The 140,146-nt window shown below is 38.5% G+C and overlaps 1 protein-coding gene and 1 pseudogene across 2 annotated transcripts; both read right to left on the bottom strand.

Moving 5' to 3' along the window:
* Positions 1-23,535: 23,535 nt before the first annotated feature.
* On the bottom strand, positions 23,536-67,356 carry LOC110217802 (mitochondrial adenyl nucleotide antiporter SLC25A24-like; annotated as a pseudogene). Its single transcript, XR_013487091.1, has 7 exons — positions 66,886-67,356; positions 56,796-56,884; positions 37,574-37,661; positions 32,676-32,783; positions 30,273-30,440; positions 28,334-28,484; positions 23,536-24,357 (listed from the first exon to the last, which is right to left on the bottom strand). The product of XR_013487091.1 is annotated as a mitochondrial adenyl nucleotide antiporter SLC25A24-like (transcript).
* Positions 67,357-76,930: 9,574 nt separating this feature from the next.
* LOC110217816 (mitochondrial adenyl nucleotide antiporter SLC25A24-like) lies at positions 76,931-127,670 on the bottom strand. The gene is given in 12 exon segments (XM_078154984.1): positions 76,931-78,010; positions 78,404-78,414; positions 82,061-82,103; positions 82,106-82,214; positions 84,769-84,936; positions 91,577-91,684; positions 92,559-92,711; positions 99,512-99,670; positions 101,273-101,384; positions 106,242-106,329; positions 118,884-119,010; positions 127,292-127,670. Coding segments are annotated over 12 exon segments (1,428 nt in total). The 5' UTR covers positions 127,478-127,670; the 3' UTR covers positions 76,931-77,846.
* Between the last annotated feature and the right edge of the window lie 12,476 nt (positions 127,671-140,146).

The raw sequence follows: 140,146 nt of genomic DNA, 5'->3' as shown, positions 1-140,146 counted from the left end.
CATGGATCAGATCTGCGACCTAGCCCACCCCTCTCCAAAGGAAATTACAATTTCTGCTTCTGTGGGGAAGCAGGAAGAAGACCATCGTTGGGTACTTGTATTTCCCCTTGTTTCTGTTTCAAGAGAGAAACTGGACTGGAATTATTTCTATCCATACCTTAAATATTGATAGAGTAGCAATACAATTCCGTGGAAGAAAGGTGTCAAAATGGCATGGGAATGTGGCCAGAATGTAATTAGAAAATATTTAACAAAACAAATAAAAATACAATAAACAGATAATGTTAATGTATAGTTTTCTAAGTAATATGCAGCCTACATAAATCCTTATATAATAATTATAATGATAATAACAATAGCAGCTAACATTTATATTGTAGCTGGTATGTGCCAGGCATTATGCTAAGCACTTCACAATTACTATCTCACTTAATCCTCACAACTACCCTAGAAGGTAGGTGCCATCATTATCCTCATTTTACAGATGAGGAAACTGAGGCAAATAGAGGTTAAGTGACTTGTCCAGGTTGACACAGCCAGTGTCTATTTGAACCCAGAGCTTCCTGACTCTAGGCCTAGCTTTCTATCTACTGTCACCTAGCTGCCATGTATGGTTTAGTGGCCCCTGTTTCTATCAGAGTTTGACAGCACTGCTTTGGAAAAACCTAAGATAATGATGCTTTCCTGATCTCTCCCAAGGGAAGGATAACACTTAGCATACACTCATCAGCTTTGCAACCTCCCACCAAACCCTGGTTACACAAAAGACCATCACAAATAGCGATCAACCCTCTTCATCAAAATAAGCAGGAAACAGAAATCTTCAAAGTTATGCAGATTAGAGAGGATAATAAAATACACCAGAAGGGGAGCAAATGAAAAACTCCATGTAACTTAGAATGCATAGAAAAAGGGAAGGGAGAAGGGAAGAAGCATTTCTATAGCACTTACGATGTGCCAGGCACTGTGCCAAGTGCTTTACGAGTATTATTTCATTTGATCCTCCCAACAATCCTGTTGGGGCAGGTGCTATTATTATCCCTCATTTACAGTTGAAGAAACTGAGGCAGACAGAGGTAATGTGATTTGCCCAGGGGCATGAAGCTGTGAAGTATCTGAAGCCATATTTGAATTCAGGTCTTTCTGATTCCAGGCCCAGCCTCCATCCACCTGAAGAACAATCTCTCTGGGAGAGTTCGCTCTTTGCAGTCCCTAGGATTGCAAACCATAGGAATCAAGGAACATACCAGGGGTCAGCTTTCCCTATATGTCCACAGCTCTGGGACTCTGGTTCACTATTTTAAAATGTACCGCACCTCTCTGACTTCCTCTTGAGCTCCTTCTCTGAAATCCCCACAACAATCAGAATAAATCCATTCTCCACTCACACGGGTATACGGAATTGTTACTCAGTTTTCTCTCAGATAATCAGGAATCCCATCTTCTTCACCCAAAAATGTAGCAGCTTCACAGAGCTGTCTCTTTTTTTGTTTTTAATGCCCAGTCTACATGGGCAGGAGTTGGGGTTACTCATATTATCACTTGGTCTTTACAACATTCCCATTTCATAACTGACAAAACTAGGGCCCAAAGGAATTTGCCCAAATTTATATGGCTCGTTAATGTCTGAAATCTAGGTCTTTCTGACTCCAGTCCAGGAGTCTATGCACCATACCAAGCTGCCTCTTGGGCAGACACTATATGGAAGATTCTTAGAGGTCATCTATACATTATGTCCCATCTTACACCTGGGAATCCAAGGTCCAAGTAGGAAGTAAATTGACCAAGATCATATAAGTAGTAAGTAGAACAGCAAGGATGGCAGCTAGGTGGCACAGAGGATAGAGTGCTAGGCATGGATTCAGGAAGACTTGAGTTCAAATCTAGCCTCAGACACTTACTAGCAGTGTGATCTGAGCAAGTCACTTACCCACGTTTGCCTCATCTGCAAAATGAGATGGAGAAGGAAATGGCAAATCACTCCAGTATTTTTGCCAAGAAAACCCCAAATAAGGTCACGAAGAGTCAGACACGACTGGAAAATAACTGAATAACAGTAAGAACCAGGATTCAAACTCGTCATTCTATTCTCCTGCCTTTCCAATATCCCATGCTGCCTCTATCTTATATGCATTTTTGCTCCCCCAAAGTATAAAGACTCCAAAACTAGGCATTTATTTATACTTAAATTTGCTTTTTACATCATCATAACAGTGTTCACATTGCTAGCTGTGTCTATGACTAGTTTAATGCAAAAAGGTAAAAAATTATTTACACAAAATGAATATAAATCCTCTGTAAATTGACAAAGGGCTATTTTCAGTCTGCGAAGAGTGGCCATGACGTAATATGGCTAACAGCTCAGCAGAAGGTATCATAATTTCAGAATGCTGGGTAAAAGCTGCCTTTGGGATTGATGGAGGTACTATTTTGGTTTAGATCTGGAAGTTAAGTGGTTCTTTATTTCATTGGATTCATCAACATATTTAGCCATGGATGCCGAAGGTACCCTGAGGAATTATGAGCAAAAAAAAAAAATGTGTGATTTAAATCACAAATGGGGAGAAACATTAAGGAAAAAAATTCACTTTCCCAGCTGTAACACTATTATTCCTTCTTGCTGCTTAGAACATTTCCCTCCCATTTTATTTTACCATGCATCATTTAACTATATTTCATACAATTAAATTAACTGAGGAAATATGATACATTTTAGAACTGTAAAACTGTTGGGCTTTGTATGTGTTACACAAGTGTATACATCAGATCAATCTCATCAGCCTCCTTCCTCCATCAGTGGCTGGTCTAATGAAACCTAAGGGATGAACTAAGCCAGTCCTGCATGTTGATGAGAAAGGAGTTAATGCCCTTTCTAATCCCTATGGGTTGCTTCTTGCTGCAGTCTGAAATTTATTCACACTCATTATGTCAGCAAACCAAGCTGCAAAGGATGCTAATGATATTTATAAAATTCTGTCTTTTCAAAATACAGAAACTCACTCATTGTACAATGTCCAACACAAAGTAGGCTTGTTGATAAATGTTTATTGATTGATTGAACTAATTTTTACTCTTTCATCTTCTGTCAAATTCAATTGTACACTGTGAGTTTATGCCAAGAAAATTTCCCTTTGCCAAAATGTTCTTTGTAAGTGACCCTTTATGGCTGTGAGTGTTTGGTAGAAGGCTGGGGGAGAGAAGTGTTGTTTGATAGTTTAAATTAAAACTCCCACCCTTGAAAGATATAATCTGCTCACTAATAGATATTGAGCCCCTATTATGTACCTATATGCAGACGTTGTGTATGTGTGTATTTATGTAAAGCTAGGACATTTTGAGAATGTGAATTAGGTCCATCTATCTATTAATTGGTATTTTATAACAAAGTAGAAAAAGATGATTCCTCCGTAATTCAGATAGAGCAGAGAGAACACCTGACTAGGAGGTCAGAAGTCAAGCCTCTGCCATAAACTCATTTCGTGATCTTGGCAGCATGGTATAATAGAGCAGTGGCTTTGGTGCAGGGGTGTGCCAATAAATGTGTAACTAGCTTTCCCCAAAAAAACAGACACATGACCCATTTTGTAGGTGAATCTGAATTAACATTTTCTCCATCACTTTCTTAAGTCTAGACAATCCACAAAACAATAAATCAAGCCCTGATTTGTAGCATTTGCCAGTTTCTGAGATGGAAGTGCTCATGCTGAAGATTTAACAGTATGCTCTCCAGCCTGTATTAGCTGGCTCCAAGACAAAGAGTCAAAGGACCTGTGCTTGAATCCCAGCTCATCCACTCTCCTGCGTGATCTTGGGAAAGTCATTTAATCTCCCTAAGTTTCAGCTTCCTCATCTATACAATGAGGGTCGGAGTAGATGTGCTGTAAGGTCCTTTCCAGCTCTAAATCTATACTTCTCTAACCTTCAGCACTTAAACACAGAGGCCTCAGTTTCCTCATCTGTAAAATGAAGGGATTGAAGTTGATAGTCCCTAAGGTTTTTTCTTCTCTAAAGTTGTTCAGTCATTTTTTAAGTTGTGTTCAACTCTTTAGAACCCCATTTGGAGTTTTCTTAGCAAAGATACTAGGATGCTTTGCCATTTCCTTCTCTAGCTCATTTTACAGATGAGCAACTAAGGCCAACAGAGAGTAAGTGACTTGCCCAGGGTCATACACCTTGCAAGTGTCTGAAGCTGGATTTGAACTCAAGCTTTCCTGACTCCAGACCCATCTCTCTGTCTACAGTGCCACCTAGCTGCCCTGAAGTTCCATGACTATGATTCTAAATCCTACTGGTGTTTTTCATCTCAGATATTTTCCAAGAACCATGTTCGGGATCAAAACAAGCACAATGTCCATTAATCAGAATCCATAGATTAAAACAGAGTATCACAGTATGGTTAATCAAGACCCTCTACTACCTGGGAAGATCCCATCCTTTCCCCAAATAGCCTGACACAGATTGTGTGTGTGTGTGTGTGTGTGTGTGTGTGTGTGTGTATGGGGCAGGGCTAACATCTCTGGTGTGAGGAGTGGTTGAGCCCTTTTCAGGGCTTCAGCTGCTCATCCCCCTTTGGGGTGCACATGTCACCCAGCTCTGGCCTGTGACTCCAAGAAGCTATACCATACATATGCAGTGGCCATACTCTGTCTCTGCAGACAGGATAAAACAGGTTGAGGGTAACCAACAGGCCTCAAACTTGATAAGTTAGAAAGATGTCTGCCTCAAACATGTGAAGACTTTCCTGGCAGAATGAGTAGAAGAGAACAATTTGTTCCAACGGCCATGAAGGCAACTGAAGCAGATGCTGTGGAGTGCTTAGAGCTTTGTCAGTTACTGAAAATGCCGACGTCATCCGTGCATCCTGGGCCATCACCAGTCATCTTGATTTTTGTCTTGTCACTGGAATTTAATGACTCTGGAAGACAGGGTGAGGCTGTCTCATGACTGTGGACAGCTCTGCCTCACTTAAATCCAGTTCACAAGCAAGTCAAGACATCGCTCGTGATGTCATTGGTCCTCTTCAAAAATGAAGGATGAACAATACACACGCACATACATATGAATGCCTAGAAACTGCCATAAGACTCTGATGGTAATAAGATCAAATGAGACCATATATGTAGAACACTCGGCAAAGCTTAAGGTACTTTAAAAATGCTATCATCATCATCATCATCTTTATTATTAACTGTTATTTGGGAATAAGGGGCAGCATAATTCCATGGAAAAAGCACTGGATTTAGAGAATATTGGTTCAAATCTTGGTTCTTCTATTTACTGCTAGTGTGACCTTGGGTAAATCACCTTAACTCTCTCAGCCTCAGTTTCTTCATCTGTCAAATTAGGGGTTGGACTAGTTGACCTTTGCTGCTTCTCCTCACTTTAAATCTAGTATTCATTACTGCTGCAATGTTAAACTTGTCCTTGTTCAAGAAACCATAACTACTCAAGTGACAAGAGATCTCAAAATGACCACCACCCCCCATCATCTCTGCACAGGACATTTATAACAAGACTACAGCCCCATCATTATGGACAATCTGCCTGTATTCATTCAACCTAAGATTGCACTGGCATTTTTGAATGCTATGTTCCACTACTGATTCAGTTTGAGGACTACTAAAACACTCAAATGCTTTTCACAAGAATTATATTCTACCCTCACTGTCACTATCCTATGCTTCTGTAGTTGATTTTTTTAATCCAAGTTTAGGACTTTATATCCTAATTAAATGTCATCTTATTGGACTTGGCCCATTATTGTAGTCAACTGAGGGTTTTTTAAAATACTGAATCGATCATCCAGTAAATTAGGTAACCCTCCCAGCTTTGTGTCACCTAAAAATATTATGAGCTTGCAACCTATACCCTCAACCAAGACTTTGATTTAAAAAAACCACTTTAAACAAAACAGAGGTAAGCAAAGATCCACTGGGTACTCTACTAGAAACTTTCTTCCATATTGACCAATAAATCCACTAATAATTACCAAACAATTCTGAATCTGCATTACTACTATCACATAACCCAATTCTTTCTGTTATGTGTACAAAGATGACATAAGATATATTGTCAAATGCTTTGCTGAAGTCTACCTATACTATATATATGGCATTTCCCCTATTCTATCAGTTTAATAACCCTATCAAGAATGGAAATGAGATTACTCCAGCATGACTTGTTATTGATGAACTCATACTGACTCTTAGTAATCACTGCTTCCCTTTCCAAAGGTGTGCAAACCATTCTTTTAACTATAGGTTCTGTATTTTTCCAGGAAGTAAAGTTAATTAAATTCCCCAGCCTATGCTTTTAAGACTACACTTACCTGTTTTGAAAGTCAGGACAATACCTGCCTATCTCCAGTCCTGTGACACCCCCCCCCCCCAGTCTCCATGATTTTTTCAATGATTGCTGAGAGAAGGCAGAGACACAGTGGCAGAGGATAGGAAGCAATGCAGTGAGCTCTTCTTCATAAACTCCTAACAAATCTAGCAAATATGCCAGACCAAATCCTGATGGGGAAACCAGGTTTCAGTGAGTCTTTTGTTCTGCCCAGCTCTGCATAGGGAGGTCTGCAGATGCTGGAGATGGGGTCTGGCTAGGGGTACACTTCCAGTAGAGCACTACAGTACCCAGGGAGAGCTTATGCACTAGGACAAGAGGAAACCTCGTCCCCTATGGAGGCACCCCTAGACCCACACCAGGGCACTAAAGTGAGATGGCAATATTATTACTCACTCCCAGTCCCAGACTGTGGATCCAGGATGGGAAGAGGACATGCACTGGGCAGTGGCATTCCAATAGGGAGGCTCTGGGTGTTATATCAAGGAAGAATGAAACCAAAAGCAGCAGCAGCAGCCTTGGTGTGTTCAGACCTTAGGCAGAAAGCAAGGTCTTACTTCCAGCATTTCGCCACCCCCGCAGAAGAATAACCAACATGGGAATTCCAGATTACAGGAGACCCTACAATTCTGCTGCTCTGAACCAACAGAGCTTTCCAGTTGGCTGATAGGAATGCAGTCCAGCTGAAGTCTACTCTTGCACAGATCTAAACCCAGGTCAGGAACTTACAGAATTCACACCAAAAGGACACCAATCAGACTTTGCCCTGGATCAGAATACTTAGGGAACATGGAAAGCTTGCAGGTCCCCAATGTGTCCCTGAATTCCTTGAATAACATGACACTTTATGATCCAAGATAGCAGCAACAGACCTTCCCTCGGAGCTCAGCCTTAACATCATGTCTGTCAGGAAGTAGGCTGGAAGAATGGAAAAATAAAAAAAGAACCCTACCACCATGAGCTATTAGGGTGGCAGAAAGGTTCAAGGCACAAATACAAAAGAAGAGAATGACCCCAAAACACCCATAGGCAATGCCTCAGAGACAAACACAGCTTAGGCACCAACAACTAGAATTCTTAGGCACCAACAACTAGGTAGCGCAGTGGACAGAGCACTGGCTCTGGAGTAAGGAGGACCTGAGTTCAAATCTGGCCTCAGATACTTAACACTTACAGCTGTGTCACCTTGGGCAACTCAACCCCATTGCCTATCCCCCCCCCAAAAAAAGAGTTTAAAATATTTTTATAAATGGAATAAGGGTACTTGAAGAGAAAATGGAAAAGATATGAGAACCAAGGAAGTAAGAATTGGAAAGGGAATTAATAGTTTGGCATAAGAGATACAAAATCTTGCCCAAGGAATAAAATTCCTGAAAATTCAAATGGACCAAAGAGAAGCCAATGACTCCATGAGACTACAAGAAATACTAAAACAAAGTCAAAAGACTGAAATTTTTTTTTTAACGTATGGTATCTCGAAGCAAAAACAACTGACCTGGAAAATAGATTGAGAAGAAAAAAATATAAGAATCATTGGACTGTCTGAACTCCATGACCAAAAAAAGAGCATAGGTATCATATTTCAAGACATCTTAGAATAGTTAGGTGGCACAGAGAATAGAGCACTGGCCCTGGAGTCAGGAGGACCTGAGTTCAAATCTGACCTCAGACACTTGACACTTACTAGCTGTGTCACTCTGGGCAAGTCACTTAACCCCAACTGCCTCACCAAAAAAAAAAATCTTAAAAGAAAATTGCCCAGATCTCTTAGCACCAGAGGGCAAAGTAGAAATAAAAAGAATCCACTAGTTGCCTCTATAAAGAAACCCCAAAATGGAAACTCCTAGGAACATCATAGCCAAAATCCAGAGTTTCCAGATCTGCAAACAGCCAGAAACAAAAGAATTCAAATACCAAGGAGCAGAGTGCACAATTTAACTACCAGCATTATAAAGGAGTGTAGAACTTGGGATATGATATTCTTGAAGGCAAAAGGTATAGAGTTAAAGCCAAGAATAACTTGTCCATCAAAACTGAAAATAATGCTACAGATGGGGGTGGCGAGCAGGGAGAAGGGAATGGAACTGTAATGAAATAGTGGGCTTCCAAGCATTCCCTATAAAAAGAAAATTCTGTGTGGAAACTCTGAAGTTCAAACACAGGAGGAAAGAGAAACATAATAAGGTAAACATGAATACACACTGATGAAGGACTAAGTAAGGATAAACTGCTTACATTTAAATATGGGGAGATGATACATGTGATGATAGACGATACATCCCTATCATCATCAGGGTCCATGGAGGGAGTCTAACTAGACAAGGCCTGGGAGTGATCCTATTGTGTCTTGATGATCTCAAAAATTGAAAAAGGGGAAGAAAAAGAAAAATACACTGGAAGGGAAGAGAAAGGAAGGTTAGGGAAAACTATTTCACATAAGGAGGATGAATAAGTAGATGTCTATACAAGGAGGACGAGATGGGGAAAGCAGCTGACACTTGAACTGCTCTCATCTAAATTAGTCATCTAAATCCCTTAAAGAAGGAAGAACATGCACACAGAAAAAAAAAAGAGATAGTTGGGTAAAGAAATACATTTCACTCAACAGTGAAATTGGACAGAAAGGAAAGGGGAGGGAGGGTAAATTAAGGAGGGATTAGTCCTAAGCAAAACAAATTCTAAGGACATATAAAGATATTTATGCCCCCTTTTGAGGTAGCAAAGAGTGGGAATGGGAGAGGGTGCCCCTGGGGAAAATATAAACAAGTTATGTTATATACATGTGATATATTATTATGCTGAACTCACATCAGCATAATGACCAATCAGGATTCCAAATGGCCAATGATGAAACATGTTGCCTACTCCCTGAGGGAGAGGTGAAGAACTCGGAATGCAAGATGATACACATATTTTTAGGACATGACCAATGTGGGCATTTGTTTTAGTGTGTGTGTATATATAAAATAAGGGGTAGGGGGGAGATTAATCTCAATGACTCAAAAATCACATATGCCATGTATTTCAATACCCTAGGATGGAGTTCATCTGAACAAGGTGCCCTACAAAGAGCCAGCCTCCCGAACAATGGAACAACTCATAGTGAACTTCATGGCAACTTTCTGGAGAAAGGGCATTGAGGATTCTAGAGTTGTGAGTTGGTAATGTGCATTCCCTACATGCGCGCTTCATAACCATGGCACTTTAGGTTTGTGCCCACTTTTGCCCTCTTCTGGACTTAAGTGGATTTGTGGGAGAGTGTGCACCTGACATTTCTCGAAAATATTTTGTAACTACTGTCCTTGCTATGCCGATTAAATAAATGCCTTTATTAAAGGACTAAATGTACTGACTGATTATTAAAGGGAAGCAAACTGGTGGGGGCCTCTGGAGCCAATGTTTATGAGGATAGCCACAGACAGGTATACACTCAGAACTATAGGATTAGTAACCATCCACCTAATGGGGACCAAACTGGTCAGTGACAGTGTAAGCTGAGCAGGCGAGTCCCAGGGTGTATGTCTGTATGTGTATGTATATATGGCACATGGACAGAGTGCCATTAATGTAACTGGGTCTTGAAATTATTATTCTCTTTTTACAGATTAGGAAAATGAGATTCAGAGAGTCTAAGTGATTTGGCCATGGTCACATAACTACTGTGTCAGCAACAGGATTTGCACTTAGGTCTTACTGACTTCCGGTCCTACACTGTATTACTTCCTACTAAGAGAATTTCTCCATTCACCTGTATTTGAAGTGTTATGTTAATGCATGTTCTTCGTTTTGACCAGTTTCACTGTAAAATAAGTATTTCTTTTTAAAATTATTTTATAAATTAAAGATTGTAACTATAATTGACTTCTCAGCAATACAGGGATCCATGACAATTGCAAAAGACTCATGATGAAAAATGCTATCCACATCCAGAGAAAGAACTATGGAGTCTGAATGCAGATTGAAGCATACTATTTTCACTTTTTTGTGATTTTTTTCCTTTTGTCTGTTTCTTCTTTCACAATATGACTAATGTGGAAAGACGTTTTACATGATTGAACATATATAATCTATATCAGATTGCTTGCCATCTTGGGGAAGGGAGAGGAGAAGAAGGGAGGGAGAAAAATTCAGAACTCAAAATTTTAAAAAATGAATGTTGAAAATTGTCTTTCCATGTAATTGGGAAAAGTATAATACTACTAAATTTTAAAAATTAATCAATTAAAGATTATACCTGGAAATTTGGGAAATTAAACATTATTGCTTTTTTTGTCAGAATTCCTATACCTCCCTCTGGTATCCATATACATAAATATAATGTGTGTCTATATATACATATACATATACACACACATAGATACACACATGTGTGTATATGTATGTATGTACAAGTATTGTATACATATATACATATATGTGTATGCATGTGTGTATTACACCCATATATGTATGTATTTCACTTTATAATTCACATTCAGTTTTAACACAATAGAATTCATCTAAATTTAAGTCCTCAAAGAGAATAAAAACTGAAACTTTAAGTATATTTCTACTGATGATACTAAGCCCTGAGTATTTTTCTTTCAGTGAAAATAAAGATCTCCTGTGTTATTTTAAGAGTTTTACTCTCAATTAAAAATCCTGAATGCATTAAGAAATCTATGTCTCTGACACTTTGTTAGGCAAGAAGTTCCTATTAAGGTTACAGATAGCATTGATCCAACTCATTGATCCTAGAATGCCACTACAACTTAACAATAAAGTCAATGATGCAATAACTTATATAGAAGTTCTATTGCTGAATACGTGTACATTGCTGAACATGTACGCATTTCTCAGGGGTATGATGGAGTCCAGTTTGCAGCCGGGTGAGAAATTAAGAGATGGCTGGCCTGGGTACCTACCCTAAATGGATTTTCTGGAAAGAGCCATCCAATCAGGGAGGGTCCATAGGGACTGAAGTGAATTTCTGAGGTGTGAATTCCAAGGCTGAAATGATCTTCTGGGATGAAGAGTTTTCTGTGGCATAATGGAGGAGTCCTAATTACAATCTATTGATAAATGAAGTCCATCTATGTGAAATGGTCAGACCTAAGCTGATTGCGATTATTTTTAAAGATATTTGCTGACCCACTCAGGTGTCATGATATATATTTTCTCCAAATAGCGAACCAAGAAGTTCCATTTAGTCTACAGAAGAACTGCAACTTCCAAAATGCAATTTCTCCACATCAGAGTAATACCCTCAGTCAGTTACATATAAAATAGGTTACATATAAAACTAGATGATGTCTAAAGACCCTTTTAATCCTAAATCTGTGATTCAACAATCCTATGGGTAGAATATGGAGTTTCATTATCACCTCTGCTAGCCATAAACTGGATATTCCTAGGAGAATTTCCTTTATTAAATATTGTGCCTCAGCTCTTCCTTTTGGAAAATGTAGCTAGTAATAACTGTACCTTAAAACTATTCATGAAGCACTACAAGATCCTTAGAATACGAGAAGAGAGACAAAGGTGTTACTTTTAAAGTGTTTTAAGATGCCACTTAATAAGGTGTTGACCTGTCAACTCCGACTTTATTGAGAAGAGGAAGGAAATACATACTATAGGAAAGTGTAGCCAAAGCCAAACATCTGTAACAATTAGGGGAAATGATTTGGCTACACATTTTATTTTTAAGTAGTATTTTATTTTTCCCAATTACATGTAAAGACAATTTTTAACATACAATTTTTATAAAATTTTGAGTTCCAAATTTTCTTCCTCCTTCTCTTCCCTTCCCCCTCCCTAAGATGGTAAGCAATTTGATATAGGTTATATATGTTCAATCATGTAAAATCTATCTCTATATTAGTCATGTTGTGAAAGAATAGTTTGTAAAAAAAATGAAGTTTGCAAAAAGAAAAAACCATAAAAAGTTAAAGTAAAAATAGTATGTTTCAATCTGCATTCAGAATCCATCACTTCTTTCTCTGGATGTGGATAGTATTTTCCATCATGAGTCTTTTGGAATTGGTCTTGGATTATTGTATTGCTGAGAGGTCAATCATAGTTGATCGTTGCACAATGTTGCTGTTACTGTGTACAATGTTCTCCTGGTTCTGATCACTTCACTTTGTATCAGTTCATGTAAGTCTTTCCAGGTTTTTCTGAAATCTGCCTGCTCACAATTTCTTATATTGGCTAAATATTTTAAAGGTTTTAATAAGGGGGGAGGGGAGCAAAGGGATGAAGAATGAAATAGCAGTGGAGAATTGGAGAAGGAAAATTAAGAAAAAAAGTTTTAAAAGGCCAGATGTGATATTCACTGGGGTCTGCTAAGTCCATAGAAACCAAAGAAGGCTGAAAGGGCCAGGAAAACATCAGGAGAACTATTAGGTCTTAAAAGCAAATAATATTAGAATTTAGCCTATCCCAATCATATTCTCCCAATGTTCAAAGATAAACAACAATGAAAATTATCAGGCATGGTCTTTGGATCAACTATTTGACTGATAGTCAAAGGATATTCGGAATGAAGGGAAGACTTTATTACAACTGTAATTGATGATGTCTACTTATGTATAAACAAGAATGGAGGTTCTATTCAATAACACTCAATGCCTTCCTTCCTTCCTGGCAAGCAAAGCACTGTGTGATGTACCAGGTAGCCAAGTGGCATTCTCCTACCCAGATGATCTCTATTATTTGTGTTGTTCTTCCCTAATCTAAGACAACTGAGTATCCCGAGACAGAAATGACCAGGTTATAACCTTGTGAACTTCAGTTCAGAAGAACCATTAGATGACCCACTGGCAACCAAAGTTAGTAGCCGAGTCTACCAGAGGAAGTAGCAGTGGCTGGTAACAGAGGAAGTGACTACTGATATAGACAGTTACCTGATGATGGTAGCAGCTTCAGGGTTAATGACTCCTGGTGATGTGGAGAAGTATTGACTTTGAACTCTTGAAAGGCACTGATCCTCAGAGATCAACATTTATATCTAAAGGGGAACTTCATAAGAAGATCCGTGAAATGAGAAAAGGACTTCCAAAGTGCTCTTTACACAGGGTACCTCACTACCAGTGTTCCTTAAGTTTGAGCTCACTCTCCCCAGGAACCTTGTGTGTGCTAGGGAAAAGTAAGCCTGTTGGGAATGGGAGGGAGTATCTTTGTATCTACTGTTCTTCTCAGTAAGTTCCTTAAAAGGGACTGTGTTTGTCTGCAAGACAGGGAGAAAGGGATCTGGTGACGCTTATTAACACAAACCAGAGGTTAAATGCTCAGCATATGTCAGTACTGAACACCATCATCAGCCCCCAAAAAATAATGCTGAAATGGTTAAATATAAAATGTTGTATGCTTGGGGGAAGGGTTAATCAATAATCATGAGACTGACTAGACCTTGTTATTTCAGTCTCTCATTCTGTAACAACTGGTTTCTGGTTTTCTAATAAAATTTGCAAATCAAATGTTTCATTTTTGTCTTTCTATTCCCAGTGCTTATCAAGATACCTGGAATGTCATAGGTATTTAATCACTTCTGAATAAATGAATAGTTTTCTCTATAAAAAACATAGTGCTAAATATTGAGCATTTAGAGAATAAAATTGTGCCTCTGGCCAAAATTGGATGGGCTCTCACTGAATCTCAGCCCTCATCCCTTTCCACAATATCTTTTTGATTCCCTTTTGACAAAGTAAGTTGGCTTTTTTTTTAAGTTGGAGAGAAAGAAGGGAGGAACCCAGCACTCGGTGGTCATTTGGGAAGTCTGGGTAAGCAAGTTCTAAATTTACTGGAGCCAGATTTCAGAGTCATAGATCGTTAGAGTCAAAGGGACCTGTATCATCAAACAATCTGGGCTTTCCATCTTGCAAAGAATGAAGCTGTGGCCCAGAAAGTAGGAATTACTTGGCTGTGGGTTGTGGTTTTGGCTGGTTTATGCTTTATCTATTTGTCTGTTTGATTTCTGTAGCTCTTTCTTCTGAGGTCAACCTTGCCTACAAGAATTAATTGCTACTTCTTGAACCATAAACTGAGAAACAAAAACAAAGAAGAAAGGAGGAATAAAAGGAGGCAACTAAGAAACAGCAGAAGAACAAAAAGATACAAGAATCATGGGAAATGAGTCAGGGAGACAAGAATCCAATTCCTAAAAAATCCAAGTTTTTGCCATTGGAATGAAGTTGAGAGTAGGCCGGAAGGCAGGTAAGTGTCGACTCTGAATCATTGAATCTCAGAGTTGGGGCCCATCTAGCCTAATTCTAACCTTTAACCTTCTCCTTCCCTACTCTACCCCCCTCCGGACCCCCCCCCAAAACTTCACTACAACATATCCAACAATCTATTCTTCAACTTTTGCTTAAAGACCTCCAAGGAAAGGGAACCCCACCATCTCCTGAAGTAGCCCCATTACATGCTGGGGCAGCTCTAACATGAGCAGGTTTTCCCTGACATCAAGCCTAACTCTGGCTCTTTTCACCTTCCATCCACTGCTTCAAGCTCTGCTTTCTGGGCCAAATTGGAAGTAACTATGGAAGTCGCAAAAAGACAAATTCGGGTTTGGATGGCTCTTGTGGGAAGGAATTCGAAAAGGTGCTATCCAATCTCCACTTCTACCTGTTTCTGAATTCAAGTCAAGTTAACAATAAATGCTTACTAGGTGCGGGATACTATGCTAAACCCAGGGAATAAAAATTCAAGCAAACAGAAAGATAATCAGGAACTGGAGGAGTTTACATTCTAATGGTGGGAAGACAATATTATGTAAAAAGGAGTTGAAAATGGGGAGGGAGAAGGGGAGGAGGTATCTACATGGGGACATAGTGAAGTCCAGAGTATGGACTGGGGCTTAAAGGAGTGAAGGCCTCAGCATGACTGGCCTAGATACTTCCTCAAAATGAAAGGTGTAGCAGTACTCAGCAGTAAGAGTAAGTAGCCCCAAAACTAAGGAATCTTCCAAAGTGAGAAGGCTGCTTGGAAGAAGACAGGAACAGAGAGAGCCAGGAGAGAAGTGAAGATATGAGTATGGCTGGCCTGGGACCTTCTTCAAAATGGAAGTTCTAGGACGAACTTACCAAATGGAGAAGGCAACTACAGGGATGAAGGGATCTTCCAGGATTTCAAATTAAAGTTCTCCAATTTGAATTTAATTTAAATGAAACTGATGCTGTTTGAGGGGTTCAAAGAACCCTCAAGGACCAAAGTACAGGACAGGGCTTTCTGGAATGAATTCATGGACTCCAAGTAATCTTTAAGTCAAGTTGCCAAAGGTTTATTGTTACGGTATTCAGGGGGCAAAAGTTCTTAAGGAACCTGTGACCTTAGAGGGGTACAGGTAAAGTCACGTGCCAAGTATGTTAATTAGGTGGTTCAGGGCAGGATTAGGGAGTGGTTAAGGAGTGGCCAGTTCTTAAAGGAACACTTTTTGTATCTACTGTGCAGGCGTTTTACTGAGAGTTCACCAGGAAAAAGTTCACCAGCGAGGGAGGTATATTTTTTATCTCTACTATGTTACTAAGTTAACTAGCAGTCAGGGCCAACTAAGGATTGTCCAGTCTGCCACTGATCAATGTCTTGACAAGATAAATGTAGGGAGTGTATATATGTCTTAAGTCTAGGATACACATAAAGAGGAGTCCAGGATGCATATAATGAGATAGGGAGTTGGTATAGCTAGGCCGGTGGGTACTGAATATCTTTATGAGCCAGTATAAAACCAGTTCAAACTAATAATTCCTACAGGTGTGGTTTGTTACTGTACCAGGGAGGAAGAGATAAGTGTTTTACTAGGGCCCACTCATGGGTAATTGCTAGGCATAGTGTCCTTGAGCTGGGGAGAAACTGCCAGGGAGAGTGTTTTTGAAGCTAGGGAGAAATATGGTCTTGGCATTGGGGTCTGAGCACGAGTACCCAAGTGCCCCATCAAAACCACATTTTCCCCCATCAACCCAATAAAGAGGGTGTCTCAGTTTAATAATCTTTTAATATATTTTTATACAGGATTAGGTGACCATTAAATTCCTGTTAAATTCTACCTTTTTGAATAGTATTGAGGTTCTAAGAATCTCTTTGAACAAACCTGACTTAAACTGAAACCCCCCTCCCAATTACTTTTTTTTTTTGGAGGCAATGGGTATTAAGTGACTTCAGGGTCACATAGCTAATAAGTGTCTAAGGCTGGATTTGAACTCAGGTCTTCCTCATTCCACTTCACCACCTACCTGCCCTGCCACCACCACCATACCACCACACCCCCACCACACTACTACCACCACCACTTACTTTTCATAGGAACTTCTTGCAAGATAATGAAAGTCACTCTGCAAAAATCCCTGAAGATTTGAAGCAAACTCAAAAAAAGAAAAAAAAAGCCCTATATTTTATTTTAGTTTCATTTTCTTCCTTTTCTTATACTCTCAGATGTTCATCCTGGATACATTTCTAAAATTAAATTTAAAAAATTCACCACACATTTCAAAAAGAATGTCGCAAAATAATTTTCAGAGTGGCTGCCTTCTACTTCAATGACTCACTGTATTGATAGCGAATATATCCCTCACATATCTTCAATGGGCACTTTTAATGGTAGTGAGTGGTATGGTCTTTAGGTTTGATTTTTGTCTGTCAAGTAATTCATTTCTCTATCTCACGCTAGATTCTGTGTAGTTGGAGTTCCCAATCTACACCTGTGTGACATTCATAATGAGCCCGAAGTCCAGTTTTGGTCTGGATGTGATTTTATTGCAGCAGAGAACTCCTAGGGGAAAGGCAGGGAGAGGAAATCCTCACTAGCAATGCAAATCGGCAACTTTTCTTCAATGTATAGTTTTAGAGAGTGGTTTGATGAACTGAGAGGTTTTACCGAGTTATGTTTCAGAGGCAAGATTTGAACTCAGATGTTCCTCATTCCAAAGTCAGTTTTCTCTACTCTATGCCATATTGCCTTTCTATAGACTCTAAGTAAAAAAAAAAAAAAGAAAATACTTAATTTATGGGAAATATACCAGTAAGAAACAGTCATTACTTGTAATAATAGGCAAGTCTGTTCAGGTTTGTTACATACTAATTGAAAAGCTTTATGCAGTCATTCTTCATTAGACATTGTCAATCTGTATTTCTATTAGGTATGTACAGTATTTACTTTAGATTTATACTCCACCTTCTTAATTAAGGTCAATAACTTTATAATGACCATCCAATCCCAGGGTAACCAGGTGGCAAAGTAGATAGAGTGCCTGGCCTGGAGTCAGGAAGACTCATCTTTGTGAGTTCAAAACTGGACTCAGACACTTACTAGCTGTGTGACCCTGGCCAAGTCACTTGACCCTGTTTGCCTTAGTTTCCTCATCTATAAATGAGCTGGAAAAGGAAACAGCAAGCCACTCTAGTATCTTTGCTAAGAAAACCCCAAATGGAGTTGGGGACAGCTGAAGACAATCCTTGGAACTTATAAATGAGAGGCCCCAGAACCCAGCTGGGTTGAGCCCATGAACACAGGAGGGGTTCCATTCCCAGTGAACTTCAACCTCAGCCTCCATTGCTACCATGAGTTGTATGGACCATGCAGGTCAGTGGGATTAAGGGGCTGCAGATTTTCTTTCAAGAGAGCCCTAAAACATGGGATAACTCAAGAGAACTGTATGTGTGGATCCCTATTGGAGAGAAGTGCTCACCAAAAGTTAAGAGATCATCTCCACTGGCCTCAAGTGTAATTCCTTTTGGGGCAGTCACAACCACAGCACAGCACCATGAGTGTGAAGGAATTTATGCCACTGACATAGAAAATGGAATTTTGGAGAGGGCAAGAAGGTTATCTTTAATTATTTATAAAATATGTGTAGCTTTCAAAAAAAAATCTGTGGGATAAAATAAAAGCTCTTCTGTATCTAATATATTTAGCTAACTTGAGTGCTTGAAAGGTAACCGAGAGCACGTTTTACCCACATTTGTAGAGACCTATTTGTTGTTCAGTCGTTTCAGTAGTGTCTGACTCTTCATGACCCCATTTGTGGTTTTCTTGGCAGAGATACTGGAGTGATTTGCCATTTCCTTCTCCACTTGATTTTACAGATGAGGAAACTGAGACAAACAGAGTTAAGCCACTTAAGGGGCTAGCTAGTAAATGTCTAAGACTGGATTTGAACTCAGGAAGATGAGCCTTCCTGACTCCAGGCCCAGCACTCTATCTACTGTCACTTAGCTGCCCCTTGTAGAAACCTAGACACAATCTATATGGTATTCTCAGAGGAGACCCTGAGACAGAAAAAAGTGAGACAAATTCTGAGGTTGCCAGGGAAAACTCTGCACAGAAATGAGTCAGTATAATTTGTGAGAAGTCTCTCAGATTGAACCCTATCTCTATAACACCAGAATTTAGGTCCTGTGACAAAATTTACTTAAAAGAATTGGTAAGATCTCCAATCCCACCTTAACTGCCTCATCCGCATAACTCTATTCTTACTATTATGTGTAGTGTGACACAGTGATTCTGAGGGTCAAGATAGGTAGATGAGGTGGCAGGAGGGGGAGGGAAAGGAGGAGGAAGGAAATAGTTTCAACCAAGTCTGGGACATCCATCTCTGTCTAGGGTAAATATAGCCAACAAAGGGCTGATTTTAAATTTTTCCCTGATGCTGGTTTCTTGGTTAAAAATGTATATACACTTGTCCTACAGTCTTCTAAGAGTTGCTATTGAATATTATAAGAATAATGAGTTTAGCCAGGTGTTTTCCTCTTTAGATTAAGCAATTATATCAGAGGAATCTTTGGGAAAACAGTCTTCCCATTCCAGATATCCTGTTAATAAAGCTTTGACAGAACTTTTAATAATCTTGGCATTGTCTCCCAGAATAGTTAGAGCAGCTGATGGATACTTTGAGAACATGATGCTAAGAAAAATATCATACTTGTTCTGAACAGCTGTAGGAAGTAGTGTAAATCTGTAGGAGGCTTATATACACTAAGACATATTGAATTAATCTTATCAGGGGGCTGGGAGAGATATATCTATAGGGAACAGAGATAGATGCCTTTAAAACTGTGAGTACTACAGAAGAGCAGACTGAGCCCTCTGCCTCAATCACCAGCACCTTGCCCACATAGAGACAGTCTACATTTCTAAACAATATGTCCATATCAAGAAGGCTTCCTGAGGCAGCTAGGTGGTGCAGTGGATAGAGCACCGGCCCTGAAGTAAGGAGGACCTGAGTTCAAATCCAGCCTCAGACCAAACACTTGACACTAGCTGTGTGACCCTGGGCAAGTCACTTAACCCCAATTGCCGAAAAAGAAAAAAAGCCTGCCTAAAACTAAAGGAAAGGCTATCTCTGTTTTGAGTCAGCAGTCACATATCAGGTGTGTTCTCAAGTGGACCAACCTGCTTATTGAGAAACCCATGGGAAAAGCAGCCATAGAAGTCGTAGGAGCACTGGCTCTTGGCATGGCACCTAAAGAGTTTACTGCCAACTTTTCATGGCACATCAACAGTCTCACAGGCACTGACTTCCCTCCCCACTGTAGTTCAAGGTTCCTTGACTCCTCTTGGCATAATGCTTGCTGTTCAGTTGTTTCAATCCTGCCCCACTCTCCTTGACCCCACCTGGGATTCTTGGCAAAGATACGGGAGTGGTTTGCCATTTCCTTCTCCAGCTCATTTTACAGTTGAGGAAACTGAGGCAAACAGGGTTAAAAGCTACTTGCCTGGGGTTCGAATAGCTAGTAAGTTCATGAGGTCAGATTTGAACTCAGGAAGTTGAGTCTTCCCAGTTCCCAGTCCAGTGCTCTATGCATTGTGCAGCTGCCCTTCTTAGCATAGTAGTCTCAGATATATTGGTCTCTCTTGGTGTTCTGGTGGCTTCAGCCACAATAGTAGCCTCAGCATGGCCTAGATGTGGCTGCCATTTTTTGTCATCTCCCCTGTTCCTCTTTGCCAGCCTGCTTCACAAACCTTCTACAGCCCTTGAAAGTAGAAGTGTGAGTATGCAAGTAGAGAACAGGCTGGGTGGTATTACATACTGCAGAGGCTACACTAAGACCTCTGGGAATCATAGGCCACTAACTAAAGAGAATCCTCTCCAACAAATGAAGCTCTCTTTGGCCCCAAACACTGTGGGAATATGGAGGGAATGCCAAGACAGTCACCTCCCCATATACATATATATGTTTGGAATATATTATAAGGGCTCTGAGGTTAAAAGGGGAAACTAATTGCTAGCAATCAGCATAGCTGTTAACTGGAAAAGATCTTTCGAAGTGGGTTCTGAGGATCTGCCCTTTGACCTGTGCTATTCAACATTCTTATCAACGATTAGAAGGAAGGCACAAGATGGCATGTGTGTCAGATTTGTAGATGCCACAATTCAGAGGGATCGCTAACAATAGATTCAAAAAGATATTGATAAGCTAGGACAAAGGACAAAAACCTCATAAGACCAAATTTAGTAGGGATAAAGTCCTTCTGTAAGGGAGGGAGGATTTGGTTCTCAACTGCTCTGTCTACCCCTGAAGCAAAACATAAATAACAGAGGGATAATGTAGTTAATAAATGTGAACCTTTCTCTATGAATGAATTAGGTGGACTGGGTTGAAAATGATCCACACCTCTAGGGATTTCAAGTAGTTTAGCCTGGGGGAGTTTGAGTTAGTGCAAGAAGACAGCATTCTGTAGAGAAGATAGGTGCAACTCTGCCTCACTTAAATCCAATTCACGTGCATGTCAAGACATAACCCCATGATGTCATTGGTCCTTTTTGGAAAAAGGAAGGATGAATAACAATAGAAACAGTGGAGAGGAAAGGATTTCTCTTTCTCCCTCTTCCCCCACCACAACCCCTCCATCAGCAGAACTATTATACAGAGTTATATATAATAACATACAGAATAACTTATATATAATTATATGAGTTATATATAATAACTATGATATATTATATAATAGCAGAACTATTATATAAGGGCAAAAAAACTAGTTTGGCCTGGATTGTAGAGTGCATGAAGGGGAATAATGTATAATCAGGCCAGAAATATAGGTTGGGGTCAGGTTACAAATAGCTTTAAATACTAGTTATTAATACACAAGCATTTATTAAGCAGCTACTGTGTTCCAGGCACTGTGCTAGACATTGTGGATTAAAAAAAAATTCAAGCAATTCCTGCCCTCAAAGAGTTTTTATTCTATTGGCCTGAATCTAAAATGGATCTGAATCTAACACCAAGACAGGCTTCCTTCTCTTTCTCCCTTCCTCCTCTCTCCTCTTGACTAAAGCAAGATACTTCTTGGTGGGTTGGTGTTAAAGAAATCATAAGGGGAAGAGGTGGTGTCCCCTGATCATGCAAGCCCATTCACTGGGCCCTTACCTGTTCACAGGAGACTTACTCACTTCCTGGGAGTGTGTGAACATGACACTCTCCTTATGTTTCCAGCTTCTGGAACACACAGGACATGGGACAGACACATCCTCAATATACTTCTACTCTCCACCAATCCCAGAAATTCTCAGGGAAAGAAGAGGATCTTACCCTGTCCCCATTTCTTTCCCTCTTCAGAAGCCCCTTCCAAATATAGACTTATACATGTACACATATGTACGTCTCACACAAATACCCAGTTTCTTATACATTCACTCCTATGCTCAGCTTAGGATTTACTCACCATATTCTCCTTCAACCCCCAAACTTAATCCATAGCCCCACACACCACAGGCATGTCATTCCTGCTGTCTAGTGCTTCCCTCCTATTCTTTACCTCCTCCATTAATTCCAACACTAATCATTAGTTAGCTTTCTGATCCTCTCACTAGGAAAATTAAACCCCTTCTAATTTCAGTTGAGATAATTTTTGTGATTTAACAAGAAAAAATACTATATACTATCCCCAAAAGGGCTGTTAGAATCTGTATGCCATCTTTATTTTGAAGTGAGAGAAAGCTTTGAAGGGAAAAGCTTCCAAGGGGTAAAAAAGTCAATAATTTGTCTTTAAATAGTGAATACTATTGGAGGTTCTGTGTTATACATGTACTTAATTTGAATGGTATGATTGTGGACATCATAGAAATAAATTGAAAAACAATTTAAATGGTCTGGCAGCCACTTTTTGATCAGATAACAGGGCTATTAAAAAAAAAAAAAGAACAGTATTGTAGGATGAGGCACACAGGTCACCCTAAAATTGGGAACCTATGGCAAATAAGAAAAATTAGATAAAAGGAGTGTGTTACTCTTTAAGTCCATGGGTTGGGTCTTCCTTATTCTTTGGAAGGTATGAGGCCATAAGTGATTAGAGGCCTAACAGTCCAGTAGGCCAGTAGATATATTCTATTGCATTCAAGAAGAGCTCAGATCATTTATTTCACAGCCACAGGAGAGGAATGTATAGGAATCAAGGGCAGCACCAGCAGTGCTTTTGGTAGTGATATGGAACTAGACACAAAGTAGATCCCCATCAGTTGTGGAATGGCCAAATTATGAGATAAGAATGTAATGGAATATTACTGTGCTGAAAGAAATTGTAAATACAGAGAAACATGAGAAGGCTCCTGTGAATTAATGTACGCAATGATGACAGAAATATAAATGGAAAGAATAATAAGAAAGAATTGAAGCTGGATGTTTAAAAAAAATTAATTACCAAGCATGGCCCCAAAGAAGAGATAAGAGAAGACACTTCCTACAGATTCTTTGTTCAAGTGAGGAACAGTGAGGGTGGAACACTGCCCTTAATGCCCCAATTTTTTTTAATATGTTAATTAATTTTGCTGGATTCTTTTTCTCTCTTTCTTATTTTTTGAAACAAGAGATGGCTCTATGGGAAGAAGTAGAACGAGGAGAAACATAGGAAATCTAGGTGATGTTTAAACAAAGGATATAAATAAAATTTAATTTTTAAAAAAGGTAATCTAAGTAATGATGACATGCCACAGAGTTAGCCTGAGATCTGTATATCTGATCTTCATCTACTTAGCTCAGTTCCCTCTCTCCTATCCCTTGAACTGGGATTTCCAGTTATGGGCACTAAGCATGAAAAAAGCTCCAGTCAGCAGAGCAAATGAAGACAGTGCTCACTTTTTATAAGATTGAGGTTCAGAAATGTAAGATTTCCAAGAGTAGTCCCAAGTGGCTTTCTAGAACCAAGGAAAGGGAGGAAGGGAAGGAAATAAGCATTTATTAAGTACCTACTATGTACCAGGCACTGTGTGCTGTGTGCTTTACAAATATTTTCTCACTTGAAAAGGCCTGATGGGTGGAGATTTACTATATCCATGAAGTTCCAGTTCAGCAGCTAATTAAAAGACTTATTGTCATCACACTATATTATTCTCCAAAAACATTCTCCTGGAACATCCTACTTCATTTTTTAAGAACAAAAACACAAAATATATTTTGTTTTGCTGTTGAATATAATTTTAAATGCACTGATTTCTCTTGGTAGTTTTAAAATACATTCAAAATGCATAAAACATTTTTAAAATTAAGGTTTAAAAGTTATTTAAGTACAAAAGGCTCAACACAAATTGATATGAATGACCAAACATTTTACAGCTCTACTTTATAAATATAAATGTCACCTAAAATATTTTTCAATCCATTCTAGGGCAAGTCTCTTCAAAGGAGAGTCAGAAGGAAGAGAAATAGAATTCTATATTTTTAAGGATTTTACCTTAGATTCTGTCACATATAAAATTAAGATAAAATGTTATAAATGCTAGCTGATACATTCCTTCCTTGAGGGATAAAGATATAAGATCTGTTCACAAAGGCTGTTACAATTTTAAGAGGGAAAAAATCGATCAAAAACTGTCATTCTTCTATTAGCATTCTATGCTAATAACAGCAGTTCAACATTTCACACTTCAGCTACTCCCAGCACCCTCTTTGTTTTTTCATAAATGACACAGCTTATGCAGACTGCTGGAAGCACCTTCACCAAGTTTGGTATGATGCCCTAGTGGAATCCTATCCCTCCTTCTGTAACAATTATTATTTTAATGAGACTGATCATCTTCGTGGGTGGAATTCCTCCCAATGTTTCTAGAAAATGAAGAACAAGAAAAAATAATTTAGCCTAATATTATAATTCAAGTTTGTTCCTTCTCCATTGGCTAAGCAAATCCATATGATGAAATAGAACACAGTACTAGAATTCAGCAAGCAAATCTGGGATAAAACTCTTTCATTAGACTTCAAGGCAGCATTTACTACTCCTTTGCCCTTAAAAAGAGTCCCACTCACAATTAAGTCATTCATGAAGACAAAGTTTACTAGATAGTGATAACATTTTTGATAACCTTTTAATTACAGAATTATAATTCTAATGATTTCTAAGTATACTTATTGAAAATTTTCTGCCTTCCCAGTCCTCCAAGCACCACAAAGAGCTAGCTCCCTCCCTCACCTAACCCTCCATTTATTTATTTGAAAATGGGTGTCCCTATCTCACTCAGGTGGGAAATGCAGGTGCCATTGATTGACCAGCCCCATTGCTGATTGGCACTGAAGCTTTGACCTGCTCCATTTCCAGTCTGAGCTGGTTCGCCCTTTCTTAGTTGACTTGGTGGTCCTCTGTTACCCAGGGCTCAGCCCAGTACATTGATGCTGGAATTCATGTTAGACCTGCTGCAGCTCAGAACTCCTGAACCTGAATGATCCACCAGCCTCAGCCTCCCCAGTAGCAGCACTACAGGCTTGTGCTGAGATAATCATTTAAGATCATTTGAGGCCCAATAAGGGCCAGAGCCTGAACTAATCAACCACAAGATGCACCCCAACATAATAGACATGCTTTTCTTTGTTCTCTGAGTGAACCCAAAATGCCACTTCCTGTGTCAGCAACTACAAGACCAGATGAAGATGACCAGCATTCTTCTGTTCATGACCACTAAGGCACCTTAACCTGGACACTACCTTGATGAATGGAACTTTTCTTATCTTGGTATTTTGTGGACATATACTATGCTATGTCATGTTAATGGTAAAAGAAACACAGATATCCTTGATTTACAATTTCAAGTGACACTTGAACACTCTCCTATCTCATTGTATTTACAACCTATTCAATTAAGAAAATTCCTTTCTCGTGCTATGGTTAAACATATATGGAGACCATAAATCTGAGTAACACAGACATTCTGAGTCAGGGTTTAAATGTCCTCCTAAAATTGCTTGATTCAGTCAGAGCTAAAGCTCTGGCTCCATGTACATGTCGCTAACTTAAGGGAATAAACAATATGAATTTACCTATTAGCTTGTTGCCTCTTTAACCAACTTTCAGGTTGACAGCTGTCACACCTGGCTATAATCAGGTTGACATATACTAGGATGTCCCTGCCAAAAACCATACTGAGACCAGCATTATCATTTCCATAATGACTCAAGAGAGTCAAGCTGGGCCTACCTATACAGGAAAATGGGAATTCCTCCTTGGCCGTCTGGGATGAGGAGTCAAAATGTAAGGAGTGCCACATGATATCCCAGAGTCCTGTCATATAGTACTTGGTTCTTCTAGCATAGCTCCCCTTATAGGTAGTCATCAAATTCCTAGCAGATAACTAGAATCAACTTCCAAGAAGACCTAAAATTCCTGATATAATGGGTCTCCAAGCACTCTGTACTTAGAAAACAAATAAAATACAAGCCTTCACTAAAACTTGTATCAAACTGAAAAAAATACCTTTCCCTAATTCTAAAATCCTGAAATATTCTAAACTATGATAACAATGATAGCTAGCATTTAGATAGTACTCTTTTTTTTTTGCAAAGTTCTTTACATACATTATCGCATTTCATCCTCACAACAACTGTGTGAGGTAGATGCTATTACCCTCCTTTTACAGATGAAGTAAGGTTAAGCAACTTGCCAAGGTTATAAAATTAATAAGAATTGGGAATTGAACCCAGGCATTTCTGATTCCAGGTCTAGTGCTTTACCCATTATACCAAGGTAAGAGACCTATATCTAATACTGAATCACGGACCAAACTGGTCACACCAAAGTCGATCACAGACAGAGAGGAACATGACTCATAAGGTGACATTTCAGCATTTAAGTCAGTAAATCTTGACCTTTTACAAGGATGTTTTCATACGTCATTCCAAAGTGGTTATCATTTTAATCAAAGTACACAAAATGAATTCCTCACTTATTATCTGTCCTTCCCACCACCTAGCCAGAACAGAAAAGTAGACTTTAACTTAGTTATCTGTGACAAAATGGGGAAAAGAAACAAGTGCTAAATATTTTTTTGAGGAAGGTAGGTAGGTGATATAGTGGATACAGCATTGAGCCTGGAATCAGGAAGGCCTAAGTTTAAATCCAGACTCAGACATTTACTAGCTGTGTGATGCAGTCACCTCTGTCTACATTTTCCTTAACTGTAAAATGAGGCTCACAATAGCACTTCACAAAGCTGTTTCGAGGATCAAATGAGGTAATATTTGTAAATTGCTTAGCACAGTGCCTGGAACATGGCAGACACTTGGGAAATGCTTCTTCCCTTCTCCCTCTCCTTTCCTTCCTTCCGTTTGACAATGGTGTTTAAAGTAAATGGCATCTTTGCTAAAATCCTGCAGGGTAACACCTCATCTCAGTCTTCTCAAAGGGGCCTGTATGAATTAAAGCAGATATAGAGGATTCAGCTGTGGGGAGAACAGCAACAGGAATGCAGAACCAAAAGTCACCAGGACTGATGGCATGATTAATTATTGAAAAGAAATTTCACACCACAGCCCCAAGAGAAGACTGAGTTCCTAGATCGGGTGGATTAGCTAGAAACAGAGGCAATCGGCTGGCTTTGACTGAGTAGCTGCCTCTGACCCACAAAAACTGCCGAAACGACCTCTGAAGCTATGGCTAAAGAGAGCTGACACCCCCTCCCTGTTGTGGAGAGGTGATACGGCAACTTGCCCCTCAAGAATGCAGGAGAGGACCCAAAGAAAGCCAACCAGAAGACAGCAACAAAACAGACGACCAGCAGGTGGCGATACAGCAGACAGCATAGCCCAGTAGGGAACACAACCGACTTAATAGCATCTCCAGAGCAACATCAATGGCTCTGTAGGAAAGCGACAAGTGGTCGTGTAAGGGGCGGAGGAATCTAGCCCTTGCAGTATAAATTGCCCTGGCTGTGTGTATTCCCTGCACAAGTGCCCTCTGCCACGTGTGTTCCTTGGCTTCCCATGTTCCTCTCCCCCCAGTGGTGTGGGAATCTATGGGAGAGTGTACCCCTATGAGAGAAATTATTATTTCTCTCTCTTGTTAATAATCAATTATTGAATTAGGACCAGGGTTTTTTCAGAAGCCTGTAGGTTGTTCAGTCTCTGAAGGACATTGCTGATAATACAATTGAATTAATTTTCTCTTCAATCTTGTTCAAACCCCACCCAGGTGAGGAAGTCCATTGTGCTCTACACAGGTATGGGTAGAAAAAAATCTTTGATTAGATTGCCCAAGGCTGGCCAATTTAGAAGTAAATGACATAATTAAAGGTAAATCCTGCCAGCCCCTCATTAGAATAGGTCCACCTCTCATTCTAATATTCATTCTCTCTCATTAATTGTTAACCAATCAGAGTTGACTGCCACCCTCAGGAACACCCACTCTTCCAAGGGTATATAAATTGTGAGCCCACCACCGTAACTCATCTTTGGCATCTGAGAGTGTCACTGACCCATTGTATCTGTAATACGCTAGCATTATTAATAAAATTATTAATCACCCAGAAACCACATCTCTCGATCTTCTTAAACATCACATGTACATGTATGAAAAGAAATGTCACCTGTCTCTTGTACCATATTGTTTAACTTAAATGTCTTTTGCTTTGAACTAATGTATTTGGTTGGTATGGTAAAAGAAACATTACTGAGGTATGGTTTTGAATGGGTGCTGACCTAAAGTGTCCCTTAAACTTGACATAGCTTTCTGGGAACCTATTGGAATGAGAGAGAAGGTACTTACTTGGACTATACAAATAATAAGATATGAAAGGGTCACTGAGCCAAAACTCACCTTCAGCCTGCATGTGGGCTCTCACTAGAGTGAAAAGGTAGCTGGCTAGCTGACCACAAGTACCAGACAAGGTACTACATGCCAGTACTACTACCATCCCAGGGTTTACAGAGTCTCTTGAACGATGCTGCAACCAAAAATTCTTCAACAGCTGTCCAGGAACAGAGTGGTAAATGTGCATTAACTATTATATAAGTTTAGGTAGGATGAAAGTTATAAATCAATTATACAACACCTTCTTTCAGCCAAATATAGACCTCACCACAGCAATCCACACTCTTTTGACTGCCCCTTTAGATCTGTTCAAAGAATATATATGGAGCTATTCCTTAAAACTACAATTTGAACAGAATATGACTCATCTACAAAGAAAGAGAAGCCAAAGGCATCTAACATTTGCATTTTGTATGGTCTGCCTATACGTTTTAAAATACAATGTAAAGTCAATAAAACACAGATGTCTACTGGTCCAAATTACTATCAACTTTGCTCTTCTCCCTTTACACTATCCTAGCATTAAGATTGGTCAGGTAGTATATCTACATGCAATTACAAATCACAGAGCATCATAAACAGAGTACCCTCACTATTAGGCCTGGACCACAAAACCTCAATTTCCTGAAAAGACTAATCTTTTCAAATCAGATCTCCCAGAAACCACTTTGAAATACTAAGTTTAGAAATAAATTTTAATGTAAAAAAAACCAAAAAGTTTATATCACTGACAACTTTCTTTTTTTCCTTATATTTTATTGAAGAGATTTTAACTTTGTTCTTGTATCCTCAGGTGAAACATACAATTTTAAGTGGAATAATAAATTTCAGCGATGTCTTTCTTCAATGTCCAAGTATCACCACAGCACAAAAATAAAGAGAGCTGTTAGGGCTTATAAACACCATGTCTAAAGGCAAAATGTTTTCAGTTACAAAAACAAAAGTCTCAAAGTGGCCCAACCCAGTACCAATGGTGATAATTCATTTACATGAATGAAAGCAGAATAATGGAGGCAAAAAGCAAAATAAATACATTCACCCAGAAAATAGTGAATACTTTAAAATTCTGTAAAATATAATGTTTTCCATAAACCCATAAGAGTAATATGTTATCTTTCTAATATGGAAATAGTATGGCAAAGCATATTCTTTGGTTTTCTAATAGTAGGAATGGGTGTGTGCTGATTTGATCATACTCTATGAAATCAGAAGCACTTGCTTTCAAGATGGCCTGCTGGCTTTAACAATGCAGAGTGGCCAAAATGTAGCTAGTTGGCACATTTGGGGATTGAATTGGGTCTTGACCTAATCAGTACCATGTACTAACCAGCTATTACTGTTTATGTTTCTAAAGGAAGCCCCTTTGCCTTCCTCTTCATTATTTCCAGGACTATGCTGATCATACCTGAACTGGGGTCTAATATTTCAATTACCATCAAGTAATTCTCAAGGAGGGCAGTTAGGTGGCACAGTACATAAAGTGCCACGCCAAGAGTCAGGAAGACTCATCTTCATGAATTCAAATCTGGCCTCAGACGCTTAGTAGCTATGTGATTCTGAGCAAGTCATTTAACCCTGTTTACCTTAGTTTCCTCATCTGTAAAATGAACTGGAGAAGGAAATGGCAAACCATTCCAGTATTTTTGCCAAGAAAACCCCAAATGGGATCATGAAGAGTTGGACACGACTGAAATGACTAAACAATAATTCTCAAGGAATCCCAGAACCAAGCAGCCCCAGGACAAATAGACCAATAACAATGCAAAAAAAAAAGCCACATAGTATCATAATTCAATTCACTATTTAGTCAGAAAATATTTGCCATTACTTTAGTAATATAAGTATTATAAGTAATATAAGATCAGATTCTACTAATGAGGAGTTTATAGACCACATTTTCCATTGCAACAGATTGGTTGTTAATTCAATTTGGGAATGAACTCACCTCAAACATAGCTAGGTCTACACCTGCATAAGGTATGATGCCCGGTAAGTTAGGAACATAACCTTTGTAAAAGGTTTTGTATCCTTCATACTTCAACATCTTCTGGACACAATTAGATATTCTTGTGTATCTTGAAGTTGAATCTAAAGCCAACCTGGTCTTTAAAACCTGGATTAATGAAATTCAATTGATCAGACTTACCCAAACCAGAATTGTGTCACAACTACATTATCTTGCAAATTTATACAAATCTCATATATAACCATTTAAAATGGAACTGCATTTTCATTGAATTTTCATTGATCAACTTCTGGTGTCTTTTTTGCCACTATTTCCAGTAAAGTTTGGAGGTTGAGGTGGAATTAATAAGTAAGGGGGTTGGGGGGAAGGCATCTTGGGTTTGCATGACACATCTAACCCAACTGCCCTCCCTATGCAATACCTTAAAGCAAATTCTGGCTATTTATTCACACTTATAAACTATAACAGAAACAACAAATCATTTTGTAGACCTTAAGAGAAACTTAATACATAACTATCAAGTGAACATAAACAAACTTGAAGTAAAAGAATCCAACTTATACATTAACTACAGCTAGCAAAGTGCAGAATGTAGAAACACCAAAGAAGAAAAAAATATTTCAAAAACATTTAAAGTAAATATACTGGAATCTTGCTCTAACACTAAATTTAGAATAAGGTGGGCCCATTTTGTATCCCATCCAAGAAACACAAAATCAAAGTGTAAAATCACATTTATTATAGAAAGTTCAATGCAAGGGTCATAGAGACAGTACTAGGATCCAGTCGACCATAGAAATAGAGACTTTTAAATTGCTAAATCCACCTACTGTTCAGGTCTAACTTGTTTGTCTCCTAATACATTTAATTCTCCTGACAAGTATCTGTTCCTTGCCTGTTTAAAGTTCTACTGACCTCAAAAGGAGATCTGTTTATATGTCTGGAGAACTAGGTCCCCGAATCACTATAATTCTTAATTGTGTTCATGTGAGTGACCCTAAAATGTGCATATAAATGAAGATTTTCTATAGAGAGGCAGTTTGATGTGGTGGAAATTCAACAAATCTCAACATTTATTGAACACTATGTGCTTGGCACTGGGGTAAACAAAGTTCAGATAAGGCAGTGCAAAGAATGCTGGACTTGGATTCATGAAGACTCAAGGGCAAATCCTGGCTCAAACATTTACTAGCTGTGTGACCTTGGCAAGTCACTTAACCTCTCTGTCCCTTGGTTTCCTCATCTGTAAAATGGGAAGTTATAATAATAGCACTTTCTTCTCAGAGTTGTTATGATATGTAAAGTATATTACAAACCTTAAAGCACCATATAAATGCTAGCTATTATTAGATAAGTTATAGTCCCTGCCTCATGGAGTTTATAATCTAGCAAAGTAGAGGGAGTGAGGGAAATGGGAAAGCAATGCATCTCCGAGGTTGGGGTATGGCATTTGAAAAGGATCAAGAGACATAATTTCTGGGTAATTTAACCATTTTATTAATAATGCCAGCATTTTCATAAAAGGATAGTCATTTGGCCATCTCTCTCTTAGACCAAAGACAATCATGGCAGTAGGCTCGCTTATGCTTATATGTCCAATGGAAGAGGGGTGTTCCTAAGGGCAGCAATCAACTCTGGTTGGTTAACAATGAATGCAAGAGGATGAATATTACAATGAGGGGCTGGACCAGAATTTTGATTATGTCATTTACTTCTTAAGTTACCCCCAGCCGTTGGGCAATTATTCAAAGAATTTATCCCCACCCACACCTGAACAGACCACAATGGCTGCCCCACGTGGGTGGGGTCTGGATAGAGGAGGAGGTTAGGAGGTTTTGAAATGAGGATAAAAGAAAAAGGGGGAAATCTGAATCTCCCCAAATCACTGGTTATTTATAATCATTTTTTTTTCAGGGGCAGAAGAACAGGACTGAATACCAAGCTCTGAAACTTACCAGAAATTTAACAAGTCATGCAAGTCACTTAACCTGTATGAGACTGTTTGTTCATCTTTAAAATGGAAGAAATAATATCTGCACTTCCTACCTCATGGAGCCTTTTGTGAGAATAATTTGTGAAGTCCTATATAATTGTCAGCTATTGTTATTAAACCTCTTAGGCACAGCAACCAATGGAAAGTGCCTTCTTCTATTCACAGAAATACCAACTTAGATGAAATATTCTTAGCTGTAATATTATGTTTGTCCTAAAGGAAAATTAGCTTTACTTAGGTTAGTGGCACCTAATGACAGGAGTTTCAAATTCTATAGCTCTAATGCCCAGTTTATACTAAGACCCAACCTAGGGCTCATGTGAAAGAAATACAACCTATAATCAGCATTAAAAGTGTAGGCTTGCCGGCTGTTTCATAGGGACACTTACCTCCAAAGGGTAGACCAAGGTCTGTGCAGTGATTCCAGCCAAAGATCCAGAAATAAATCTCTCTGTAATTCCCATAGTGGTCCTCTCAGCAGCAAGCAAGTTTTTATACTGTGTTAATAAAGGTATTCAAATGCACAAAATACAGAAGGAAGAGATTTACAGCAGTCATTGGAGGTATGGTTTTTGAAACCACATCTTGTTTAACAGTTCCATCCACCTAGCAGAATGTATATGGTTTGAATGCTTGTAAGCATGATGCATTAGGATATTAAGCAAAGGACCTCCTTTAGATCTCCTTTCCACATCTAGCAGGAGAAGGGGTATCCAATAAAATATGTTGAGTGCATGGACTCACATGCTGTTCAAGCAAAATCTCGACAATCCCTTGATGGGTACATTGTCAATCAGGTCAGGTCAGGTAGGGGGTTGCATGAGGTTAGTGTCCGAAATCTTATCCAATTCTGAACATTCTGTAGTTATTTCCTTCTGCATCACCATGTCCGTAATGAAGCATATGTGCCCCAAGATAGGGTTTGAACCTTGTACCTTTGTACCACTACCAAAAATTGCAAATAAATATTGTGTGATAGGATGGTCATCGGATTATAATGTTACCCCTCGAAAGGATCTTACAAACCATTGAGTTCAACACCCTCATTTTACAGATGAAGAAACAGAGTCTCACACACACTAAATACCTTGCCTGGGGCTACCCAGCTAAGTTTCTAGTGCAAGATATGAACTCAGGTCTTCAAAACTCCAAGATCAGCCCTCTAGCTAGGGCATCACTTAGCTGCCTATAAGAAATGATAAATTAAAGCTGAGGAGGCTATTGGTCTGCTACACATATCAAGGGTTCTGAAATTATTACCTGACAGTAATGCTGTTGCTGAGAAGCAGGGTGGTTGGCCTCGGAGTCAGAACAACCCAGATTCAACTTCTGACACATGTGAGACCCTCTCTGGCACAGTTCACTTAACCTCTCAGTGCCTCAGTCAACTTTCCAAGATCCTAAGTGGTAAAACAGTTGTCAATATGCTCTGACAAAGCTCTCACTGAGAAGCCCCTACACAAGTGAAATCACAGGTCCAAGCCACTCCCATTAATAACAACAAAAAGTGTTGCTAATGACAATTAGGTCATTGTGTTCGTAGTTGCCAAACAGCTAAAAAAAAAAAAGTAAAACATTCATTAAAACAGTTATGAATTAGGGTGAAAACATTTTCTCTAATTTTTTAAAAAATGAACCTGATTTGAACATCCTTCATTTCAACAAGTATCCATCACCTTACCATGGGTATTCCACAAGGCTCTCCTTTTGCCCTTTTCTCTTCTGGCTCTACACCTTCTCTATGATTTCATCAGCTTCCATAAATTCAATTATCATCTCTAAGCTCCTCTAAGCTCCCACATTTATATATCTAGCCCTTTTCTCTCTCTCAAACTCCAGTCTTGCATCACTAGCTACCTGTTGGGAATCTCTACCTGAGTGTCCAATAAGCATATCAAACTCAATATGTCCCAAATAGACCCCATGAACTCCCCTCCACAAAGCTGCTCCTTCTCTGAGATTCTTTGTTTCTGTTGAGGGAATCATCATTCTCCTATCACCCACATTCTCATCTTGAAGTCATCTTTAACTGTTTACTCTCCTTCACCATTCATCTCTAATCAACTGACAAATCTTATCAATTTTACCTCCACTCCATCTCTCAAATATATTCCCTCATCTTCACTCAGACTACCACAATCCTGAATTAGTCCTTCATCACTTCTTGCCTGGACTAGTCTCTTGCAAAGCAGAATTTTAGTAGCTCAAAAAAAACGAGAGATGTGAAAATTTAGACACCTCAACTCCAAAGGTTCATGTGGACTGTTTGTGCCCAACCTGTGGTAGAACCTTCTGAGCCCATTTTGATTTCATCAGACACATTGTACCTTGATTCCAACATAGTGATGTCATTTTGATCGTTTTTGAGAACGAAGGGCAGCAACCATACAACAGTTTTCTAATAAAGGTCCCTGCTTCCATTCTCTCCCCTTTACAGTAGAGACTCCTTACAGTTGCCAAAATAATTTCCTAAAGCACAAGTCTGTCATGTCTGTCCTGTAATCAAGAATCTTTAAGGGCTCCCTACTGTCTCTAAAATCAAAGATAAACTTTTCTGCTTGGTACTTAAAACTTTTCAACCAAAGTACATAAAGCTTTCTAGTCTATCTTTCAAGACTTATTTCAAATTATTGCCCTTCATGTACCCTACATTCCAGCAAAACTGCTTGCAATTCCCCAGACTCAACAGTCCATGGTCTGTCTCCAAACCTTTGTAGCAGCTGTCCCCATAACTAGAATGCACTCCCTATTCACCTCTACCTCTTAAAAGCCTTAGCAAGCTATAGAAGGAGACACTGTCCAACAGGTAAAGTGGAGCCAGACTATAGAAAGCCATGACTGCTGGGATAAGCAGCTCACAAATGGCACCAGGTTATCACACATTCCTGGGGATAATCATGAACATGCAGAAATGTCCAATGTCTCGCATGCTCATAGAGAAGTCTTACTCACCTACACGTTCATCTTCCTTTAGCCTCTGGCTCTCTGTTAGCATCACACTGCAAATTTCAAAGTTTCAAAATTTCAAAATTCAAAATTCAAAAAAATCCAAATTCAAAACAAAACCTAGAAAACAAATAACTTTACTCAGGCCTCTATCTTGAAGAAGGATCCAACCTGGCTATCCTTCATTCCCTTCCCAGCTTTGCTTCTAACTTTCCATATTCTGATATCGTGTCTTTGTTATTTCAGCATCAGAGGCCTCCTCACCCTAGAACATCCTTCTACCATAAGAGCCCTGGCTCCCATTGGTGAGTTATTCCCAAAGCCTCCATTTTTAGGAGGGGCTCAGGCCAATTGTTATGCCCCTCTCAGTTTTGCTTTTGACTTTCCAGACTTTGACACTAGGCCACCATACTCACTACCTCTCCTGCTTTTCAGTTCCCTTTTGTTAGAGTGTAAGCTCTTTGAGGGCAGTGTCTGTCTTTTTTTTCTTGTATCTATATTTCCCCCACCTATGCTTACCACAGTGTCTGGTTGTGCTTAAAAAATGATTTCTTGCCTTAATGTTTTTCCAGATAGAATTTCACCATTCCTCAAATATTCACTAAAGAAGTACTTTCAACAACCTCTAATCAGGGTACATTAAGTCCAGCATACTGGCCATCATTTCATTCTCTTCTATGACTTTGCTAGATTCTCTTTGTCTCTCAATTGTTAGAGCTAAGAAAAGTTACACCAATCTTTCATTTTATCTGTCTCATGATTCCCTTCAGGTCCTAAGATGTTACTTTCTACTAGAATACTTTCTTGAGTCCTCTTAATTCCAATGCTCTCTCTCTGAGATCTTCTCCAATTTATATTGTATATAGCTTGTTGGTATTTTGTGTTGTGTTCCCAGGGGCTATTTTTTACCTTTGAATAGCACAGAGCCTGGCACATGGTAGGTACTTAATAAATATTTGCTGACTTGTTGACTTTTCAAAATTAATTTGGCACACTCAGGAAAAGACCCTGGAAAAAGTTACTTGAATTCTATTTGGAGTCAATTAAAATAAGGAAAGGGATTTTAATTTAATGCTCTTGACAGCTAAAGATAAAGAGTGAATATTTTCAAAAACTAATAATATGATACAGGAACCGAGGAGTAGTTGACTCAGCAGTTAGGCTAATCTCTGTAACTAGGATCAGTGTCAAGTTTAGCAAAAGTTAGATCTTCCAAGTAGCTTAAGTCAGATACAGTAAAATGTAAAATTTGATCCACCAAAAACATAATTGTTTTGTTTTATCACTTCAAAGAAGTGCAAAGACTTAAACCTGTGGCTTTTTATAAATGAGATTAAATGTTTATACAACATTAGTGCTGATTAGGAGATAATATTAACTTTGACATTTATAGTGAAGGCTTTAACAAAAAGTAGGAAGTAGTAATCAGATTTCTACAAGTTGTGATAATCTGATGAAATTTCCAGTGCTGTGACTCCCATTTATTATTTGAGATAATATATTATGTTATGTATGATATAATATATATTTCCTTATTTATTGTTATTAAAACATTTATTAATGCATGACTCCCATTTTGAATCCAAAGTGAATTAGCAAAAATGTATTATTCCTTTCATTATGGGACAAACAAAGATACACTGAATTTCTTTTATAAACAATAATTTTTTTAAAAAAATTAACTTCTGCTGACAAGTCATCATCCATCAGGAAAAAAAAACATCAGCCAAAAAGAAGTTAGTTCATTCATTATAATGGCCATGTTGAAGATGCCAACTTTTTAATCAACAGCCAAAAGATGTACATTTTCAAATACTTCTTAAGAGTTCTGATCAGATGTTCCAAGGTCGTTTGGTTAATTCTCAGTTTCTGCACCTTAACAAATGATATGTAACCTCTTTCACAGGCAAAGGGTGTTGCTCTCCATCAGTGAGGAAAGAATCCCATGTGGATAGGCTTTGGGATTGAGGTTAGAAGAGTTAAAAGCTGAAACCATCCAGGTGTGGAAGGGACGTTGGAATCACGAGGTTGGCCAAAAGGGGATGAATATTTTGGACATGGCAGCTCTCAAGAAACCCTTAAGGGAACTAAAAGAATAATCATAATTGTCACTAGTGAAAAGGGTGTCCCCACCCGCAAAATCACCTATCACATATTGAAGTGTTATAAGGAAGATGTCTGTGATAATTACTAATAAAAATGCCTGTGGAGGAAAACAAAGCCATTCTTATTATTTATATTAAAAACAATTTTCGTTTTTGTGGGAATAGTCCTAAGGATTAAAAAAAAAGTTTAAGTATTCTTTGTTAATTAAATTCCACAGGCAATAATAATGTAGTACCTTTTCATATGACCAGTATTTAATTCATGCTTCAGGTGCAATTTTAAGAACATTCATAGAACTTCACTTCCATAGTCTCAAAGCCAGTCTTGAGAGTTATTGTCACTCTCGGGAAAGTTTGAGCCTAGAAAGACAGGAAAAGATTGGACTAATTAATTGATAAAATGACACTTTTTCTAATTGTTTAGAAAGCATTTATATTTCTAAAACACCTGTATTCAACATTGTTTACATTCCTGTGGTTTTCAGCTTTCACCAGAAGATGGGTAAAACATTAGAAGGTACCAAATATAAACATCATTTAATTCAATACAATAGTCATTAAAAAGAAATCAGCAAGTTTAACAACCCAGCAGGGATCTTATTACACTCTCCTCCACGGGTGGTTATGACTGAAATATACAGCTGTGAAAAAATAAGATAAAAGTAATCTATCTATGAATCATATAGCCTTGGAAGCTATCAATGTGGCAGTGAGTCATAAAGTGAAAGTTGTTTTAGCTGAGTTTAATTTCTTATCGTCATAGGGCATTCAGACCTTTCCTCCTACAGTGTGACTCATACATCAATGCTTATGTTAAGAAGTTTCTTTGGGATATGCTTTGTCAGAAACTTTGTTACTGGAGACAGAAATTACATTTTTTAATTTTAATTTTTTCTCAATTACATGTAAACAAAAACATTTTAACATTCATTTTTTAAATTTTGAGTTCCAAATTCTTTCCCTCCCTTCCTCCTTCCCCTCCCCTCTCTTTAAGAAGGCAAGCAATTTGACATAGATTATAAATTTGCAGTCACGCAAAACAATTCCACGTTAGCCACGTTGCAAAAAATTGCAGACAAAAAATAATAAAGTAAAAAAGTTTCAATCTGCATTTATATTCCATCAGTTCTTTCTTTGGAAGTAGATAGCATTTTTTCACTGTAAGTCCTTTGGAGTTGTCTTGGATCACTGTATTGCTGAGAATAGCTAAGTCCTTCACAGTTGATCATCGTACAATATTGCTATTACTATGTACAATGCTTCCCTGGTTCTGCTCATTTTACTTTGTATCAATTCATGTAAGAATTCCCAGATTTTTCTGAAAGCATCCTGCTTGTCATTTCTTTTAACACAATAGAATTACATCACAATTATATACCACAACTTGTTCAGCCATTTCCCAATTGATGGACACTTTCCATCAATTTCCAAATCTTGGACACCACAAAAAATGTTGCTATAAATATTTTTTACATATAGATCCTTTTCCTTTTTCTTTGATCTATTTGGGGTACAGACTGAGAAGTAGTATTGCTGAGTCAAAAGGTATGCACAGTTTTATAGTCCTTTGGGCACAGTTCCACATTGCTCTCCACAATGGTTGGATCAGTTCACACTCTACCAACAATGCATTAGTGTCCCTATTTTTCCACATCCTCTCCAACATTTGTCATTTTCCTTTTCTGTCTTATTAGCCAAAGGCAGAAATTAGTTTGAAGGCATAGGGCAGGATAAAGTTAGTCATCACGGATGTCAAACTCATGTGACCTAGTACTTTGATGTAGCAGACAAAAAGTCCGAGACCAGCTAAAAGATTAAAAGCGCAACAGAAAGAAATAGTTTCACTGCAATCTTCCCAAGTCAGATCACATTTGGAGTATGGAGTTCAGTTTGGGGTGCCATGTTTTAGAAGGGACACTGCCAAACTGAAGCACATCTAGAGGAAGCAACCAAGAGGACTCAAAATTTTGCCTACTGAGAATCAGTTGGAAAAAAATGCCCTTTTTGTTGTTCTTGGTTTTTTTTTCACTAACTGTAGCTCATTCTGAGCTTAAGCTTCTCTGTTAATACTCTTACACAAACAATGCTATGTTGGTAAATATTTAACAACCATCTCCCCTTCACCCAAAAAAAATTACTCAGGAAACACTTTAATTTGCATTATTACCATTTTCTCCACCACTTTCTTAAGTCTGGGGACAATCAACAAAACAATAAATCAATTCCCAATTTCTGGGGAGCATTTGTGGATTTCCAAGATGTAAGTGCTCATGCTGAAAGCTTAGCAATTGATGAAAGAAGTTCCCATTGGACCCAGAGAACCCCTATATGATACATCCTTGTAGTCATCCTCAATCACCAGCCCTTACTTCTATGTTCTTTGTGCATGTGTGTTTTTAAACTCTAGTTGGTCATTGAGCTCCCCCTGCATCCCCATCAGCAGAGAGGTCACTAGCTATTATTGTTTCATTGTTTTCAGTTGCATATGACCCTTCTCCAGCTCATTTTACAGATGAATAAACTGAGGCAAATAGAGTTAAATGACTTGCCCAAAGTCACATAGCTAGTAAGTGTCTGAGGCTGGATTTGAACTCAGGTCTTCCTGACTCTAGGCCCAAAGCTGTATCCAACGGACCACCTAGATAACTAAAGTATTTGACACCAAGGGCAGATCACTGATTTTTTTAAAATAAGGAGCACTGTTAGTTGCTAACATTATTAACATTATTATATTATAAGATTATAATTATAAGATTAACATTATTAGATTAAGAATGCCAATATGACTGGATCAAAAAATACATGGAAGGAAATAAAGTGTAATAAAAGCAGAAAGATAGGAAGAGGCAAGGTTGTGAAGAGCTTTCAATGACAGAAACATTTATATTAGATCCTAGAAGTTTATTGAGTTAATGAATGGCATGGACAGACCCTCTATCTTTACTTAGGAACATCACTAACAGCTGTGAGGATAGTGATTGGAGTGGAAGACTTTAGGCAGAGAAACCCATTAAGTGGCTATTGCAACAGACCAGGCAAGAGGCTATGAAGGTCTGAATGAGGATGAGTGTGGTAGTGGAGAGAAGGAAATGTATACAAGAAATGTTTTTAGGGAAAAAAATAAGACTTAGTAATTGGTTCTCTTATTGGGGTGAGTAAGACTGAGTTGCACATGACAACAAGATTTCAAACGTACATGACTGGAAGGACAACAGTATCCTTGACAGTAATAAAAGAAGAGGTGTGGGTTTGGGGAGAAATCATAACAAATTCACTTGTGGATAGGTTGAGTTTGAGATGCCAATAGGGCATTCAGTTTGAAATGTCCAGTAAGCAACTGCTGATTGAGCTTAGAGCTCAGAAGAGAAACCCTACCACCTGCCGCGTCCACCACTTAGGCCCTCTGACCCCTAATTACACTGTCTCTGATGTTGGGACTACAGGGACAAATCATCAGAGGGATGAGGCAATCATCTGAGCTACAGAATTGCACAAAGTCCCTGTTAGAAAATCCCTTTTTTCAGCAAGTATAAAAGGCAATTGATCAGATGGAGAGCATCAGAAAAGATCCCGACATGGCTAGATGGAGCCCGGTCATAACTCCTTTGGAAAAGGAGGGGAGTGGATGGTCCATCTACCTTGTTTTAGAGATTTAGCTCAAGCGGCCCTGTACTCCCACACTCGAGATCTGGCTCAGTGGATGACTGATGACTAACTTGCATTGCTCTAATCATGACCCCTGAAGGCCTGATTAGATACTGCTGTTGAGGTTTAGAGTTGGGAGAGCTGGTTCAGGCGTGAAAGAATTCACTTAGACCTTCTCTGTAACCATTGGGGGCTTTATTGACACAAAATCAGTGGGCTAGCTCTGGAAAGAGGACTAGCAACTTACAGAGGCATAGGGGTCTGTTTCATCTTACAACATAAGGGGAGGGGTTGTCATGACACAGGATGAGGAAGATGGATGGCAGGATAGGGGACTCAGGATAAGGAAGATGGGAAATTTTATGACTCAGAATGAGGGAGACAAGGAAGTTTTATGGTCCAGGATAGGGGGGAAGTTTTATGGTATCTCAAGATAAGGGAAAGAGACTCTAGGATGCCCTCAAGTTCAGGAGGGGACTCACAAGGTGCTAGAAAAGCAACCCTTAATTAAAATTTTTTTCTTTAAAAAGTTTTTAGCTTTTAGGGCACTGTATGTCTTCTACTTAACTGCTACGGAAGTGTAGTTCTGACACACCTGCAGAAATGTTGCTCCTAAATCTGAAATGATTCCTTTGAAAAGCAGCAAACAGGGAGCAGCGAGGTGGCGCAGTGCATACAGCACCAGCCCTAGAGTCAGGAGGATCTGAGTTCAAATCCAGTCTCAGACACTTGACACTTATTTGCTGTGTGACCCTGGGCAAGTCACTTAACCCCATTGCCTAGCCAAAAAAAAAAAAAGAAAAGAAAAGCAGCAAACATCTATGAACCATGCACTCACCTGCCTAATGACCTTTAGATGCTCTAATAGAGCTGTACATGTTCGAGAGATGGCACAGGCTGTCATTCCTGCCAGTACCTGTCTCCACCTCTGGCCACAGACGCTATCATTTTCAGTGAATTCATCTGGAACAGATAGATAAACTCTCCCTTATGTCAATTATCTGGAAAAGTAAAAAGGAGAATTCTGTGATATTAAAATTAGAAATAGATTGTCCCAGGATAAGGTTTTATCTCTTATTTTAAAATGAAGTGTGAATTTATGTAGATCTTTCAGCAGTCAATTAAGACCAAATTATTCCCAGAATGGAAGCAATCTGTTAAGCATAAATTGTTTTAAATAACCCATTCAGACACTACACAGTGTGATTTCCATTCAGATGGAATTAGAACTAATAGCAATTACAAATTACAATCCCCATTTAAATTCTGTTCTAGTGCCTTATTGCAGAATGGAGGTGACCTCTAAGTTCTTGAAGGCTGCACCAGCAGAATTCAAGCTATAACCAGTTCTGCCAGGGTGGAAAGGTTATGGGTACAGACCAGGTTAACTTGATTCAGAGGTTAAGCATCACAGCATTAACCTCTAAACAACACTTTTAACCAGAGATTTTCAAGAAACCATTTACTAATGTGAGGAAGTTGACTCAGTGGAGAGAATGCTTGTACTGATGATATTGCTTTTTGAAATACTACCAAAGCATAAAATCATCCCCCAAAATTGAATTTTCTTGATTCATACATTTAGGATAATTTTCACCTATGTTTTTCAAGTTCTTTACTATCTTTCCTTAAAATGACTGACTTCTACCCTATTCCTAAGTCAGGAATCAAAGAGTTAGTAATACTTTATCAGATTTTAAATTCAACTACAATTGAAATTCAAATGACCTGAATAACACCTTGCCAAACTGTGTGTGTGGTAACAGTGGATATTGATTGATTTGCCAATTTCTTAAAAATATCTTCTGGATCTTAAACATTGAAGTTATTCTGCCAACATAGTTCCCTTCAGATGAATGTCTTAATTATATATGTTAATTTTTTTAAAAGGACTAATACATTATCCTGAATATCATCATGATGAAATGAGAAAATATTTGTAAAGTGCTTAGCATAGCACCTGGCACATAGTAGGTACTTAATAAATATTTGTTTCCCTCCCCCTCATTCTCCACTCAAGTCCTTTTACAACTATTCATATTGGTAATAATGTGCCATTAGATTTATAAAGTTATGCCAACAAACTCTGGCAGATCATACCAAGGTAGAAATGCCTCAGTTATGGGCCTGGTAATAGTCTATATGTCTGTAATCTAAAAGTTCAGCCTACTACCAATAAGTATAGGGGGTAAATGAAGGCTGTCCCTTCTTCCCACCTACTATTTGATAAAATTCTAGAAATGGTAGCTATCTCCAAAAAAATAAAAATAAGAAAGGAAAATCGAAGATATCAAAACTGGCAAAGGTGGGAGAAGTGGGGGACAAAATTTTTCCTATTTGCAGATGACATGATAATTTGCTGAGAAAACCCTAGAAAATCAACAAAGAAACAAATTGAGATGATTAATAATTTCAGTAAAGAAACAAGATACCAAAAAAAACTACAAAAATCACTATTTCAATAAAGTAATAACAAAAATTAGCAGGAAGTGATAGTATAATTCCATTCAGAAGACTACAAAATGCATTAATTATATAGGAGCTGATCCACCAAAAACTACAAAACATTATTTAAAGAAGTAAGGGAACACTTAAGATAACTGGAGAGGTGTCAGTCGTTTGTGGTTGGGCTGACCAATAGTTTATTTGCATCAGCGGCATTGCTTGGTCTCAACTCCATGCAACAAGATTCCCCCAGGCGTGCACACACACACACACACACACACACACACACACACACACCCCTTCCAGCTTCCTCTTGCATGTTGTCTTCCTCCTGTAGACTATGTTTTAAAAAATGACACTGTTTCATGCAGAGCAGCATACCTTACTCTAACTGGGCTATTTGACAAATCCAGCATAGAGAGAGCTCTCTGGTCTGTCATGAAGTGGTTAACTATTAGTTTTGCTTTAAGAAATTGAAATGGCTTACCTACCCCAGATGTATCTGATGTAAGAAAATAAAATTTGGTGGTAGCTTAACCCTTTTTTGTTAATAAATGGGTACCGAACCAGTACTCACCAACATAATAGCATTGTAGGATTGAAAGGAGGACACCCAAAATCACCTAGTTCACCCTACAGAAGCAACTGAGACCCAGGGTAATAAACAATGACTTACATAATAAGGTCCTTTAGGTCTTATCAGATATGCTCCACAAAACTAAGTTTCCTGATTCTAATTTATTTTTAGGCAAGTTATTAGCCTTCACTTTCAGCCATTCAGATTCTCAATCTCAGAATCATCCTTGACTCTTCACTCTGGCCAATCCTCTATAACTAATCATGTGCTGTTATCTCTGCTTTCTCTTCTCCCTTCTTTATTCATTTTTTTATTATTATTAAAGGGGCCATCCCTTGACTCATTTCTTAAAGAGGCCTATTCACTGAATGGGCATCGCCTCACTCAAAGTAAGAACCTGAAAAGACCTTAGCTTAAAAGGGCCAGTGTCTCTCATTGCATGCTGGACCATCTCTAGTTGTCTTAATCAATCTCTGAGGGGCAGCTAGGTGGCGCAGTGGATAAACTGGCCCTGAAGTCAGGAGGACCTGAGTTCAAATATGGCCTCAGACCAAACACTTGACACTTACTAGCTGTGTGACCCTGGGCAAGTCACTTAACCCCAATTGCCTAAAAGCAAAAAAAAAAAAATCAATCTCTGGCCACTGGACTCAGATGGCTCTGGAAGAGAAAGTGAGGCTGGTGACTTTACACAGCCCTCCCTCTCTCAAATCAAAATCAACTGCAAGTCATGTCATTATCTCGCTGATGTCATGGTCATCTTTGAGAATGACGGACCAGGGGGCAGCTAGGTGTTGCAGTGGATAGAGCACCAGCCCTGGAGTCAGGAGGACCTCTGAGTTCAAATCTGGCTTCAGACACTTGACATTAGTTGTGACCCTGGGTAAGTCATTTAACCCCATTGCCTAGCCAAAAAAAAAGAGAGAGAGAGAGAGAGAGAGAATGAAGGACAAACCACACACACACACACACACACACACACACACACACACACACACACACATGCTCCTTGAGAGCAAAGACTATCTTTTTCTTATTTGTATCCCTAGTACTTAGCACAATACCTGGCACATAGGCAAAGAATTGGAAATTGAGAGGATGCCCATCAATTGGGGAATGGCTGAACAAGTTGTGGTATATGAATGTAATGGAACACTATTGTGCTATAAGAAATGATGAGCAGGCTGACTTCAGAAAAACCTGAAAAGACTTGTATGGAATGATGCTGAGTGAAATGAGCAGAACCAAGAAAACATTGTACACAGTAAGAGCCATGCTGTTCGATGATTAATATTGATAGACTTAACCCTTCTCAGCAATACAAGGGTCTAAGGCATCTCTAACAGCTTCATGATGGAAAATGCTATCCACATCCAAAGAAAGAACTATGGAGTTTGAATGCAGATTGAAGCATACTATTTGCTATTTTTTTAAATTCTGTTGTGTTTTGTTTTCTCTTTCTGGTGGTTCCTCCTATTGGTTCTAATTCTTACTTATAACATCACTAGTGTGAAAATATGTTTAATAGGAATGTATATGTATAGGTTATATCAGATTGCTCACAATCTTGGGGTGGGTGGTGGGGAGGGAGCAGGAGAAAATTTTCAAACTCAAAAGCTTATGGAAGTGATTGTTGATAAATCAAAATTAATTAATTATTTTTAAAAATACCTGGCACATAGTAGGTACTTAATAAACATTTATTGAATTGAATTGTTTCAACAAGCTCCAATTATGTGCCAAGCACTGTATTAGATCTTAAAGATGCAAAGATAAACGCAAAATAATACCTGCCCTCAACAAGTTAACATTCTGTTGGATGTCTTATATTCTACAATAAAAATGAGTATACCAGCTAAATTAATTACAGATTTCATGCTATATAAACCAAACATCTAAGAAGCTATTTTGTAGAAATAGTCAAGATTTTAAAAAAAATTATTTAAAGGGAAAAAAGTTCCAGAATGCCAAGAGAAATTATGGGGGGAAAAAACAGGAATTAAAGGGTTTTCTTGTATCAACTCACAAACTAGCTTATTAAACATTAATCATTAAAACTATATAGAACTGATTCAAAAATAGAAAAGTAAATCAGTGGAACAGGCTAGCTTCTGAAGACCCTAAAGTAATCAAACACCAGTCCATATTCAACCAACTGCCAGGGAATAAATGCCTCATTTGATGAGAACTACCAGGGAAAGTAAAAAGCCATTTGTCAGGTTTGTGTAGATTGATCTACTTTGGTGATCAACACCACATACCATAAATAAGCTCCAAATGGATGAAACTTAAATATAAAAAGTCAAATGATTGTTATAAACTGGGAGAACAAAAGAAGGTACATTTCACTGCTATGGGGGGGGGGGTTCGTAACCAAATGATAGAGATCTTAGAAGATAAGAGAAAACTTCAATTAAAATAAGTTCAAATATTTTGCACACACTAAATCAGTGGAGATGAAGAAGAAATTGTCAATGAGAAATAAATCTTCACATCTAATAACTATGTTGTAAGAAAGTCCCTATATACACCAAAATATTTATAGCAGCACTTTTTGTGATAGCAAAGAATTGGAAACAAAATAAATCTGAGAATGGCTGAAAAAAAAATTGTGGTACATGAATGTAGTGGAATATTACTGTGCTACAAGAAATGATGTATGAGATACATACAGAAGTATGGAAAGATCTATATGAACTGATGCACAGTGAAGTCAGCAGAGCCCGGGAAACAATATATACCATAACTATAACAATGTAAAGAACAACCACACACTAAAAAATCAAAGTGCATTCACTTTAACAAAATCATAAAGATCAAGTGGGACTCAAATGAAGAGATGTGAAAAGACACCTCCAACCCACCCCTTTGTGGGAGATGGAAGGTCCACAGGTGTTATACATTGCACATCAATAAACTTCTCAATGTATTAATCAGTTGTGCTGACTTTTTTCTTCTTTTAAAATTTTATTATTGGGGCAGCTAGGTGGCGCAGTGGATAGAGCACTGGTGCTACAGTCAGGAGGACCTGAGTTCAAATATGACCTCAGACACTTGACACTTACTAGCTGTGTGACCCTGGGCGAGTCGCTTACCCCCAGTTGCCTCATCAAAAAAAAAGAAAATATTATTTATTATATGAGATGACTCTCTGGGAGATGGAGTAAGAGGAGATAGGATGCTGGGAATAACTATAATGATGGGGAAAAAAACCCAGAATACATCAACAAAAATTTATTTTTAAAAACATCTATCTTACAAGAATCAAAAATATGAGAAATTCAGAGAATTCCTATACACATAAGAAATGTGTATAAACTGATGCAGAATGAAGTAAACCAAGCCAGAGAACAACATATATGATACTATCCCATATAACGAGAGAGTCAAAGAACAAAACATAGAAACAGTAACTATTTGAAAGAGAATGCTGCAACCAAATAAGTACTGGTGTCCACAGGAGCAAGAAGTGACCTTTGAGACCTAACCCAGGAATATCTAAGACAAAGATACATCTGGCAATCATGCCACATCTGGGCATGAACTTGATGGAACGGATGCTGTATATATAAACTGCTAAGAGTGAGCCCACCTACTCCCATTGAAAACCATGCTGGCATGGGAAGAGCATGTCTCTGAGTCACTGGAGGGAAAGGTTTCTACTTTTGGTGTGGATACATCTTTGAGGTAAATATCCTTTTGTAAAATCTGACTGATGCGAATGCATTGTTGGTGGAGTTGTGAACTGATCCAACTATTCTGGAGAGCAATTTGGAACTATGCCCAAAGGGCTATAAAGCCATATATGCCCATGGACCCAGCAATACCACTTCTAGGCCCAAAGAGATCATAAGAATGGGAAAAAGGACCCACCTGTACAAAAATATTTATAGCAGCTCTTTTTGTGGTGGCCAAGAATTGGAAATTGAGGGGATGACCATCAACTGGGAAATGGCTGAACATGCTGTGGTATATAAAGGTAATGGAATACTATTGTGCTATAAGAAATGAGGAGCAGGCAGACTTCAGAAAAAACTGGAAAGACTTACATGAACTGATGCTGAGTGAAGTGAGCAGAACCAGGAGAAAACTGTACACAGTAATAGATACACTGTGCGATGACTGACCTTTATAGACTTAGCTCTTCTCAGCAATGCAAAGATCTAAGACAACTCCAAAAAGCTCATGACGGAAAAAACTATCCACATCCAGAAAAAGAACTTTGGAGTCTGAATGCAGATGGAAGCAGACTCTTTTCTCTCCTTTTCTTTTGTTGTTTTGTTTTGATTCTTCTTTCTCGTGGTTTCTCCCGTTGGTTCTAATTCTTCTTTATATCATGACTAATGTGAAAATACACTTTTTTTTGTAAACTTTTTTTTGGTTAGGCAATGGAGTTAAGTGACTTGCCTAGGGTTACACAGCTAGTAAGTGTTATGTGTCTGAGGTCACATTTGAACTCAGGTCCTCCTGAATCCAGGGCTGGTGCTCTACCACTGCACCACCTAGCTGCCCCTGAAAATACACTTAATATGAACATATAAGTAGAGCCTATATCAGACTGCACGCCATCTTGGGGAGGGAGGAGGAGAATAAGAGGAAGAAAATTTGAAAGTTAAAATCTTATGGAAGTGAATATTGAAAACTAAAAATTAATAAATAGTTTAATTTTTAAAAATCTGATCGATGTTAAGTAGTGAATTAGAACTGCTGCGCTAGCCACTGGCACCTAACAGTGGAGAGAACACAGCCAATAAGTGCTTGAGCCAACAACAGTAGAAAAAGTGATGCTGTAGCCCACAGAGTTAGTATTAGAGCTAGAAATCAAAAACCATCTAAAACCATAGACATTTCTATGACCCATATTCAGCTGGAAAGCAGTACTTCATTTGTAATGTTTATGCAGCCTTAACAAGCTCAAGAATACTTTATATATAGTGGCACAGAGAAATCTATCATTCGAATTCCCTGTTGAATGAGCAGAACCTTGTTTATTAGGCAAGCCAAATGCTCGGTAAACCTCAGGGTCATAAATTTTGAGCTGGAAGGAATCCTAGAATACGTTTAGTCCAGTTCTCGAATTTAACATATGAGGAAGCTAAGGCCCAGTAATCACAAAGTTAGAAGTGACAGTGCCAAGCCTTGAGTCTGGCTGGGTTCTTTGACTCCAAAACTAATGTTCTTTTCCACTGTCCCACACCTTAAAGTGTGTGTGTGTGTGTGTGTGTGTGTGTGTGTGTGTGTGTGTGAGAGAGAGAGAGAGAGAGATACAAATACCTACATATGTGTATAGGTATGTGTATATATAAATATGTGTATATATCTATGTATATATACACATATATTGTGTATATATCTATGTACATATACACATATGTAAGTTATGATTATTCTCAGAAACTTTGGAAGTCACTCTACCTGAGGCTTATAGCACAAAATAAAAACTTAAGCAAGACAGAAAGCATACTTACAGTGGAATGTTTCCAAAACTGGATTATTTCTTCATAATACCCTATCATATTAAATACAAAATAGTCCGTCCATTCATTCCAGTCCACTGACATGGTCCCTGAAAATTGTAAAAAGACATGATCAACTGGAGAACGGCTGAAGAAGTTATGGTAGGTAGTTGTGAAAGAATACTGCTGTGCTATAAGAAATGGTGAGTTCAATGTTCTTAGAAAAACATGGATAGACTTGCAGGAAATAACAAAGAGCAAAATGAGCGGGACCAAGAGAACATTTTATACAGTAACAGCAATAATGTTTTATGAACAACTTTGAGGGGCAGCTAGGTGGCGCAGTGGATAGAGCACCGGCCCTGAAGTCAGGAGTACCTGAGTTCAAATCTGGGCTCAGACCAAACACTTGACACTTACTAGCTGTGTGAGCCTGGGCAAGTCACTTAACCCTAATTGCCTAAAAAAGCAAAAATTAAAAAAAAACTTTGAGTAAGTCACTTTGACCATTATAAATACCCAAATTAACTACAAAGAACATATGAAGACACTATCTATATCCAGAGAAAGAACTGATAAATAGAAGTATGTACAGAATGGTTTTACATAGATAAACATATTTGTGCCTAATGGTAGCTATGTCTAAGGTGGGAGGTGGAGTGGAGGGAAGAAAAATAAAGGAAAACGAAAAGAAAGTTACATGACAACTTCTTTATATATTTAAAAGGAATAGCAAGTTGTACTTAATAGATTTGCAGTTTCATGTACAATCATCTTTTTTTCTTTTCTACTATGTTATAGAAATGTTTTATTTCTTATGTTCAGAAAAAAATACTTTTTTAAAAAATAAAAATAAAGGGATTCACCAAATTGCTCAATTAAAGGAAACACAGGGTCAAAAACAACTAAAATTCACAGTTGAAATTAGCATAACTTGCCCATTCAGAATGGCACTGCTAGTAAGTCTACCCTGTATTGCATTGTCCCAACTACCTTTACTTCCCCATAATAATGTCAATGCATAATAAAAAAAAACATGAATCCCACAGTAACATCTTTCAAAATAGTGAATAGTCCTTAGATTAGCAGGTAGCAGCAATCTAGCCACTCTAAAAATGATTGCTGGACCTTTTTCTCCCCAGAATTGGGCCAAAAATAGCAGGAATAGTTTAGAGCTTAGAAATACATGTGAATGACAGCACTAAGAAGAATTAGGATGGGGTGAGGAGTAGAGACTGAAAATGGGAAGTTGTAGAAATGTGCTGAGATTGCCAGGGCCTAAAGGAGAACCTGCAGAGACATTTGCTTTCCAGAGGGGGAACATGTGCGTGGTTCCAATTCACCCGGTTAGTGCCTACAAAGTCGTGCTAGTGTTCTCTGAGTCTCTAGGCCAGGGAAGGGAGACACTGTTAGCAGAGGCTTTAGGAAAGAATAGAATTGGCATTATTATATTATTATAAAAATCAGATAGTCTCTGATTTCAATATCCATCTTATGTCTCTGGATTTAGGTTCTAGATTGAATTTTGGCAAGCACTGAAACATAGTTCCCATTTATAACAAGATTTCTATGGGACAAAACTGTTTGCCTCGCCCCCATCATTTATTGTTTAATATAACATACTGAATTTTCCCAGGACCAATTAACATTGTTAGGCAAGTTATGTGCCAGTTCAATAGATCACTTAATTTTTTTCTTTCTGTCACTGGTACAGATCTTTATCTTCGTTCCACTTCACTCTAATATTTCTTGGGAACTTTACCCCTCTCCTGTCTACTTTTGGTTGACTTCCAAATAGCTGCAAGTGCTTTACTTACCTTTAGTTTACAGGTATGAAAAGAGGATTTTCACCAGGGAGAGTTCAGAATTCATCTGAAACAAGGACTATGTGTGATTACACCTACTCTCTGTTGTCCTTCATATGAATTCTTGATTTGATCCAGGTGTAATGGGCATATAATCAGAGAACCTCTACACCCATTGGCTCTCGCTAGAGTATCCCCATAGAGCCTGCTAGACATTAGACTAGTTCTTGTGCCATGAGTGCTAGCATTTGAGCGAGGCCCTTTCCAGTGACACATTTGCCCTGGGTCCTTTTTTGGAGGGCTATATATACTGGCTGAGAGCTGAAAGACATGTCACGAGGAGGTGCTGTGGATAGAGCACTAGGCCTAGAGTCAGGAAGATCTGAATTAAAACACAGCCTTAAACACTTACTAGCTATAGGGAAAGTCACTTTACCTTTGTCTACGTGTTCCAATTGTAAAGTGGGATAAAAACAGCTCATAGGGTTGTTGTGAGGATCAAATGAGATAATATTTGTAAAGCACTTAGAACAGTGCCTGGTACTCAATAAATACTTGTTTCCTTTTTTCCTCCCTCCTTTGGCATCATGCAGCAAATGGAGAAAAATGAATTGTAGCAATAAGGATTGGCTACTGCATCAAAAAGAGCTACCCAATCAGTAAACCTAAAAAGGACCCACTACGCCCTCTAGCACTCTCTTCCTTTCTTTCTTTCTTCCTGCAGCAGGCGTTGTGGAACTTTTTCACTATGACTTTCCATAAGGAGAGAGAGGAACACCTCCCTTTGCCCATGTGCATAAACAGCAATCTTGAGCAACGGACTCCCTAGGAGTAGCCACCTCAGAAGCTCTTGGGTTCCTCAGTTGGTACCAGCTACACTGAAGGAAGGAGGCTTCCCACTTAGAATGTTTCTTAGAGAAGATAATGTCTAACAAGAACCCAACTCCAGCCTGGCTTGCCAGATATTTACCTTGTTCAAGAGAGCTGTTCAGAGAGAACGTTGTTAAGGTGAAGGTAAAATACCAATTCATTAGTTTTACAAAATGTCTCATTTTTAAAAATTTTGACTTTTGAGTCTTTTTCATTTTTAATTTTTCTTTTGTGCGGAGGAAATAAATAGCTGTCCCATATCTATCTCTATTGAACATCGAATACCTTTCTATTCCCTTTTGGGGAGACTCTTGACATGAACCATATGTAAGCTTTGAGTGATTCTTTCCCAGGGTTCTAAAGTATGAGTGTAACACCCAGAAAGTTCTTGGGGGGGAAGAAAAGAACAAGAACCCTCTCTTTGGGAGTCAGGCTCCCTCAGAAGTGAACCTGGTCTGTGTACTTGGGTCTTTGACTAGGGGTCCCTTTTTGTTGTCGTTCAGTCGTGTCCAACTCTCCATGACCCCATTTGGGGTTTTCTTGACAAAGATACTAGAGTGGCTTACCATTTCCTTCTCCAACTCATTTTACAGATGAAGAAACCAAGGCAAACATGGTTAAGTGATTTGCCCAGAGTCACATTGGTAGTAAGTGTCTGAGGCCAGATTGGAATTCATGAAGATGAGTGTTCCTGACGTCAGGTCTGGCACTCCATCCACCACACCACCCAGTGGTCCCAGGGTCCCTTTAGAAAGGGTTTTTTAATCTTTTTGTGTCATGGACCCCTTTGGCAATCTGGTAAAACTTATGAACCCCCTCTGAGAATGTTTTAAACCCATAAAATACATGGCATTATAATTATATTGAATTTAGATATAAGAATATTTTTAAAAATCCAACTTCTCAGACCCTAGCTTAAAAATCTCTTCTTTAGAGGAAGAGCTCAAGTACCTCAGCCCTGTGATCCTAATAGTGGTTCTGTGTTATTACAGAGGCATTTAAGTATAATGCTTTCTGTACTAACATCAGAGGAGAAAGTGTAAAAACTGAAAATCCTGGATTCATAATCAAGATTCTATCACTTACTACCTGTGTGACCTTGAATAAATCAGTTAGCCACCCTGGGCCTCAGTTTCCACATCTGTAAAGTGAGATAGTTGAACTAAGCCTCTGAAGTCCCTTATAATTCTGGATCTATGACCTTCCAAAACTGGGCATACTGAAGGAGGAAAAGATCCTATCATGCCAGTAAAGTCACTGCCACAGAATTCACCAGTAAACAGAAGGCCCCTGCAGCATTTTGAAATGGTAGTAATAGTCTGCCATTAGTAATAAATTGTCAGAGTATGGTGTGGTATGATACAATGCCAACACAACCACCAATTTGTACCACCTTCTAATTCTGCAAACAAAGACTTCTAAAAGACCACTTGCTATACAAATTAAAAAACAGCCTCTTACGTAGGAATCAACCAGGTCTCTATCTGAAAGTTATTCTCTGTCTATAGCTATTTTTATAGGAATTGCTGGTTTACCCTAGCATCTGTCTAGCTTTTCCTAAAATAAAATGCTGTACCAGTTCAAATACCATTACCACCGTGGATGTACATACCATCTTTCAGTATGAAATTCAAAGAGCTACAGAGAAATTTTTTTGAAATGTGATCACATTATGTTCAAGAAGATATTACAAAAGAAGTGAGGGATTGTTGCAGTTTCATGATATGTTATGGGAGTCATCTCAAAAGAATTCACAGACTCAGACCATCTCCAATCCAAGCAAAGGCATTTATTGAGAATTACGCTCTCCAGTGGGCTGAGTGCCAAGAGGAACCAGCAGTTTAGTGAAAGCAAGACAGATTTTTATAGAGCAAAAGATGTAATTACATAACAGAAATTATGAGTATTAAAAAGACAGGAGGGGTTTTTCAAGGGATTAGGTAATAGGGGAGGGGTCCTAGTCTCGGTGGAACTACGCATGCAGTTTCCCATAATGCATATAGAAAAACCCATTTGGGGGGACATGTATGTGTGATAATGAATAATAAGCCTCTCTACATCATAAGTTCACCTAAATGAGAGCTTTTGCTATTACTGTGCAGATGCATACTTAGGAAAAGTCCTTTCTATTGTTCTGGGGTCCATATCCTACTCAGGCACCCTGGTGGTGCTGCTTTCTGATTGGCTGGCTATTGTGTTCCTGTCTAAGATTACATGGGTGTGGTTGTGGCTGAGTACAAGGACACACCTGCTGTTTCTGTGAGAAATATGAAATTTAGGTCTGAGGGCAGTGGCTAGCTAGAGGCAGTGGCTAGGATTCCATCACATAGACATACCTGCTGTTCTAGTGAGGCATATTTGGGATATGGGGTCTGTAATGTAGTTAAAACCAGACTGTGTGGTCAAATCAGGACATACCTGCTACACAGAGAGGCCCATAAGGAAATCAGAATATTGGGGCTGGGGGCAGCTTTATTAGGATTCGATGAGGATGGGGGCAGCTAGGTGGCACAGTAGATAGAGCACCAGCCCTGAGTTCAAATCCAGCCTCAGACCAATCACTTGACATTTACTAGCTGTGTGACCCTGGGCAAGTCACTTAACCCCAATAAGAAAGAAAGAAAGAAAGAAAGAAAGAAAGAAAGAAAGAAAGAAAGAAAGAAAGAAAGAAAGAAAGAAAGAAAGAAAGAAAGAAAGAAAGAAAGAAAGAAAGAAAGAAAGAAAGAAAGAAAGAAAGAAAGAAAGAAAGAAAGAAAGAAAGAAAGAAAGAAAGAATCCAATCAGGATGGCATGTACCCTCAAGGATGTTACAATATGACTGAAGAGGATAATAAGCACAAATGAAAATACACAGGAGCCCACAAACATAAACATACACACAAGGTAACAGAAGAAAGGGTGGTTAGTGGAAAAAGGAAGCAATAAGAAAAGTAATGAGGATGCCTTGTGCCTTATACTATCTATAACTGGAGAAAATTCACAAGGTTAATTCTTCTCTGAACTTGACCCTTTCTAATGTTTGTTACCATCAGAGCTTTAAGGAAGAATGACACTGAGCAATATTTTAGTATTTTAATATTCTATGTTCTCCTCTTCTGAAAAGGGATTGAGGATGCAAAACTGACTTCCCTTTTCAGCCAGCAGCTCTGAAGGTCTTTCAGCAAGTGTTCAGTAGAGTGCAGGGTTGATAGAAACTTAATAAAACAGTTAGGACTTTCAGAGAGGAAGAGAGAAAGCACGATAGAAAAATAGCATGGGGATAATAAACACAAGGACTTTGGGGAAATTTTCCAGCTCAATACAAACATGCAAATCCACTTTTAAAAACTTCTCTAAAATAGAAAATGGAATTTTTAACAATAATCAAAAACTTAAGATAGTGAAAGAGATTGGAGACATTTTGATTTTTATAGTATAATACCAATTTCCTTCTTTCCTCAAGAACACAGACAAGAATGTTGCACATGGGATGCAATTAGATTATCTCTCCTGCTCTGGTTATCTAGAAAAAAAGACCCTCCTCCCAAAAAAGAAAGCTTTGGCCTCTGGTTCAAAGCCAAAGAGAGGAGATGAGCTGCACATGGGCCCTTCTGTGCCCAACATAGAATAGAGGAAAAAGAGATGAGAGAGACAATAGATGTCCAAGATGTAAATCTGCTCCATAGCTTTCCCACTCCTTACAGTCTAGTCAAATCATCTTCCTTCTTGCTACTGTCTAACAGAGATTCTTAACTTGATGTTCATGAACTTGTTTTTGAAACAGTTTTGATTATTTTATTTCAATATAATTTGTTTCCTTTGTGATCCTATATATTTTAGTTTATGTATGTAAGAACATCATTCTGCGAAATCAATCCACAACCCTCACCAGACTGCCAAGAGTTCGTGACACAAAAAAAAAAGGATAAGAATTCCTACTCTGTAGAGCACTCCTCATCTCCCCTGAGAGTCTGAGACAAAATCACACCTTCTGCATTGATCTAACGGTCTAATTATCGGTCTAATGGCCTAATAACACAGTATAATTAATAATGGTCTAAGCTAATAGTCACTAGAGACCCCTAACCTTTTTCAGGTGACATGACCCTTTTGACTCAAGCAGAGCCAACAACAGCAAAAATTCACCTTCAATCCATCACCCTATTTGAGCTTTAGCCCTTCCCAAACCTATCGTTCTTCTGTGGTTGATTGAAGAATAAGGGTTGGAGAAGGAGGACAGAGGAATGGAAACGATAACTGAAAACAGATCTTTCAATTTGAGATTCTTTTGGAAGAAGTCTCTGAAAAAATCTAGATTAATAAACTGGAATGAATCACCTTCATCTGAGGTTCTCCACTGAGTAACTCTCTTCTCTGGCCTTATAGATTAAGGTGAGTGGCATTATTACTTAGTTTCAGCGGGACACAAACCAGTTTCTCAGGCTGAAGATCGTAAATGAATTTCCAAGCTGTCTTTTTTTTTAAAGAGACAGAATAATTTTAGCTAATAAGAGCTAATCTGTGCTATATTCAAAATTAACTAATACACTACTTGCACAAGTCAAAATGGTACCTTTGTAGGATTCATAGACTAAGAAAAAAAGATAAATTTGTAGCCAAGTTTTTCTGATACAGAATATTAAAATGAAAGCTTAATGTTCCCAATGAAGAATGAGCTAACCTTTGAAGAATATATGTTGCCTGTAGTTTAGAGACATTTGCACCCAGGGTCTTGAAAGCCTGGACTATATCTAAAGGTTCAATTTTTCCCTTAAAAAAGAATGAAAAGAAAAATGCACCAATTGAAAGCCTTTGAAAATACAATGACAAGGGGAAATTTTAGGGGCGATGTTATTATATTCTGCAAAACTGTATTGCCATGATAGACACTTTATCACTGAATCTACTTACAAAGAAAAAGAAAATAATTGAATATCCCATCTAAAGGCATGAAAAGTTCTCTCAACATTATCATAAGGGCACTTGAAAAACAACAATAAACCTACATGTTTCTTATTTTTAAGCACATCTATATTTTACATCAACTTAATTCAATTCAACTAGGATTAGGGCACCTACTGTGTGCCTAGCTAGGTCATGGCTAGGTGCAATAAGGGATACAAGAGTACCTTCTGAAATAATCTTAACTACCACTAAACCTATCATTTTAATTTTGTGTTACTTTTATAATATAAAGCATAATATAATGAAACGGTTAAATGTGTGATATTGACAAAGAAGGGTCAAGGTCAATGGTGATGCAAAGTACCAAAGAAGTACTGGGGGAGGTAGATTTTAACCTTGAAGGGAAAATAGATCAGGACAGATGGAAAAGAGACATAAGAGCCTCAGCACAGGAAATACAGCATAATGTTCTAAAGGTAGCAAAGTTGTTGTTAAATCGTTTTTCAGTCATGTCCAACTCTTCATGATATTATTTGGGGTTTTCTTGGCAAAGATATTGGAGTAGTTTGCTATTTCTTTCTCCACTCATTTTATAGATAAGGAACTGAGGCAGTATTGAGTGCCTTGCCCAGAGTCACACAGCTAGTAAGTGTCTGAGGCTAGATTTGAACTCATGAAGATAAATCTTTCTGGTTCCAAGCCCAGTGCTCCATCCACTGTACCACCTGGCTGCCAAGGTTGCAATGATTCTAGCTCAAAAGTCTATCATTACAATAGCAGTTATACTTCAACGAATCTTTGATATCACTGTGCAGATAATCAACAGCACAGATCACAAACCATTCATACTTTCTCAGCTTGAATAGTTCTTGTACATGTCCTTCTATAAATCCACCATGGAAGAGCCCAACAAATGAACTAAGGGCCTTCATCTCGTCCCTTTCACATTATGTGTGTACTTAAGTGGACATTGCTAGCTGTCAAGGTCATGCCTTGCTATTACTATACAACCAGCCAAACTTTTCCAGCCATACATTTCTTTTTTTTTTTTTTGAGGCAGTTGGAGTTAAGTGATTTGCCCAGGATCACACAGCCAGTAAGTATCTGAGGCCAGATATGAACTCAGATCCTCCTGACTCCAGGGCTGGTGCTCTACCCACTGCACCACCTAGCCGCCCCTGAGGAGACCACATCTTTAGTCACAGTGTCAACTGAAAGGCATAGAAAACACAAGATCCAATAGTTGCTATTTATTGTTTGTTGACTAAAAAGAAAAATTTGATATAGAACAGATTCACTTCAGAGGTTCTCCTGCAAATAGTCATTTTCTGTGTTGGTGTCACCATCACACAACATTCTTTGAAAGATACAACAATAGAAATAACTATTTGACAACTCTATGATTATGAATATAAAGAAGCATAAACAGGGAAATATATACTTGCCAACTGTGTTTACTACTCTCATGGAGAATGTCCGGTAGAGAATCCAAATAGAAGGAAGGATTCCCCATAGCTGGTGAAGTCTTCTATACGCTCCTGTTTGCAGACTGCATCAAGCTCAGAAATATTGTGGAGACTTTTAAATGATTGAGATCTGTAGAGGGCCGGCTTTGGGGAGTTGGAGGGCTTTGGCCAGCCCGGATCTTACCTGTAGCTTGTACTAAGCCTGACAGCTGTGAAACTCAGGATGTCGGCTCACCACCCCCCTGTTGCGTCTCTTGAGAACAGGATGAAGGAAGGGAGAAAACGGATGGGGTACAGCACAGGACGCAGGAAAGAATGTAACAGACAAGGTACAAGGAAGTAAGGAAATCACCTAATTAGATTTGTACTTTTCATGAATAATAATGTTACTATTGGTTGATCCAGTACTATATAAGCCTGAGCCCTCAGATCAATAAACAGAGTTTGTTCTTCACTGCTCTCACCTGGCCCGTGATTCTTTCTCTCTTCACACTCTGAAGGCATCAGACCACAGCTGGGGACACAGGCGCTCCCGGCAGAGATCCATACTTATTTAGAAGAATTTGGACTAAATATCCACATAAGAAAAACCAAATGAGTGAAAAATGCCTAGTATCCAGACTATGATATACAGTTGGATGGATAGCCTGTAGAGTTGGCTCTTCAGGAAGTCAGGAGGATCTGAGTTCAAATCCGGCCTCAGACCAGACACTTGACACTTACTAGCTGGGTGACCCTGGGCAAGTCATTTAACCCCAATTGCCTTAAAAAAATTTTTTTTAAAACATGTGGTCTGCTCTAAGACATCATTTAGAAAAGCCTACTTTTTTCCATATCTTCACTGAGGAAACCCTTGATATGTGTATAAATTATTCTCATTTTCTGTAGAGGTTGGGAAAGAAGTCTTGTTAGTTATTGACATTTTCTTAGTCACCTTATTATGGTAGTAATGAAGCCTGATTTTTTCCCCCAAGAATTTAGCACCTTCTCCTCTTACATAGAACTCAAGAGTAGATCCCTTAGCACCTATAGAATCATACCATCCCTAGTACAGATCTCTTCTGTGCATATTTGTTTTAGCCACAAAATCACAGAGTTACCGAATTTTAGAGTGAGAAGGCGCCTCAGTAGCCATCTTGTCCAACCTATACCTGAAAGGAATTCTTAATATAACGTTGTTGTTGGGGCAGCTAGGTGGCGCAGTGGACAGAGGACTGGCCCTGGACTCAGGAGGACCTGAGTTCAAATTCGGCCTTAGACACATAACACTTTCTAGCTGTGTGACCCTGGGCAAGTCACTTAACCCCACTGCCTAGCCAAAAAAAATTAAAAAAAAAATATATATATATATATATATATACATATATATATATACATATATATATATACATATATATATATATATATATATATATGTATATATATACACATTTAAAACGTTGCTGTTTAATCATTTTTCAGTCATGCCTGACTCTTTATGACCCCATTTGAGGTTTTCTTGGCAAAGATGCTGGAGTGGTTTGTCATTTCCTTCTCTAGTTCATTCTACAGATGAGGATCTAGAAAGGATTTGAACTTACAAAGATGAGTTTTCTTTGCTCCAGGCCTAGCACTCTCTCCACTACTCCCCCCAGCTGCCCGAATATAACATATCACCTCTTTAATGATCCATTCAAAAAACTCCCAGAAAATGAAGTCAAGCACAGTGGCCAGTTGTTTTCAGACTCCCATTTCCCTTTTCTGAAAATCTGAATGTTTGCCAAATCTTCAGTGTTTTCCCTGTTTTCCACAATCAACAAGTTAGTCAACAAGCATTTATTAAGTGTCTCCTATATACCAGGCACTATGCTAAGCACTGGGATAAAAAACAAAGGTAAAAGACAATCCTTACTCTCAAGGAATTCAGCCTAATCTCACAAGGAAAACAACATGCCAGCAAGTATGTACAAAATCTCCGAGAGAAGGCACTAGTATTGAGGGGATCACAAAGCCTTCTTTTAAAATTTATTTTTATCTTTATTGGGGTGGGAGGGAATCTTAGCTGGAACTTGAATAAAGCCAAGAAGCAGAGAGGAAAAGGGAGATTTTGTTTCCAATACATTTCTAGTACAAAGTGGGCACTTAATACATGCTTGTCTATTGACTGCTATCACTGTCTGCTCAGCAATCACATCTGTCATTTTTTTCAGTACCTAAGGATAGAGTACATCTGTTCCAGATGGCTTGAATTTATCAAGACCAGCTAAGTGCTTTCTTAGTATCTCTCCTTACATATATTGTGCATAAACTTCCTGTTAGCCATTTTTGTTCCATCATTTCCAGCGCAAAATTTATTCTCCTTGGCAAAGAAAACAGAAACAAAGTAAGACTTCATCAGTTCTATGAGTTCTACCTTCTCTCTGTGGTCACTTATCATTGACCCATAGACCCATGCAGTGTCCCTAATACTTCTTCCATCCTCTTCTCCTCCACCCCACATAACTATTAAAAAAAAAAAAGCCCACCACCCTTTTGGTTGACATCAGCTAACCTCACCAGCCTCAGTGCATTTTAGCACTACCAACCCCATTTTTTCATGACTATGACATGTTCTTATATTCATTCTCAATTTTCTGACCATGCCTTCACTGGCTATACAGATCCTCTAAAAAATCTAAATTGGCTGGTGAATTCCCTCTGCATCTCTATTAGTCTCTTTTGGCAATTCCCATTTCTTCTCCTTATCGGAATTCTCTTTGTGCCTTCAAAATTTCGTGCTTGAGAGTTTCTCATCTTTTGTAAGCTTCCTTCCTGTATGGATTCCTTAGTCAATCTATTTGGAGCAGCCCCGATGCTGACAGAGATCAGTGTAATCAGTCCAACATCATACACAAACAGGACTCTATGGAGCATCTCCATGTAGAGAAAACCATTTGTCCACTTGGATTTTTTCACAAAACATCTTCCATGACACTAGAAAAGAGCTTTGGTGAACATATTTCTCCCTGCTTTATGCCTCACTGGATACTGATGATCTGAACCACTAAATCACAACGATTTATTGGTCTTCTTCCACTTTCATCTGTAAATGTTCGTTGTATGATCTGGCTTAGTTGGACCTGATGCCAAGTTTCCTGAACACTTGTTTCCATGTTACCTTTGACCTACTTGTGCTATCTAGTCAGCCCTCTGCTGGTACAGAGCACAAGGGTCTGAGATGATTCCCATGGCATCAAATTTCTTGTCTCTTAAGACGGAGTCCATCTCATTTTTATGATGTTATTAGTTGCCCATCATGTGTCATGTTTCCGAGTCTCTTCTTAAAGAAATGATAGGCAGGCTTGAGACTTCTGAATAATTTATAAGCTTTTGGCCTCTTTCATTTCTTTTCTTTTTTTTTTTTTTTGGCTAAGCAATGGGGTTAAGTGGCTTGTCCAGGGTCACACAGCTGGTGAGTGTTATGTGTCTGAGGCCAGATTTGAACTCCAGGGCCAGTGCTCTATCCACTGTTCCACTTGGCTGCCCCCCACTTTCATTTCTTGTCTTAAACCATAAATTCCAATAAAATTAAGTCAAAGAAGAACAAATGGGAAATCCTATACTTGGGTTTAAAAAAAAAGTCAACTGTACAAGTATAGGATTGTGATTCATGACTCTACAATAGTTTCCATGGAAATTAATTGCAAGTTTTAGAGAACTGAAAGCTCGATAGAAGTCAACAGTATGATGAGGCTGTCAAAAAAAGTGAATGCAATCCAAGGCTGAATAAATGAAGTAGAATGTACAGAAGAGAAAAGTAAGAGGATACACAGTACTTTCCCCTGGTCACCTCGAATTGGGTTCTGTGTTTTGTTCAAGATGAGTCATTTTAAGGACTTTATTAACTGGAGTGCATCCAGGGGTGGGCAACTTAGAAGGTGAAAGGGTCTGAAACCAGCCCCTATGAGAATTTTTCTCTCTTCTTAAAAATGAAATTAATATAGTAAAATAATGAAAGAAACAAATGGAGTTAGGTTCTTTAAAATATTTGGGGGCATAGCTTTTTGTAAAAGACATTTGTAAGGCCAGTATGATGTAGTAGAGAGAAAGCTGGCTTCAGAGCCTGGGAGACCAAGCCTCCAGTCCTCCTTCTGACACATGCTAGCTGGGTGAGTCATTTGATGTCTTAGTGCTCTGGACAGCTCTACCCATTTCAGAGCAACAGCTACACATTTCAGAGAGGGTGGCTACTTGTAGTGGTAAAGGGAGTTTTCTCATTTGGAAGTTCCCTATACCAAAGAAATCACAGAGCAAGACCCTTTCCCTATCACTAAAAGACATCTACTGAAACACACCCTTAAATCAAAGTAACATTCATTTTATAGGTTCACTTGTGAATGAAAAAAAAAAGACATACCACTATCATTTTTGTCTAGACTTTTAAATGTCAGATTTAATTTTTTCCCATGGTTTTTAATATACTTTTAAAATTCATCAAAAACTGGCTTCACATCTTTTTCAGAATCTCCAGATTTCAAAGTACCCTCTGAGAAAGAAAAAAAAAATCACATAAATTTAGAGAAAGCCAAGCCAATTTATATTATTGGAAGTATTTGTCCAAGTAAATCAGTGACTACCAGTAATCTATTTTTCAGGACATGGATATGCCAACCAAGTTATACAACTTCAATAATATGACAAATGTGTTTAAAGTGCCTACTATGTGCCAAGGCACTGTGCCAGGTGCTAGAGATATAAGGGAAAAAATAAAAAAGTCCCCACCTTCAAGGAGCTTATAGTCTATTGCAACCTTTGCTTTATTGCAATTGATTCCAAATTTTGTGACTGATATCTTACTGAAATAATAAAGCAGCACTTTACATAAAACTGTGTGATTATATTTTCAAATGTGGTTAGAGTCAAAGGCTAAGTTCTCTGACTTGCCCACTGCAGACCCGAAGACCTTTTGATTTAATATTAAAATCAACTTCAGAGAAAGACTTACACGAAATTTACAGGAGACAGAATTTTTCCTGTCACTGAGAAATAATAATACAATTAATATTTATATAGCACTTACTATGTGCCAAGCAGGGTACTATGCTCTTCACAAATACTATCTCATTTGATCCTCACAACAACCCTGAGGACTAGGTGCTGTTTATTTTTAACAGCTAAAGAAACAAACAGGAATTACATGATTTTCCCAGGGACACACAGCTAGTAAGTGTCTGAAGCTGGATTTGAACTTGGATCGTGCTGATTCCAAGTCCACACTCTACTCACTGAGTGACCTACCTGCCCTAGCAACTCCCCTCTTTGGGCTATAAAGAACACCATGCTTTCTAAATTGTAGAGCAATTATTTGAAAAAGATATGAAAAAGAATGAAAATATCCTACCAGCAGGGACTCTGTTTCTATCTGTATTTCTGTCTCTGTCTGTCTCTCTGTCTCTGTCTCCCTGGCCCTCTCTAGCCCTTACCATACCTGCTTGACAATAACAATCTCCTAAATGATCTCTCTACTTTTTAGACATTCCTCACTTTAATCCAACATGATTTAATTTCCAAAATGATCTTCCCAAAGGACAGTTCTGATCATGTTACTCCCCTGCGCAAAAATATTCAATGTCTCCCTAGTACTTCCAGTATGAAATAAAAAGTTCTCAGCCTGATTTTTAAAGCCCGTCATGATTTACCTCTAACCTACCTCTACAAACTTATTTCATACTACCCTAATTCATGCACTGTCCATTTTAGCCAACTTTTGTCCTACTTGCTGCTCCCCAAACTAAGAATTAAATCTCCTGTCCAATAGATAAGTGCTCAAAGAATATGATCAAACAACTCTCAAAAGAATTGCAAACTATTTACCATCAAATGAAAGAATGCTCCAAGTCACTAATAACTAGAGAAATATAAATCAGAGCAACCAGGAAGTATACTGTTAAATATTTAACAATCAGCTCTCTGGGTAAAAAAAAGTATGCATGACAACTTTTAAGTTTAATCTGTATTATTAACATTCTACTCATAAGTTTCATAAGTCTCAATAATAAAAATAAAACAATATATCAGGCTCTGGTTTATAGTGTTTGCTGATTTACAAGGTATAAATGCTCAAAGGGCAAATTCAACCATCTGCTCTCCTGAGCCAGCCTCACCTGATTTCAGCACACCCCTGAAAACAATCCTGAGGTTCCCCCTCATGCCAAGGATTTCAATGGTTTAGGGAACTTCCGGGTGAGGAAACTCCTATTTCCACAAGTCAGTTGCTTCTCAACAATTTATAGTCTTAGAGAGTGTCCTAGGACATGAAAATTTGAGTGACAAGGTCAGAGGCAGAACCTGAACCCAGTTCTTTCTGGCTTCTAGGCCAGCTTTCTAACCATCACGTCATGTTGCTGGCTCAGCTAGTAGTAGTTCTCTCAACAACAACAACAACAACAACAAAAAATCCTTGATAGAATAATGATAGCGATAGCAATAACTTATATTTATATAGCACTTTATAGTTTACAAAGCACTTTCCATACCTTATCTCATTTGATCCTCAAAACAATCCTGTGAGATGGACACTATTACTTTGCACATTTTACAGATGAGGAAATTGAGAAGATTAATTGGCTTACCCAAGATCACATTAATTGTGTTTGGTGAAATTCGAACCCAGGTCTTCTTGACTTCAAAACTATTCACTATTTTACAAACAGGCAATATAGGATACCTCAGAAAGTGCTTTTTAGTTCGATGCTTAAACACTTTTTAGGCACCACTAGATACCAAAAGGCCTTCTTTATCACTCTGATTTTCTACTATCTTTGCAAACCTTAAGGTCATATAAACATATAAATGAAACATATAAATATATTATATAAACATATAAATAGTATTGATGTGGTGCTTGGGTGCTTATGTTTGGGTGCTTGTACTTGGACCCCAATTTCTCCCTAGCCTCAGAAACACTGTCCATGACAAGTTTCTCCCCTGCCCAAGGACCCTGTACCTAGCAATTACTCATGAGTGGTCCCCAGCAAGCCTTCCTTATCTCTCTCCTTGGTGCAGTTCCAAACAGCACCTGCAGGAATTATTAGTTTAAACTGGCTTTGCACTGGGTCATAAAGACATACCAACTCCCTACCTCATTATCTACATCCTGGGCTCCTCATTAACTGTATCCTAGACTTAAGATATATGTATACTCCCTACATCTCTCTTGTCAAACAAGACATTGATTGGTGGCAGATTGGACAACTCTCAGTTACCCTGAACTCTGGTTGACTTAGTGCCATAGCAGGCCTAAAACCACCCCTCCGTGTGGCCCCCGTTGCGGGCTTTTCCTACTGAACTCTGGGTAAAACACCTGCGCAATAGGTACAAGAAGTGCATGTTTCTTTAAGAACTGACCACTCCTTAACCACTCCCTAATCCCACCCCGAATCACCTAATTAGCATATTTGGCACATGTTTTATTGTATTTTATCCTATATAAACTTTAACTGTACCTCTCTAAGGTTGCAGGAATCCTTAAGAATCCTTGCCTGCTGAAAAGCGTAACAATAAACTTTGCCGCCTTGACTTAAAGAATGCTTGAGTCAGTGAATTCATTGCAGACGACCCATCATGTACTTCAGTCTTTGAGGGGTCACAACCTCTCAACCTCTCACATCACAACAGTGTGACATATAAATATTACATAAATAAATGTGCACGTTATGGCCCAAGTTTTGATATCCACCTCATCACCCAATTCAGTGCCTTGCTTAATAAACCTTTGTTGTTGAACTTGTTGATTGTTTAAAATTCCTATTAATAAGGCTGGAGGAGTCACACTGTTGGATAACACAGCAGCAGTCTCTAGCTGGGGTACAGTCATTTTTTTTCCAACCTATTTTTCATTACAAGAGAGTGAAGAGGTGATTCAATGCACTGGATGGAGAACGTTGGTTAGAGACAGAAAGTCCAGGACTCAAATCCTGCCTCTGACATTCACATGTATCTGTCGCTGGGCAACTCCCACTAAATTCCCTGGGCCTTTTATACTAAATCAGTAAAAATCAGCTGTGATCTGAGCTGGTAGGAGGCGTTCTCACACCAGGAGGCTCTCCACTGGCCAGAGTTGGAGAACCTGTATATGTGTTCATTATGGCAAGTAATTTTAACAAGAAACAAAAAGTTTCCTAACTGTCCCTGGCCAGGGAATGAGGAGCTCCCTGCTCTAATCCCTGTTACATCCCTGTAAAGGAGCATCCTGTAGCAGTAGGTAGGATGTCTGGGGGCTAGAATTCCAGCCAAGTTGTGTGTGTGTGTGTGTGTGTGTGTGGTGTGTGTGTGTGTGTGTGTGTGTGTGTGTGTGTGTGTGTGTTTTGGGGGTTTTTTTGCTCAGCCTAACGTCTCTGCTGGCCCTGCCTCCCTCCTTCCCCACACCCCCACCTTGCCTACCGAGCTGGGCGTGGTACTGAGGCTCAGCAGGCCCTCCTGCAGCTGGATAACGTCCACCTTCCCGGTCCTGTAGCAGTCCAGCTGCGAGAAGAGGTTTTCATAGCAGAAGTTGGACTCTCCGTCCTCTTTATTGCCGCAGGTGAGCAGCACGAATCCACGCACCCAGCGGAGCATCGCGCCCAGAGGTGGTGCTGGGGGGTTCCGAGAACGTGGGGAAAGCCTCGTGCGGCCACCAGCCGCTGGTCCTGGCCGAGAACGGAAGGAGGTGGCGGCTCGGACCTCGGGTCTCTGTCCGCGCGTCGTGGTGGCGATGAAGGGGAGAGTGCTCCCTGTGGAACCAGCATCTTCGAAAGGCACTGCTGCGCGCAGGGAAGGAGAGCCGCCGCGGGCTCCCTCGGCCAGGTGGGGGAGGGGGAAGGGGGGAGAGATACTATGACCTGAGGCTCTTTTACTGACCTTTATTCGGTCCATAACTTACTTCTTACACTCGCCTTTCCCCATTCGCAAAACAGAGCAGGGTCCCTTCTCAGTACCCTCGTTCAGAGTAGAAAACATTCGGAGGTTAGGAGGAGATGAGCAGAGGAGGTGAGCAGGGTAGGTAAACATTTGTCCTGAAATAAGCACAGCCCTAGAAATGTATGTCACTATGTCCTCCTGCCCACTCCTCTCCGGCATTCCACAGGGACAGTCATGTACTGTATTTGCCCCAGTATATATTGTTCTTTAGAGAAGAGATTGGTAAAAAAATAAATAAAAAAATAATAAATACCAAAATGCTTTCAACAAAAAAGTATTATTGAATTTTAATTTAAAACTTATTAAAATGTGTTTATTAAATATTTTATTTATAAATACATAAAATTCATTCAGCAGTTGTGAGGTTGCTGAAATGTATTGGTGGAAGGAGTTTTCACACCAGGAACTCCCTACATCAATGAAATCATAGGTCCTAAACAGCACCCCTATTCCCCTCCCCCCCAAAAAAGTGCTGGGTATTGTAGTTGGGGCTAGAGAAACAAAACACAAGCAAGACCCTCAAGGAGTTTACAACCTAAAAGGGAAGCCTTTCTTTTATTTATATCCTCAGCACATTATTGAGCCTGGCACATAGTAAATAAATACTAAAAGCTTGTTGACTGACCAGTAAAAAGTTGGAGATAAAATTATAGAATTTTATGGCTACCAATGCTACTTTATAGCTGCCAATGCTACTTCATCTAGCCCATGCCCACCTCCATTTTACAGATGAGGGATAAGTTTAAACCCTCAAATACTATTGAACTGACAGCACACTTCATTTCTTCCCAATTAAAGTTTTATCCCAGTGTAATACAGAACATTATTTTGCCATTTAGGTAGTAGGGCCCTTTAAGCCATGGAAAACAAAAGTTGGTGCTTAATCTTGCCCCAGACCTCTTTCCTCCTAAATCTAAACAATAGTGAAATGCACTCTTGCATAGCTCAAGCATAGCCCATACCTCTAATGCAAATGGATAAGAAAGCTTGCAATATAATTGCTTTAGATAATTATGTTTATACCAGAGACCGGGACACCTGGTCTCATTTATGTGATCTCTGATCTGTAATAATGGGGTGCTTGGGTGCTTGTGCTTGTACTTGTGCCCCAATTTCTCCCTAGTCTCAGAAACACTGTCTCTAACAACCATTCCCCAGCCCAAGGACACTGTCTGTGCCTCCAGTTATTCATGCATGGGCCTCAGCATGACCCTTATCTCTCTCCCTGGTACAGCTACACAGAGCTGGGCTGCTCAGGCCCCCAGCCCTCAGATCATGTCTCTGGAAGCCTCCCAATTCCTTAGTAAGTTCCTGTCTTGTGAGAAAGCTTTCCCTTGTTGCAGAGCATTCTCTTATCAAGACAGAGAGGGGTGTCCTTGACCAGCCCAAGAACTCTTCCTCTTGCCAGACTTCAAAGATCCATCCCCCTCCCTGTCCTGTATACTCCCTGTACTTTCCCATCCATAGCCCCCAAAGACACCTGCATCTTTGGATCATCAGTGTTCCTCGCCTTTCTTTCCCATGCTTTTTTCTATATAAACCCTAGCTTGACCCCTGATGGGGGCTGCTTGATTTGGATGTGCATACCCCTGGCAACCGCGCACTAATAAATCCACATCTTAAATTACGTCTGGGTTTCACTCGCTGATTTCTCGGTACAACACCAGCATCTTAGTGGTGTCCTCCTGCCTCCCCAATTTGAGGTGGTAGCAGCCTGCCAATTATAAGGCTTTTAATCTTACTCAAGAAGGAAGAAAGAACTCCTCTAATATTACACCAGAATCTCATTTATCTTCAGGTCAAGGTAAATGTCCTTATCAAGACAGAACACCAGGACGTGGATCTGCAAAAAGTCTCTTTTGCTTATCTGGGCAGACTTCAAGAATACTCTGCCAGGGAAAAGGTGTGAATTGGGACACTAGGGTTCTAAGCACAAAGAAAGGACCCATTGTGCCCTTTGCACCAGTTGAAGGCATTTACTGGTCTGTCAGAGTTTTCTTTCTTTTAGGTCTTAAGTGCAAGATTACAATGCAAATTTAATTATCATGTTCCATCTGATTAGATGAAAGGATTAAGGACTGGATCTGTAATCTCAAAGGTATAGAAAACTCCTAGATAAGGAAACACCCTGGACTGATTGATGCAAGTCAGTCCCTTCTCTGCAACTTATAGCATTCGAGAGTTGCCTAGAGTAATGGAAGTGTGTATTTTTGTGTGCTGTCAAGACCAAGTAAGACTAGTTGCTACTCTTCTGCAACTCTTAGCTATGCCACTCATTGATTTATTTAATCCTGCATCCCCACGTGACTACATTTCTATTGCTGCTTGGTCTATTAACCACCCTATTGTTAAGCTTGTTATGTGACTCTGTCTTGTCTCCCCAACAATGGGCAAGCCACCCTGACATCTTTAATTAACTTGGTGAAAACAACACTTTAGATAATGCCGCAGTTATCAAGGGCAATTCCACAAGATACATTGGTGGATTTCAAGGGACATAGAATACCATTGATGTGAAGATTGCAGCCCATGTTTTTCTTGTCCTGAGAAATTGTCTTTGTCCTTCCACAAGACCTCCATGATATCTATCCAACTGCCTGCAGGCCTTTCTTTCCATCATTTAACTTTATTTGGTGAACTAGTAGATCTCTTGATATTATCTTTTACTATTCCTACAAAGAATATGCTTTTTTAAATATGGTCTTATGATTTCATCCAACCCAAGAAACTCCACTGTGAAAATCAATCAATGAATGAAAGGAATGAAAAAGCATTTATTAAACACTATGTGTCAAAGGAAAAATCAAATGTTACAAACTATTCAAGGACTTGGTAAAGCAGATGATCTCGTCCACTAATATTTCTTGTCTTTAGAGAAGAGATATGCCCATCACTTTCTCATAGTGGTTACCTCAACTCCTACTTTCTTAAATCTTCTTTAACTGTTGGGAAAGTATTTGGTCACCTCCTTTGAACAAGAATTGTTTTTGCATCCTGTTAAATCTTGCCAGCTGCATTATAAATACTTCTTTTAAACTCTTGGAAAGATTCCTCCTTTCTCTATCCCCATTTGTCCTATAAAAGGTATTATCTATCCTAAATTGCCATAGAATCCTGCTCTGATTGGCTATGTTCTCCAAGGGGTTCTGAAAAGTTAAAAAAAACAAAACCTCTCAGTACACTAAGATGAAGCTGCTACTGGCCCTCAAAGTCTTCCTTAGCACACTAATAAATTTCCTTTTTCTTTTCAGTTTGGTTAAGGTTATCAGACCACCGCCACCCACCCCTACTCCCCCGGATCTGTCAGCAGATCCAGCTGGTGGGTGAGATCTCTGAGGGCTCTCCAAGAACTGAGGCTGAGAAGTTCCCCAACAGCACAAAGCACTGAGCTGAGTTCTAGGCATACCTAGAAAAGTAAGACAGGTCTTAGTCTCAAGGGGTTCACAGTCTAAGAGGGAGAGGCAACCTGAGTAGGAGGTTTCAGCTGCAAGTCAGATAGATGGATTACCCCCATGGTCTTTTGGGTGCAATGGCAAAGCTTTAATGTTATTTCCTCTGATTTTTAAAAGTCAGCATCTCCAGCTAACGGTCTCTAATGCCTTAGATGAGGTGTAGATCCTTGGGGTGCTGGGACACGACACGTGGGTCCTGCCCAAATGAATTTGACCCATCTTCTTTCAAAGACAAAAGTTTTATTACCGATGACCCATACAGGCCAGACTCTTAAGGAATCTGAACATTAGTCACGCCCACAAAGACAAGCAGGCATGAGGAAATCTTACCATTTAAAAGGGGGCCAGGATGGTTCTTACATACAGCCAAGTAATTTTGGGGTGTTGGGAGGAGGGGCTGGGAAGAGTTGCTGAGTGACTGGGGGAGGAGGTTAGGGAGAATGGGAGTGTTGGGCTAGGCTTTATTAGGGTAATAAAGAGCTGGAAGGAAGAGGTTGAATGGGGTCTAGATAAGATCAAAGGTGGAAAATATACTAGGATCAAAGACTAAGCTTCTTCTTTAGAATGTCAAAGACTAGGTTTCTTAGTTTTTTGGGGGGCTATAGTCAAATGAGACCCAAATTCTTTTTGGGGGGTAAGGGGCAAAGGTCTCAGCTGGGGCCCATACTCCATCACCTTGAACAGTGAGACTAAGAGAATTGCCCATGATCACAACCAGTACAGTATCAGAGACAGATTCTGAACCACTCATTTGGACTCCAGAGTTGTACCTTTACCACTACACGGTGCTACCTCTCTTAGGACAGATAAAAAGAGCTTTTTTAAGTTATACTGGGGAAAAGAGGAAGATCAAAGGAATTGTAGAACCACCTCTTAGTTTGCTTCTCTTTCTTCTGCTAAGAAGAATGATCATTGGACCAAAAAGGTGGACCAAAAATGGTTTATTAGTAATAATAGGTAACTGATAACAACTCCTGGGCTTCCTTCAAGATTCAGCTCAAATCCCATCTTCTGCAAGAGTCTCTTCCCTGTCCACTCCAGCTAGTGCCTTCTCTTTGAGATGCCCTGCCATTTATAATCTATTTATATTGTAGGTAGTAGTCCATTGGGGCTCTTTTAGGACAGGGCCCATTTTGTGGGGGTGAAGGGGTTGCCTTTCTTTGTATCCGCAGGGCTTTGCACAGTGTCTAATATGCAGTAAGTGCTTAATAAGTGTGTGTTGACTGACTAATTCAGAATTGAAATCTAAGATGAGTAGGGAAATAGGAAGAAGGCACCTAAATACTGTGAATGAGTTCAAACCACCAGACCGAAAAGAACCAATACATGTGACTGATGAACCACTGCCAGTGATCTTTGAGTCTTTGGATAATAGAAAAGGTGCCACTGGACCAGAGGAAGGCTCATCCTGGTCTTCCGAAAAAGGAAGACTGAAATTAGCAAGCATCTAGAAAAGAAAGCTATTATCAAAAAGGGCCAACACAGCTTCATGGAAGGATGGAGGGAAATAAGCATTTATTAAGCACCTACTGTGTACCAAGCACTCTGCTAAATACTTTACGAATATTATCTCAATTGATCTTCATAGCAACCCTGGAAAGGTAGGTGCTATGATTGTCCCCATTTTAGAGCTGAAAGTGGGGCATAGGTTAGGTGACTTGCCCAAGGTCAAAGCAAGTGTCTGAGGCAAGAATCAAACTCGGGTTATCCTGACTCCAGGCCCAGCATACAATCCTGAGGCCACCTAGTTGCCTCAAGATTATAGAGATGTGGTCAAAATGATAATAAAGTCAGTTGGATTCAGAACTGATTGAATGGCAAGACCCAAAGGATATTTATTAATAACTCCTCAGTATCAGTTTGGAAGGTCTTTAATGGAGTACTGTCGTACCGAGAAATGAGCGAGACCCAGATGTAATTTAAAATGTGGATTTATTGCGCGTGGCTGCCAGGGGTATGCACATCCAAATCAAGCAGCCCACATCAGGGGTCAAGCTAGGGTTTATATGGAAAAGAGCATGGGAAAGAAATGCCAGGAACACTGATGAGGTAATCCAAAGGTGCAGGTGTCTTTGGGGGCTATGGATGGGAAAGTACAGGGAGTATACAGGACAGGGAGGGGGATGGATCTTTGGAGTCCGGCAAGAGGAAGAGTCCTTGGGCTGGCCAAGGACAACCCTCTCCCTCTGTCTTGATGAAAGAATGCTCTGCAACAAGGGAAAGCTTTCTCACAAGACAGGAACTTACTGAGGAACTGGGAGGCTTCCAGAGACATGATCTGAGGTCTGGGGCCTGAGCAGCCCAGCTCTGTGTAGCTGTACCAGGGAGAGAGATAAGGGTCATGCTGAGGCCCATGCATGAATAACTGCTAGGCACAGTGTCCTTGGGCTGGGGAATGGTTGTTAGAGACAGTGTTTCTGAGACTAGGGAGAAATTGGGGCACAAGTACAAGCACAAGCACCCGAGCACCCCCATTATTACGGGTCAGAGATCACACAAACCAGACCAAGTGTCCTGGTCTCTGGTATAAACACAATTATCTAAAGCAATTATATTGCAAGCTTTCTTATCCATTTGCATTGGAACTAGGGGCTAGGCTGAGCTATGCAACAGTACATTTCACTCTTGTTTAGATTTAGGAGGAGAGAGGATTAAGCGGTAATTTCTGCTTTCCATGGCTTAAAGGGCCCTACTACCTAAAATGGTAAAATAATGTTCTGCTCCCTTCAGTTTTACATGTGTATCAGGGACTTCAAAGAAGTGACAAATGGTGTGCTCATCAAAAACAAAAATGACCCAGAGCTAAGAAGGACAGCTACCATGGCAGATGACAAATTTAGGACCCAAAACACCTTGACAGGCTAGAACACAGGGCCAGATCACTTGAAATGCAAAGGTAAAAACGACAGACCTTATGCTCAAGAAGCTTGCTTTCTGGGAGGGGGGAGGGAGCCAAACAACATACATGCAGATAAAAACAAAAGAAATACAAAGAAATTTCATTGGGCATGGGGGATACTTAAGGGAAATCAGGAAAGGCCTTTGGTTAAAGGCTGGCTTTGAGAGTCTTGAAAGGAATTAAGGGGAGGGGGCTGAAGGAGAACATTCCAGACTTAAGGGACAGACTTTGCAAAGGGACAAAGAAGTGCCGTAGACAATTTACAACAAGTAGGTGAGTTGGGTTAAAATCTAGAGTTTGTGAGGAAAGTAATGTGTAACGAGCCTGAAGAGATGGTAGGTTGGAGAAAGCTTTTGAAGGGCCTCAAATGCCAAAACAGAGGGGTTTGTGTTTTTTATTCTAGAGGCAATAGGGAGTCTCTGGTGCTTCATGAGCAGAAAAATGATATCGTCAGACCTGTGCTTTAAGAATATCAATTTGACACTAATACACTGTTGGTGGAACTGTGAACTGATCCAAACCATTTTGGAAAGCAATCAGGAATCATGCCCAAAAAGTTATAAAACTGTGTATAACCCTTTGACCCAGCAACACCACTAGGAGGTCTGTTTCCCAAGGTGATCAGAGAAAAAGGAAAAGAACTTTTATGTTCCAAAATATTTATAGCAGCTCTCTTTGTGGTAGCAAAAGCCTGGAAATTGAGGGAATGTCCATCAAATGGGGAATAACTGTAATACTAATGTGCTATAAGAAATGATGAGCAGGTCAGTTTTAGAAAAGTATAGAAAGATCTTCATGAAATAATGAAGAGTGAAATGAGCAGGACCAAGAGAAGGTTGTACATAGTAACAGGAATATTGTTCAAAAGATAACTATGAATGACTAAGTTATTCTGAGTATTATGAATACTCAAATCAACTACAAATGACCTATGAAGGAAGATGCTATATGCCTCCAGAGAAAGAACTGATAAACAGAACTATGCATAGTATGATTTTACATAGACATACAGATTTAGATATAGATGTAGATGTAGACATAGGTGTAGATGTAGACGTAGATATAGATATAGACATAGATATATCTGTGTCAAATGGTGGCCTTCTCTAGGATGGGGTGGGGGAGGGAGGTAGAAAGATAGTTTGCAACTTAAAATGTAACAAAATAAATAATTTTTAAAAATAAATTTGACAGCTACACAGAAGATTAATTGGAGAAAAGGCTGGATGAAGGAAGACCAATTAGAAGGCTGCTGCAGTACTCCTGGTGAAATCACACAAAGGCCTGAATTAGGTTGCTTTGGTGTGAGTGAAGAGAAGAATGTGAGAGAAAAGAATTGTAGACATAAAATCAACAAGAATTGGCAGCTGGATGGATATGGGATTTGATTGGGATATACTTTGTAGCTATAAGTATAAAATCTAACACTTGGATTGAAGAAAACAACTTCATGACAATGGCAGAATCAGGCATCTTCACACAAATGAGGAAGGTGTGGCAAGATCGTTTTTTATTGTACTATAAGATAAGTGTGAAATGACAACCACAAAAATTGATGTAATCTCAGGCTCCACTAAGAGAGGTTCAGGGTCCAGAACTAACAAGGTCATAGGCCCGATGCGCTCTAAACTGTTCAGAGCACATTGGGAGTACTCTGTTTCATTCTGGGAATAGTACTTTAGAAAGAATATGGATATGTTAAATAGTGTCTGGAGGAGCACAACTAGGATGGTGAGGGGCTTGAATTCATGCCATATTAGTATTAGTAGAAGGAAATGACAACACTTAGCTTGGAGAAGGGGCAGCTAGGTGGTACAGTGGATAGAATGCTTCACCTGGAGTCAGGAACTTCCTAAGTTCAAATCTGTCCTGGGCTACTTACTAGCTGTGTGACCCCAGGCAAATCACTTAACCCAGTTTGCCTCACTTTCCTCATCTATAAAAATGAGCTGGAACCACACCAGTATCTTTGCCAAGAAAACCTCAAATGGGGTGATACAGGCCTGAAAAACAACAGAACAACAAAAGCTGGGAGAAGAAAAGATATGGTTGAAAGGCTACATGAATATATTAAGCGTGTTCTGTTTGGCCCAAAAGGGCACAACTAGGCCTAACAGGTAGTTATTCCAGAGTGGATATCTTTTTGAAAAGATTTTATAAATGAGGGATAATGCTTGGAATTTGAAAAGACAAATTTTATTGCATTAGCCATGGTCATTACTATTCTTGCCTATAGTTTATGTATTTTAACTAATTAACCACAGCCAATTTAATCTAATAAGAAGTATCTACAATGCATTAAGTAGTTTCCCCATGGAAGATTTGTAGGAAAATGTCGACCAGAATCAAAAAGATTGAAAAGGCAATGTGGTATTGCTAAGTATGCTAGTGAAATAATGCCTAACACCGAGGAAGTTCAAGAATACCTCAAAATATCAAAGATAGAATCTCATTTTATGTTCTGATAGCACATGGGATTTGAATGCTCAAAATTAAGTCCATTCTTAGCAAGGCCACTGTTTTCCTGGAAATTTTTTTTTCTTTTGCTGAAAATAAAGATATTTCATGGTATTTTGAATTTTCTTCCCAAATAATCGAAATGCTGGGGGGGGGGAAAAACAACTTTAAAAATCTCAGACCCTCTGCCAGCCAAAAGGTCACGTTAAGAAATTTTTCTAATTTATTGGGCTAAGAGTATAAAGATCTACTTGCAGACAAAGAATAGCAGCTTGAGTTTCCCCAACAAGCCAAGGTAATGACAATTTACAGAATTCTCTGCAGGCACTTAGAGGATATGTCAAGAGCTCTGTAGGAGGTCAGGAAAAGCAGACATATGAAGACAGTTAATGCTTACAGATCCTGGGCAGGTTGTGTAACAAGGGTGGCAGACAACAGATGTTCCATTGAATTTACAGATGCAATCTCACAGGTGTACAAAAGGCTGCACAAAACTTGATGTATGTCAATAATCTGGTTGTTTGGGTAGAAATAAAAAGTGAGCTTGATAGCCACTTACATAGTATTTTGTTTTTCTGTACCTATACCTATTGATAAGTATTGATTGAACCAAATGTAGGAAATTAGGTAGAATCTTGAGCTATAGGACATGTACCATTATACAAATATCTGTGTTCGATACATATGTATACATTATACACATAGAATGATTTTTCCATGTTTTAATTAATTTAATTCATTAACGTTTTCCACTAATTAACTTTTCATGATTCTCAATTCTACTAAAAGGCTGATATTAACATTCTTCTGGTGGTGATGTTTGGCTGTGAGTCATGGAACACCTACACCTCTAAAGAACAAAAATTTCAAATGGCCGTAAAGTACAGCGCAACGAGTGTGAGTAGCCTGTAGTACACCAGCAATGGAGGTCTGTGCAGAAGCATCACAGAGATGCATAATTAGCAAAGGAAGCAGGTCATTCAGGTAGCAAGGGAGAGGGATAGCAATGGACAGCCCACACTGGTAACCCACAAAAAAGTGGTGAGGTCTAGAGGAAGGGCCCTGACACCATGGGAGGACCACCAATGGAAAAGTTCAAGTGACAGAAGACACAGGATAGAAAACTGTTCTAGGCTTGTCATCTGCACCATTGACAAGAACACCCAAATGTAGAGATCCATTGAAGCACTGAGGTTTTTAAAGACTTATGTACGTAGTATTTCAACATAAAGCCTTTTAGGAGTTAAGGTATAAAACATTTAACATCAGCTGTTAAGGCACACCAAAACTTTTATAATTTACTTCCCACTATAAATCTCATCCTAAAATGTGTTTCAGTTCAATTATGCAAGCTTCAGGTTAGGACTCAAGGGATCTCAGTAGGGAAGGCAAATAGAATTCTAAACATATTAAGGATTTCATTTATAAATAACATCAAAATTATGATTTAATATTTAAATTCCAGCATATACAAAATTAAAGTAAGATGTTCTGGGTGGTATTTGATACCTTCCTTCCTCTTGGATACCACATCTCTTCACATGGATCTGTTACAGTTTAAAAGAAAAAAATCAGTCCAGGAATTGTTGTGTTTTTAAGCCCTTCTGCTCAGTGCCAATAGTTTACACATTTCATTTCTAGGATATTCCCAAATTTTTTTGTACTTTTTCAAACACCAAACGGCTGATGCCAACTGCTGGAAACAACTTCACAAAGTTGGGAGCGATGCCCCTGAATAAGCCTGTTAGCCCTTCTTTGACAATTATTTCTTGAAAGAAATAATAGATGTTCCGCTGCAGAGCTCCTTTTATGGAAGATAAAAAAATGAAAAAAAAATCAGACTACTTTAATACTAATTTCCAAGTCTGTTTTTGCGTGTTTTAATGTTATGTTAACATAGTACATATAATATAGTTGCACTATTGTTTAATACAATACCAAGTTTTTTTTAAAAGCTTGGACTGTAAGTACAAGCTGACAATGAGCATCTCCCCTCACAAGCATGTGTGAAGAACAACAGTTATAACTATTAGATGGGTGTTTTAGTGACACTTGGATTTCTGGTTTGTCAACTGTTATTCTGCCTTTTTTCTTTGTGATGCCAGGGAGTTTGGCTTGGATCTTTGTACTACTGTAGAAAACCTCTGTAAGACATTTTGGAACAGGCCCATTGATCATAGTAAATGGCAGGGACATTTTCTAATTCTCTTTAAAAACCTACACTATTCACAAGGAGGTCTTCACAATGCCAAATTCCATTAGATATTGCTAATATTTTCCTGTAGCAGATTTTTATTATGGTATCCCAAGGGTTAGGGATGGAGGGACAGCCCCAAGGGTTTACGTCTCCTTTCTGACATTCACTGACTGTGACTCTGGAACAGGGATGGGTAACCTGCAGCCTGGAGGCCACATGTGGCCTTCTAGGGCCTTGGGTGTGGCCTTTTGACTGAGTCCTAGTTTTACAGAACAAATCCTTTTAAGTGGATTTGTTCTGTGAAGTTTGGATTCAGACAAAGGGCTACCCTTGAGGACCTAGAGGGTCACATGTGGCCTTGAGGCCACAGTTTCCCCACTCCTGGTCTGAAGCAAAACATTTAAGCTTTTAGTGTGTCCAGACAGTCCTCTAAAGTTGAAGAATAGCTGCTTATCTGAACTGGGAGAATGAAATAACAGATCAAAACCATTAAAAAAAAATTTGTAATTATATACAATCCTATTATATAGAGTGGAAATTACCTATAAAATTCTAACCTAGCCAACCTAATTCTATCATCACCCTAAATAAAGCTAAACACAGTGGTATTAACTACAATGCCCCAGAAAGACATCTGCAGCCTGTACTTTCTCTGCCAGAATTATCCAAGAAATAAAGTCATCACTACCTAGTCAGGCAGGTTCTTATGTTAGGTATCATCAACAAGCAAGGAAAAAACAGATCTTCAAGATGATTGCACTTCATTACTGAAGAAACTGCTCCCGTAAAGTCCAGGTCTCGGGACCATACCCAGCCAACAATTACAGCAACTCAAAACCTTGCAAAATCCGAAAGACCTCAAGGAGAATGCCAGCCCCGATGCCAGGTGAACGAGCAGACAGCATGATGTACTCGGAGGAAGGAAGACCTGCATTCAATAACTTGTCAATAAACATTTATTAAGCGCCTTCTATGTGCTGACACATCTCAGCCACTTAACAGTCTTATGACCCCAGGCAAATCATTTAACCTCTGACTCTGTTTCCTCTTTTGTAAAATGGGGATAATAACAGCATCCATTTCAAATGGTTGTTGTGAGGATTGAATGAGACAATGTGTATAAAGCATCTATATAAATGTAACTATTTACAATAAAACTATTATTACAATACATATGGATGAGGCAGCATGTTGGAAATAGGGAATCAGCCTTGAAACCAGGAAGAGCTAGGTTCAGATCCTGTCTCTGACCCATATTGGCTATATGACCTTGGGCAAGTCACTTAACCTGCTAGTCCTCTAGGCAACTCTCTAATGCTGTAAGTTACAGGGAAGGTGCCAAGCTGCATTGGTAGTTTTCCCACTGAGAGTTCCTTATACCAATTAAATCATAGGTCTGGTCCTTATCCCGATCCTTAAGTAACCCTTTTTCTCCCTTAGCTAACATAATACTTTAACCAATTTTCTACCCTCTCTGTCTTTGTATCTAATGGGTATAGAAATAACAGATGACTTCCAGATTCTTGGTAATTAGATGGTGACCTATGGATATGTTGTTGTTTAGTGGTTTTTCAGTCATATCCAACCCTTTGTGACCCCTTTTGGGGTTTTTCTTTGCAAAGACACTGGAGTGGTTTGCCATTTCCTTCTCCAGCTCGTTTTACAGATGAGGAAACTGAGGCAAACAGGGTTAAGTGACTTGCTCAGTGTCACACATCTATTAAGTGTCTGAGGTCAGATTTGAACTCAGGTCCTCCTGACTCCAGGCTCAGCAACTAAGCTTCCCTGAGCTATGAATATAAAATGCTGTATACTCTGTCAGAAACAACCCATGTTTAACTTTTATTCTTTGGGCCAGGGAAGGGTTTGTTAGGAAATACTAGCAGTATAAAAAGCAAAAAGTATCCATAAGATATGTTATTAAAAGACACAGGTGACTCCATGGCAGAAGTTGTGTGGCAAAGTATTGCTTCCTTCCTCTTCACCGATCGAACCCTCCCATTCCCATTGAAACACTTTTCCCTCCTCATTTTCCTCTTCCCCAGAATTTAGCCTACTAAACAGCGATTTGTTATAAATGAGGATATAAAGGGTTTTCTTGCTTAAGATTGAGTAATTAATGCCCAGGCTGTTGGTGCATGTATGCTACTCCACCCACACAAAGAGCCAGCTAGTGTCGCCAGAGTATCCCTGGGCTCTGGCTGGTGTCCCCAGTGCCCCTCCTACACTGTGAAGTAGACTGCCTATATCATACACCCACGATAGGCGGCCTAACTTCCTTACAGCAGCCGTCAGTCCTTAACATCCCACCCCAACACACACCAGTTCATTCCACCAGAGGTTTAAGAGTACAATTCTCCCCATAGGGGCTGCTAGTGGCACAGTGAATAGAGCTCTGACATTGGAGTCAGGAGGACCTGAGTTCAAATCCAGCCTCAGACACTTAACACTTACTAGCTGTGTGACTTTGAGCAAGTCACTTAACCCTGACTGTCTCACCAAAAAAAGAAAAAAGAATTCTCCCCAGCTGTTACTTTTTTAAAATTCCAACTCATCTTCTTCATTAACCTCCCATCATCCTCCACCCCAGCTCTACTGTCCCTGCCACAAGTTCCTGGCTTCTTGGTCCCTCCCCCTACCTCAAACTCTTAGTTCTTTATGGACCACCCTAGGACCTTAAGTTGTAAGAAAGCACTTAGTAAATGCTTTTTCATTCATTCATCTTCCTGTGGTCCAGCTGATATAATGGCATGGGTTCCTTAGATGCTGATTCCTATTCCTATGTGACACAATCCATCAAATTATGCAAACAACTCCTGGTTCTTCTCTGCCTGTACCCATATAGGCAGTTAGGCCTAGTGGATAGAGCCCTGGGCCTGGCTTCAAGAAGACCTGAGTTCAAATTCTGCCCCAACACTCTCAGCTGTGTGACCCTGTGCAAATCACTTAACTTCTTTCTCAGTTTCCTGAACTGTAAAAATGACGTTATTAATAGTACCTTCCTCCTAGGGTTATTGCAAGGACAAACTAAAATAATTCATGTAAAGCATTTACCACAGTGCCAGGTACATAGTATAAAAATAGCTAACATTAATAGAGTTCACACTATGTATATAGAAAGCGCTTAAATACTTGTTCCGTTCCCCGCATATTGTTATCCCTTCCACATCTCAGGAGTTAGGGGTGCAACGCCCCCACAATCTGGAAAATCCACATAAAATTTTTTGTCCCTCCCTTTGTACCAGAAAAGAAGTCTGAATTTTCCTTTTTCTTTTTCTTTTATGGTGTATTTATAGTACCTCGTTGTAAAAATTGGGTTAAACATTAGGTCATGGGCTTTGTGTCATCTGCTGGCCTCATGTCATCTGCAGCTTCAGCAAAAATCCCAAAAAATTCCCATTTCATTTTTTATGCTATAAGTTATAACAAAATTTTAATGGGGAAAGTCGCGATGTGGAAGGGATAACTGCACCCTCATCAGCTAGATCTGTAGCTTAACTTCTAATTCTCATCCTTTACTTCTGCACATGTTGTTTTTCTCGAGCCCCCAGTGCGGACATAAGGAAAATGTATTCCATTGGTAACCAGAAGACTGTGCTTTAAATGCTGGCCTTGTGGTCCAGACACACTATCTGTGTGGCCTTGGACAGAAACTCACCTTGGGCCTGCATCCGAGTTCTCACTAGGATCAGAGGTAGCTGGCTAATTGACCGCAAAAGTTAGATGAGGCACTACATAACAGCAACATCAATACGCCAGGGTTTACAGAGTCTTCCGCGTAATTATTTAGCCAATAATTCTTCAAAATCTGTTAGAGAACACAGAAGCAATTATTTGCAAATCTAAGCAGAATAGCAATGAAAAACCAACTACTAAAACTTTTTTCTCTTTCATATGAAATCCTTGCCATCTGCCATGCTGACTCTGGTTTTGTAGGCTAGATTATTGCCAAAAGAGAGTGGTGGGGAAAGGGAGAAGCTATTTCTACAGCTACTGCAGGATATGTACCATTCTAGCAATGTTTTAGAATAAAGCTTGTCTGACCCCTTGAAATTGTTTATAAACCCAATATATCAAAACCATTTCTGCCAGCCGATGTTACTTCAGGGCAAGACAATCTGGGAAGCTGGTTCTGTTGTTGTAGATCCCTCCCATCTAAAATGCTCTGTGACTTCTAAATGGCTATAGATGGAATCATAGCCACAGCCACAGTTTTAGACTAAAATTTGTTTGAAAGGGCCGCCACACTAACAGTTATTTTAAATTATCTGTGTTTTCTTGAAGGATTTTGAACTTTATACTTGAGTCCTGAAGTCATTGTTGAAAATTGTATAACTTCATAAAATAGAGAGAATAAATCATTACATTCAACAGAATCTTTATTTAGTGTTTATTATTTTAAATATAGCCATCAGAGTCTGGGTCAGCTGTTATCTGGAGGTAAAATGCTTAGAATGAGCTGAGATGCAAGGATGGAAGTAGTTTGACATTCATACTAGAGCACAAAGTAGCACAAAGATAGCAAAAGAAAAAAATGCATTCAGAAAATTTAGAATAGGGACCAGATTTGTCATTTCATTTGGATAGGGAACTCCCAGTGAGAATATTCCCTCTACCAATGCAGTTCAGCATCTTCTCTACAATTTAGTCTCAAGAGTTGTCTAGAGCATTGAAAGGTTAAATGACTTACCAAGGGTCCCACAGCTACTCCCACAGAATTGAGACTCAAACCCAGGTCTTCCTACCCTCAAAGGCAAATCTCTATCTAGTCCATCACACTGCCTCTCCTAAAAGTTAATGCATTAAGTCCTAAAAAAAACAATAATAGAGAGGCTTAAAGGGTAGAGATCTAGTTTGGGAATCCAGAAATTCCCCCTGTGTGATCCTATATTGTTCAATCATTTCAGTCACATCTGACTCTTTGTCACCCCATTTGGGGTTTTCTTGGCAAAGATACTGAAATGGTTTGCCATTTCCTTCTCCAGCTCATTTTACAGATAAGGAAACTGAGGCAAACAGGGCTAAGTGACTTGTCCAGGGTCACAACAGCTAGTAAGCATCTGAAGCCAGATATGCACTTAGGAAGATGAGTCTTCCTGATTCCAGGACAGGCACTCTATCCACTGCACCACCTAGCTGCCCAAGTAAGTTACTCAAATTCTCAATACCCTCAGGCTATTTCCCAAAGCCTAGAAGTTGCAAAGCCAATCTGTATTGTTAGAGTGTGTTTCCTCACAGGGAGTTCCCTATACAAATGAAATTGCAGTTTTGGATGAACAATCTGAGAGAAATAATTAGCAATAACCAATATCTTGGGGGGATGCAGAGTTCTCCCCTTCTTCTAAAGTCCTGATTTTAAAAAGTAGAACGTTCAGTCTCTTGAAGGACATTACTGATAATGAAATTGAATTAATTTCTCCTCTATCTGACCCAACCCAGACCTACAAGGAATCTCTAGACCAGGTGAATCTCATTCAATTAAGCTTGGGTGGAGACAGAGCCTTTTGTCTAAGGGGTGGTCTGAGTATAGGGGTAATTTCTCTGTCCAAGGTGGCTTGATGTCACTCTTAGCCTCTCATTTTAATACAGCTCACCTCGGATTTGTGTTATCCAATCAAAGTCGATTGCCACCCCTCAGGAACATTCTCTTTGAAGGGTATATAAACTGTGAGCCCACCACCATGATTGTCTTTGGTCTAAGAGAGACATACATGCTGGCCTTATTAATAAAATCATCAAATCACCCAGAAATGATTAATTTCAGACCTTTTTAATCACCACAAACCTCAATAACATGCTACACTTCACACAGAATAAGCCAAAACCACCAGAGAGCCTGTGCTTTGGATTGGCTTTCAGTAGGGCTAATTCATTTGTGCTACTCTAATTGCCTGATCAACTCTTACTCGATCATCCTGATGAAGTATGTATTTTTGAGACGACCTGTCAGGATTCAGGGAATAGGTTTGTGGCCACCAAACCACTTAAAATCAAATAGACTACATAGAAATCAAAATAAGAGACCTTGGCTATGGTGTTTGACCAACCTCATCTTTTAATTAACTCTACTAGACAATATTTCACTGCCTCTTTCTTTTCTTCCTCATCTTTAAATTTGAGCATATATATATTTGGGGTCAAACATCATTAAAGCCAAAAATAATTCATGAGGATAATCAAAAAATGAGTACCATTAGCAAAAAGAGACTCTTAACATATTAAACAAACAAAATAGATATTGTTCTGTCTAAAGTGGTCTGTTATCAAAAGCCAAAATAGTGTAGCATGTTTCTTTAAATATAACCGAAGATTAGATTTCTTCTTAACTCAATTGCGATAACTTATCTTGGGAGTAAACTCACCTCATAGACGGATAAATCTACGCCAGCATAAGGAATGATGCTCAGAAAATTAGGTACATAGCCTTTGTAAAAAGTTCCAAGGGGTTCATTCTTCACTATCTGTATGGCACAATTAAACATTCCGGAGTATTGTCCAGTTTTGCCTAGAGCCAACCTGGTCTTTAAAACCTGAATGCAAAAGAATGTAGTTAAATCTCCAATCAGATTTATTAAATCCAAAGCACTCTAATGAGCTATGTCATTTCAGTCAGTTAATAAATATTTATTAAGCATCTACTATATGCCAGGCTAAGCACCAGAGATACCAAAAGAGGCCAAAAACCATCCCTACCTTCCAGGAGCTCACAAGCTAACGGATTATTTCACCAATATCATACAGAACTCCAGAAAGGAAGAAATCTTACAGTGAGTCATTTTCTCAGCTGTGTATATTTGCAACTGTCTACAGCAAGGCTGTTCAAACTGAGCTTGGTAAAATCTTGCTACAGTTCCATGGGATACTGGGAAAGGCCTCCAGCAGACTGTGGCATGTGAGTTGAGCCTCAAAGGAAGTTAGGGATTCTAAGAGGCAAAAGTGGGGAGGCAGAGCACTGGAGGCATGGGGCATAGCCAGTACAAAGGCCCAGATACGCAAGCATGAGAAGCGACAAATAAGCCAGTATGGCAGAATCACAAAGTACGTGGAAGGTAATAATATGAAAGAAGACGAGAAAGACAGATTGTTTAAAAGACCAAATGAAATAAAATATGTTAAGTGCTTTGAAGCATTTAAGTGCTATATGAATATTGGTGGTTATTGTTAATAATCAAAATTCTATGAGTTATTGGTATATTCATATGCTTGTTATATCCCCTATCCTATGGACAGTACATTCTGCTACTGCTCCTGTAATGCTTGTGATTCAGAAACTTGCAAGGTAATTTTTTCCCCCTGATAACTCTCCCCATACTCATTCCTATCATGCTTAGTCTTTCCTCCTCAATCCAGGGTCTGCCTCCTTTCACTGTGCCTTCTGTAGCTTCTCTGCTCTACCAGAAAACTCCCTTTTACTTTATTATTTATTATATTTATTTATATATTTAGTGTGTTTATTATTATATAATATATTATACATTATATATAATTATTTGTATGATTATTATTTATTATTAATAGATTTGTTCATATCATATTTTTCCCATCTTCTAGAGTTCCTAGAAATGTGGCTCTCCTCTGTTCCCTTTTCCATTGCCAGCTTCTCCTACTCTCATGCCCCTCAGCACACTGGCCCAGGAAGAACAATAAGCCTGCTTCCTGTTCTACACTGCTACTTCCAGACCCACCTGCTTTCACTCAGCAATTTCTCCTTTGAAGTTGACTCCATCCATCCATGCTTAGGTCCTTGTTGCTGTCACCTACTAACCTTCAGGCTACTCTCTTTCTTTTCCTCAATGACTTAGCCAGCTGGGTCAGTCTTCTCTATCCTATCCCCTACCTTCATTCTTGGAGATGCCAATATTCATGTTTATGTCTTTTAGTCTGCTGACATCCTCAACTTGTTCCAGCCCCAGCTTTACTCTACTTCAGTCACCCACCAAGTCACCCACATATTAGAACTCACCAGTATCCAATGATCTTGAACTCTGAAATTCCCCTCTCTGATGTCTTTCTGCCTCTCCTTCTGTCTCACTTATTTGACACCTGCTTGTCACTCTTCCTGCAATCTTGAGTCCCTCCATATCTCGATGCTCTCTTATTCTATCACCCCGATTCTAACATCATTTTTTCCCTTCATAGTCTTGACCTTATAAGACTAACCTTATACATAACTCATTCAATAAGACACTGCTCAGTCTCCTTGAATCACTATTCCCCTTCCCCTTCCCCTTTCCCTTCCCCTTCCCCATTTATTGCCATTCCTCAACCTGGGGCCACTGACAACATCTGCTGACCTCAGTCCTACGCAAGGAAGTCATGAAAGCATGATGACTGAGTCTAACACAAATTCATATTATCTAGAGTCATAATTAAGAATTCCAGTCCCTGGGACAAATTCAGTAAGGCAGGGAAGGGGCAGGGCTCCTGTAGACAGGAACCAAATTGGAGGCAGATTCCACGAGAGCTAACAAAGTGGATGAACTGGGAGGTCCAGGTAGGCAGGAGTTTCAGTAAAGAAGACTGTGAAAATACACAAATAAATAAAATAAAATAAATAAAAAAGAAGACTGTGAGCCATGTATTGAAATTGCTAGGGAATAAGGAAAGAGACTTGGAAGTAAATATAACATGTTCCAAATCTCTAGTAATAAGAGAAATGAACATTAAAACAACTCTGAGGTTCTACCTCGTACCATCAAACTAACAAAGATGACAAAAATGGAAAACAACAACTGTGGAAAGGGTTGTGGGAGGACAGGTGCATTGGTGCACAGTGGGTAGTCTAATGATTCTAGAAGGAAATTTGGAATTATGCGCAAAAGTCACTGAACTGTATAAGTTCTTTGACAGAGCAAAACCATACTCTATAAAACAGGGAAAGAATCCATAACTAAAAAATATATTTATAGTAGCATTTTTACCTATAGCAAAGAACTGGAAAGAAAGTGAGTACCTATCAACTTTGGAATAACTGAACAAACTATGACATATAAATGTCATGGAATATTATTGCGCTTGTAAGAAATAAAGAGAAACTTGGGGAGATTTGTATGAACTGAGACAAGGTGTTATAAGCTAGGTGGCTAAGTGGCCTCAGTTTCTTTATCTGTAAATGGGAATAATAATAGTTCCTTCCTCCCAGGGTTCTTATGAAGATCAAATGAGATAATAATTGTAAAGAGTTTATCAAAATGCCAGGCACATAGTAAGTGCTAAATAAATGCTAGCTGTTATTATTATTATTATCATTATTATTATTATTATTATTATTATTATTATTAAGTGCTAGACCTGGAATCCAGCCTCAGACACGTACTAATGGTGTGACCCTGGGCAAGTCACCTTAACTTCTGTCTGCCTCAGTTTCCTCATTTGTAAAATGGGGATAATAATAGCACCTACATCACAGAGTTGTAGTGAGGTTTAAATGAGTTAATATTCGTAAAGTGCTGTATAAATGCCAGTTATTATTATTACTACTATTAAGTAAGCAAAAGCAGGAGAACAATTGAACCATTGACTATACTGCTATAAAGAACAAACATATTTGAAAGACTTAGGAACTCTGATAAATGCAGTGACCGGTCACAAATCCAGAAGCCTGATGATGGAGCATGCTTCCCATCTCTTGGCAGAAAGGTGACAGGAGAGAGGTACAGAATGGGACACTGATTTTCAGGCATAACCAATTCCACTTTTTTTTTTGTTTGACTATACTTATTTGTTACAATAGAGTGCTGTTAATGGGGAAGGAGAATAGTGATGGTGATGCAAAAAAAAGAAAGATATGAAAGCATATCAATGAAATGCATTAGTAATATGCAGAACAGCACAGAAGAAAGTTCACAAGGTGACACGGACAAGAAAGGCAGTTGATAAGGGGTATCATATTGCTTACCTTCTTGGTGGATGGGAGAGGGACTGGAGAGAGGAAGAGAATTTGGAACTCAAATATTTTTTAAAATGTTAAATAAGTAAATTGTTGGGGTTTATTTTTTGAGAAAGAAAAAGAAAGGCAGTGTTGTATACTTTAAAATGTGTTCTCTAGGGACTCCCCAGAGTCCATTAGGATTCTATGAAAGACATTTTCCATGACAGTGTCAAACACCTTTAGCACCTGCATGTCTCCATGTTTTGGGGCTCACTTCATGCTGATATTCAGAAGATTTCTGAACAGAGTCATTCCACTGTTTGCATCTCTCTAAGAATCTTACATGATCTTAACAGAGGCCTAAGAGACTCTTTTCACTCTTTGCCCTAGTGTACTGAATCTTCTATAATCAATAAACACCAAAAGCAACAGGATCTTCAATAAATACCTCATATTCTCCATGCCTTTCTATCAGTTCTATGATTTTGGAGATTTGGCCTACTACAGAAAATTGACTAGTAAAGGCTGTCTCTTGCCTTCTCACATTATCATTGTAATGATTTTATAGAAATGGGAAAATATTCATATAGGTCAATAATGTCCAGTCTTCTCAAGGACCACCTCAGACCTCCATATTTTTGTTTTTCTTTTATGTGGTATCTTCCCTGCTTTGAGACGTCCCGGACAATGATCCCTTGATGCCTGCAAATTTACTTCTGAGCATACTTGGTTCAAGTGTTACTGGGCTACTCTTCCCAACTTAATTTTCTGAAGTGTAATTTCCACGGCGAGTCATGGAACATCACATCAAGGTGGCAAATGACCCAAAGGACAATGAAGAAATTGATGGCAACATGCAGAGGTTTCATAAGACTGCCAATGGAGATGAGTGTATGAACTAACTCTAAGTGTAGGTGGGACATGTTCTCCTTGACAGCTACATCCGCCATAGGCCTGCATGAAGTGGGAGGCAGTGAGAGACGGTGGAAAGAGCATGGGCTCTAGAGACAGAGGACCTGGGTTCAAATCCTGCCTCTGAAGCTTACTACTTCTGTGACCTTGTCATGTGAAAAGAATGTCACTTAACCTCCCCTCAGCCTCAATTTCTTCATCTATAAAATAAAAGGGTTGGACTATATGGCCCCTACAGTCCCTTCCAGCTCCAGTTATGACCCAAAATGCAACAGGTGATGTCAGATACCCCTAGACTGATTCTGGTTGAGCAAAAGATTTTGCAGCACAGCTAGTAGGAGAATGAATCCAAATTCTAGGAAGTGATAGGATTTTGGAAGATTTGGGACGCTGTTCTGGAAAAGATAGAGGAAGACAGTGGCTAGGGAGACTGAAAGCTGTCACATAGCTGTTTCTAATTCCTGCCACCACTAACAGGAGACTTTCCCTTTTCCACGTCCCCAAACAACAGCTCCAGACATACTCCCAAATGGACAGCTTGTTCTGAGAAGCCACACTTGCAAGATTTTAAGACATCACTGACCTGGCACTGCGAAGCAAGACCTTGCAGAATCTAAGGCTGCTGGATTCACTCTGAGCAAGCTCGCAAACATCTCTTTTTCCTTTCCTCAGGTTGCTACAACACGTTGCTAGAGCAGCTAGAGGTGGGCACAAAGAATTGGTTCACAAACCTGTCTTCCAGTTTTCCTGTTCTACTTACCAGCTTGGAGGACAAGGCCAATAAGCCAGCATGGGAAGAAGAGCTGGGAGGCCACATTCCCCACAAGTTCAGAAGGTTGTTGTGCCTTGGGAAATGAGTGGTGAGAATGCTTGCTGCTTGACTCATTCCTTGTTTTACATCTTGCACTCTATTTTAAGTAGATGTCCTTTTACTTAGCTATCATGTCACATGATTCAATCTGGCTGGTTAGAAAAGAGAATCAGATGAAAAAGTAGAGGCTTATGAGCAGCAGTTAAATAAATGAAGAATTGATTACTGGCATGAGTAGAAGGCATGGCCAGGAGAAGGGCCACCTCTTTGTCAGAAACTGGAACAAAGAAAGAGAGTGTGGGGAATGATGTCGATACATAAAATAGGGGTGAACAAGAAGATCAGGTGATGGCCTCTATTTTTTCAAAAGAGTTAAGAGGCAAAGTCTTCTGCTAAGAGGGGCCAGTATGAGAGGGCTTGAAGACAACATTTCCAGCAGCTGGTTGTGGGAAGTACAAGAAAACATAGAACCCTAGATTTAGAGCCAGACAGAACCTTAGCGGTCATCCGGTTCAACCTTCTAATTTTAAAGATGAAAAAAACTGAGGCTTAGACTACCTTAATGACTTATCCTAGGTCATGCAGATAGTAAGCCAAGTTTCAAACTGAAGTCCCTCTGTTTGAATTCAGCGTGGGATTGCATGTAGCACTGAGGGACCATTTGAGATTAGGTAGCATCAATGTGTGGGGGATCTAGTTGGCATGGTTTGCAACTTCCCCCAGCAGGAGAGGAGGATGGTAATATAAGCCATGGTTGTGGTTTAGTAAGTCATGAGCAATGAGACTGACAGAGGCACAGTAGAGGGCATATAGTTGAACAGGTTAATTCTGGGGTCGGTGCTAAAAAGGGAGGAAAGTAATGGGCTGGGATAGAATAACTAGATATCATGAGAACAAAGACTAGGTTCTGGAGCAAGGTGGACGGATGGATGGAGGATATGAGGTTGTGATCAAAGATAAGAAATTCACATTTCTGTATAATAAAACAGAATAGTGGTGGATGAAGGTTAAAGGGTTAGCATTGCTGTGTGTCATGAGGGTAGTACAAAGGCGTATGAGATCAGGGGTTGGGGCAGAAAAGAATACAAGCCAGGTATTGAAATCCTGCTCTCCACTACAGAAAGGCAAGAAATGGAAATTAAGAGAATACATATTGGCAAAGAGAAGGAAAACTTTGGGGATGGGGAAGATACTGAGCTCAGTTTGAGGCACTTTGAGTTTGACGTGCCTTTGGGACATCCACTTTGAAATGGGCAATAGTCAATGGGTGGAGTAGGTCCAAAGTATTAGAAAGAGCCTACCTACCTAGAGCTAGAAAGGAAGTCACCTGCATGGAGGCGATAAAGGGCGCACAGAGAGGAATAATATGAGGCAGGGATGCTACCAGACTCTGGAAGAACTTGGCTTGAAAACTAGACATTCCAAGCCCTGAGGGCATCAGCTTCAAATCCTACCGTTCCTCTCCTTATCTTTAAAGTTCAAAAACCTACTCAGGGCTTCATTAGAAAGAAACACATTTTATAATTTACATTAAAATCATCAATTCCAGCAATCAGGTTTTCACAATGGTCCTTACTTCCATGGGGTAGATGAAGGTCTGTGCAGTCGCTCCAGCCAAAGAACCAGAAACAAATCTCTCCATATTGCTAACTTTGGTACTGTCATAAGTAAACAACTTCTTATACTGTGTGTGTAAATAAAAGAGTTCACATATATATTAATGCTGAAATAAGAGAAAGATTAGTTCCAAAAAGAATGCCACTTATTTAACAATGCTATTATTATGATTGAATGAGATAACATATGTACAGTGCTTTACTTACATAAATTTGTAAAGTTTATAATTGTTAGGTATTATTGTTATGTTATTATATTATATTATATTATAATTATATATATTCTCTATAGTATAAATCTATATTGTGTCTATATAAATGTCATTCTGTATTATTTCTTTTATTATGAGCCCATACCCAGCAAAATATGTATAGTTTAAATGTATGTGCATTTAATTCACTAGAATATCAAGTAAATTACCTCTCTTGGGCCTCATTTTTTTTCTCTGTCACGTTACTATTGCTGTGTATGCACAGTCAGATATAAGATACTACATTTGAAAGAAACTCAAAAGAGGTAGGAACTGTATCTTATAGGCACCTTTTTGATAGCAAAGCGGATTCAGAAGTAAGACTAACAATGCAATGTATGGCAATGGCTTGTTTATGCAAGGATGTTTAATTTGAATGGTTTTTTCTTGGAGACAAGGCCATGATAATCTAATAGAAACTGCTAGATTACTGTAGGAAGCTTTTTGATTTCTAAACTAAAGAATTTTAGCCAAAATTTATAATTCCAGCCATTCCAGAATTATTCAAAGACCTATTTTAGTTTTTTTATAAATAGGATGATGAATAGAGCTATAACAAATATTCAGAAAAATAAAGCAATTAACTAATTTGTTATATTAAAAACAACATTCATCTTTCTGCTAAAATGGTCTCAAGGTTTTTTAAAACTCAAAAATTGTTTCTTCTTAATGAATTTTGGTAATATCTTACCTGCTCATATGTTAAGACCTTAATAGCTGTTTCTGGTGCAATTTTTAAAACATTCACACCATTTCCCCTCCAAAAGGATAAGACACCTCCCTCTCTCAACATATGCTTAAATCCATCAGCAATATGAATGCGTTTTGAGTGTACATCCTGGATCTATGAAAAAGAAAAGAAATGGCCTCAGTGTTGTTATTTTTTACAAAGCATTTGCACATAGCACCTTCTGTTTTCAATGTGTTTTAGCAGCCCATGGTCCATTTCACCTAATAACAATAATAATAATGAGCATTATATTGTACTTACTATGTACCAGACACTGAGCAAAGCAGTTTACAATTAACTCATTTGCTTTTATCTCATTATAAAATCATTCTGAGCTTTGAAATTTATGACTACTCTTAAAACAGCTTAGTTATTGAAAAGTACAGTAGGGGGCAGCTAGGTGACACAGTAGATAGAGAACTGGTCCTGGAGTCAGGAGGATCTGAGCTCAAATTCAGCCTCAGACACTTGATACTAGCTGTATGACTCTGGGCGAGTCACTTAACCCTGATTGTCTTCAAAAAAAATTTACAAGTCCTCTTTAAAAGAACAGCTAACTTTGGCAGGCATCAGTACAGCTGTTAACTTACGCAAATGACTGTTTTATTAGTAAAGAGTATTTCTCATTTCATCACATGCATATCTTTCCTTATGTTGTGTGAAAGCTTACCCCTTGCTCTATTAATAAAGTAGCTACGATCCAGTGATACACTTTGTAGTCAGAAACACCACTGATAAATGTGTTTCTTCTTGTTGAACTGTGTTTACCATGTGAAAAGCCACTGAAGTGGAGGGAAGGGAGGAAGATGGGACTGATCAGAGAGGTAGAGATAATTACTGCCTTCAAGGAATTAAAAATCTAGCAGAGGAAATGATGAGATACATAAAGAACCCAAATGTGAAATGGGCAATAAATGCATCAGAGTGGAGCAATGAACAGAGCACAGATCTGGCCTCAGATACTAGCTCTGTGACCGCGGGCAAGTCGTTTAACCCTGATGGCTTCACAAACAACAACAATAATAATAATGCATCAGAAAGGTACAAACAAAACGTTTTGAGAGAGCAATAACATAGAAGGCATAAGAATACTCTAAGACGCCATAGAAGAATTGAACAGCAGACAGAAGAGAGAAAAACATTTCTTGCATCTATTCAGCATGTAGCTATTGAATCCTCTTCCTCTTTTCTCCATCCCTGTCTTTCTGTTCCCATCTTTTCAACCCTACTTCTGTCCTCTTCTCTTTACCTATCCCAATTCCTTCTTTTCTTCTTCTCACTTTGTAAGTAAGGTGAATTTTAGTGTGTGTAAAGTGGATTTTTTGTTATTCTTACTTAAGAGTTTTCTTTCCAGTATCCATAGCCATAACAATCTCTACTTCCCAGGTGTTCGATATGAGTTCTCACGATCATGGCTCAAAACAGTTTCTACCATGCTTGCGCAGTAGATATAGGGAGGAAGTGATGTAAAATTGTGAGGCTAATGCTGGCAATATGCCTTCTTTGTCTGTTGCCCTATAAAGCAAGTGGGTACAGGTCAGTTACTGAGGAGCCCCATTGGGGTGAATGTGCAGGCTGAATGCTATGCGTGCCTTGATCGGCCCCCCATCAAGGCTTGGGAGGGGGAATCTGTGTGTTTGCCTTAACTAGCCCCCTCTGAGGCTTTAGGAGATTTAGGGGAGAGCACAAGTTGTGCTGGTCTCTACTGACCCCATCGAGACGAGGGGTAGTTGCCCCGCCTTCACGCCGGCCGCTGAGAGAAGGGTTGTTAGGAAATGCTGTAGGAGTAGGAGCTCCCATTATCAGTAAACTCCCTCTGAGAATACTAGACTAGAATAAAGTAAGCTTATTTAACCCCTTATTATAACTCCATTCCCATCTTCCTGTCTGACCAGATCAAAACGAACCTGCTAGTGAGATAGGTGTTAGAAGCCCTCCTGTGTCTCTTTCCTAAGAGTGGCATGATCGGTGTGTTTATTTGTTCAACACACTTCCCCATACTTCTCTCCTTTTTCCCTCCCCATTCTAGGTCCTCTCATTTCCCTTCATCTTTTCCCCCCACTGTGTGTCCCCAGATTCCCATCTCTCCTTGATTCATGATGTCTCATCTCTGACAGACCCCAATGCTGCTCCCTCTGCTTTTCACTGTGTTTATCTTCTTTCTGAGGACATTTCTGCCACCCACCAAGGACTTCAACCCCTACTTGTGGTCGCTCCCACCTTTTAGTGCCCTTTCCTCTGAGATTACTTTCCAATCTCTTTGTGTATATCATCTATTTACATGTTGTCTTCTCCATTTGAGTGTAAGGTCTCTGAAGGCAGTGACTGTGCTTACCTGTCTTTGTATGCCCAGCACATAGTGAAGTTTCTGGCTCATGTGGAGCATTTAATAAACACTTATCAACTTACTGGCTGACCCCTACACTTGAGGTTGAGTCATTGGAATCAAACAAGTAAGACCTGCTGTTATTATATTTAAGGGTAGCCACATGTGTCTGTTATATCTACCAGAATACCAATTACTCTATTCATACCTTCAAAGGAATAGAACTTTAACAGCAGCTGGTTGAATTAATTTTTTTTAAAAAAAGGTAGTTTGTTCCCAGAAGGATCACTACGTGAAGTATCTCTGTATATCTAGATAAGTTATGTTATAGTATTGAGACATGGGACTTAACTGCTTTTATCTCCTAAAGAAATCCCTCCATTTCCTAAAGAAAAACTGATGCTCCTACCTACGTATTACTTAATCCAGCATTAACAAAACTCCTTCACAAGTAGCTTTATAATATAAGAGGGGAAGTGTTGAGAGAGTAATGCCCCCCACCCCAAAAAATCTCAATGTACTTTTTCCCCTGAAACAGTGGGATGGTGGGTACTCCCACTGATGGAGAGGGTGTGAACAACTCTTGATTGATTTTCAGTGACTGAGACAGTCCCAATACGAATAGCTCACTGGAACTCAAAAGGAGGAATTCTGGTTGGAGGAATTAACCTCTTTGCTAATCTACCAAAAAAAAAAGCAATATACTACACTTAGTCCTTTTTGCCTTATCTGCCCTTTTGTCTTTCCCCTGTTATCAGTCTTTCACAGTGGAATGGAATGGAGTAGAACAAGAGAGGGGATTTCTCTCTCTCCTCTCCATTAGAACTGGTAAATGGCACTTGGGGAAAGAATAATACATATGCTTATCCACCTGGTCCAGGAGTTAAGTTCTATAGAATGGACATTCCTAGCCTAAGATATGCCCATGGTCAGGGCAACAATAAAGTTCCTGCAGAAGCACATGGCAGAAACATAGGAGATTTACATTTAAAACATGTAAATAACTATACACATAGATGACATACACAAAGTGGGTGGAAAGTAATCTCAGAGGAAAAGGCACTAAAAGGTGATGTGACCACACAGGTAGGGATAGAAGTCTTTGGCAGGTGGCAGAAATGTCTTCAGAAAGAACTTCCCCCCAAGAGGGAAGTTCATGGACAATATTCTTGAACCCCAACCTCATGTGTAAAGGAGGGGGATTTTAATTTCCTAGGTGGTATAACTCCAGAATCTAATCTTCTTGTCAGAGGTGAGATTGCTCATTCGGCACCATCCTTAGAGATTACCTCAAATAAAATCTTTGAAGGAAACAACTGGATGGAGAATAAATAGCTTAGAAAAGAAAATGGTCAGCCTAATCCAATTAATGGACTCTCTGAAAATTAGACTAGGCCAAGCAGAAATCAATGATTCCATGAGACAAGAAAAACTAGAAAAAAATCAAGATAGAAAAAAAAATAGAAGAAAATATAAGGAATCTGCTACCAAAAAAATCTGATTTAGAAAATAGATTGAGGAATGATCATTTAAGAATCATTAGACTCTCTGAAAACCATGATTTTAAAAAAGCCTGGACACTATATTCCAAAAAATCATTAGGGAAAACTGTGCTGATCTATTATAAGCACCACCTGAAAGGAACCCCAAAAGAAAAGTCCCAGGAATATCTTGGCCAAAATCCATAGTTTCCACATAAAAGATAAAATAACACAAGTAGCAGTTCAAGTCGCAAGAAAACAGGTTCAACATCACACACAATTTGGCAGCTACTACTATAAAGGAGCAGAGATCTTGAAAGATGATATTCCAAAAGACATCAACTTACAGCCAAAAATAACTTACCCTACAAAGTTGCGTATAATCTTACAGGGGCAAAAATGGATTCTTAATGGAATAAAGAACCTTTATGCATTTCTAATGAAAAGACTAGATCTGAGTTGGAACTTTGGAAAGTAAGCATAGAAATCAAGAGAAACCTAGAAATATAAAGTGGTTTAAACAATTATAGGTGGTTGCATAATGATGTTAATATTATAATTGAGGAGAAGACACAAGTGTCCCTTCAGAACTTAAGTCTTTGAAGAGTTCTGAGGAAGTTAAATAAGAAAAACAGAGGACCTATAGGTAGATTGGTTCTGTTCTTGGACTTTTAAGAGGGGAAAGAGAAATAAAAGTAGAAGAAATATACCAGTATAGAAAGGAGGAAGAAGGGGATGGATTTTGCTATTTCTCGTAATTGGGGTGTATGAAAAGAGTATGCAAACATGGAAAAAGGAGTAGGGGCAGGAAGCATGCAATAAATCTTTCTCTTAATGGCTGAACACACTCATAAACACAAAAAAATATTTGGTGTACAAATACATCAAACTCAACAGAGAAATAGCTAGGAATAGGGATGGGGGTAGTTAAGAGGGAGGATAATACCAGAGCAGGACTGGTCAAAGGCAAAACAAACTTCCTGATTCTGAAGAGGGAGGATGAAAAAGAAAAAGGAAAAGAAATGGAAATTAAAGGCTAGGTATCCCCTGCAGAATAGCTGAATAAATTATTATTTAGGAACTTTAAAAAAATATTATTGTGGGGGCAGCTAGGCAGCTCAGTGGATAGAGCACCGGCTGTGAAGTCATGAGGACCTGAGTTCAAATCCTACCTCAGACCAAACACTTGACACTTACTAGCTGTGTGACCCTGAGCAAGTCACTTAACCCCAATTGCCTAAAAAAAAAAAATATTATTGTGCTGTAATAATAAATGATTAGAGGTGATTTCAAGGAAACCTTAGAAGGCTTATGCAAACTGATGTAGAATGATGTAAGAAGACCTAAAAGAACACTTTATACAGTAACGACATTGTAAAGATAAACAGCATTGAAAGACTTAAGAAATTTAAAACTCAAAAGCTTATAGAAGTGATTGTTGATAAATCAAAATAAATTAACAAAAAAAAAGACAAAAAAAAGAAATGTTACATCTGGTTGTAAGAAATGAAATTACATATATTCTGAGCCAAGAGAATTGTGTAACAGAGAAACTTACATTAAGGAATGAAAAAAATGCTCCCTTTGCAGTGAACAATTTAAGAGTTCCCAGCAAAATGTAATTGGGGAATAGTTACCAAAATACATAAAAATGTATTTTTAAAAAAAGAAAGATTTAAAAACTCTGACCAACATAATGACCAACAGAGGTCCGCTTCCTGACAGAAAGGTGATGGACTCAAGATGAAGAAAAAGACATACTTTTTAAAAAATAACACCCACTGGGTGGATTTTTTTTTCTTAACTATACTCATTTGTTACACTGGGATATTTTGGAAACTTTTTTAGTGCACAAAACACAATAGAAGGAAATTCAGAAGAAAACACACATTGCAGTCCAACTTTAAAAGTAATATATTGGATTTATTACATACTTTTCAAAACAAGTGGTATGTAATTGAGATCCGCAGCTTCATAAAAATCCCCTTTTTATATTGTACTTTGTGCATGGAAAATTTTTATGGTGTTTGTTAAGTTCGGAATAAAAAAATTTTAAAGAAAAAAAACCTCAAGGTTACAAACACTGATGTTATAAATATGGATAACTACATGGATAACAGAATTTTCAGCGCGAAATTGACAACCAACCCAAAGGTAATTGAAAGAATCATGATGGACCCAAGCATATTACCATAGATAGAGGACTAAAAGGTTCCTCAGAGGCCTATTTTACAATACCACCTCTTTCATTTTCCTCATTGACTGACTTCTGTGAAAGAAGTGGTATAAATGACAGCAAGAAAATATTTGATCAGAAAATTAGGTGGACTAGTCATGAATTCATAAGGCAGCTAGGTGGTGCCCCAGTACATAGAGTGCTGGGCCTGGAGTCAGGAAGACATCTCCCTGAGTTCAAATCCAGTCTCACACACTCACTAGCTGTGTGACCCTGAGCAAGTCACTTAACTCTGCCTCAGTTACTCATCAGTTACTCATCTGAAGAAAATGACAAGCCACTCCAGCATCTTTGCCAAGAAAACTCCAAAAGGGGTCACGAGGAGTCACACGTGACTGAAAAACGACTGAACACTCATAAATTCTGGCTAAGACTCTGGGAACACATCAATCCCCTGTAGAATACAAAATGAGAAGTTTGGTAAATCACTTATGAAAGTCTGTGGAAAAACAAGCACAAGAATTAAAGAGATGGATGAGGCGTGGAGAGGCTGTGATCTGCATGGATGAAAGAAAAGATCCCTGCACTTACAATGTAACAGATTTCACCGCATGAAGCAACATGAAATTATTCTTCAAGGAAGCCCAATATTTCAACCTCCAAGCACTAAAAGTCTTATTCTCATGGATCCTGTGACAATTTCTAATAAAATGCTTAATTTACGTAGCCCAAGTGTCATACATTAAGTAAGAGCCATTAGGTCTAAATTAAATTAAATTATATTTAAATCAATATTAAATTGTATTTCCCTAATAAAGTCAAACTCACATATCAAAAGCACTACTGAGATCTGAAATACTTCTTTTAAACAGTACTGAGCCCTTGTTGTATTACTTGGAAACACAGACAGATGAAACAAGCAACCATTTACCTGCATGATGATTTTCAGCCGATCTAGGGGTGCTGTGCAAGTTCTAGAGACTGAACCTGCTATTCCACCTGCCAGCAGATGTCTCCACCACATGCCAGATTCTCTTTCTTCTTTTGAGAAGTCATCAGGAATGGTTATACTATCCCCTATGTCGATCCCCTAAATGAAAAGGAAGTTACCATATTATTTAAATTAGAAACGGACCATCTCAAGAAGGCAGCATGAAGTAGTGGGGGAAGAGCATCAAAGTCAGAGGGCCTGAGTTCAGATCCTGTTTCAATCCCATTCCTATAGGGTTCCAGTGACAGGGACAGGCTAAGTCTCATCCATACCACCTTAAGGGTTGCCTTATTAGTATAACATTTTATCTGGTTTTTCTGCACAGACCAAGAGCCATTTATTGGGGCCTGGCTGTCCTCTCTTAATTTAGCACATGGAGTCTGGATGTAGCCTTAATTTAGGAAGCAGTTTTGGCAAGTGACTTCTGTGTTCTTCTTTACACTCTTAGTTTCTATAGCCTATTTATTGTTACCTTACACTGGCTACTTACATACGTACTACACTACTGGGCAGGTGGTCATGGGGACCATAACAAAAAATAATTTCCATACAGTTGCCTATTATGGTCTAAGGCATTGTACTAGGTGTTGGGAATATAAAGTTAAATAAGATATGATCCTTTTCCTCGAGGAGCTTCCAGTCTAGTTGGGAAAATAAATTTGCACAACTAAGTATACTGTCAAATAGAAGAGGATAAGCACATAGGTATAAATCAATGTAATGTCAGTTCACACAGAATTGGGATTAATTTCAATTATAAATCACCCCCCCCCAAAAAAAGCACCATTTTCTTCTACATAGATCAACTTTCCCTTACCTTACATAGGATGGGTAATATGGATCAAAAACCTTGACAGGAACACCTTGTTGGTTTCTCTTGATGCCACACATATTACCAGGATGTGATTTTGGGTTAACATATGATATATTTTGTAAATTATGGTTCTTCAATCTTTGGAATGGTTTATACATGACTCCCAGGTTCCCTTCGCAATCTTATCTCCTGCTATTGCCCCTTTATGTTGTTGTTCAGTCATTTCATTTGTGCCCAACTCTCCATGACCCCATTTGGGGTTTTCTTATCAAAGTTACTGGAGTGGTTTGCCATTTCCTTCTCCAGCTCACCCTGAGGCAAACAGGGTGAAGTAACTTGTCCAGGGTCACATAGCTAGTAAGTGTATGAGACTGGATTTGAACTCACATTGGCACTCTATCCACTGTGCCAACTAGCTGCCCCTATCACCCCTTTATACTTGGGGCAGGGCAGTAGCAATCAGGGGAACCAGAAGGAGATACAATTTTAACACAGGGCTCTCTGAAGGAATGTCAGCCCTGTCCACATTCTTAACCTGGGATCCCTGACTCTTTTTTTTCTAGTAGTTTGATAATTGTATTTCAATTTAATTGGTTTTCTTTGAAATTTTTTTACTTTACGCACCTAAAAACATTCTGGAAAAGTGTCCATAGGTTTCACCAGACTTCCAAATGGGTTCTGTGACACAAAAAATATTAAAACCCCTTGGCTAGGGAGCAGGAGGGAGAGTTAGAAACCATATGATCTCATCAGTCTGACTGGCACAGTCCAAAACTTGCTAAGTAAGGGGTTGCTCTACCAAGCTTCCTGGGGTTTCCCTATGTGAGAGCTATACCTTTGGCTTAGAGCATAAAATAAACATGCGGTATAATGCAAACTACACTCACAGTAGAACGTTTCCAAAACCGTGCAATGTCCTCCATGTTTTCTGCTGGGTTAAATAAAAAGTAATCCCTCCATTCATTCCAGTCCACTGACATAGTCCCATCAGTATCAATTCTGAAAAAATAATGATGACATGCTTAAAACCTATGCTCTAATTCATACATAAAATTAGCAGCAGCAATTAGCATTAGTAATCCATCTAGATGGAAAACAGTTCCATATTACATATTTCTGGCAACTACCGCAGGTCATTACCCTGGAACCATTTTCATTTTCTAGCATTTTCTCACCTCCTTCTCCTCTTAGAAAATTTTGCTTCCTTCATGGCTCAGTTCAAGAGATGTCTCCTATAAGAGGCTTCTCCTGATTTTTCTAGTTGTTAGTACTCCCCACTCTGAAATTACTTTGTCTCATATTTGTATGTATTAAGTATTTACTTATCTATGGGCAAATGAAAACTGTGAAGGCAGAGATTTTGCTCTTTGGTTTGGGGGTTCCTAGGACCTAGGCATGCATTAAGCCCTTAATGAATGCTTATTGAAAGGAACAGAACTCTTTCTTTTACCTGTCTACCTGTGGTTGTTATTTCCCCAACTTTAGAAGGATTTCATGTGTATGCCTTCCCTTTCTGAGCTACGGATCTGGAAATAGGACTCTCATTATGTACCCAATTCAGGAGTCAAATGACATGGAACCATTTGGAAACAAACTAACAACCACTTGAAGAAATTACAGACAATTCTCTGATAGCAGGATTTAATGAGGGAAATACAGCCAAATATGGTGCTTTCTCCATCAAGATTTTCAAGTCTTAATGGAGTTGGAGGAAAATAAAGCTCTATTATTTCAGTGAAATCACTGCTCTAGAACCTCCTTCTGTACTGCTGACATCAATTGTGCAGAAATAATTACTAATTAATTAGTAATATAACAATGCAGCAGTGTTGTTGATGTAATCACATCCTCTACCATTCAGAACCAGCACCAGCACCAAGAAGTTCTAGCAGTTCTTGTCAAAAACTCAACTCAAATGCTTTAATGGGTCAGTAATCTCATCAGTTCAGGAGATCCCTTTATGAAGAACGCAACCAACCCATGCCTGTCTGTCCTGTGTGACTCTCATCTATGTCCTCCTAAAACTTCACCACTGAGAGGTCCACCCAATTTACTAGAGGCCCTTCCTCACTTTCTCCCAACATCTGGAGGGTAGCAGGGAGGCACTCTGCTGTCTACCTGTTGTCCCTCACTTTTTCCCTGTGACCAGTTCATCTTCTCTTCATTAATGGTAAATACTTTTGACAAGTATACATCTCCCTATTCTATAATTCCACTAATATTTATTATCAGAGATTCAATCATTGAACAGGATCGTTTCTGTGGTAACATCTTTCGAGGAATATTGAATGATCTTGCTATGGTGGAATAGGGTTTTTGGTTCATTTTTTTATTTTTGGTAATCAACAAACAATAAACACAATGATGTCTTCTCTACATCTTTCTATCAGTTGTAAGTTGGTAAAGATGTGATCCATTGTTAAATAGCATTTGTGAAAGTCTGCTTGTTCTCTAATGTCCTCATTGAGTATGCCTTCAATTGATGTATAGATGACCCTCATAAACACAAATGAGAGAGTAGTCATATAGGTCAGTAGTTATTGATGTCTTCCTGGAAACTTTTTTTTTTGGAATCAGCAAAGTCTGAGATTTTTTTCTACACCTCTGGTAACTTCTCCTCCTTTAGACACTCATAAATCAGTTTCTCAATGCCCTCTCAATTGTATCACCTGTCCTTTCTCCCTTCCTCCATCTCCTTTCTATATACTTGATCTAATCTGGCTGCTTTATCCATTTTTGCTCTCCTTAGTGCTAATTATATTTCCTCTGTAAGAAACTGAGGGACTGTGATGTTAGGGTCCAAATGTAGTGACTCCACTATCCTTGATGGAGAAAACATTTTTATAACATTTTTGCAGTTACTTTCCTTTTTATTCTCTTTGTATTCTTCTTTCCATTTTCGTCCTTGAATGTCCTTGGGTGACTTTGCTTAGTTGGATATTTTTGCTAAACCTTCTTGAGACTGGTTTTACTCTCCTACTGCTTTTCTCTACTCTATCATACTGCTCATAATTATTGATCATTCTTCTTTTTAAGATTTTACAAAGGTGTTTATATTCTAACCCATCTCTCTACATTTGGCAAGTAAGTTAAATGCTTTCTTGTTTGTTTGTTTTATTTTGTTTTAGGCAATTGGGGTTAAGTGATTTGCCCAGAGTCGCACAGCTAGTAAGTGTCAAGTGTTTAGTCTGAGGCCGAATTTGAACTCAGGCCCTTCTGACTTCAGGGCCAGTGCTCTATCCACTGCACCACCTAGCTGCCCTGTAAATGCTTTCTGCCTAAGGCATTTTCTGGGTTCTTTTGAACTCCTTATTGTAGAAATTAATTTATACTGGTCTAACTTCTGAATGAAATAATTATAGTCAGTATTCATATCATTTCTGTTACCCATTTCCCATTAATAGCTTATTCAAATAATTCAGGGTTAAATCTTAATTGTATTCCATATCTTTTTCTCATTATTCCCAATATGGTGGAACCTGCCAGTGTTTGCATTCCATCGGCACTACCTTCAAGAACCCAGAACCACCTCCACACCTCCATGAGGCACCATGAGGACTGTTGTAAAGCCAACAATGGCTTTTTAAATATTCTTTTGCATATCACCAAAGATAAGGCCTTGAACTTCCAGTATATCCATGGCTTTTTTAGTCCAAGATAAACCTTAACAACTATAGCTCTTATTTGAAAAATAACTTCTTCATTCTAAAACTATTTTTAGTAGTGCATTTTTGTCTAAAAGAAGAAAGGTGGTACTAAAGCATTCCTTCGCATCCTGTATGATTCTTATCCATATCCTTCCTTAGAAGGCCTTCTTCTAGGTCTTCTGGTATCACATGGGTACTACTGCAACATCTGGGCTGCCCACCCATTCCTCTCTCACTAGCCTACTTCCTTTTCCAATCATAAATTTCCTAGATGATATATCTTAGACCATCTCGTTTGCACAAGTTCTGCTGTACTTGTACTTTGCACAAGGTAATGTTCTGCTGCCTACTTCCTAATATGTTTGTTGCTCTTTTACCCTTTGGATCACCAGCAATTTTGATTCTTTGAAAAATGGAGCATTGTTCCATGACCTGTAGACTTGGGAGAAAAAATGCTTTAAAAAGTTGAGTTTAGGGAAAACTCAGGGCGGGGAGTTTATTTCAGGGAGAAGATTTAGATTGTTGAGAGTTCTGTGCAGTTTCCCAAAAGTAATTTATCCCGTTCTCTTTCAATTTAGTTCTGGGCCCAGCTCATTGTCCACCCAAAGTGTCTACCCAAGATATATCAGTTGATGGACCAACTAAATGGAATGCTCAGCCATGTCATGATGGAGATACTCAGCATTCTTCATCCACCTGTTCTTTCCTATGTTGATTGCTAGGCTGATGGGCTCATTTGACAATTTCTATAGTATTCCAAGACCTTTTAGAAGCCTCTAGGGGTACCTCATCTTCTACAGAGAGCTCCTCTTTCAATTTAACCTTGAGCTGGCTGTCCTCCAAGACAACAGCAAATCCTTCTGAACACCATATGTCTTCCTGTTTTATGCCTTGCTTAATATTGATAATCAGAGGGTCACAGAGCTCTTCTACTGCATCTGACAAGGAGTCCTGTTTCTTCTTAACCTAACCATGGGAGACACTTTATTGAAAAAGAAACCTTCAGGATGCATTTATCTCTACCAAATTAAATGCTTTTTTTAAATTTTTTTTAAACATTAAGCACAGTATGACCTTGTATTCTCTGTACCTTTCAGTTAATTGTGTGACTGAAAATGTGGCCTTTTTTCAACCCATCCCTATACACATACACACACACACAGAGAACTGCCTAGAGCATTAGAAAGCTACATGGCTTGTTCCTGTTCACCTAGCTATCATTTGTCAGAGTCAAGACTTGAACACAGTGACTACAAAGCCAGCATCCTATCCACTATGCCATGAAGCCTAACCAGTCACGTAGGTGACTATAAAGATGTTCTCTACCATATATATTATTTGTGAAAGCCTGCCTCCTCCCTTATCATCTTTTCAGTGAGGATATTTTCAATATACATGCAAAATATCTTCATAAAGGTTTTACAGAGAGGAGAAGTAGGCAGATGAGTCAGTAATCATTAATATCTTCTTTTTTTATTGGTGAGACAATTAGGGTTAATTGACACCCAGGGTCACACACAGCTACTAAGTGTTATGTGTCTGAGGCTGGATTTGAACTCAAGTCCTCCTGATTCTAGGGCCAGTGCTCTATCCACTATGCCACCTAGCTGCCCCTAATTAACATCCTCTTGATAACCTTTTTTTAGTGAATTCTTTCCTGTCTTTCAGGACCCTCCCCTATTTCATATATCTTGATTGTCATTCACTCAACCTCAAAATGTGTTGTCTACGACACAAAGTTCCTCTGTGTATACTTGGTCTAGACTAGTTACTCTTCCTATCTGTGTCATCTTACTCCATTTCTACTTTTCTCATAAAGCCTATCAGAGACAGGAATGTTAGCTATATGTATATGGAGTTACACAGTGAAAAAAACAGAAGGTGAAGGCAGTTTGTAGTTGTGCTTAGCAGAAGGAATTCACAGGTGATGAGATCACCAATCCGCTAAATAAGTAAGCCCTTATACTGTACACAGTATCTTTTTTAAAGCCCATGTATATGTATATTTATTCATGTACATGTATTTATATACATATGTTATATACACATACAGAGTCAATCCAATCAACAATATACATGAGTCAAATAAGTGTTTCACAAGATTAAAGAAAAAGAAAAAAGGACCATATTTCTATGGCTTACAGCTTGTATTATGGAACACTGAAATGAAAGTTTGAAAAAACTATCAAAAATAAAAATAAGGGCTAACCTTTGAAGAATTTTCTCTGCCTGTCGTTCAGAAACATCTATACCTAGTATCTTGAGAGACCGAATAATTTCTGAGGTTTCAATTACTCCTTTAAAAGAATGAAAAGAAAAATATGTCATTTGAAAGTCTTTGAAAAGACACTGATGCCAGTATTTTAGGGGCATTGTTATAACAATCTATAAAATTCCAAGAATTATGATAGTACCTGGTCTTTATATGCAAAGGTTAAATAAAGCATCAAGAATGAAGACCCCGTTTGAACTTGCAGGGAAACGTCAAAGAAAACAATCAGCTTTTTATATATATTTTTATTGATATCTTCTGTTTCCCTTCGCCTTCATTTCCTGGTGGATCCCTCCCCCCTCCCTAAGAGTGCCATTTCATATGACGAAGGGGGAAAAAAGCAGTTCAACAAAACTAACCAATACATTAACAAAGTCTGATATTAATAATATGCTGTTTCATATATCCATGCTATATTTATATGTATGTGCATGTATATAGGTATGTATTACATTTGTGTACATATATGTATATATTTACATATGTGTATATGTCCATGTATCCATACATATATATATTCATATATCTATAGAGAGATAGAGATATAGATAGATCCACATATCCTTCTATAAAAAAGGATCGGAGGAGGTGTATTTTCATTCTAATTATAGAGGAGTCAGTATAGATTCTTTGTTGTTCTTTCCCATTTACAGTGGTGTAGCCATTGTTTGTATATGGATTTCCTGCTTTTGCTTACTTTACTTTGTATCAGGGTATATAAGTGTTGCCCTGTCTCTCTTTATACTTCATACTCATAGGATCAAAGCTTTAGAACTGGAAGGGACCTTCTTAGAGCCATCGAGTCCAATTCCCTTTTTTCACACATGACGAAAGAGACTGAGAGCGATAAAGTAGTCACTTGCTTAGAGCTAGTTCAGGCAGAATAAGAATTCAGGACTTCCTCACTCAAAGTCCCACACTTCAACTGGGCCACCTAGCTATGTATATCACTTCTTATAACATGATAACATTCCATTACATTCAGGTACCACAATTTGTATAGCCAGTCTCTAACTAAGGGACATCTCCTTTTGCTTCTTTTTAATACTGAAAAAATGCCACTATAAATCTCTTTGTGTATATGACACATTTGTTTTTAATACTGACCTCCTTGGAGTATATTATATGCCTAGCAATGGGCCTTCTGGGTCTATTTGTTAGCATACATCAAGATTGCTTTTTAGAATAGTTAGACTAATTCACAGTTCTACCAACAATCCATTAGTGTACCTATCTTTCCACAACTTCTCCAGAACAGACCATTCTCATCTTTTGTCACCTTTTACAATTTGCTGGCTGTGAAGTGAAATCTAAGGGTTACTTTGATTTACCCTTCTTTATTAGTAGTTATTTGGAATAATTTTTCATATGGTTGCTAATAGTTTGCAATTCTTTTGACAGCTACTTTTCCTTATCCTATGACCACTTATCCACCAAAGAATGGCTCTTAATCTTACGTATTTTGGTTAGATCCCTGTATATCTTGGGTATCAGACCTTTATTAGTTTTAATATCATATAATTTAAATTATCAAAAAAATTTATTCATCTCTCTCTAATTTGGTTTAAAATTCTTCTGTAGCCATAAGTGTGAAAGATATCTGATATTGTTCCATGTAATTTTTAATGTAATCACCTAGTATCTTCAAGGGTCACAGAGACAGCAAATAAGACAGAGTTGGGGAAAAGTTTGGATATATTTTTAAGATCTTAAGAAAACTAGAAAAGAGAAGGAAAAAGGAATACACTAGGGGGGAAAAAGGAGTAAGATGCTACTACTTATTATCTCACATAATCAGAGCTCCTAAAACTATACAACTATGAAAGAGAGAGTTGGGGGTGGGGTACAGATTAATGAACTATACCTAAAACCTCACTTTCATCTGAACCAGACAAAGGAGGGTTAAACACATATACACAGAGTTTGGTCTAGAAAGACACTAAACTCAGTAGGGAATAAGGTGGGAACAGATAGAGGGGCAATGAAAATTAAAAGAGAAGGTAAATTCAATAAGGAATTAATCATGAATAAAACAAACTCCAACTTCGGAGGGTGGATAACATGAAGAGGGAATAAAAGGAAATGAAATGTAAGAACTTGTGACTGGGGACTAGACAAGGATAAGAGAAGAAGTACAGAGAATGGAAGCAGACTGCATAAAATATAAATTGTTAGAGCTAAGCATGCTCCTCTCTCACTATTCTCTTCTTTGGAGAGGGGAAGGTTTGGTGGGCAAAGAAAGGAATCCAACAATATATTATTTACAAGAAAACACTTGAAACATGAAGATTCCCACAGAGTTAAAAATAATGAGCTGGAGTAAAATCTATTATGCTTAACGTGAACTCAAAAAATCAGGGATAATAAGCATAGTCTCAGACAAGTCAATTGTAAAAAAACAGAAATAAAGAAGTAAATTACTTATTCTTAAAGAGACCATACATAATTAGTATTAATATTTTATATATGCTGTATATGAGTTATACATATATATATATATAATACACACACATATAGATTATTAAATAAAGGAAAAGTTAATCAATTTACAAGGAGAAATATAGAGTGAAACTACAATACAAAGGTATCTCAATATACCCATCTTAGACCCAAATAAATCTAACCAAAAAGGTAAGCAAGAAAAGTTAGATATGATAAGTCTCTGGTGATTACTGAATAGAAATAGAAAATTGTATACATATTTCTCAGCTGAGCATGGCACCCATACAAATATTAGCCATGTAATAAAGCATAAAACTTCACATATATGGAATATCTAACATACCCTTTACAATACAATAAAAATAATATTCAATAAAGAGCCTCTGAAGAAAGTATTAAGAAATTAATTGGAGACTAAGTTACTTAATCCTAAAATAAATGATGGGTCAAAGAACAAGTCACAAAAACAATGGAAAATTTAATCAAAGAAAATTACAACAGTGAAACAACAAACCAAAAACTCTTGGAATGCAGCCAAAGAAGTACTTAGATAAAATGTATATTTCTAAAAATATTCATCTCCCAAAGAGAGAGACAGAAACAGAAACAGAGACAGAGACAATGAATTGAGCATGGAGCTAAAAATAAATTAGAAAACCAAAAAACTCCAACTAAACACAGAAGAGAAAATCTGAAAATAAAACAAGAGATTACTAGAAATGAAAACAAAAAAACTGGTGGAGCCAAAATTGTAAAACAAAGGGAGCCTTCTAGCTAAGCTCTCCCACCATTCTCCTCTAAACAACTTTAAAATGACATATGTCAAATTGAATTCTAAAGCGTCATAACCAACAAAAGGTCAGGGTGAAACATGTTTCTCAGCCCAGGGCAGTGTGGGAGGTCAGAAGGAGAGGTCTGTGGTGCTGGCGTGGGGGCTGACAAGGAGGGCAGTACAGCAGAGGACTTTAACTGTCTGCTTTAGAGGCTGTGGAAGCATTATTGGCAGCCACTGTACCAGAAGCACTCACAGCCTAGAAACAGTAAGAGGATTGAATATTTGGTCAGAAAAGGATTACATGGAACCCCTGGCCTAGCACAGGGTGCAAGACCAGGCACCATTTTACAACAACATTGCCCAGAATCCAAGGTTTGTTGTTTCCCTCCCCTACCCCCCCCCACTCCCGGCAGTTCCAAGGCAGAGAGGATTACTTGTGGTGTAAGGGTGTAGAGAGGCCCTGGTTCCAGGTCACAGTTCCAGGACAGAGAGGAGTGTGTGTGGTATGATGCAAGGAAACAGGAACCCTACTTGAGTACAGGTTGCAGTTCCAGGGAAGAAAAGAGTTGTGGTTGCCAGAGAGCAGGGGCTGTACTTTGGAAAGGACTAGAGTATAGATCAAGAAAGCAGCAACCACGTATCTCCCAATCACACCACCTTGTAAACACCAATAACTTACAGACCCCTAGAACTAGCTATGAAAACAGCGGGTAAAAAAGCCTGAAGCAGTGACCAGAGTAAGTAGAGCCTAACTTTAACATAAAGTCTATAGTCAAGAAATAGACTAGGAAAATGAGCAATTTTTTTTAAAAGAGCCTGACCATAAAAAGCTACTATGGTGACATGGAAGTTCAAGACAAACTCAGAAGAAGATGATGTGAAAACATCTACAAGTAAAGAGGGAGAGAGAAGAAACAGAAGAAAATACAATAGAGAGAAATACACAGCAATCATAACTATGAATATGGATTGGATGAACTCACCCATAAAATAGAACAGGACAGCAAAATTAATCAGAATCAAGAATCCAGCAATATATTGTCTGCAAGAAACACACTTAAAATGGAAAGATACACAAACATAGTTAAAATAAGGACCTGGCAAAGAATCTACATACTTCAGCTGAAGTTAAAAAAAAAAAAGGCAAAGTAAAAATCCTGATCTCAGACAAAGCAAAAGCAAAAATAGACCTAATTAAAACAGATAATCAGGGAAACAACATTTTCCTAAAAGGTGCCATAGACCATAAATATCCATATTAAACAAATATGTACCAAATGGCATCACATCTAAATTCTTTTTTTAAATAATGCTTTATTTTTCCTAATTACATGTAAAGACAATTTTTTCCTTTTTTTTTTGAGTTCCAAATTTTCTCCTTCATCTCCCCCTCTCCCCAAGACGGTAAGCAATACACATGTGCAAATATTCAAAACATATTTCCATATTAGTCATGTTGTGAAAGAAGATACAGACCAAGAGAAACACAGACACAGTTGTGAAAGAAGATACAGACCAAGAGAAACACACACACACAAAATAAAGAAAGTAAAAACTGGTATGCTTCAATCTACATTCAGACTCCATCAGTTCTTTCTCTGGATATGGATAGCCTTCTTTTATCATGAGTCCTTTGGAATTGTCTTAGATCATTGCATTGCTGAGAATAGCTAAGTCATTCACAGTTGATCACTGTACAATATTGCTGTTACTATGTATAGTGTTCTCTTGGTTCTGTTCACTTCAGTTTACAGCAGTTCATGTAAGCCTCCCCAGGTTTTCCTGAAATCATCCCACTTGTCCTTTCTCATAGCATAACAGTATTCCATCACAGTCATATTCCACAATTTGGTCAGCCATGCACTAATTGATGGGAATCCCCTCAAAGTATTCAAATTCTTAAAGAAAAAAGTTAAATGAACTATAGGAGGAAATAAATAGTAAAATTATAATAGTAGGAGACCTCAACTTTGCCTTCTCAGAACTAAATAAATGTAACCATAAAATAAATAAGAAAGAAGTTAAGGAGATGAATAGAATTTTAGAAAAATTAGATATGATAGATCTCTAGAGAAAATTGGATGAGAATTAAAAGGCATATAGCTTTTTCTCAGCTGTACATGGCACCTTTATAAAAACTGAACATGTATTAAGGCATAAAAACCCCACAAACAAATGCAAAAAAGGAGCAGAAATATTAAATGCACACTTTTCAGACCATAATGAAATAAAAATTACATTCAACAAAGGGGCTTGGAAGTATAAATTAAAAGTAAATGAGAAATAAATAATCTAATCCTAAAGAATGAGTGAGTCAAAGAAAAAAAATCATAAAAATAATCAACAATTTCATTAAAGAGAATGAGAACAATGAGACAGCATACCAAAATTTGTGGGGTGTAATGAAAGCATTAGGGAAAAATTTATATCTCTCAAGGTTTATATCAATAAAAGAGATAAATTACAGATCCATGAATTATGCATACAACTAAAAAAAACTAGAAAAAGAATAAATTTAAAATCTCCAACTAAATACCAAAATAGTTATCCTACAAATCAAAGGAGAGACTAATAAAATTGAAAGTAAAAAAGCTATTGAACTAATAAATACAAATAATAGCTTGTTTTATGGAAAACAAAACAATAATATAAACAAACCATTCATTAATTTGATCAAAAAAGGAAAGAAGAAAACCAAATTGCCAATATAAAAAATTAAAAAGGTAAATGTACCACAAATGAAGATGAAATTAAACCAATTATTAGGAGCTATTTTGCCCAACTATAAGGCAACAAAACTGATGATCTAAGTAAAATGGATTAATATTTACAAAGATATAAATGCTCAGACTAACAGAAGATGAAATAGAATACTTAAACAACCTTACATTAGAAAAAAGAAATTAAACAAGCAATAAATGAGCTACCTAAGAGGAAAAAAAATCCCCAGGGCCAGATGGATTTATAAGTGAATTCTACCAAATATTTAATGAACAATTAATTCCATTATTATATGAATTATTTGAAAAAAATAGGTAAAGAAGAAGTCTTACCAAATTCCTTCTATGACACAAATATGGTTTTGATACCTAAATCAAGGAGAACAAAAACAGAGAACGAAAACTATAGACCAATTTCCCTAATGAATATTGATACAAAATTTTTAAATAAAGTACTAGCAAGGTAGCTATAATACCATAAACATCATATATTATGACCACATGGGATTAATACCAGAATGCAAGGCTTACTCAATATTAAGAAAATTATGAGCATAATTGACCATATCAATAATAAAAACAACAAAACTACTATTCTTTGCAGAACATATGATGGTATAGTTAGAGAACTCGAGAATATACTAAAAATGGTCAAAATAATAAACAATTTTAGCCAAGTTATATGATATAAAATAAACCTACATAAATTATCAGCATTTCTTTACACTACCAACAAAACTCAGCATGAAGAGATTGAAAGAGAAATTCCATTTAAAATAAATACAGAAAATAAAAATACTTGGGGGCCTTCCTACCAGGACACACATAGGAACTATATGTACACAATTACAAAACACTTTTTTTACAAAAGAAAACATAGCTCTAAAAAATTGAAGAAACATTCATTGTCCATGATAAACAAGATATAATCAAAGAATAAATGGACTACCTGAAAATCATGACCAAAAAAAAGTTTTCATATTATATTTCAAGAAATCATAAATGAAAACTGCCCAGATCTTTTAGGACCAGGGAGCAAAATGAAAGCAGAAAGAAATCACCAATCATCCAAAGTGTCAAGCAATCACAGTGAAGATCACACAAGATTTGGCTATTGGTTGCTCAGATTTCTTCCTCCAAAAAATGCTAAATTGGCATTTTTTGAAGAAAGAGAGTCCAACAAACATGAAAAAAAATGCTTCAAATAACAACCAATTAGAGAAAGCAAATTAAAGTAACTTGGAGATTCTACCTTACATCCATCAGATTGACAAGGATGACCAAAAAAAAAAAAAGAAAATTAGAATTGTTAGAGATAAACAGGCACACTACATACACTGAGAATAGAGCTATAAATTGGTACAGCCACTGTAGAAAGCAATTTAGAACTATATACAAAAAGGCATCACACTGTGCCAAATCCTTTTGAGCAAGAGATATCACTACCAGGTCTATTACCTCCAAAGAGATCAAAGAAATAGTAAATGTATCCATATGTGCAAAAAATATTTATAGCATCTCTTGTTGTAGTAGCAATGTACTCCAAACTAAGGGGATTCCCATCTATTGGGGAAATAGCTAAACAAATTAGAGTATTTAAATGAGATGGAATGGAATACCACAAGAAATGATGAAATGGGTGATTTCAGGGAAAATTCAAAAGACCTGTATAAAATGATGTAGACAGAAGTGAGAACCCATTGCCTAACCAAAAAAAAAAAAGTGAGCAGAACCAGAAAAAAACTAGTTGTACGGTAACACTGTGTAAAAAAAAAAACAACTTTTGAAAGACTTAAGAAATCTGAACAATTCAACGTGCTACACATCTCCTAATGGAAAGGTAATGAACTCAAAATGCATAATGAGATACATTTTCAGATAGATAATATGGGATTTTGTTTTGCTTGCTTATGTATAATTACTACAAGGGATTTGTTTTTTTTTCTTTTTTGTGTTTTTTCTTTCCAATAGGAGAACAGGTGGGAAGGCAAAGGGAGACAAGGATAAAGCAGCAAAAGAAAAGAGTCATTGAGGCAGAGGCATCTTTTTTTTTTTAGTGGAGAGACAAGAACAAATGGAAGGCCAGAAATAAGGCCAGGCAAGCAGGATATCTTTGAAAGCTACAGACTGATCTTATTATATACTTTAAAAAAAACATGAAGTGTAAGCAATTTAATGTACCACCCTCTTGTTCTGTTATACCATGGATATGCAAATGTCTATTCCACTTGGTGTTTCTTATGTTCCAGAAAAAATTAATTTTTTGAAAAGGAAAAATAACCCTGAAAGACTTGAGGCTTCTGATCTATGCAATGACAAATCACAATTCCAGAGGACCAAAGATGAACCAAGGTAGGTGATGGATGAAACATGCAGGATAGATAGGCATGTTTAGAATAGGCACTCTGGCACAATACAAGAGTATGCTTTTGACTATAAATATTTGTTATGAGTGTTTTATTTTTCTTTTTTTTGTCATAGTGCAACTGGGAACTGTAGAATGTGGGAGAGAAAATAAATGGTTGTTAATTAAAAAAAAAACTTAAAAAGAGAAAAACCCTTACTTGACTGTACCATTAACTCAAGTAATACTCTGACATTTCTCCTACTTTTCTCTGCCAAGTTTCTTTAAAAAGCAGTCTACATTCCCTGTCACATTCTCTTTTCATTCACTTCTCTCAGTCCTTTGCAGTCTGGTTTCCAACCTTATTATTCAATTGAAACTATTCTTTCCAAAGTTACCCATGATCTCTTGGCAAAAATAATGCCCTTTTTGGTCAAGAATATCAAGGGGATTAATGGAAAAAGTACAAAGGAAAGTGGCCTAGCCATACCAGATCTAAAACTGTAACAGTACAGTTTTAAAGTAGCAATCATCAAAACTACTTGGTACTGGTCAAGAAATAGAGTGGTGGATCAGTGGAATAGATTAGGTACACAAGATACAGTAGTAAATGACTACAGGAATCTACTGTTTGATAAACCCCAAAGACTCCAGCTTCTGAGATAGGAACTTACTCTCTGGAAAAAAAAAAACTGCTGGGAAAACTGGAAAATAGCATGGCAGAAACTAGGCATAGACCAACATCTCACACTGTATGCTAAGATGAGGTCAAAATGAGTAAATGATTTAGACATAAAAGGTGATACTATATGCAAATTAGGAGAGCAATGAATAGTTTACTTGTCAGATCTATGGGGAAGAGAAGAATTTATGACCAAACAAGAGATAAAGAACATCATGAAATGCAAAATGGATAACTTTGATTACATTAAATTAAAAAGGTGTTGCACAAACAAAGCCAAAACAACCAAGATTAGAAGGAAAACAGAAAGATGGGAAACAATTTTTACAGCAAGTGTTTCTGACAAAGGCCTCATTTCTCAAATATATAGAGAACTGAGTCAAATTTATAAGAATACAAGTCATTCCCCAATTGATAAATGGTCATAGGATATGAACAGGCAGTTTTCAGATGAAGAAATTAAAGCTATCTATAGTCATATGAAAAAATGCTCTAAGTCACTATTGACTAGAGAAATACAAATTAAAACAACTGTGAGGTACCACCTCACACTTATCAGATTGGCTAATATGACAAAAAAGGAAAATGACAAATGTTGGAGAAGATGTGGGAAAACTGGAACATTAATGCACTGTTGGTGGATCCAACCATTCTGGAGAGCAATTTGGAAGTATGTCCAAAGGGTTATAAAACTGTGCATACCCTTTGATTCAGCAATACAACTATGAGGGCTGTATCCCAAAGAGATCATAAAAAAGGGAAAAGGACTCACGCATGCAGAAATATTTATAGCAGCTGTTTTAGTGGTGGCAAAGAATTGGAAATGAGGGGATGTCCATCAATTGGAGAATGGCTGGACAAGTTGTGGTATATAAATGTAATGGAATACTATTGTGCTATAAGAAATGACAAGCAGGACAGTTTCAGAAAAAACCTGGGAAGGCCTACAGGAACTCATGCAGAGTGAAGTGAGCAGAACGAGGAGAACACAGTAACAGCAATATTGTGAGGATGATCAACTGTGAAAGACTTAGTTATTTTGATCAAGACAATGATCCAAGACAGTTCCAAAAGACTCATGACAGAAAATGCTATCCACATCCAGAGAAAGAACTACAGTCTGAATGCAGATCGAAGCATACTATTTTCTCTTTTTTTTTGTTTTTATAGCTTTTCCTTTCTATTCTGTTTCTTCTTCTTCTTCTTCTTCTTCTTCTTCTTCTTCTTCTTCTTCTTCTTCTTGGCTAAGCAATGGGGTTAAGTGACTTGCCCAGGGTCACACAGCTAGTAAGTGTTATATGTCTGAGGCCGGATTTGAACTCAGGTCCTCCTGAATCCAGGGCCGGTGCTCTATTCACTGCGCCACCTAGCTGCCCCCTGTTTCTTCTTTCACAACATGACTAATGTGGAAATATGTTTACATGATTGTACATATATAACTTATATCAGATTGCTTGCCATCTTGGGGAGGGGGGAATACAAGGGAGGGAGAGAGAAAAAAATGGAATTCAAAATCTTATTTTAAAAATGAATGTTGAAAACTATCTTTACATATAATTGGAAAAAATAAAATACTATTTACAAAAAAATGCCCTTTTCACAACCTCCTATCCTTTTTAACCTTTCTACAGTATTTGATAATGTTGATTATCTCCTCCACCTGGATACCATCTCCTCTTCAGATTTTCATGACGCTGTGCTTTCTTGATTCTCCTCCTACCAGTCTGATCACTACCATCAGGCTCCTTTGGGGGTTCCTTCTCCATAACATACACCCTTACTGTGGACGTATCCTAAGGCTCTATCCCGGCCCATCACATGGACTTAATTATCATCTCTATGCAGATGACTCCTAGATCTATACATGAAGCACCAATGTCTTCCCTGAGCTCCTATTGTGAATCTCCAAATAACCCTCCTTGGGGATAACTTACACATTCAATTGGGTATGGAAATCTGTCTTACCCTACAGGAAAATAGGGGGAGAAGGGGACAAGAGAGCAGGGGGATGATAAAGAGGAGGGCAGATTGGGAAAGGGGGTAGTCAGAAGTAAATACTTCTGAGGAGGGACAGGGTCAAAAGAAAGAATAGAATAAATGGGAGGGCAGGATAGGATTAAGGGAAATAGAGTTAGTTTTTCACAACATGTCTACTACGGAAGTATCTTGCATAACTGCACATGTACAACCTATATTGAGTTGCTTGTCTTTTCAATGAGGGTGGGGGGGAGGGAGGAAGAGAGAAAATTTGAAACCTAAAGTTTAAAAAATATATGTTAAAAAAAAATGTTTTCACATGATACTGGGAAATAAGAAATACAGGAAATGGGGCACAGAAGTCTATCCTGCCCTACGGGAAAATAGAAGGGGAAGGGGATAAGAGAAGGGGGGAGAGATAGAAGAGAGGACAGACTAGTGGAAGATATATTCAGAACGCATGCCATCTTGGGGTGGGGGAAGGGGTGAGATGGGGTGAAAATTTGGAACTCAAAAACTTGTGGAAGTGAATATTGAAAACTAAAAATAAATAAATTTATATTAAAAATTTTTTTAAATTTTAAAAATTTAAAAAAGAAAAAACTTTCCTCCTTGTCATTTCCCCCCAATCTACCCATAATTGGGCCCATTACATACCCCTCTTCCTAAAATGTCTTATTTCTCTTGGAGCATCATCATCCTCCTAATCATTCATTTTAACATCGTTGGTTTAGTCCCTGACTCTTCTCTCTCTCTCTCTTTCACTCCATGTATCTAATTGGTTGCCAAATATTCTCATTTCCGCCTACACATCACCTTGCCTATCAGTCCCATTTTTTCTACTCACACGGCTACGTTTCATCTATACTACTGCCATGGTCTCCCTATTTTGTCTGTCCTATCTCTAATCCATCTTCCACACAGCCACCAGTGATTTTCTTAAAGCAACTGCTCAATAAACTCCAGTTACCCCTAGGATAAAATATAAATTCTTTTAATAGACATTTAAAGCCCTTCAAAAGTCAGCCCTAACCTGTATTTCCAGCATTATCCCCATTACTCCCCTTTCCACATTCTATAGGCCAGCCAAACTGTCTTTCTTGCTGTTCTTCATCCATGACATTCTATCTCCCACCTTTGCATTGGCTGTCCTCAGTGCCTGGAAGGCACCCCCTCCTCACCTCTGACTCTTTGAATTCTTTGTTTCCAAATCAGCTCAATCACCTACTACATGAAGCCTTTCTGAATTCCCCAGTGGCTAATGCCTTTAGCCTTCACTCCTCCATCCCCTGCCCCTACAAAAAAAAATTACTTTATATTTATTTTGCATGCCTTTTAGATATACATCCATAAACTTGTCTCCTTTCCCTGACGGAACGAGTACAGGGACTGGTTCACTTTTGGTTTTGTATCTCTAGTACCCAGCACCATATTTGGCATAGAGAAGGTACCTAAATGGTTCGTGATGGATGGATGGATGGATGATTAATTCTAATCTCTGGAGGAAGAAGAAAGCTAAAAGCTTTCATATTAGACAACGAAATGGGGTGTGTGTGGGTGTGTGTGTGTGTGTGTGTGTGTGTGTGTGTGTGTGTGTGTGCATTTTAAGCCAGTTGCAAATGGAAAAAATGAAATTCACCATTGTGATTTTTGTCCAGACTAGTAAAAGCCAGCTTCATCTTTTTCTCATGGTCTTTAAGGTACTGCATAAACTCTTCAAAGTCTAGCTGATTATCCTTGTTAGTATCACCAGCCCTTAAAAGATCCTACAAGAAAGAAGAAAACCATTAGAGAGAAATTCTTCAGACCTATTGTATAGCTGCACTGATCCTATTAAATAAATCGGTTTTGTCAGTCCATGGCTAAATCAAGAAAAGACATGAAAATTACAGACTTCCAGTACAGTGGTATCAAACTCAAATAGGAACAGGGGCTGCTAAATCCCACATAAGGGCCTCTGCAGGCTGCACAATGACATAGAAATCTACATGTTAATATTATCTATGTTTTATTGTCTTTTTGCTTATTTTGTTAAAGTTTTCCCAAATACATTTTCACTACATTTCACCTTAGGCACTCAAGAGTGTTATGGGTCACACCATACACCCCATGTTTGACACCTCTGTTTTAGAATGAAAAGGGACTTTAAAGATCACCTAAGACCCATCTCTCACTTAATGTTCCACAGTTTCTGAATTTTACAAAACACTGCAAAAATTGCCATTATACTAGATGCAAACAAACCTGGGTTTTGGGATGAATTCTTTATTGAAACTATGAAGCAAAGACTTCCATAATAAAAGGCAAGTTTTCAAATGTTACTATAGTCATACCTTCAGCTCTCTGACATGTACATTAAAAGTGTTAAAACCAGGGAAATTTCTAACTGATGCCCAAGCATGTCAGAGTTTTCATTCTGCTGGCTATGCACCTCTTTGCAAAATGTAGATACCATCCCCAAATCATCCTATTTATTTTACAGAATTAAGAGAAAAGGCAGTATGGTATAGTGGAAAAAGCACTGACCTTGGAGTACTCATATATCTGTTTACATATCTAATTACCCACTACTCATATATGCTTCTGAGGAACAGAAACCCCTTGAGCACAGGGCCTATATTGGGGTTTTTGTCCTTATACCCTCAGAAAATAACACAATGTCCTCCACATAGTTGATATAATAAATTCTTGTTAAATTTAAGTCAGCCAGATAAGAATGAAAAGGAAACTTACTAAGGTCATTTTGAATTCTACCAACTTTTTACTTTTCAACTACGTATCATGGTCCTTCTACGTACAGATTGGCTGCATAGACTTGGAATACACTTAGCACAAATAATAAACTAGACAAAGCCTCCAAAGTATGACTTTCCCAGTTTACCGTAGGCTGCCTTAATGCCACATTAATTAGCAAAAGTAGCACTCTGAAGCAAAGTCACAAGTCTCTACCTCCTAGAGAAAACTAGAAGACTCATTCTGCCTGTTTCTACTTCCATGAATCTGTATAAGTGACCCCCAATGACTAGAATAAGAGCAGTAGGTGGTGCAGCGGATAGACTACCAGGCCTAGAGTCACCTCTTCCTGAGTTCAAATCTGGCCTCAGATACTTACTAGCTGTGTGACCCTGGGCAAGTCAGTTAACCCTGTTTGCCTCTGTCTCCCCATCTATAAAATGGGCTGGAGAAGGAAATGGCAAACCACACCAGTATCTTCACCAAGAAAATTCCTGATGGAGTCATGAAGAGTTGACCATGGCCAAACAAAAGCATGACTAGAATGAATTTCCCCAATAAATTCAAATTTTGTTGAAATTTTTCTCTTTCTTCACACCAGCTATCATCATTAAAGCTTTCCCTGATCCTCCTCTCTTCAAATAGTTCATAGTCTCCTCTGTGAATTTAATATATTCTAATTTGTAGTTAAACTACATATATATACATATAGATGTATATGTCTTTTCTTCCCTTACTAGATTAAAACTCCGTGAGACAGGAAACTGCACCATCATTTATCTTCGAATCTCCAATGCCTAGCAGAATAATTTCCAATAGAAGGCACACTTAAAAAAATATTATTGAATTGAAATGACAAAGCAAGCCAAAATGACTTGCTCTTTCTATCCCACCTTGGTTCACCCTTATCAAGACCAAGTTTTAACTAACTTGCCTGTTAGAACCATCCCTGGCTGTCTACGTTATCTTTAAACCCTTTACCTAATGCCTTTCCTTATTATCAGATACACGCTGTTCACCTGTTTCCTCTTCTCTACGTATATATAAAAACCTACTCTTCAAAATTAGATCAATTTCCTTTTACAAACTCACATACATCTGATTTTACAAGAAAAGAAAGTGTTGTGGAGATAGGATTCTCATTTTTTTTACCCTCTTTCTAGAGACAGCGAGTGATGCAGTGAATAGAGTGCTAGGCCTGGAGTTAGGAGTAGTTCAAATCTAGCCTCAGACAATTACTGTGTGATTCTGGGCAAGTCACTTGACCTCATTTGCCTCAGTTTCCTCAACTGTAAATTCCTCAACTATAAACTATAAAATAACACCTACCTCCCAGAGTTGTCGAGGGGATCAAATGAAATAATATTCATAAAAGGAGTTAGCACGGTGCCTGGCATATAGTAAGTGCTATATAAATTCTTTTTCCCTCCCCTTCCTACCAGCTTATTGTGAGCACATATAAATTAAGGCTAAGAACATTCTTTTAAAAATGCATACACATAAGGCAGCTAGGTGGCGACATGGGTAGAGCACCGGCCCTGGAGTCAGGAGGACCTGAGTTCAAATTTGACCTCAGACACATAACACTCACTAGCTGTATGAGCCTGGGCAAGTTATTTAACCCCAACTGCCTCACCACCCCCCCAAAAAAAATGCATACACAGTCCCTACTTTGGTATTTACCACCTTCAACCTAAGAAAGTTAAAGAGGCATAAATTCTCAAAACTTCAAGTGATTCTGATGATTTTGACCAAATCTTTTTTTAATATTCTAAAGATAAAAACCATCAGTTCTTATGGTTTCAAACACATTGGTTTAAGTAGTCTGTGTCAGTAATCTGTTTCCTGATGAAGTCATTGCCCTCCAAACTTCAATGTCACTCATTGCCATTTTCAGACCACATCTGCATTATCTTTATTGCAAGGATCGATGATGAGGAAATGGAATTTAAAAGCTTCTGCCTTTTTCAACCCATTTGTCATTTGTGTTTCCCCCATAAGAGAGGAACTTTTTTTCTTTTTATCCTTCTCTTATGCCTTACTCATTTAAGGAATTTTTTTCTATTTCCTTTGAAAGCTGCAAAATGTGGCTTGTTGTAGAGGAAGCGGGAAGTAAAGATGACTTACAGTGCAGAGATAGGTAGTTAGGCGGCACAGTGGATAGAGCACTAAGCTTGGAATCAGGAAGTCTCATCCTCATGAGTTCAAATTCAGCCTCAGACACTTACTAGCTGTGTGACCCTGGGCAAGCCATTTAACCGTGTTTGCCTCAGTTCCTCATCTGGAGAAGGAAATGGCAAACCACTCCAGTTTCTTCGCCAAGGAGGCTTGAGAGACCAAATTCATTATCTCTTGGAAACAAATCTCTCCACCTTCAAGAGGCAGCTCAAGTACCACCTTCTACACAAAGCTTCTCCCCTCCCCCCCAACTACTTTGAATTTATTCTGAATAATACAGATATGTTGCCTCTACACAGAATGGAGGCTTCCTGAGAATAGGGATTGTTTTACTGACTGATTGAATACAGGTTTCTGATTAGGTCTGATTAGGTTTTCTGTTAACAAATGCCCAATGTCCACGAGTGGGCACCCATGTTCTTTAGGAAACAGGAAATCAGAAGTGATTCAGATAAGCAAATGCTAACCTAGATCTGACCACAGGTTTCAGCACTGTATATCCCTCAAAATGACAGATAGCCATGAACATTCCCACATGTAGGCAGAATGAGTCTTCTTTACAAGGTACAGCTTCAACCAGTCTTTCCCCAGCCTTAACACCACTGACCCTCTCTGCAAATACTCTCACCACCAAGTATAGGCCAGTTTATATGAGATATGCTAGCAGCCTCCCCATTTTCTGGCTCCCATGAATGCCCTAAAAGAAATACTACTGCAAATTACCAGAGATCTCTCTAGCTGAACTCCACAGCCCTGGCCAGCATGGAATGGAGATCAATCAATAACATTTATTAAATTCCTGCTGTATACCAGGCCTTGTGCTGGGAATAGAAAGACAGAAAATAATATCTACCTGCCCCAAGGAGCTTAGAGTCCAGTAGGGGAAGGTAATAAGTGCATATGCATAGGAATATACAAAATATATACATACATAGGAAACAGCCAGCACAAAGGAATGAAGGCAAGAGGCATAGCGTCATGTTTGAGAACTAGTAAAAAGTCTTGTTTTCCTGAACTACAGTGTGCTTTGAAGCTAGGGGGCACAATAGATAGAGTAACAGATCTGATATCAGAAAGACTCATCTTCCTGAGTTCAAGTCTAGCCTTGGATACTTACTGACTGTGTGACCCTAGGCAAATCACTCAACCCTGTTTGCCTCAGTTTCCTCATCTGCAAAATGAGCTGGAGAAGGAAATGGCCAAGAAAACCCCCAATGGGGTCAGGAAAAGTTGGACACAACTGAAACAACTCAATAACAAAAACAATAAGGCTGGAAAGGTAGGATATAGACAAGTTGTGAGCTAACAACTTTTGAAAACCTTATCAGCTGTTCAAAGAGAGGGAAGACATGAAGAGTGAAATGAGCAGAACCAAGAGAACATCATATATATATATATATTTTATATACATATATATGTATACACACACATACACATACATATATAGTAACAGCAATATTGTTCAAAGAATAAGTATGAATGAATAGGTTATTCTAAGTATTATAAATACTGAAATCGACTACAACGGATCTATGAAGGAAGATGCTATCTACCTCCAGAGAAAGAACTAATAAATAGAAGTATGTGTAGTATGGTTTTCTGTGTGTGTGCATACATCGAATGGTGGCCTTCTAGTGTAGGGTGGCGAAAGAGGGAGGGAGACAGTTCAAAACAAAATGTAACCCAAAAAAAATAATTAATTAATTAATTAAACACAAAAAAAAAAGAAAAAGAGGGAAGACAGAAGGACAAACTTCCACCTCCTACATTGTTTCCTTGCCCCTATTCATTAAGGCCCCAAGCCCCTAAAAAAGGGGTCCAAGACAGATAACTCTTGCCATTAATCCATTCATTACCCAAGGAAGACATAAAGGACAACAGGAGCTGATCTTCTGTTTTGGGAAATGGCCAAGAGAATTGGTGGAAAGCGCTTAAGCTGAACCTTCCGCAGAGTCTCTCTAAACAGATGTTTTATTCATTTTCTTGGTATAATAAAATTGTGTGTGGCTACAGTGCAGATCAAGTGTGAAATGGTATGAAATGTAGAAAGTTGGACAGATTAAAGGGAATCTGCCCGATGTGGCAAAGGGACAAACCAAATGAAGATTTCCATAATTTTAATATTTCAAAGTGATGTTCTGGTATCATAGAAAATGGAAAAACACTGAAGCACACCTATTAAAAAGAGAAGTTTTCACTTGCCATTTGTATTTATTATTGTTTTAGAAGTCATCAATAAGGCATGAAAAGAAATTTTAAAAATTAATTATTATCAAAGTCAAAATATCTGTTTTTCATACAACATGATCACATATCTAAAAAATGGAGTCAACAACAACGAAAATTAATGATGATCAATGATTTTACTAAAGAAATTAGACATAAGATAATTCCCCTCCCCAATTATCTGTACTATATTCCAGCATTAAGAATAACAAGAAAGTAATGGCAAGAAAAATAGCCTTTACAATATCAAAAAAATGCACCAAATATTGACTTGAGGCATACAAGAAACTTGTACAAAAAACAACTTCCTTAACAGAAATCAAGGAAGAACTGATTAAATAGCAAGATATTCCCAGTGCAAGTCAGGTAAAAATAGCAAGAAGCAGTAAATATATCCCAAACCAAATTACAGATTTAATGTAATACCATGCAAAATACCAATAAGTGATTTCACTGAATTAGATAAAATCATTAAAAATGTCGTATGGTAAAATACTGATAAAAACTCAATCTGTGATTTTCATAAGGACAGAAGAGTAAAAAAGAAAAACAGCAAAGTGGGGCTAACAATACTAGATATCAAAACATTACAAATCAATATTTATTTTTAAAATGTCTAAGACGGGAAAGAATGGAGACTCAAGGAAACATAATAGGACCAAGAAATAGAACCCAATGAATATAAAAAAAAATGATGCTTGATAAGCCCACATTTTAAAAACATTAGGAATAGAATCACCATTCAAAAAAAATTTTTTTGAAAAAAATGGATGGCAATACAGCCAAAAAAAATCAGTTTAAACACATATCTTATGCCATATACCATAATCAATTAACTGGATCCACAATTTAAATTTTTTAATTCATTAAAAAATGGAAGAAAAAATATTTTTCTTACCTAGCTAGAGGAGGGACTTTTATCAGACAAATAGAACTTACTGAACACAAAATAAAAGGGTTTGGTTATATGAGAATAGGAAGACTTTGTAAAACAAAGAGCAATATCCCTAAAGTTAAAAGAAAAGAAACAGATTGGGAAAATATTTGCTTTCACAATATAAAAATATGTATTAAATGCATAAGATTCTAGAAGGAACTGATGTAAATATATATTCTCCAATGGAACAAGGGTCAAATGATACAAATGGGCAATTTAGGAACAAGAAAATGCAAATTGTTGCTAAAAGATCAAACTCCTCAATAATCCAAGATATGCACGTAAAGACAACCTGAGGATATGTACTTATAGAAAAATACAAAAAATTTATAAAAATCTAATATGGGTAAAACTATGAGGAAGCAGGCACCCTATTACAACAAGACTAGTGCAAACATTTTGGAGGGCAATATAGCAATATATAGTGACTAATACAACTTTTCATGCCTTTCAATCCAGCAAATCCATTGTGAGGACTTTACCCAAACAATATATTTTTTTTTAATTTTAAACACATCTCTACAAAAACATTCATAGTTTAATACTAAAGAAGTTTAAAGCAAAGGTATGAAGAGGACAGCAAAAAAATAAGTTGGAAAATATGGTTCATGCATATAATAAATAGAAATAATACAGCATTTTACTATGTGTCAAGCACTGTGCTAAGTGCTTTACAATTATTATCTCATTTAATTCTCACAACAATTCCAGGAGGTTACAGTTTTGGTAGTTGTATCCCCATGTACCTTGTTCACAGTAAGCACTTAATAAATGATTATTGAATTTAATTAAATAAATGCCAAAAGGCATTTGAAGAAGAAAGGGGAAAAAGAGTCATAAGGATGGAAGAAGAGTAGAATGTGAGAAATATAATGGATTCAGATGCCAGGGGAACTACACACATCTTTTACCATCCCCTTTAGCTGGTGCTATGTAAGCTCTATTAAGAGGTTTCCTCTAGGCCACACACATCCCCCAGTCTCCAGTCCTCTCAAATGACACCTTCTCCAAGAAACCTTAACCTATCACCGTACCTTTCCACCCACACTCCCCATATATCACGTTGCTGGCACATCTATGTGCTCACCATGCATCACTTTGTATTATAGTTATTTGTTCTATGTGTCTTTTCCCCTACCTGTAAGTTCCATGAGAGTAGGAATCTCTTACCATTTTTTTATCTTTTATCCAGGAAACAGCATAGTGCTCTTCATAGAACAGTTGCTTAACAAATGTTTATTAAATTGCACAGAACTCTTGATGGTATTTGTACACCAGAGCCTTAAAGGCTCAATTATTTTCCAAAATTAAATCCTAGGCTCATAGTTTTATATTTGGATCTTTCATCTCTTCCAACCGTCTCATTTACAGAAAAGGAAAAGGAGGCCCAGAGAGAGGCTGTCACTTATCCAAGATCACCCAGGGAATAAATAATAAGTGGTACCACAAGGATTCAAACTCAGGTCCTCTAACTCCAAACCCATTAGGAAGCCATTTATCTAGGGCCTCAATTCTACACCTATGAGTTCTCAGCAAGCAGCAGCCGTGAAGACACATTTAGGCTGCTAGGTATCTAGAGAGGTTTCCTGAAAACAATGGTCAGTACTTTGAAGAAGCCCCTCTCCTAGGGCCTCACAGTTTCTGAAACACACTCAGAGAAGGTTACAGTCTGTCAACACTGTCAACCACAGGTGACACACTCTATAGGGATTCCCAGAATGAAATCTTTCCACTTTTCCTCACTCAATCATAAGATCATGATTAAGTTGGAAAGGAGGTCATAGGTCAGATTTTCGTTATTTTTCATTCATCAAATTAATACAAGAATGAGGATGGGGAAAAGGTGTTTTTCTTACTTAAATTAATTAAAGAAATTCAATTTAGCTATGGGTCTTTCGCTAGATATTGGGGGAAAGGATTTGGTTTTGCCCACGTCTGTCCCGTTCCCTTTACGCGTGTTCGGGGCTGCCCACCTTTTGCGCGTCTTTGCCTATAGAGAAGTCCAACTTCCCGAGACCCTCCTGCAGCTCGACGATGTCCACTTTTCCGTCGCCGTCGTGGTCCAGCTGCCGAAAGAGGTGTTCATAGCGGCGGTTGGACTCTTCGTCTTCGTTGTCGCTGCTGGCGGTTAGCACGAAGCCACGCACCCACCGGAGCATCGCGCCCAGAGGCAGTCGGGGGGACACCCTGGGGGACCTGGGAAAAGCCTCCTCCGGCCACCAGCCGGGTTCCCAACCTGACCTCCTCGGCCCTGCCAAGGCTTTGGCCCCCGCCCGGCCCAGCCGAGGACGGCGGCGGTGGCGGCTCGGGCGTCGGATCCAGACGGGCCCGAGCCGTCTGTTCGCGCGGCAGCTGCACCCGCACGGGGACAGCGGAGAGCAGGCAGTAGCGCTCTCTTAGCCGCCGTGCACGGAGGTGAGCGTCCTGGATGGGAAGCTCTGCTCTTCTGGCTATGGCTCGGAGTCGGCGGGGGCCAGGAGGGCCCTGCAGGGGCACATTTTCGGGGCGCAGTTAGAACGCAGGGAGTAAGAGGCGACTAAAGTCCTGCGCCCGTTTCTCCGCGGAGGGCAGTTCTGTAGTGCAGCTCCCGAGAGTGGGGCAGGACGGAACTGGGAGACTAGTATTGACATTGTGTGGGGGCGCAGGGCGGTGCACCGGCAGGGAACTGCAAGTCCCCAAGCTCATGCCTCTCCTGAGCATCCTGACTTGGGCCACCTACGGTCTGTTTAGCGGTGCCCCTTTCTGGGTCCCTATCAGCCTACAGGACAGCACACATTCCGATGCCTGGCTCAGTGCATTGCAGGCAATAGGAGCTTCAGAAATGTAAAATGAAGTGTAAGGCAGCTGCGGAGACTTCCTCCAGGGATTAGTTTTGACTTTGACTTTGGGGTGGGGTCAGTCTTTTTATAGGAAAGGAGACTCCTAAGGAAGGGCAAAAAAGGGGAAATGAAATATAGGTGGCGATAGTTTACCTTCGGTTCTTGCCTGCTTTGATTGTACTTGTGATAATACTTTTGGGTTTGGGATCCTAAAGGATTGATATAGAGAAAGCAGAGGGATTGCATAGAAATCTGTCCCCACCCTGAATTTTGTGTTAAGAAGCTAATGATCTGATCTATAGTCAGCTCCATGTCTTGTTTTAACTCACCATATAGAGCTTCTTCACCTTTGGCTGCAAAGTATACAATCAATCTGATGTCTTTATTGACCAGTTGGTGATATCTGTGTGTAGAATTACCTTTCCCGTTGTTGACAAAAGAGTGTTTGTTATGACCATTGAGCTGTCTTGACAAAACTCTGTTAGTCTCTGCCCGGCTTCATTTTGAACTCCAAGGCCAAACTTGCCTCCAAAGCCAATTCTGATTATCTTTCAACTTCCTTCTTTAGCATTCCAGTCTCCTATGATGAATGTGACATATTTTTTTTTTGGTATTATTTCTAGATGTTGCAGGTTTTCATAGAACTGATCAACTTTGGCCTCTTGGGCATCAGTGGTTGGACCATAGACTTGTATTACTTGTATAGAATTATGATGTTGAAGGGTTTGTCTTGGATTCGAGCAGATATCATTTGGTTATTTTTGAGACCATACCTCAGTACTGTTCTTTTTACCCTTTTGTTGACTATGAGGGCTATTCCATTTCTCCTAAGGTATTCTTGACCAGTCATATATGTAGTGACATCTTAATTAAATTCACCCATTCCCATACACTTCAGTTCATTGACACCCAAGATGCTTAATCCTTCCATCTCCTCCATCTTGACCACATCCAGCTTACCTTGGTTCATCAATATTACATTCCAGTATTCTATGCCACATTGACCTTTACAGCATCAGACTTTCCTTTTGTCACTGGGCACATCCACAGCTGAGCTTCCTTTCAGCCTTGGCCCACTTTATTAGTACTGGAGCTACTTGTAGTTATCCTCTGCTCTTCCCCAGGAGTATGTTGGACACATTCTGACCTGAGGGGTTCATCTTCCAATGTCATCTCTTTCATAATTTTAGTACTGTCTATGGTATTTTCTTGTCAAACACACTGGAGTAGTTTGCCATTTCCTTCTCTAATGGATCACCTTTTGTCAGAACTTTCCACTACGACATGTCTGTCTTGGGTAATCTTGCACAGCATAGCTCATAGTTTCACTGAGTGATGAAAGCCCCTCTGCCATGACAAGGCAGCAGACTACAGATCAGATCATGAGATTCTTATTGCAAATTCAGACTTAAATTGAAGAAAGTAGGGGAAACTATATAAGAGCATATAAGTAAAAGTTTATGAACATGAAGTGGAGGTGATAAATAGTCTTACGGGATTAGATCCAATAGATAGAGTGTCTAAAGAACTACAGACAGTGGTTCACAATATTGTATAGGAAGCAGCAACAAAAAACATTCCAAAGAAAAAGAAGAGTAAGAAAGCAAAATGGCTGTCTGATGAGACTTTACAAATAGCTGAAGAAAGAAGAAAAGGGAGAGGGAAAGATATACCCAAATGAATGCAAAATTCCAGAGAACAGCAAGGATATAAATTTTCTTAAGTGAGCAATGCAAAGAAATAGAAGAAAACAATAGAATAGAAAAGACAAAAGATTTCTTCAAGAAAATTAGAGATATCAAGGGAACATTTCTTACAAAAATGGACATGATAAAAGACGAAAATGGTAGGAATTTAACAAAAGCAGAAGAGATTAAGAAGTTGCAAGAATAACACAGGAGAACTACACAAGAAAGATCTTAGCATCACAGATAACCAAGATGGTGTGGTTATTGATCTAGAGTCAGACATCCTGACTGGAGAATGAAGTCAAGTGTGCCTTAGGAAGCATTGCCAACAATAAGGCTAATGGACATGATGGAACTCCAGTTGAGCTATTTAAAATCCTAAATGATGATGCTGTTGAAGTGCTGCATTTAATATGCAAGCAATTTGGAAAGCACAACAGTGGCCTCTAGGTAGGAAAAGATCAGTTTATTTCCCAAACCTAAGGAAAGGCAATGACAAGGAATGTTCAAATTACCAATAAATTGTGCTCGCTTCACACACTAGTAAGGTTATGCTTAAGATTCTGTCAGCTAGGCTTCAGCACTGTGTGAACTGAGAATTAGCAGAAGAGCAGGCTGGTTTTCGAAGAGTCAGAGAAACTAGAGACCAAATTGTCAACATCCATTGGATTACAGAGAAAGCAAGGGAGTTCCAGAAAAACATCTACTTCTGCTTCATTGACTACATTAAAGCCTTTGACTATGTGGATCACAACAAAATGTACCAGATCATCTTACTTATCTCCTGAGGAACCTGTGTACAGGTGAAGAAGTGACAGTTAGAACCAAACATTGAACAATTGATTGGTTTAAGAATGGAAAAGGAGTACGATGTTGAATATTGTCCCCTTATTTATTTAACTTATATACAGAGTTCATCATGTAAAATGCCAGGCTGAATAAATCAAAAGCTAGAATTAAGGTTGCCAGGAGAAATATCTGCAATCTCAGATATGTAGACAATACCACTCTGATGGCAGAAAGTAAAGAATTAAGAAACTTCTTGATGAGGGTGAAAGAAGAGAGTGTTAAAGCTGGCTTGAAGCTTAATATCAAAAAAAACTAAGATTTTGGCAAATGGTCCTATCACATCTTGGCAAAAAGGAAGAAGAAATGGAAACAATGTCAGATTTTATATTAGTGGGCTCAGAGATCACCACAGACCACAACTGCAGACATGAAATTAAAAGACATTTGCTCCTTGGAAGGAAAGCTATGGCAAATCTGGACAGCAGACTAAAAAGTATGGATGACATCTTGCTGACAAAGGTCCATATCATCAAAAGGATGTTTTTTCCAGTAGCAATGTATGGATGTGAGAGTTGGAGTATAAAGAAAACTGAGTGCTGCAGAACAGCCACTTTCAAATTGTGGTATTGGAGAAGACTTTTGCAGGGAGATCAAATCAATCAATACTAAAGAAATTAACTCAGGTTCTTCACTAGAAGGTCAACTACTGAGTTTAAGCCAAAGCTTAAATGCTTTGGCCACGTAATGAAAAGACAGGACTCATTGGAAAAGACCCTTATGCTGGGAAAGATTGAAGGCAAAAGGAAAAGAGGATGGCTGAGGATAAGATGAATAGATAATGTTATAGAAACAACAAACGTGAACTTTGATAGACTTCAAGAGACAGTGGAGAATAGAAGGGACTGTGCTATGGTTCATAGGGTCACAACACAACAGAAGAGGAGCAACCACATCCTACCTGTGTCTATCCAGTTCCCAGTTAAGTTAAAGCTTTGGAACATGGGATGCCGCCACAACTACCTGGGATAGGAATTCTATCTACCACCAAAGAAAACATCTGGAAATAGGGTTCAGTGCTGGTGTTCAATTCATTAAGTTGTAAAAAGTTGTAAAGGAACAGTGTGGAAAGAAGAAGAAAAGGAAAATAGTAAGGAACCATCCCCACTCCCAGCCACCATTTCCATTAATCCTGCCAAGAATATGTGCATTTTCCCAGTGGATTTTTTTTAGAGAAAAAAGATAAGCAGAAACTGTCATCCCAAATTACCTTGGGACTGCCACAAAAAAAAAATCTGTGGGATGCATTTAAAACCTCAAAAGTGCTAGGATGGCTGCCAGTCACTTGCTTTTTTAACTCAAGATTTGTCCAAACACTTAGTTGAGTCAACTTCTGCATATCCTGGGGGTAAAAAAGATTGTTCCTCTAGAAACAAGCCAGGATCAGGACCAGGGTTAGGTTTTGTTTGTTTGTTTGCTTGCTTGCTTTTGGGGTTGTTTTGTTTCGTTTTTTGAAAACTGATACTATCAAATCCCCACTCTGTTGCTACCTGTGTGACCTTGGCCAAGTTACTTAACCTTTCTTTGCTTCAGTTTTCTCATCTGTAAAATGAGGGGGTTACAACATGGCCTCCAAGGTCCCTTCCAGCTCTAAATCCATGATTCTATCTGGACTAAAGTTTCTTATTATTTCAAGATATTAATACATTTATTGCTTTGATGTCATGTTGTTAAGGTCTGAGAGGTTTAGAGACCCCTCAAAGACCAGACAGGGTCATCTGGAATGAATTCATAGACTCAAGCATTCTTTAAGTCAAGGTGGCAAAGATTTATTGTTACGCTATACAGTGGGCAGAAGTCCTTAAAGAATTCTGCCATGGTGGGCAGAGCTCCTTAGGGAACTTGCAACCTAATAGGAATGATGCTTATATAGGATATGTAGGATGCTTATATATACATGTGTATGTGTGTGTATGTGTATATTTATTTTCATATATATATATATGCATATATATATATATTATGTATATATATGCATATATATATATTATATATATATATATATAATATATATATATATGTTTTTCCCCCTTATATAGGAAAAGTAGTGGATTATGTGCCAAGTATGCTAATTAGGTGATAACATACAACTACGGCATTCACTACTGGAAACCACAGGGAGCAGGGAGAGAGAGTTCCTAAAGGGTATATTTTTGGTCTGTTATGTCTGTATCAAGATAGTTTTGAGAGTTGATGTCTATAGCTTTACCTCTAGATTGCATACAATAACTGTGGGCATCAGTACTTGATAGTTCTGCTGGTACAAGGTAGTCCCGTTCATACAAGGGAAAATCTACAGAGGTCAGCTTGTTCCTGTAACAGGCAGATAGTTTGCTTCATTCAGCCACTCATGAGTTATCGCCAGAGATAAAGTCCTTGGGCTGGAGGGAAACTGTCAGGGATAGTGTTTCGGAGGCTATGGAGAAATGTGATCTTGGAAGTGGGGTCCGAGTACAAGCACTCAAGCACCCCATCATTGTGGTAATTCTAACATAAGTTTTTATAAGCCTAACTAAGAATAATTTACCTTAATTCCTTAGGTATATCTGCCATGTGCAGACAAGTGCCATACGTAAGCAGGTGCAATGTGTCTGGGCAGCAGTAATTGAATATCATAGCCATTATCAGAATTTGTGCAGACCAGACACACAAGAGAGAAAAAAATCAGAGCCTGAACACTTAATAATTTCAGAACTAGACGTAGGCCATATGATTATAAATTAACAATATTAAGTAATAATTAACAAAAGAAATGAATGTGAAGTACCAAGGAGAACAAAACCAAAAGGACACTACAAATAATTATCTAATATTTATGTTGTATTTGGGAAGCTAGGCGGCACAGCTGATAGAGTGCCAGGCCTGGAATCAGGAAGACTCAGACATCTTGCTTCAGGCACTTAGTAGCTATATGACCCTGGGCAACTCACTTAACCCTGTTTGCCTCGGTTTTCTCATCTATAAAATGAGCTGGAGAAGGAAATGGTGAACCACTCTAGTATTACTGCCAAGAAAAGCCCAAATTGGATCACAAAGAGTCGGACACTACTTAAAAAACAGAACACATGTTGAATTCTACTATACCTCTATTTCTTAACTGATTGAGCTGTCAGTCTCCTTCCTAACTGGTTTCACAAGCTTCTGTCCAAATCTAGAGCCTCAGTTATACTCCTGTCGATGTTTTCCTCAAAGCTAGTCAAAGGATAAGCCAATGATCTTCCTTTCAGTGATAATCAGCTCCCACTCCAGGGTCATTGACATGCTATCTGATGACTGTGCTACAATTTCTTCCCAAACCCCTATCAAACTGCCATCTCTTTCAGGAGTCTAGGTCAGAACACCCTCTGGTCATCCTCCCAGCCACGAACTGTAAACTGCTGGAATTCCCAAAGGATCTATTAATACTATATAATTTGCACACACAGTATAAGATTTTATGAATAATTCAGACTTAATCAGTTTTAAAGTAAAACAAAATCCACAGAAACCCGGTGTTTTATCCAAGGCATACATAACAAAAATGGTGTTAAAAGAAGTAGCTGTATCATACTGCCAACTAAAACTGAAGGAAAAGTTCCCAAAGGGTTGTAATCTACTGTAAAGTATGCTATTCAAGTATAAACAGAAGAGGAGGCAGGTCTGTCATGTAACTATTGCAAGAGTGATAACTGATGGATAACCTGCATGTTCCAACTTTCCTTCTTAATTCCACAGGGAATTTTTTAAGATCCAACTGACTAGATGCCGAAAAGAGAAAGTTTAAAGAAAGGAGATGGATAGATAGGTGGTGCAGTGGATAGAGTGCCAGGCCTGGAGTCAAGAAGACTCATCTTTGTGAGTTCAAATCCACTCTCAAACCGTGACTAGCTATGTGACTCTGGCCAAGTCCCTTAACTGTGTTTGCCTCAGTTTCCTCATCTGTAAAATGAGCTGGAGAAGGAAATGGCAAATCACTCCAGAATCTTTGTAAAGAATACTCCAGATGAGGAGGTGAAGACTTGGACATAACTGAAAAGACTGAACAAAAGCCACCAAAGTAAAAACAAAAAGCATCAAGACCTTTTTGTATGTTATAAAAATAAAAAATTAATATTATAGCAGTGTTTCTGGTCCAATATTTTTTAATCTCCCTGGACTGCCTTGAATAGAAGACTTGATTAAAGAATGTTCTTAATTCTCTTCTAACAGAACTAGTAGCTAGATGCACAGGGAGTTTATACCTGTAACTAAGGAAGAAGTGAAAAAGTGGTTTATTTATGCTAACTAAACAGAGGCTGGGGATGGTTTTTTTGTTAACCAGATCTAAAGGTGCCCCTTTTGTTTACAGTTGAATCTTTAGAGGGAGAAGTTAGTTTCTGGGAAGGTCTATCTTCTCTAGGGATGTGTGTGTATGTATGTATAGACATAAATATCTCTTGATTTAGCAATTTTAAACACCCTAGCTGAAAGAATATGCTTTTGTTTCATAATTGCTATGGAATTTTTTTCATGTTTTTTCATGTTTTGTTTCACAAATGTTGTAAATTGTGAGCCTGCTTAAAGGAGAGGGGGCTTTTCTGACTTAGTAGAAACACTATGTGGATCAGAAATCTCTGAGTAAAAAAAAAAAGAAAGAAATCTCTGAGTAGAATGCTTACAAATTAGTAAAAATGTTTCTCTGATAGATTTGGTTTAAACATGAGAAGAATTTATCCCAGAACATGAAAGAACTGTAATATGTGACTTCTGAGCTCCTTTCAGTGATGTTTTAACTCCAAGAGTAGTTAATGGAGGGTGGTCTCTAGTGGAGTGCCTCAGATATCTGTTCTTTGCTCCATGCAGTATTTTCTGTAACTCAGATAAAGGAATAGTTAGCAACTTTGTCAGACTGGCAGATGACACAAAGCAGAAAGGATCAGCTAACAAAGTGGATGACCCAGTTTGGGTCTGATGGAGATGGGATCTGAACCACTAAAAGTAAAAGACCATGTCTTTGGGATCTGGACCCCAAAAAGAAAAAGCCCCTAGACATTCCCACATGGCCCAGTCCCTGACATTCACCTGAGGCATTGCCCATCCCAGTAACACTTTCAACTGTCCTTTCATTGTGACCCCATGACCAACCTTTCATTCTCTGTTACCTCTGACCCAGACCAACCTTCATTGTCTGTCACCTCCAGATCATCCCAGGCTATTAGCCACTCCTAGATCACATCCATATCTTCCCACATTCATTCTGTATAAAAGGTCCATCTAGCCCTCCCCCCCCCCATTAAATGGCTCAGATTCTTAAAATCTTGCCCACCTCAACTGGTATTTTAATAAACCTTGTCTCTGACTAAAAGAAGGCTTGAGTCAAATGCTTTCAAGGCAGAACCCATGCTTTTTGCCTTTTAATTTTGAGGTTTCCAGCACCTCTAAACCACAACAGATCCAAAAATATCTATTACATTCTAGAAAGTTGGCCAAATCTAATAAGATGGATTTCACAGGGATAAATATAAATGTCTGACACTTGGGCTCAAAAAAAGCTGTCTTCACAAACGCTAACTAGGGAAGGGATAGAGAGACAGTGATTGATCAGAAAAAGATCTAGAGGCTGTCAACCTGCAGTTTGGTCTAAGAAAAACCATGTTTATTTCTCTCAAAGCAGGTGACATGTATACATGGGAGCCAGTCTAGAATTGGACACATTTTGGGGTTATGATGCACAGTTTATATGTTGTTTCAGCAGGGGCTGATGTCACCCATCATCATTTTTGCCTCTGGACAGAGGAAATACCCCTTTATCAGCCCTCCCTCCCCCCTATTTGGGCTGTCTAGACAAAAGAATCTGTCTCCACCCAATCTCAAGTAGAACACAATGGGAGTCCCTACCTTAGATTAAATTATTTTTTTTGAGCTTGAGTGGGAGGTTGACCAGGATAAGGAGAGTCAACGCAATCTCGTTATCAGTAATGTCCTTCTGAAGATTGAACTTAAAGTCAGGACTTTGGAAGAAGGGGACTGGGGGAAGCTCTGATCTCATTTTTCACAGGGTTTTGGCTGGCTGCAAGTTCAATATAAGTCAACAGTATGCTATGATAACCAAAAAATAGCCAATGAAATATTAGGCCACATTAAGAGGGTCATTAAAAGAGAATCACACAACAATAGAAGTGAGAGTCCTGCCATATATACTCTACCCTGGTCAGACTACATCTGGAGTTCAGTTCTGGGTACCACATTTCAGGAAAGACATTCACAAGCTAGAAAGCATACATGGTACAGCCTAAAGTGAAGCCTCACTAGGATCTCTAGTATCTTCAACCAAACCATAGTTGGAGATTGATATTAGCCTGGAGAAGAGAAGACTTAAGGAGAAGTTGATAGCTGTCTTCAAGGGTAACTCATGCAGAAGAAGATTTTGTTCTGTGTAGCCTCAGAAGGTAGAGCTAAAAGACACAAGTAGATGTTGGCAAAAGACGTATTTATGCTTGATATAAGGATAAACTTCTTAATAATCAGAGCTTCCCAAAAAATGGAATGGGATGCCTCCAAGGGAGGCAGTTCTAATTCTCAAACGAAGGCTCATTGACCACTTGCTGGAAAATGTTGCAAAGATGATTCTTAACAATAATAATGATAATAATAATGACAACTCACGTTTGTAAGGCACTTTACAGTTTATAAAGTACTTTCCTCACAATAACTCTATGAGGCAGGTAGTAAAATATCATTACCTCAATTTCGCTGAAGAGGAAACTGAGGCATGATGTGGTTTGACTATGGTTTGGCCATAGTCACATAATTGGTGTCAGAGCTGAGAACAGAGATCAGATTTTTCTAATCTGAATCCATCCTTCTTTACAACACTCTTGCCTCCCTAAAGCTCTTTTTTCAACTCCAAGATTCTATATTTCTATAAATTAATGGGTTGGTCACACCCAGTTCAGAGTCAGGAGAACATTAACATCTTTCTCTAGGATCTGGGGTGGGTTGGCTGCATTAGAAGAAAGAAAAGAAAAAGCTTTTCAGAAAGGACCCTAGGGGTTCACCTACAAAAGCCACCTCTAGTCTCCCAAGGAAGTTTCTTCGCTGGCCCTCACTGTTTCAGTATGTGATTTGAGTTTTACCTCATATTTTATTATAATTGAACATTAGAACTACTATTAGAATTACAAAGGATTCTGAGGTTAATTTAATCTAACTTCCTATCCAGTACCTTCTATACCAGGAGTTTTAACCTTTTTTTGTGTGATAGACCTCATTAACAATCTGGCAAAGCCTAGAGAGCCTTTCTCAGAACCGTGCTTTTAAGTGCATAAAATAAAATACACAATGTTACAAAGAAATCAATTACATTAAAATACAGTCATTGGAATATTTTTTAAACCAGCGCACAAATCCTAGGTTAAGGAACTCCTCTTCTGTAGCATCCCTGACAGATGTTTATTCTCTGTCTGAACACTTTCAGTGATGAAGTTAGCAGTGAGTCCAATGCATAAAGGGAGTAAGGACAAAGTATTTCTCTTGTTGCCTGCAGCCTTATTCCACCACTGTCTTACATGCATAGTTCCAATGCAGCTGAGTCAGATTCAGGGCCCAAGAAGCACTGTATTCCTCAAAATCACCTCTGTCCTGTGGCAATTAAAAATGTTGTTCAGGAGACATAATTTCTGGGTAATTTAATCTTTTTATCAGTAATGCCAGCATTTTAATAAAAGGATGTTTAATAGTTAAATAGTTAAAAGAAGCTTATCCTAATGTCATTTAGTCTCTCTCTCTTAGACCAAAGACAATCATGGTGGTCGGTTTACATGCCCATTGGAGGAGAGGTGTTGTTGAGAGTGGCAATGAACTCTGATTGGTTAGCAGTTAATGAGAGAATGAATATTACAATGAGGGGCTAGATCTGAACTTTGTCATTTACTTCTTAAATTACTCCCAACCTTGGGCAATCTATTCAAAGAATTTATCCCCACCCAAACCTGAATAGAGCACAAAGGCTACCCCACCTGGGTGGGGTCTGAACAAGAAAGTTAGTCCAATCTCATTACTTGTAATGTCCTTCAAAAGACTGAACTTTTAAAATCAGGACTTTAGAAAAAAGGGAGAACTCTGGATCTCCCCAAATCATTGGTCATCAATAATCATTTCTTTCAGTCCCTCAGTCTGTCCTGGAAAAGGCAATATAGGACTCAGCTTTGGAGTCCCTCCCTTTCTTATGCTGATTTAGATGGTACTAGGAATCCAGATAGACTGATTCCCACTCTTCCAACCAATTATAACAAGGAGACATCTATCTCTTAGGGCTACCTTTTTCCCATTGTTCAAATAGCTCTAACTATTAGAGGGTAGATCTACAATTTGCCTCCTTACAACTTTTATCCAGGCCTTAGTTCTGCCCTTTGTAGTAATTCAGTCAACAAACATTATTAGTGCTTGTGCTAGGCACTGTGCTAAGTGCTGGTAATACAAAAATGGTAAAAGATAGTCCCTGCCCTCAATGAGCTCACAGTCTAATGGAGAAGACAACATACAAACAAATTTTTACAAACAAGGTAAATCAGAAATAATCAACAGAGAGAAGGCACTTGAATTCAGAGGGAACAGGAAAGGCTTCCTATAAAAGGTGGGGTTTTAGCTGGGACTTGAAGAAAGCCAAGACACAGGGATGGGGAAGAAGAATATTACAGGTTTGGGGGACAGTCATCGAAAATTCTTGGAGTCACCAAACAAGAGATAGAGGCAATTACAAAAGATAAAATAGAGAACTTTGATTACTTAAACCTGAAATCTTTTGCACAGACAGCATTAATGCATCTAGGATAAGAAAGGAATTGATCGAATGGGGGAAAAAATCTTTGCATCAAATTTTTCTGATAAGGATTTAGTATCCAATATATATAGAACACACACACACACACACACACACACACACACACACACAGAGATGTATATATAATAGCCATTCCTCAATATATAAATGGTCAAAGAATATGAACAATTTGCAAAAAAACTGCAAAGTATTCACATAAAAAAATGTTCCAGATCACTAACAATAAGAGAAATGTAAATCAAAACAACCCTGAGGTTTCACCTCATACCCTACAAATTGGCAAAAATGACCAAAAATGGCAATAGTCAGTGTTGGAGGGCCTATGCGGAAATAGGCACACTAATAACATCGTTGGTGAAACTATGAAATGATACAAGCATTTTGGAAAGCAGTTTGGAATTTTGCAAATAAAGTGACTAAAATGTCCATCAACTTTGAACCAGAAACTCCATTACTGGGCTTATTCCTTCAAGGAAGCCATTGATAATAAGAGAAAAGACCCCATATGCTCCAAAATATTTGTAGCTACTGGAAGCAAAGTAGATGGTCATCAATTGGGGAATGGCTAAACAATTATGGTACATGAATGTAATGCAATATGACTATGCTATAAGGAATAATGAGTGTGATGAACACAGAGAAGATCTATGAAAAGATGGAAAGATCTATATGACC

This window comes from Phascolarctos cinereus, unplaced genomic scaffold (genome assembly GCF_003287225.1).
Source record: "Phascolarctos cinereus isolate Bilbo 61053 unplaced genomic scaffold, phaCin_HiC Scaffold_5;HRSCAF=322, whole genome shotgun sequence".
Lineage (NCBI taxonomy): Eukaryota > Metazoa > Chordata > Mammalia > Diprotodontia > Phascolarctidae > Phascolarctos > Phascolarctos cinereus.
Note: the sequence above shows the minus strand (reverse complement) of the source record. Positions and strands in the feature narration are given on the sequence as shown.